The sequence below is a fragment of the Tachypleus tridentatus genome, chromosome 1 (assembly GCF_004210375.1).
Source record: "Tachypleus tridentatus isolate NWPU-2018 chromosome 1, ASM421037v1, whole genome shotgun sequence".
Lineage (NCBI taxonomy): Eukaryota > Metazoa > Arthropoda > Merostomata > Xiphosura > Limulidae > Tachypleus > Tachypleus tridentatus.
In genome coordinates this window covers 27,986,810-28,130,988 of record NC_134825.1, presented here as the reverse complement: position 1 = coordinate 28,130,988, position 144,179 = coordinate 27,986,810, and the positions used below count along the sequence as shown (strand labels likewise).

General features: G+C 33.7%; 2 protein-coding genes and 1 long non-coding RNA gene across 4 annotated transcripts; 2 read left to right on the top strand and 1 right to left on the bottom strand.

The window, feature by feature from the left end:
• The first annotated feature begins 16,844 nt into the window (after positions 1-16,844).
• LOC143244922 (uncharacterized) lies at positions 16,845-42,671 on the top strand. Of its 2 annotated transcripts, XM_076490470.1 has the most exons (5): positions 16,845-17,001; positions 37,037-37,114; positions 40,195-40,403; positions 41,301-41,518; positions 42,030-42,667. In XM_076490470.1, exons 1-5 carry the CDS (start codon positions 16,935-16,937, stop codon positions 42,178-42,180), a joined length of 723 nt encoding a protein of 240 aa, XP_076346585.1. In that variant the 5' UTR covers positions 16,845-16,934; the 3' UTR covers positions 42,181-42,667. The 2 variants fall into 2 exon arrangements, with proteins under 2 accessions (XP_076346585.1, XP_076346596.1); XM_076490481.1 differs by lacking the exon at positions 37,037-37,114 and having other exon boundaries at positions 16,847-17,001; positions 42,030-42,671.
• Positions 42,672-61,598: 18,927 nt separating this feature from the next.
• On the top strand, positions 61,599-139,896 carry LOC143245295 (glutamate receptor ionotropic, kainate glr-3-like). Its single transcript, XM_076491517.1, has 10 exons — positions 61,599-61,723; positions 89,364-89,449; positions 91,873-91,976; positions 100,845-100,944; positions 102,381-102,539; positions 103,470-103,635; positions 107,913-108,127; positions 108,612-108,717; positions 110,148-110,316; positions 139,693-139,896. Exons 1-10 carry the CDS (start codon positions 61,639-61,641, stop codon positions 139,820-139,822), a joined length of 1,320 nt encoding a protein of 439 aa, XP_076347632.1. The 5' UTR covers positions 61,599-61,638; the 3' UTR covers positions 139,823-139,896.
• On the bottom strand, positions 62,892-64,855 carry LOC143245253 (uncharacterized). The gene is made up of 2 exons (XR_013025547.1): positions 64,508-64,855; positions 62,892-63,291 (listed from the first exon to the last, which is right to left on the bottom strand). It is a non-coding gene; the product is annotated as an uncharacterized LOC143245253 (long non-coding RNA).
• Positions 139,897-144,179: the final 4,283 nt, after the last annotated feature.

Below are 144,179 nucleotides of genomic sequence, written 5' to 3'. Positions count from 1 at the left end.
GTCACATACAACTGTCTGATCTTGAACAGTTTTACTACAAGAATAAACCATTATTTCAATGAAAGTGGTCTTTAAAACTGTTAAACTCGAGAGACCATTTCAGAAAAATCAGAGTTACGTACAAACAAAACTTCGCCTTCCAATCTCTTGGTTATATTTTAAATTAAAACAACTGATTTTCGAACAAGTTCTGACAAACAGAACCACAAATAACTACAGATTCGTTAAGGAAATAAGAAGAGTGATTCTAATCAGATAACTTAACTAAGTTTGTCTTTTGTGTTCAAAAATAGTAAAACTTGGTAAAGTTGGTAAAAATTAAAACAATGATTATTATATAAGAGAATAAATGAACATGCAGAGAAGGTAATTGCACACACGAGTAGAATATCACTTTTGCTACACTGTTGTTTACTACCATAACTTTCTTTCATCTGGAAAAACTTCCGTTAAAATAAACCCGATAATCTTCAGAGTAAGCCTTTTCTCTATAACCTCCTAGTAGGGCTGATCTAAGAAAGCATACATGAATTCGAGAGTTAACCTTGCGTTTTATGTCCAGTCGACAGCGTCACCTCATGAACATCTACATGCTTTATCAAGACAGTCGAATGTCCAAGTGTCTGATATCCAAACTTTTGCTCACTATTGATGAATGATTGTTATATCCTGATATATCCGGACCTTTTCTACCTTCTGTTGATCATTGCAAGAATACTCTGTTTGTGAAGTGTGACCCTGATCCCAATTTGTGTGTGTGTTTTCTTATAGCAAAGCCACATCGGGCTATCTGCTGAGTCCACTAAGGGAAATCGAGCCCCTTATTTTAGCGTTGTAAATCCGTGAACACACCGCTGTACCAGCGGGGACTTCCCAATTTGTTCAATCGCTTCGAATTCATTGTAATGATATCTGGAAAAAAAAATAAAAATAAAATAAATTGAAAAGATTGTACGTGATTTTCATTCATCATCATCATCTGCCACTCAATTCCATGAAGGAACATAGGGCCGCAATCACTTGCGGTTTCAGTAACATGTATTGAAGTGAGTTGGTTGTTAGCCCACTGCACCGAGCCGTCCCTAATTTAGTAGTGTAAGACAAGAGGGAAGGCAGCTAGTCATCACCACCCACCGCCAACTCTTGGGCTACTCTTTTACCAACGAATAGTGGGATTGACCGTCACATTATAACGCCCCCACGGCTGGGAGGGCGAGCATGTTTAGCGCGATGTGGACGCGAACCCGCGACCCTCAGATTACGAGTCGCATGCCTTAACGCGCTCGGCCATGCCGGGCCGTGATTTCCATTACAATTACCTTAAGCTATGTTAAACCAAAAAGTAGTTCCCGAAAATCTTTTCCGGGTGCGTTGTCAAGATAACCATTATACCTCTCAACAATGATATTTTCTAAATCTTAAGAGTCAAACGTAATATAAATCAGTTATTTGTGAAGATAGTTCTATGTATTTTAAATGAATAATTCCCACACACGTTTTGTAATGTCACTGTGTGTTTCTTGACTGATTAATCGAAGTGCCTACTGTGAAAAGTACGCACATCAGATGAAAGAAACATACACTGCAGAATTCATTATCGAGTTAAAATTTTGAAGAGACAAACCAACATTGTTCAATTAGAATACTTTAATCGAATTCACAAAATGATAGCCTTGTATTTCTTCTTCAGACAGTATAATGGATAAAGAAATAAACTTTAAGTTCTTAAAAACAATAAGATTGCGGGAAGCAAATTTCATTCGTTCGCTTCTTGGTTTTTGAATTTTGCGCAAACCTACACGAGGGCTATCTGCGCTAGTAGTCCCTAATTTTGCAGTGTAAGATAGTGGGAAGGAAGGAAGTCATCATCACCCACCGCTAATTCTTGAGCTACTATTTTACCAACAAATAGTGGGATTGACCATCACTTTATAATGCCCCCACGGCTAAAAAGGCGAGCATGCTTGGTGTGACGGGGATTCGAACCCTTGACCCTCAGATTAGGAGTCAAATGTTTTAACCACCTCATGCCGGGCCAAATTTCATCGGCACTATTGTGCAGAGCTTTTAATGCTTGTTTGTTACAGAATGAAAAAAAGTGACAGTTGCTATTAGGGTAAAATCCCCCAGTGGCTCAGCGGTATGTCTGCGGACTTACAACACTATAAACCGGGTTTCGATACCCGTGGTGGGCAGAGCACAGACAGCCCATTGAATAGCTTTGTGCTCAAATCAAAACAACAACCATTAGAAAAAAAAACTGGTGTGAAAGCTTCAAAGTGCAGGTTGCAAACTTTAAAAACATTTAAAGTTATTTTTTTATATATGCTCTAAATTTATTTATTTTTATTTGTTGTAAAATTACTTTTGTGTAAGAATTAAGTAGAAAAATGTTCTGTCTTAACTTTGAAGTAGAATACCATTTTGATGCTGAAAAATTTAGTTTAAATCAGTTTAATGTTCGTAGTTAAAGTAAAAGACGATTGTTGTAGACTTAGTAAACACAAGCAATAATGTAATGATGCAAAAACTTTTCAGACCGTTTATCTTTAAACTAAATATCTTAACTTTAAACTAAAACAAACGGAGTAATTGTATAGTATACAAATAACTTAATGGTATGGCATTTGAAATTAAATAATAACGTTAAAGACTGTTCTGGTTTCTTTGCTATGCAGGGCAGTTTTAACCGTGCTCTACAGTTAAATAATATATCATTGTAGTATTTGGTTCTTACATGAAATTCAGATGTATTTTGAATGTATGTGAAGAAAATGTTTTACACCGTATAACATTCAAGTAAACTTACTTTACTGAAAACAGTGTTCACTTAGAAAGTTTCTGGTGTGTAACCTTTAAGTAAAATATATTTATTGTGTAACAAATTACAAGCTGACTTCTAAAGCCATATAGCTCAAGTCAGACAACATTCGTTGTACAATGTGACACTACAATAAAAAACAAACGAACAATTGACGTGTTTGTCTATCATCAAAAATCACATAATTATATATTCTGTTTTATATTTAACTGCCTAGCATGACCAGGTGGCTATCGACTTATAATCTGAGGATCATTGGATCCAAACCGCTTAACGCCAAACATACTCGCCCTTTCATCTGGGGGCGGGGGGTATAATGGGACGGTCGATACCACTATTCGTTGGTAAAAGAGTAGCCCAAAAGTTGGCGGTGGGTGGTGATGACTAACTGCTTTCCCTCTAGTCTTACACTACTAAATTATGGACGGCTAGCACAGATAGCTCTCGAGTAGCTTTGCGCGAAATTCAAAAACAAACAATTCTATTTTTGTTGTTGAATAAACAACTAAATTAGGGATGGCTGGAGCTGATAGCCCTCACGTAGCTTTGCGCGAAATTCATAAAACAAAACCAACAAAACTACTGTTACAGTGTATAACATTGAAACAAAAAAATCACGTGAGATCATCTAATTTCTGATTTTAAACTGAAAATCATTAAATTTCTTGTTTAGTATCGTACAACTCTTTCATATGAATAGGTAGATATTTCCGGAATTAGCTTAAATAAAGAAAGAATATATTGTGTATATTTTAAACCATTTCTACATGAAACATGGGAAATTATTTTTAAAAAACAAGATATAATTTCTGAAATATTTTTCATCTGAAAATCTTAACTTGTCGCTAATCTGATGTGCATCGTAATCTCAGCAAATACTCCAGCACTGCACAAACTAAAACATATATTTATAGACATGTTGCTAAGTCTTTTTTTTTTATCTGGAAATGCATTTAATGTTAGAGAACACATCTGAGAATCATTCTTCCCAAGGGCTTCCTGCCAATTAAGTAACATAAGTATAAAATTGAGGGCGTATACAAGTAGTGTGTTAGAGAGCCGCTTTAATGGTTCAAAGCGGTGTTTGCCTTTCATGCGATCAAATATAGAAATATTGAACTAATAGAAGATGTATCTTTGGGAGAATACTTTTGTTTATTCTCTTGCTTTCCACTTCACGAAATTTCACAGTCTATGGACAAGAGACCATAAAAGGTCACCTCTTTGTACACTACACAGAACTGCAATATAACATCGTTAGTGACTAGTGGATTGTATAGTTACTTCGATGCGTTAGGTACATTACCAAACGATTTTCTATTTCAAGTTGTCGGTACGTTTATCGTCTTTCTTCGATGTGAAAGTTACCTAAAACGTTTTGCGAAATGTAGAAATTAAAAAAAAAACGAACTATACTGAGATTCGATTTTTATTTAACAAATGATTGTTAGAGGTTATATCGAGGTTATATCAAGGATATGAAAATTTTTAAAGATTAAAAATCACTGAACTTGTGTCTACCTAGGCTTATCTGTTTCTGACGTTAAGTATTGACAAACATTCATACAAAATTATGTTTTTAGATGATACTATTTTCTTGTATTACAACAAAATACATGGATTAGAATGAAAATTACCTTTAACAAGTTGTTGTTGTTTTTTATCTGAAAAGGACTGTCACGTTATTCGAAAACGAGAGCACAGTGCATAGTTGGCCTACCGTATTGAAAATATGGTTATTTTGTGTCTGTCTGAAGTAAAAAAAATCCCTCTTTGAATTTTGGAGTCGTGGGTAATTATAAAAGCGATGGTAAAATCCAACTATTTGGTGTGATATGAGTAGCCCAAAAGTTGTTAGTGAGTAATGTTGACTAGTTGCATTACCTTACTTTAGGTCTCCAAAATTAGAGAGGGTTTGGTTTGTTTTGAATTTCGCGCAAAACTTCACGAGGGCTATCCTCGCTATTAAAGAGGGTCATGGCAGATTGTCTACCTGTAACTTTGGGAGAAATTCAAGAAACAAATCTAAAAATCAAGAAATTATTCAACTGTTATTCAGATCCACACTATTCTCTTTGTGTGTTACACTATTGTTGTAACCGAGTTAATATACTAATTTACCCAGGAAAACGGCATTGAAAAGAACATAAGCAAATTAGTAACTTCTTGATGACGAGAAACCCACTTGAAATAAAAATGTATCTCAAAACGGCTGGTGTGGATAGGTGTTAACACTTTTATTAATAAGGAGAGAGCGACGTTTCGACCTTCCTAGGTCACATTCTTAACCGAAAGATAATTAAATAAAAGCGTTAATACCCATAGCAACCGTTCTGAGATACAAATTAGTGAGTAAAATGCATCGATTCATGAATTGTTTACCTGCTCTCTTATTAATGTTATCACAATAACGTCTTGCGATGTTCTAAATGCATATACTTCTAACAACGCAAACTATTCGTCACTAAAATTATATAAACAATCAATATACAGTATATGTTAAACTTTTAACCATAACTCTTAATGCAGACAACATTAAGGAAAGAATGGAATATGTCCTACTTACAAGACGCATAAGAAACTTAAGTTTTCATCATGAACTGATACTGATTCAGAATACTTACATATTCTTATATGATCCATTATAGTGAAACCAGTAATGTCTTTATCGAAACTGCCAATGTTTATATGCCCTACAAGTCCTTACTGGATTCATCATGACCAATTCCCTTTTATCATTATAAAGTGACGGTTAGTTGCACTATTCTTTGGTAAAAGAGTAGCCCAATAGTCGGCGGTAGGTAATTCACTGGTAACTTAGGGACGGCTAGCGCAGACAGACCTCAAAATTCAATCCAAGCCAATCATTGAGGAAATATGTTTCCTCCCAAAGAGGCAAGAGAACATATAACAGCACATAGAGAGTGCAAAATGTTTTATTTGTTTTCCTATTCTACCTACTATACAAAAATTAATTTCAAGTCATATTCAATTTGTTATTTGTAGTGCGAGTACTACTATATTACCTGAAAGATCGAACTTGTATAAAATAAAAGTAAAAGGTACTAGAATTATAAGGTTAGTGATTTTAGAGTGACACATGTAAATGCACATTGCGTTAGCTTTATAACATGATTTTTTTTCTTTAAAGAAACTAAATGTGTTTGTGAAAAACAATTCCGTAATTACGCATGGCGTTAATATAGTTACCAAATGATCCTTTAAACTACTTTGTCTGAAACTAGTGAAATTTGTCTATAAAAATACATGAGCAAATATATTGTTTAAACAGAAGTTATAATCCGAATTCCATAGTGTTTATTTTACATCTTTTGTATAAATTTTCGCGTATTTTTGAAATACATCTGTGAGGATGAGTTTGTTTTAGCATAAAAAAATAATAATCTCCTATGGGTTTATTAATAGGTAACTTTAATAAAATTGATCAAATTATGTTCATGGTAATACATTAAAATATGGTGAGGGCTGGTATCTAAACTAACCCATGCGTATTCTGTGTAGTTTGAGTGAAATACAAATATTTACTGTTATTGTTGTTTGCAGTGGTTAGTAAGTTCGTATTTTTTCTTTTGATTGAATTTTAATATAAGCTATCCAAATTTAAATCCTAATTCCTCACAAAACGAATTGTTTGTACACGACGATTTCACATCAAGAAATATTGTGTGTTTGTGATTTTCAAAATTATGAGTATCTAAAGGTTTATAAAGGTATTATTAAGTATTCAAAATATATTTATTAGAGATACATAACGCCCCCTAGCGGCACAGCGGCGTGTCTTCAGACGTAAAATGCTAGAAAGCAGGTATCTATACTCATGGTGAGTAGAGCACAGATAGTCCTGTTTGGAGCGTTGAGCTTATCTTCAACAAATTGGAGACATAAAGTTTCAGTTATCCAGCAGAAATGTACCAACTTAAGTGTACGTGTATTGGAAGTTAGAGAATACATATGTTTTATCTATATTAAGAAAACAAAACTCTATAGAAGTTTTTTCTATAAGAATATTGTCTGTTAACGAGATTTAGTAGTTGAAAAGCGCTTATAGTTTGTTTTCCGTTCCTAAAATAGGGTCATAATTTATCAGTTTACTTACGACGCTGTTACAAAAGACATGCACTGACTTAGTAATAAGGTATGTAAAAAGGAATGAAGTAACCGTTAATAACAAGAAAAGAAAACAGAAACAAAGACATAGCTTGTAAGGGGAAAGGTTTTAATCATGAATTTCGGTGACAGACTTATCTTATTTTACAAAATAGAATATATTCGATTATATAAGAAAACAGAACCGATTTGATGTATACCTTCAAACAAATTCCATTACTATGACACAGTTTCACTTCTTTAAAGAACAGTGTTTTGTTACAAAAACAGTATTTGATCTAGTTTTATAATTATAGTAACAATGGAACACATTATTATTGTTTTATTGGTATGTATTCTCTGACTAAAGTTTAATGTGTCAGTCTAAGCAGTGAGATTGAAGTGTTTGGATATCGATAATTTATTTCCAGTACCAATAAAGTATCTCTTTTCCTGATGTGTTGATTCACTTAACTTATTCTATTACGAGAGAGATTAAAAAAAAAAAACTGACAAACTTTGAAGTGAGGTAGATTATAAGAAGCTTCATAGTGAGTGCTATGCAGAAAATCATTTCTCTCTATTTTAAACACGCACTATTTTAGCGGTAAGGTTACAGATACACTACGCTAAGGTCTGGGATTATATTTCTCGTGGTGTTTATGGCGCAGATAGCCTAAGAGTAGCTTTGTGATAAAATAAATACAAAATGTCTTAATCAGTGTAAAAAGTGTGTTTCAAGTATGAAATAAAACGAGATACAAAACCAAAAATAAACGTACACATACATAGATAAATACATATATATGTATATATACGTTGTTAGATGATGGAAAATAATTTTAAGAACCCTTAGTAACGTGAGTGTTTAAAAAAATGAAATTTAACTAGGGACATATCAGTCATTATATGGTTAATCTAGCAAGACGACCTTACAGATACTGACGGTTATTTGAAAGGAGTTTAGAATAATTAGTTCAACTAAACGATATTTTAACAACTGATAATTTGAATTATAGTTAGAGATATGGCTTGACGTAATAAATACATTATTGCAAAAACAATTGTGTTAAATTTAATTCAAGTTATAAAATGAATAATTTCACGACTGTGTCTGACTTGTTTACTACTATGTGATGAGTCTTTCGAGAGGAATCGAGCCCCTGATTTTAGCATTGTAAATCCGTAGACTTATCACTGTACCTGTAACAAATGACAACAAAAACAGGAATAAAAAGAATAAGATAAACACAAATATGTCACTAGCACACAAATATGTGACTAGCGCACAAATATGTCACTAGCACATAAATATGTCACCAGCACACAAATATGTCACTAGCGCACAAATATGTCACTAGCACACAAATATGTCACTAGCGCACAAATATGTCAGTAGCACACAAATATGTCATTAGCGCACAAATATGTCACTAGCACACAAATATGTCACTAGCGCACAAATGTCACTAGCACACAAATATGTCACTAGCGCATAAATATGTCACTAGCGCATAAATATGACACAAACGCAAAGTGCAACGAGGTAGAAACAACCAATAAATAACGTGTAACAATATACTCTGTATTATGTTATCAGTTTCTAAGCAGTGAGGAACTTCTAGCTTGTAGCAAAAACTGCGAAAATCTGAGCTTCTCTGGATGAAGGATTACAGATCGTGGAGATGTATTTTGTTTAATTTTACATAAAATCGTGGCCTAGTAGTGTTATTATCAATAGCTTTAGTTTCGTATTATCTCTTTCGGAAAAAAAAAAGTATATATCAACGTTCTTTTTTTTTTTGTTCGTTGACTCAGCAGATAGCCCGATGTGGCTTTGCTATAAGAAAACACACACACACATTTGGAATAGTATGTGGGGATATTGATCAATATGTCTACGTACTGTAAGAAAAACAAAAACAGAATACAGGTACAGAGGTATGTCTGCGGATTTACAACACTAAAATTAGGGGTTCGATTCCCCTCGGTAGACTCAGCATGTAGTCCAATGTGGCTTTACTATAAGAAAATACACATACATTTGGTACAGGATCTGGGTATGTTGATCAATATGTCCACAAACTGTGGGAAAAAACTTCCCACAGATAAACTTCCACCATTTACTTACTGTGCATGGGCATTACTTAAACCAAATAATAATTAACACCAGAAGCAGGTACTATTAATTCAACATGTCTGTCTCTCTTAATTTACCACACTGTCTTTACAACAAATCACTCCTTACAGATGGTTATGACTGAATCATAGGGAGGTCTTTGACGTGACCTCTTAGATAACTTATGCATAAGGTGCTGTTTAGAACGAAAAAAACAAATTCATTATTTTCCAAGAGAAATACAATAAAAGTACTTAGATAATTAACGAGTCCTTATTATTCAGGGCATATTTAAACCTGAAACTTCTTTTAAACAGGTACAAAAAGTTTACATTAGTAATAAATTACGTAAGTTGTTTTTAGAAAATGTTCCATAGGTGTTGCATTAGCAAACAAAGAAGTAAAAATTAAAATTTCCATTATCGTTTTAAATATAATTTTGATTTTAGATAATCTCATACAGGAGTGACGACGTCTCTCTGATCTAATAGGTTTAAATTGTTCTCACAATCAATTTCATAGTATCTTAAAAGAAATATTGTGCACCAACTCACCAGTGAGATTAAAACAATGATTTTCTATACTTAGTATCTCCATCACAAAACCAAACATATCTTTCACAAACTCTCATCGTGTCAAATCTAACACAGAAAATGCGAACATGTTATTTTAGCTTACTGGCTCTATCGAAATTGCACGAATTCTAAAATTTATGTAAATACAGTTGAGTATGTCATATTAAAACGATTTTGAATAAATTAATAAGCTAGTTGCGTGAGAACAACAGCTTATATAAAGTCGCAGGAAATCATCAAACTAGATTTTGATATTGTTTGGTGTTATGAAGCAGCTTTGTGACGTCATAATTGATTACTTTTTAGAAGGGAATGTAAGAGTCCCTTTCGACACACAATATTCATACAATAAGATCGTATAGAAGCGTTCACATTGTGGATTTAGACTTTCCAAGACGATTACATTCGTCTTGCCTAATGGCATTGGAATATAAAATAATATGGACAAACTTGAGAAACGAGGATCACACAGATAGTTATCTGATATCATGTCGTAACCTATACATGGTAATCGAAGTGTGGTTTCTGCTAATAGGTTGGAGAGAATCCATGAATAGAAAGAACACTAGACAACAGTATTCAACATAACCTGGAAGTATTCCCATCTGGAAAAAACTACAAACTTCACATTAATTGAAATTGTGTTCAGAATATAATTACTTAACCGTCTCATGTTTCAAACAACTGGAATATTGAGCTGGTATCTATGTCACTGCACATGAAGCAATATTCGTCAAGTAGCAGAACTAAATACCTCTGGATTCATTTATGATCGGACTGTTGAAACGTTGTCCTCGTAGATTACACAGCTCATAGAATATTTGCAGAGACCAGAGATGGGTTTTACAAAAGACAGCCGTACAACGTAGACTACAATAAAATGTAAGTAGTAGATCTATTGTCAGAATGCATGGTCATAAGACAGAACATAACTGTATGTAGAGACGCGGACTGTAACGACGTAGTGAGGCTACAAAACGTTTTAATTCGACATTTCCACCCTATGTAAAAAAGCTCACTGTGTTTTGTTTTTTGTAATAGACATATTATCGCAAGTCACAACAAAGTTTCACTTTAATTTTCAGAGGAAATCAAATAGTAGAAAACAACTTTGGACAAAGAAAATAAGTTACTTTAGTGTTTAAAAGCACTGTAAGACGCAGAAGTGCCGCTGTGCCACTGGGAATGAAACTAAACGTGAGTCACTGACTTCAATGTGAAAACTTAATTATTTTTCTTATGTTGAAATTGAGTTAAACTTCTATAAAAATATAAATAAATAGTCTGAATAAAATAAACGTATCTAATGGATTAATCTGATGATTATTCCATGAGTAATTCATGAAAAGGTTTTTTCTACAACGCTTTTAGTATACTTAGTGTAACATCCTTCTGAGAATTGTTACCATTAAAAAAAAGCTTTACATTGTTGTGTGCATGTATAAAAGTATCTAAGCGTGTTTCTTAGCGGGCAGTTAGATATCTTCCATTAAAATGCCCACATACAATTTTTTTTTTTTCTTTTTTGAGCTTCAGAAAATGCATATTTGAAAGTATATCGATCACATATAGATAAATCCATAGAACTAAAATGAGCAAGCAAAGTCTTATATAACACGAAATACTTAGAAGAATGTGCTCTAAGTGTATCTGCTTATAGTACATAGTTCTGGAGAAGATTGGTGGATGTTTTGTATGATTCCGATCTTGTTGACAAGTATCATAAATTGGTTACATATCGACATTTATCTAACTTCTAAATCTAAATTATAATTTAACTCAGTATCAGGCTATTTAAAATTGTAATACGTAACGTAATAGGACCATTTTAACGTTATTATAATATTTTCCTTTGACATTTACATAGTTCGTTAAGTTTGCTACACACAGTTTCTTTTATAATACAAATGTGTTTTACTATACAAACAATTATACAATTTATATTAACTGTTATTAGGAATAAACTATCTATGTATAAAAGCTTTACAAACTTACAAGCATTATCAAGTCTTTTATTTTGTCTGGAATTTCCTTGATATCTTTTCAAGAGTTCACGATGAGCAAGTTAATTTGAGCTGATGTAAATTAAATTCACTTTATAGGGAGCTAGTTAGCTCTGTATTCTTCGGTGATTACATTGAAGTTATGTAACGTTTTCGTAAAAATATTAATGTCCAATGTGTTTGTTTGTTTGTGATTCGCACAAAGCTACTCGAGGGCTATCTACGCTAGCCGTCCCTAATTTAGCAGTGTAAGACTAGAGGGAAGGCAGCTAGTTATCACCGCCCACCGCCAACTCTTGGGCTACTCTTTTACCAACAAATAGTGGGATTGACTGTAACATTATTATGCCCCCACGGTTGAAAGGGCGAGCGTGTTTGGTGCGACGGGGATTCGAACCCGCGACCCTCAGATTCCAAGTCGAACGCCTTAACCCATCTGGACATGCCGGGCTGTCCGATGTGAATTCGCTAAATTAAAGGGTTTGTAATGTTCGAAGTTTATAAGAGTTTCTGGTAAAATATCTGAAGCTCTCAATTGATAAGCGTTAATCAGAGTTATAGCTTCCGAGGTTTATAGCAAACCAATTATAACAAACCAAAAGTAATATATAATTTATCTTAAGTATGAGAAGATATTCTAGATTTGATTATTATTGAATGATTGTTTGGAATTAAGCACAAAGGTACACAATGGGTTATCTGTGTTCTGCACAACACGGGTATCGAAATCCGATTTCTAGCAGTGTGGTCCGCAAACATACTGCAGTGCCGCTGGAGGGCAACTTTTTAGAAATTTCAACCTGCGTAACAATATAAACGATACGTTAGTGTTTAATTTCACACACATATGCAGTTGATTCTTACACTCAAGAATCTTCTACAATATTAGTTAATAGGCTTTAATTTCGCAATACAGATTTAAACATATTAAAATAAGATATATAATAGCAAATCCGTCACAGTCTATTTAACTATAAAGCTGGAAGAAAGATTCACATAATTTTGTTATTCTTTTTTATCAGAGCAGTTTAGTAGCAATCATTTAATTCACCAAAATCTGAGATAGGAAAAATATTAGTGATGTTTCTTATTTCTTATATTTCTATATAGGTGGCATGGATTTCATCCAGTTTTGAGATTTGTACTAAACTTTATATTATATACTGTTGAAAACAATCACACGTCAGTATTTCAGTATTATTTCGTTTTAATAGTGTGTAAGCACACAAGTATTAATTTGCTCTAATGATGAAAGTAAGAATGTTGAAATAAACATTATTTCGAGGAGTAAAACCGACTGACTAAAATCTGTTTTTGTGTTGTACGAAGACATTTAAGTTGTGTTAATTTTACATGTGTTATTTATATACATATAGCAAAAGACATTGGAGTTATTGTATGATGAATTGAAGATTTTCTTAAAATCTGTAGAGCGTTTTACTCATTTATGTATTAAATGATGTAGTAATGTACAAACCTTGTGGAGTATTTCAATCTTCAATCTGTTTAAGTTATGTAAACCCAGTTTTTTTCTCTGAATATTTCAACCCTAGAAGGTTTTGTAAATTTTAAGTTGTTTTGAATTATTTTCGGTTATCTTATAAGTGAAATCAGTCTTTTTATATGTTGTATTTCTCATTAAAACTCACTAGAATAAACTTCCGAGCTCTAATTCAGAGTTTAAAATCCCGTCTCAGAATTTACATAAGTGTATTAACCAAGCTTTTCTGTTACCTCCAAATATTTCTAGAGCTATCTCGAGGGGATTCGTAACTGAAAATAAACCCAGTTAGGACACCTACTTTTGGTCCTGCTAATTTGTGAGTATCAGATTCGTGTTCAGCAAACCTATGCCTAAACCCTCACTCTACTGTGTCACCTCACGGGTAATTTTAACCACCGGGATATTTACGATTTTTTTTTATTAATTTCACGCAAAACTACACGAGGGTTATCTGCGCTAGCCGTCCCTAATTTAGCAGTGTAAGACTAGAGGGAAGGCAGCTAGTCATCACCACCCACCGCCAACTCTTGGGCTACTATTTTACCACCGAATATTGGGATTGATCGTTTGATTATAATTCTCCCACAGCTTAAAGAGTGAGCATGTTTGGTGGAAAGGGGATTCGAACCCGCGACCCTCAGATTACGAGTCGCACGCCTTAACCAATCTGACCATGCCGGGCCCTTCAACAGGGTAGCTGTACCTCGTTGGTAATAACCCTCAGTTATACTATACATTGGGTATCACAAACATCAGGTTAACTCTATTTGGTTGATTATAACTCACAGAGAGACAGAACCACTACAATCAAGCCAACTGTTCTTTGTGAACTATAACCCACAGAAAAAATGTACTCGGGATCTCACAGTCATCAGGCTAACTGTACATGATAAAAACACCTCCGGCTAACCTTTATTGTATCTGCCAATTTTGGACTTATTTGCTCTAAAATGGCGGGAATAATTCGCAGACAAACAAGCATTTAACACAAATTAATAAAGGGATATGGGGTTATTTATCGGTAAACTATGTTATTAATTTGAAATATGCTAAATCTAATAACTTTAAATGGAAATTGTTATCTGTCTTTTGTATAATTTACACGTAATTTAAGCCCATATCCAAGTAGTTCACATGGAATTCGAATTATTCTGGTCCGACATGGCTAGTTAGTTAAGGCATCCGACTCATAATCTGAGGGTTGCAGGTTCGAATTTCCATCACACCAAACATGCTCGTCATCTCAGTCGTGGGGTTATTATAATGTGACGGTCAATCCCACAATTCGTTAGTAAAAGAGTAGCCCAAGAGTTGGCCGTGGGTGGTGAAGAAGAGCTGCCTTCCCTTAAGCCTTACTCCGCTAAATGAGGGACGGATAGCGCAGATAGATAGCTCTCATGTATCTTTGAGTGAAATCCAAACCAAACTTTCGAATTATTCTGTATACTTTATATGTAACCTACAATTTCATTGTATATGATGTATGGATAGTGACTCTGCACTTCACAATATATTATATTTTTTATTCATTTTATATGACTGGCAAGTGGTTTGCTTAATATATAGCAATCAACAATAATTTCATAAAATCATTAATAGATTGATACTATTATAATCTCTTTATTACTTTATATTACTTTAGTTCAACTTCCTTTGTTTACATTAAGGACGATTGGTCTTTCTCTTTCACGTGATTTAATACAATTCAAGAATGTTTCATCAGTAGTTTGACTATTTTTACATTTGTTTCGTTCTTTCATTTGTTTATTTATTATATAACTTAGTTATTTATTTTATTAATACTTTATATGGAAGTAATATGTGTAATAATATATGATTCTATGTTTTTTCTCTGTATGTCAATTATAAAGATAAAATGTAACTGTTTTTTAACATGGATCTTGTTTTTTGTGTATAAGGTTGTGGTTAAAGACAGCATATGAAACAATCTGTTAAAATCAACAATGAATCATTGAAAAGCTCAGTCAATATTACAGAACCAAATTGACTTCAATAAGTTTCGATGAAATTCTTTGATATCTGTTTTTGTTTGTCTTTTGAATTTCGCGCAAAACTACACAAGGGTTATCTGCGCTAGCCGTCCATAATGTTGCAGTATAAGACTAGAGGGAAAGCAGCTATTCATCACTATCAATCGCCAAGCTATTCGTCTACCAATGAATAGTGGGATTGATCATCACATTATAAAGCCCCTACAGCTGAAAAGGCGAGCGTGTTTGGTGTGACGGGACTTCGAACCCGCTATCCTCAGAATGCGAGTCGAGCTCCCTAACCACCTGGTCAAGCCAAGTCATTTTAAAATTTTGTTTAAACCAATAAAAAAAATTTTCTATCACGTGATTTGCTCTTCTATTTTCTGAAACGGTAAGTGAACACTCGAATTGCTGATTGACTCTTCTTCAAAAATTTTGAAATATGAAACTAAATAAAAGCTACAAACGTTCCCAAATTTTACTGTTGTTTAATTATTAAGTGTTTTTTTTCTCTGTCAATCAATTCTTTGCCCTAAACATCCAATCCGGTGAAATTCTTTTCACAGAAATGTCAAAATACAATAATATCTGAATCAAACATAGGTATAATAGCATTTAAGTTCTACGACTTACAAGTTTTATGAAGTAACATTTCATTCAGTTAATAACACGCTACTTTTGAAGATATGCACTTTGTGACGACATCATAATAATAAAATTAATAGTTATAAGATGAGCTTACAGAGTATAAGCTCGTCTCTTAACATAATATAGGGCCCGGCATGACCAAGTGTGTTAAGGCGTTCGACTCGTAATTCGAGGGTCGCGGGTTCGAATCCCGATCGCACCAAACGTGCTCACCCTTTCAGCCGTGAGGGCGTTATAATGTAACGAGCAATCCCACTATTCGTTGGTGAAAGAGTAGCCTAAGAGTTGGCGGTGGGTGGTGATGACTAGCTGCCTTCCCTCTAGTCTTACACTGCTAAATTCGGGACGGCTAGCGCAGATAGCCCTCGAGTAGCTTTGCGCGAAATTCAAAACAGACAAATCTTCACATAATACAAAAGCCGGTGATAAACCAGTCAAGAAAATGAAAGAGAAAATGTTTTATACACTTCGTGTATTTACAAGTTCTATGTGGTGAAGAAATAAAAGAAAATTGAAGAGAATGTAGTGGTTATTGCTACTGAAGTTTACCAGAGTAGTTAGATATCTGTTAAATCAAATCACAAAGTTTAATAACTATCGTAATTGGATAGTGTTAAAGTACCCAAAACTACCCATTTTACGTAGTTATGGAATGTATTGACTATTTGTACATTCTACGACACTTAAGAAACTAGAGGTAAACCAACTAGTTTTGTATTTTAAAAAATACGAAAGCCCAAGTATTAGAGAGATTTAGTAATTTTTGAATACTTTGTTTCCTGTTATGAATGTTAAACCATAATTTTGTTGGGTTTGTTTTTCAAACTTAACAAATTTTAAATTGAACATAAATATCATTATTTCACCTATTGCAAATGGTAGATAAATATAGAACATTATATGAACAAACGACAAAAAAAAAAGGCAAAAATTTTTAAAAGAATGAAATTGTTTTCATTAATTGAATCGAGATAAACACGCATGCGTTTTTGTAAGTACGCAGTTCAGTGGGGGCGGGTGTTTCTGGTCCGGTCAGATCTTACTTGAACTTATGTTATATATAGAGCGACGTTGATCCGGGGACGAAGAAGTGGGTGGAGGCAAACGATATAGTTTCCTAGACAACTGCAAAGCACTTCACATCTGCTGCCAGATCCGTCAGAATGTGTGTTCGGCAACGCCTGTTCTGGATTCTGATTCTGATTGTGTTGGGGCTGTACAGTAGCACAGGTAAGCCCAGTGTAATCAAAGAAAGAAGCTATTACTAGTGTTCACTATTAAACCCATATGTCTATTATTATTATCCTTCCCTTAGCATCCTTATGTAATCACATGATCTCACTAAAATAATGCATTATTTTCTCCACTTTATTTATTTGTAATAAGATAATTTGTATTTAATAGAATGCTTGTTAATATACAAGCATGACACAATCAATGTCACAAATAATTTGTAAGCCCTTATTTCAACTTATTTACCCGTCTGCTTGTCTTTTCGGATATTCATGCAAAGTACTCAAGGGATATCTGTGCAAGCCGTCTGTAATTTTGAACTGCTAGACTAGAGGGAAGGCAACTCGTCAGCAGTAGGACAATCAACTCTTTATATAACCTTGTCTCTTCTCTGATCGAGCAATGGGATTTGACAGCTACCCCGATAACGCACTCATGGCCCCTAAAGTGCGTGTCTAGAATTTTGTTTTGTTTTTACGTAAAAAAAACAACTCAAACGATGATTAGGACTTACTGGCTACCTTATAGATTCAAATCATCATTAAAATCATGCTGTTTATTATTTGTGAAAATTATTAGAAAAAGTGGATCTTAGCAACCTCTTTGTACCTAAACAAGAATAATCCTCTTACTTTGTTAGTAACAAACACTTTTAGAACTCATTCAGTGACAAGGATGACAACAATTAATCCACTTGATTATGATCCTCGTGCAACGAGCTTAACTTTTCAAAACGACCTTCGTGTTTTCCATCTTCACATTTCTTTCATATTGTAACACTGTTTTTGTCAATTTCACACTTACTTAGCTTTATTTGTTTGAGATATCGAAATAACGTATTTATAAAAGCTGTCATTTTAATGAGTTAATGGTGTGTGAAGTCACGGGGATCTCTGAGATACACTCTGAAAGTGAAATTAACAAAGAGTTTGTTTTCAAAAGATTTGTTAAAATCCATCAAAATCTGTCGTATAGTTTTATATAAATTGAATATGTTATGAAATTTATTTTCATCAATGAAAACGTTTTATACGTGATTACTTCCCAAATGATCCTTTCATTAATATCAAAATGTATTAGAAATACCGAAACAATTGTATTTCGGAATAACTAGCAATTTTAACAATAATAAAGGAATTGTACTTATTCATACAAAACATGAAAACTGTCAAAGTTCTAATAGAATATCAATGAGATACAATCATTAATATACAACAGATAATCAAACGTTGCATTAGGACTCATAAAGTATTTTTCTAAATATTAAAATATATATATATATACTAAAAATGGAAAATTTGTCAAATAATACCGTTTCTTTTTCATAACCCCAAAACGACGGACATTTCAAATAATAAAACTGACATGTACAAAGATGAGAAGTGAAGTAAATAGGAAAAGTACATCGTAAATGTATTTTATCTGACTCACATAATAAAGGTGTGTTATATACAAGAACAAATTCCAAAGTTTTTTCTTATGACTTATTGGTAATAGAAAGATATCTAGACGTGTAACAGCATCTAGAATGTGTTGAATAGATATATTATTATTTACTCTTAAAAATCAGAAAGCTCTTGTAAATCAAAGAAAAATTAAAGTATGAGTGATAATAAAATAACATCAGTGAAATATGCTCATTGCACTAGATAGCATAATTTTATAAATTGTTTAAGATGTTTAGATTTAGTTAGCTTAAAATCATGCAACATATTAATTCTTAAACGTCATGTAACAAGTATCCTATTCATGTGGTAATTAACATTTTTCACTGATCGAAAAGAAACATTATAAGAAAAGCTTAGTTTCTTAACTGTTGAATCGTAATTGTGTTTGATTTTTTAATAACTTGCAATACGTTGAAAGTAAGGAGGGTCTAATAAGTATATTGTAAAATGTACAATGTCCCACTTTTTCCTGTGATAATAAAACATTGTAAAACTATTACAATAAGAAGTGATATAATTCGTTTTGAAGTAACATTATTTCCGTTAAAAAATGGCTTATTCATCCGTCTGTTAATAGATGGCTTAGAAATGTTTCTTTTACAAAATACTTTTATATATTTTTCTCTTATATTTGTGTTTCAATTAATATCTTTTGTAACATTTTTTTACGAGATCAGTTAGAAGTATTTCGACTAGAAATAGTTTGGTAACATTTCGTTTTCTAAATAACATAGAAGTATTTCTGTTAGAAAAAAATATGTAACAATTGTGTTACAAGCTGATGTAGTTCAGTTTCTGTTAGACTATGATCTGATCATTTCTAGTTACAAGGAGATATGTTAATATTTTTTAAAATAGTTTATATGGTATCGTAACTTATCTAATTTTCTACAATGTAGTACATGATTTATAATGTATATAATTCATAAAGTAGACTATGTTAAATAAATGTAAGTTTTACAGAAATAAAGTTTATTTAAATGGTAGACAGAAGAGTTTCACTATGGTTTCAAATTATCTACTTTTTCAAACCATTGTAATTTATTGCTTATCATCAGATATTTACTTTTATTTAAATAAATTATTAGGTTCATAGGTATTGTGTTTCCACAATGTTTTCCAAGTTTTAAAGGGACCGTGTTATTTGCAACTTATGTAAGACGTGTATTTAAATTGCCAAATGTTTAAATCTAAAAGGTTTCTTTTCAAGTTTTCATCACTGTTGACAAAAACAGGACTAAGCATTACTAAGATTTCTATTCACTAAATGAAATTTGAATTTTTGTTGACAAAGAAAGTAACTAAATTATATTGCATTACATTGCTTCTAAATCCTTTTGTTTGGTAAAATTCTTATTTTTATATCAGTTTGACTATATAACATGTCTGAGTGCTTACACCTGTGATTTAGAGTGTAGCAATACATTTTGATTATGCATGTAAATGATTAAATTGGATACAAAACTAATTGTCGAAGTTCATTTTGAAATGCTCAATTGGATTGAAATTTGGTAAACGAACTGTATAAGAAAGACGACCATGATAATGATCTCGGTCGTCGAATCAATTTCGAATGGCATGAGCGTCTTAGATCATTAAATTATCGTTGTGAAAGAGTCTTTGTTCAACAGAATAAAAATAGAACATGATCAGCGGTGATGTTAAAGGTAAAATAGTTATTACGATTGTTTCGGTTTTCTTCTTTTTTTCAAAGCACAACATACGTTTCTGAAGATTTACAGGAAATAGGGGTGAATAAAGTGGAACGTTGCAATATAATAATCTTTAACTTAGCATCACACATTATGCATGCTGTACCTTTAAAATGGCAAAAACATAAACACAGGTTAATTGTGACTCTTCAGCTCACTTCTGGTCATTCATTTACCAATATCTGTCGATAGGACAGTGGTAAATTTACAGATTTACAAAGCTAAAATCGAGGATTCGATTTCTTGGGGTGGACATAGTCGATAGCCCAATAAATCTTTGTTGTAAAAGATAAACAAATCCTGAAAACAATTGGGCTTTGCATGGCTAGTTAGCTAGTGACTCGACTCGTAATTTTAGGAACACGGGATTGAATCACCAAGCCTCTGAACGTACTCGCCCTTTCAGTAGTAGGGGCGTTATAATGTACGGTCAATCCCATTATTCGTTAGTAAAAGAGTAGCCCAAGACTGAGCGGTGGGTGGTAATGACTAACTGTCTTTCCTCTAGTCTTTAACATCAAAGTTATGGATGGCGAGGACAGAAAGCTCTCGCGTAGCATTGCTCGAAATTCAAAACAAAAAAAAAAAATCATTGTTCAAAACTTACTCTCCACGTGCATCTAGATCCAATTTTCCTACCTGCATCTAAGACGAATAACTTTCTAAATAATTGTCTTCCGCAAATATTTTGGCTTTCTAACCGTTATAGTCATAGTCCAGTCTAATAACTGTTGGCCAAGGAAGACATGATCTGGCATCTGTTACACTTACAATCCTTCCATCGTCTTTCCTCCTGATCTGTCAACAGCTGTTGGAACCATACTTTTATCTAGTAAGATACACATTTCTTCACGACTGCTACCATCATTGACATTGACAACAGATATATTTAAAAACAGCCTTTCAGTGACACCTGGTAGTAATACAACTTCTGACAATCATTTTTGGGTCCCTTGAAAATCAAAAGGTCTTTCTTTTGCTCATTCATTATCTTGCTTTATAACAGTGATATGAGCATATCTTTATGTTTGTATGGTTCAAGAATATTCTAACACATCACATAATTAATCTATTTTGCCATAACATAATTAATCTATTTTGCCATATGTAAGCCATAATAGTGCTCTACTTCTATATTTGAGAAAAAAAGTTTAACAATGGGAGAGCGAGTGCGCACATCTCTCTCCCTCTACATACAGTTTTCTCGTGAAATAATGTACTATAAATATATGGCTAAATCAAAGTGCAATATTAAATCTTCAATTAATATATATGTATACAATATCCCAAAATGTGTTTACTTTAAGTGCCATCGTTACAGTTTTCTTATTTTTTAAATTGACTGTTTTTAAAACAGTAAACTATGAGTTTGTCAACACAACAGTGACTATAATATGAATATAAGAATAGTATAGTTTATAGCATTACAATAATGTCATGAAAGCCTAATTTTTACTTAGAAAAATAATAATTGTGTTGTTTTATAAAGTGTATTATAATTTTTGGCACTATGTTGTATAATAAAGATTACTGTAATCTTTGGCAGTGATATTATACAACTCAACAAAACTCCTTAATCTCCAGCAACGCTTCAGTGAATATCTTAGTGTCGGCTAACATTTGTAACTGCGTTTTAAGAAAAGAACAGCCATCATAATTCTACTAAATAAACACTTCTACTCGTTACAATCTGTTAATAAAATGCTGCCAAAAGCTCGGGTTATTCGTACAATAGGGTTGTTATAGAGCCCCAAAAGTTTGAGATTCTTCTTTCAGCAGACTACAATAGTTTGATATTTTGAAACTCCGTGATAAAAACTTCGTAAGAAGTAAATGAAAATCCTAATATTCTATCATGTTGAAGTTTCACCTTTGGCAGCACTAGGGTAGACAAAAACTTACACTAGTTGTGAAAGACAGTATAGAAATAGATATATAATTTTAACGTGTTGCTGTGATGATCTTATGTTGCTTTCATTGATACCGAGTTTTTATTCTGTATAGAGTATTATGCATATTGGATTACACCTTTACCGACTAAAACTGTGATGTTAAATATTGAAACTCTCAGCTTCTTTGAGACATGTATTCAGTGTTTTCTTCCACATGAACATAATTGTACATGTAGAGAGACTACAGAATTAACACATAATAATATAGATTTAGTTTCTGGGAAAAGTACACAAGGAACAGATGTTCATGACATCGGTAAGACCAGGATCAGGAACCAAGGATAAACCAAATGTCTGGTTCTCCATTGTTTTTCAGTTAAACCTTCTTTGTAATTACGATATGAGCTTAAGTACTTCAAGTGATCGACAGCAACACTTCTCTGTATTAGTAATCTATCCAACAGTAATAATAATGGCTGCTGTTTAGGTTGTGATATATGGATCCAGAAAGGTTCTCTAGTTAGCCAATTGTTTCTCCTTCATTTAGCTATTGATAAAATTAAGAAGACCCTCAAGATGAATTTCTTAGACATATTTTACACTGATCTGAATAATCTTTTTAATAGATATTGATGACTATTACTCACACATAAACACTGTTATGTATATATATATAAAGTTTCTTTATAAACAAAATACGTTGCTAAAATATTTAATGTATTTGATAAATTAATTGCATAAGGTTGCATTTCAGTGTTACCTGTTTAGTGATATTAGGTTTGTTTGGCTCCATATCAAGAAGTAATAAGGTAATATGAAGTAATTTATATGTATTTTACTTTGATCTCCTCACACACTTAAAATGATTCACTCCATTTTACCCATTCATATAAAATATAAAAAAGAAATATCTGATAAAATAATGAATTAAATCATCTCACACCAGATGTCCTCTCACATTGTAACATATATTTGTTTCTCAAGTCTCATTTTGATGAACATTTTATTTACATCAATTTTAAAAAGATAACATATTTACGATTCTGTAATACGTGGAAATATTTTAAAGGTTATTTTGGGATTCTACTTGAAATATAAACATCTGTTTCTTTCTTATTGTGAATGAATGAAGTATTAGGCTTAGACTTTTTCATATAGAATAAGTTTTGTTCTTTTTGTTTTGGTATGAAAGCTCTAATAGCTAAGCCTCATCACAACACACGTTTAATAGGTTTAAACTTAGGTTTAAAATAGGTTTGAACTTTCTCGTTCTAGTATATCTTACAAAATTAGATGTGTGTTTCCTAGTGCTAGTTTTTGAATTTTATATAGATATTACTTCAAAGCGCAAACAACGCCATCATACTTATTTGTGAAAGAGGATAATGCAGGATCCATCTAAGTGCGCATACAACCATTAATTAATAAACAAATAAAGGTAAAACAAAATCTACATATGTGTGTATAAACTTACAGACGAAACAATAAAGGAATTTCAGAGAAACATATTCTGACAGTTTTAGTGTGTGTACATTCACAAATCTTGCAGACCAACAACCTATGAATTTAGAATAACAAATTTCATCTCTTTGTGTTTCCAACTCTATGTGAGCTCTAGTTGATTTTACTTTATAGGATTTTGTTGTTTCTTTTGAGCCAAATTTCCTCTGTCTTTTCAACGGTTAACCCAAACTTCATGGTTAACTTTGTCCGTGATTGTATTTTATTTATTTAAAAAAAAATAGAAAAACTAATAAAATCGGAGGCTGAAACATTACAAAAAGCTCATTATTTGAATTAAACACATAGCTACCCAATAGACTATCTCTGCTCCGCCCACCACGGATATCGAAACCAAGTTTCTAGCGTTGTACGTCTGCAGGCATACCGCTCTACCACTGGGGGGCGGGGTTTGAACAAATTGAAAGTAATAATTTTGTTGTATTTAATTAAAAGTAAATATTGATTTTGTAACTCTCAACCAGCTAGGAGTAAATAATGTTACAAAATAAACCACAGAGTGAAAGTGGTATAAGGAATCACCGATTGTGTTTATCTATTTACTGAGGAGAGTAATGTGATGATGTAATGAAATTATGCCACTGAGTAAGGCTGTCAGAGATACTGATGTCACATGACCATGCTTGGGACACTGTAACTTGAGGATGGATGAAAGTTCTGTTTCAGTATTCGTCATTTTAAGTTCCTAGTGTGTGTGTATATTACAGCATCCCAGTGGAACAGCAGTATATCTGCAGATTCACACTGCTAGAATCCGAGTTCCGATACTCCTTGTGGGCAAAGCATATTGTGTAGATTTGTGTTTGGTTTCAAACAAATAAAATATATATTCATGTTAAGAACAACAAGATGTTGGCTTGTAGCTTCACATTTTTTGGTTTTTTATTATTTTTTAACATTCTTATTACAGTAACAGTTATGTTATTCAATGTGTTTTTCATCATTCATGTAGTTTCATACTTCATTTAGCCGTTAGAGCCTATATACTATATATTAAGCCAATTTAACTCGTAATTACAGGTGTTTTAGGTAATGACGTAATTGAATGTTCTTTAATAGTACGACTTGGTCCATATACATTGCTGGCTTACAACAGATCATATGTATGTAAGGATAATATTAATACTAAGGAATTATGTTTTGTTTGTTTTGAATTTCGCGCAAAGCTACACAAGAGCTATCTGCGCTAGCCGTCCCTAATTTAGTGTAAGGCTAAAAGGAAGGGAGCTAGTCCTCACCACCCACCGCCAACTTTTGGGCTACTCTTTTACCAACGAATAGTGGGATTGATCGTCACATTATAACGCCCCCACGGCTAATAGGGCGAGCATGTTTGGTGCGACAGGGATTCGAACCCGCGATCCTCGGATTACGAGCCTTAACACGCTTGGCTATGCCGGGCCCAGGAATTAAGTAAAATAAGAAAAATCAAAAGTAAGGACTGCGTTAAAAAGAGCAAATCCAAATCTCAACTGTTGTTAGTTTGTTATAACTAAAAATGAAATGATCCCAGGGTGCAAGTTGTAATATGGGATATAAAATATACCCTAGATTTTTGAGGTGACTGCAGAAGTAGGACCCTCATTGCAATGATAATATCTTGTGAGACTACTTGGACACAAGAATGTCTATTGTAACAAGTTATTGTTATCTATAGCGATGGATTTTCACCATATCGTCATAACCAGTGTGTGTTGTTTTGGTATGCTAAGAAGTAGTTAGGCATAACAAATGCCTATTTTAAGATATTTTACAAAGTATTTAGATATAACAAGTGTCTATTATAGTAAAGTTCTGGGAAGTCGTGTCTTTTGAAAAATTAAACTACGGTGATCCTAAGTCCTGTAACACGAAACTTGGTATTCGATAAAAATTTCTAAACCAAAGAGAACAAATTATTTAAGATGAACTCCCCATGTAACCAATACTAATGACTAATGTTTCATTGTTCCACAAATTATAAGAATAAATAATAAAACTGGATTGTTTAGGCATAATGTATAATTACAGTATATAATCCCAATAGTTTGTTTCTGGATCGGTGCATATTAAGGTAATTATTTCACTTAGACAATTATGTTGTTCAAGAAACTTCTTTAAAAGCGATAATATCTCAAAAAATTCTCCACAATTTTCAAGAGGCAGTTGCAGTTTATAGAGAAGAAAAACTTTCACTGGTTATCCTGAGGAATATATTTGTAAGCAAACCATCATTTTTTTTTGTTATAGTTTCTTGCTAGAAATGTGGGTGAAATAAGTATAATGCGCACCTTCGAACATGCTGCTCTCTGTTAAATCAAATAAACAGAACTATGTAGCGAACCACATAATAACCGGAAGCCAAATTGATGTAATATCTTTTATTCAAAGGAATTTATTTGTTTCTTTTCAAATTTTCTCTATATACATCGCTTTTATAAGTGATATTGAAATAATTCAGTTTGTAGATGCTTTTATCAGAGAAATTGAATTTATTGAAGTAGTTGTGGTTCCATCAATAAGATATATAATAAGTATAAAACAGGCGGGTGACAACTGATATTAACGTTTCTTAAAATGTGAAGTGATTACAAACATCTTGAAAGCTATTTCTGTGATGCAGGCAGGTTGTACATTTTTAATAAAAATAAATTTCACTATTTAGTTGCACCAAGAAAAGCACGCATTTTAGAGAAAGTACCCATTGTGTTTACAACTAGTCAAATCCTTCTTTTGTCTAAGTATCTCATTCGGTACTCCATTGCGTAGACGCCTGTTTTATTGAACCTAACACAGTTGACATTTATAAAGAGGCTTGTTGTATAAAGTTTTCTGTTCAATGCATTATTAGAAAGATACTTGTCTTGCAAAAATTCCTCATCTATTATGTAATTAGAAATATATTTTACTGAATTACTAGTTTAGTTCACTATTAAGAAGATAATTGTTTTATCAAACTGCTCTATCCGGTATACAATTACGAACACTTATTTTATCGCAGTATCAATTCATTGTTCCATTAAGACGACGCCTGTTTTACAAAAATAATAACTCTTATGCTACACAACTACAACAGTTTTTGTTTTATCAGACTTCATAAATTCAATACAAGGTAAACCAGTGTAATGTGGGCATCTTGCGGTACTGCCGTATCCCACTCACCATAACACTGCAAATACTCCTGACTTACCGAAGTACCCCATCTGCTACACCATTACAAAACACTATTTTGATGACGTACAAGACTCATACTTTCCTCAAGCACTTTATGTGATGCTCCCCAGTGTCATAGCGGTATGTGTGCGGACACACACCGTAAGAAACTAGGTTTCAAAACCTGTAGCTTTGTGCTTAATTCCCAACAAACAAATTGTTTGCTTGTTTATTGAATATCGCGCAAAGCTACTTCAGGACAATCTGCGCTAGCCAACCCTAATTTAGCAGTGTAAGACTAGAGGGAAGGCAGCTAGTCATCACCACCCACCGCCAACTCTTGGGCTACTCTTTTGCCAACGAATAGTGGGATTGACCATCACTTTATAACGCCCCCACGGCTGAAAAGGCGAGCATGTTTGGTGCAACGGGGATGCGAACCCGTGACCTTCAGATTACGAGTCGCACGCCTTAACCCACCTGGCCATGCCGGGCCATCCCAACAAACAAACAAATTTTATTTGATACACCATTTCAAGAACAGTTGTTTTCACGAACCTCACCAAACTTATCAACACAACAACATTTATTTTACTGAAGCTCCTCATCATTATGTCACCATGACATCACTTATGTCACTGAAATATCAAACTATAGAGTTTGGTATGGTATGGAAGACTTGCTATTCAATATTATAAAACAAACTGAGCATGAGGTAACAAATTATCACCAATTTAACATTTTTTGCGAAAGAGAAAAATTATTGGCGTGAAAGTTGGTGGAAGGTGTTTACACCTTTACAGGTTAGTACGGATAATTGTTTTTATTTTTAAAAATATCACAGAACTGACAGTATTAACTTCTATTCTCAATTTACAATGCATTGTCTTCTTAGCTGTATTTAATACACATATAAATCGGTTTTCCACATTTTTACTCGAATAACAGAAACAAAATAATCAATCATTCCTCTAATCAAATAAAAACATATACTGGAAACCTTGGATCCACAAGTATCCTAAATATACATGATGTATCTTACGACTTCAATTTAGAACAAACATTATTGTTCCTAAATTGTGACAAAAAGATATTGGAAACAATGGATACACAAGTAGTGTATATATTATATATATATATATATATACATGAAATATTTTATGTTTTTGGGTTAGAGTAACACATAATTATTAATAGAAAGGAACTTTGGATTTTCAGAAACATGTCCAAGCTTTAAGTGAACCAAAACAGTTCATAATGGTTAGTAAATCCTCGTTTGCTTCGAGCAAAACGTTTTAATAACTTAGAACTAATAGCAGGTATTAATACATCATTAGCGTTTAGTTTTGCCTTTTGTTTCAAATGTCAAGATTTATTCCAGATTTATCTTAATCAACTAAAGTTATAATCCCTAATTAGCATATTTTACAAACGTGTTAAGTTTGTGAAACTCACGTGTTCTGTAGGACATCATTCTTGACGACCGAGGAATTACAAGAAAACGAACTCCGGAATACAACCACAAGCAATTAATTATTCAAGTGATACATGTAAGCGTTCACCTACAATAAGCGAATCTATTGAAATTAATACGCTGTAAACTTTTGTAAAAACAGACTTGTGGACCAAAATAATTAATCATTACCAACTAACTAGTATACTTGGACATTTTGAGTAAAATACACTGATGTCTTATATGAACATTACGTGCGGTATATATGAATATCGCTTTGTTTTAAAATTTCTGAAAAAAATTATATGAGACAGGTTTTTTTTTATTTATGCAAAGACTGTGTTAAAATTTTAAGATTTTAGTTTCGTTTCTTTTGAATTTTGCGAAAACCTACACGAGGGTTATCTGCGCTAGCCGTCTCTAATTTATCACTGTAAAACGAAAGGGAAGGCAGCCAGTCATCACCACCCATCAATAACTCTTGGGCTACTCTTTTACCAACGAATAGTGGGATTGACTGTCACATTATAACGTCCTCACGGCACGGCTGAAAGGTCGAGTATGTTTGGTGTAACGGAGGTTCGAAACCGTGACTATCAGATTGCGAGTCGAATGCCTTAACCATCTGGCCATATGTAGTCAAAATTTCACCACCTCATATTTTATATTCATCTATTAGATAGAATAATTGTTTGTTTGTTTGTTTTGGAATTTCACACAAAGCTACTCGAGGGCTATCTGTGCTAGCCGTCCCTAATTTAGCAGTGTAAGACTAGAGGGAAGGCAGCTAGTCATCACCACCCACCGCCAACTGGGATTGACCGTTTGGGCTGCTGTTTTTACCAACAAAGAGTGGGATTGACCGTCACATTATAACGCCCCCACGGCTGAAAGGGCGAGCATGTTTGGCGCGACCGGGATGCGAACCCGCGACCCTCAGATTACGAGTCGCACGCCTTAACACGCTTGGCCATGCCGGGCCTGAGATAGAATGAATTAAACAGAATGAATGAATGAATTAATTAAATTAATATCCAATCAAGCTTTTTCTGTTTTCACATTCCTCTACCTTAAGCCTTTTTCACATATTTTATTTCTCCTGGAGTATATCATTTTCAAAAATATATGATAAAATGAATTACTCTATAAAGTTATTTGCCTCTAGTGTATATGTATTGAAAAGAATAAATATTTGTAAAATGAATTACTGGCAAACTATAGTTTGTTTGTACAGATTTCTTCTCATCAAACTATTTTGAACTATCTCACATTAAGTTATTATTTTTAGTACTAAATCATTTACTATTTTTTTTCCAAAACAAACCCTGACTTTTGAAAATATTTTCTGCCTATGATCACAAATCTTCTAATCTAAAGGTTTGGTTTGGTCAATAAACAAATTGACTTAGCAACAGTTTTAGTTAAGTTTATCGTGGTTATAAAAGACAATTGAAAATTCTCATTATTTAATATCGGGCTGTCCAGCTTCACATTAGTTGTAGGACATATTGCTAATTAATAACATAGAATTATAGATTCTGTAAGCTGTTCAAATGCTAGAACACTAACAACTATCCGCTATGAGCGAATGAATTCAGAGTTGATAATGGTACAATCCGCTTAACGGTAAGTTAGCTTGTTGCTTCGCTGGGCACACGTGCTTTTCACCAACGAAAATATCTGATGTCCTTGTAGAAATACTATGTTTAACGTTAATTCACTGAAATTAAACGATTTGTAATGTTCGAGTGTTTTTTTTTCTTTTAGCATAGCCACAACGGGCTATCTGTTGAGCCCACATAGGGAATCGAACCCCTGATTTTAGCATTGTAAATCCGTAGACTTACCGCTGTACAAGCGGGGGGCTGTAATGTTCGAAATGTATAAAATATCCTGGTCAAATATTTACAGTTTCCCGATTAATAAGTGTTTATCACAGGTATAGCTTCCGAGGTTTATAGTATATTAACTGTAGCAAACCAACAATATTAAACAGTCTCTTGGCGCGTTGATTTATAAACTTGAGGCGAGAAATGTCACTTGGCATTAATATTTGTTGATACGCTAGTGTTTTCGTAAAATACATATTGATTATTTTTACTCTTTATAATGTTCTATAAATTTAGAGAACAGGTGGGAATTGCGAATATCTATTTAACAGCATAAATTACATGCGTTTCTAAATATATATTTAACTTAAGGAACATTGATATTAAAAAATAGACAATAATAAATCCATTAAAATTAATGATCAAAAAGGGACATTATCTCCTCATAGAAATTACAGAAAACCTGTAAGAAATAGTTTTTCAACAGCACATACTCCATGTATTTAGAATTAAACAGAGAATAATCAAGTAAACAAAAAAATTTGATCGGTGTTTAATTAAAGCTATTTACAAATTCAAGTCATTCAAAAACAATAAAAATTATAATGCGCACGTCAAAATATAAACGTGTTTGTTTGTTTTTTTAAAGCAAAGCTACATCGCGCTACCTATCGAGCTTACAGCCTCGACTCGAACCGCTTTTTTCTGCATTGCAAATCCGTAAAGTTACCGCTGTACTAGCGGTCCGGTGTAACGTCCCTACACATCATTCAAGTTACCAGCTGCTAGGCTTAATTGGACTTAATGTCACTGCTCATAAGGCTGTACGTTTATCTTATAGCAAAGCCACATCGAGCTATCTGCTGTGTTCACCGAGGGGAATCGAGCCCCTGATTTCAGCGTTGCAAATCTATAGACTTATCGTTGTCCTAGCAGGGAACATAGCTGATAAGATTATCCAGAAAACGTGACAATAAAGACAATGTGAAAACGAGAGTGTAAACTCAATAAACTTATTGCAAACATTTAAAAACATTTTAAAAAAATCCACGTAAAAATGATGCTTTATACATGTGGAAATAAATTAAGGGGAGGAACTCCTACTCTTACAAAATAATTTATATAAATTATAGACCGAGCTTTATTTCTGTTGTCCGGAAACACAAAATATGGCTGTTCGGAGAATTATCCATGGACACGAAAGAAATTGTAGACCGAATTTTATCTTTTGTTGTTAAAGAACACAAGATATGATTAACATGGGAAGTTTGTTTGTTTTAGAATTTCGCGCATAGTTAAACGAGGGCTATCTGCGCTAGCCATCCCTAATTTAGTAGTGTAAGACTAGAGGAAAAGGAGCTAGGCATCACCACCCACCGCCATTTTTTTGCGCTACTCTTTCACCTACGAATAGTGGGAATGATCGTTACATTATAACGCCCCTAATGCTGAAACGGTGAGCATGTTTGGTGTTACGAGGATCCAAACCCGTAACCCTCAGGTTATGAGTCTAGCGTCCCTAACCATCTGGCCATACCAGACCAAGGTGGGAAGTGTCCATGCACATAAAGTATCCCTTAGCAACCCAACTTGTTTCTGTTGTCAGTGGATACAGGATCCTCTGTAAAAAAAAGAGTTTGAGAACGAATATATTGCCTTATATTTAAGATAGAACTTTTACATCATAGCAGACAAGAGCTAAAGGATTAGAGTCGAGATTGTTATATAGAAAGTGACATCAATTATAACAGCGGAGGAGACCAAGTTAACTGTCTTTGTCTGTGTAATCTCTATCGACTGCAAGACCTTGACTACAATAACGCCTCAAGTAATAAATAAATAAATTTCTGATGTCTTGTGTTATTCCCATTAAACTGGTTTATTTTCTGGATACTTTGGTTTTTAAGTTTTGTTTTATAAAAATGTGTTTTATCTTTTCTTCTCTTCACATTTTTGTTTGCACCGTTTCCTGAAATATGATTAGGTTAGAGTAATGTGTTTTATACAAATTAATTCGTGCTATTGTCATTTGGAAACAATACAAATTTTCTTTTTTCCTCCCCAATCACTTATTTTCATATTCAAATGGACGATGAGTTTAGAAACCTGAAGGTTTAATAAAGGCCTTATTACGTGGTGAGCAAAGTGTTAAGTATAAATTTTATTGAAACTACCAGTGTTTCACGAAGTGACTAAACTACTAGTGTTTAACACAGTGATCAAACTACCAGTGTTTCACGAAGTGACTAAACTACTAGTGTTTAACACAGTGATCAAACTACCAGTGTTTCACACAGTGATTAAACTACCAGTGTTTCACAGAGTGGTTAAACTACCAGTGTTTCACAGAGTGGTTAAACTACCAGTGTTTCACAGAGTGGTTAAACTACCAGTGTTTCACAGAGTGGTTAAACTACCAGTGTTTCACGAAGTGACTAAACTACTAGTGTTTCACACAGTGATCAAACTACCAGTGCTTCACACAGTGGTTAAACTACCAGTGTTTCACACAGTGATTAAACTACCAGTGTTTTACTACATATAATGTCTAAACTATCAATGTTGCACACAGCGACTAAACTACCAAAGTTATATATATATATATATATATAGTGAATAAACTACCAGTGTTTCACACAGTTACTGAACTACTAATGTTTCATACAGTGACTAAACTACCAATATTTCGCACAGTGACAAAACTAACAATGTTAGTACGAGGTATCCTTGGAAATAAATGAGATCTTCCACACTCTGTAGTAGTAAGTGTATCATATTTTTAAAATGTTAATAATATAATTTAATACTCACGGTTTCAATCTCTCTTGTAGTTGTGTGATAAGTACTGATTGTGTGATGTACAACTGAAGTGGTCTGATGAATATGGCAGTAATATACCGAATACTGCAATGAAGTGATGAGTTTTGAATTGTAATGAGGAATATTGCAATACCGGAAACGAATACTGCAAATACGTGAAGAGTATTGACATTGTGTTTTGAATATTGTAGTTTCTTACGAGTATTGTAATGGTGTGATGGATATTGAAGGTCAAGGGAATAATGCAGTGATTTTAAAAGCACTGCAGTGATGTAATGAGTGTTACAATGACGTGATATCTTTGTCAAACTTTATTGCGAAAATAAAATATCACAGCAACAGTGCATTAGCAATTTAAAAGCAGGACTAAATGCTATTTACCTACAATCATGCAAGCAAATATTATACGAAGACCTTGTTTTATGTAGGTTATATTTACTTGTTCTCGTAAACAGCAAAAGTACTTTAAAAGCTTTCCATCACCGATCTGTTTCAGGAGTGCTTCTTTCCTTCTTTGTTGTACTTTATAATTTACAAAAAAAAATCTGTTAATCCATCAAAAACATCATATACGCTGCTGGCCAAAATCTTAAGGCCCATGAACATAAAGAAAAAAAATACGCATTTTGCGTTGTTAGACTCAACCACTTATTTGAGTAGAGCTTCGAAAGATGAAGACAAGAAAAGGGAAAATAAAAATAAAAAAAGGTTTTAGCATTTAATGGGGAAAATGTGAACACTATGAAATTAACCTAAATATCAGCTGGTCCAAAGTTTAAGACCATACGGAAACGAAACGTTAATCGGTAAACATGTAACGAAATTTAGTCATTTGTGTTCAAGCATCAGCGTTGTCAACATCTCCCACTGACATCTCCCGTGTTACATTGTGTAAAAACGTGGCAAAGGCTAAAAAGTTGACAGAGTATAAATGTTGCAGAATTGTCGAGCTGCAAAATCAAGGTCTCTCTCAACATGCCATCGCTGGTGAGATTGGGCGTAGTAAAACTGCTGTTGCAAATTTCTTAAAAGACCCTGAGGGATACAGAAAGAGAATTTAAAGTGGTCGGCCCAAGAAAATTTCGCCGGAGTTGAGCAGGAGGATTCGACGGGTTATCCAACAAGACACCAGCCGATCGTCCAACCAGATTAAGGCCCTTACGCTCTCAGAATGCAGCTCAAAAACAATAAGACGGCATCTACGAGAAAAAGGCTTTAAAAGCTTAAACGTCTTCAAAAGCCACGCCTTCTTCCACATCACGAAACAGTTTGGTTAAACTTTGTTGAGAAGGACCAAACATGAGACGTAGAAAAGTGGACGAAAGTTTTGTTCTTTGATGAGAAAATTTTAACCTGGATGGTCCAAATGGCTTTCAACGTAACTGGCACGATAAGGATATCCCACCGGAGACATTTTCTCCACGACATAGTGGAGGAAGTTCCATCATGACCTGGGGTGCTTTCTCCTTCCGTGAAACAATGGAGCTTCAGGTTATACATAGGCGTCAAATAGCAGCTAGCTACATTAGCATGTTAGAGAGAGCATCTTTATTGACTGAAGGCCCTTGCTTGTGTGGAAATGACTGGATCTTTCAGCAGGACAACGCTGCAATCCACAATGCCCGCAGGACAAAAGACTTTTTCATGGCGAATAACGTGATTCTTTTGGACCATCCAGCGTGTTCGCCCGAACTGACCCCATTGAAATTTTTTGGAAGTGGATGGCAAGGGAAGTCTATAGAAATGGACGTCAATTCCAAACAGTGCATGATCTTCGTGAAGTCATCTTCACCACTTGGAATAACTTCCAGCCAACCTTCTGCAAACACTTATATCGACCATGCCAAAGCGAAAGTTTGAAGTTATTCGCAATGACGGCCGTGCAACTCGCTACTGAGACCTCTTGTTGGGCATTTCCTACCCTGTTTAGGACTTCTTTTTGGTATGGTCTTAAAATATTGGACCAGCTGATATTTAGGCTAATTTCTTAGTGTTCACATTTTCCCCATTAAATGCTAAAAACTTTTTTATTTTTATTTTCCCTTTTGTTATCTTCATCTTTCGAAGCTCTACTCAAATAAGTGGTTGAGTCTAGCAACGCAAGATGCATATTTTTTCTTTATGTCCATTGACCTTAGGATTTTGGCCAGCAGTGTATTCTGGTTATTAAACCACTCTTGGGACTAACTAAACATGAAACTTTTGTTAACGTGGAGTATCCTAACGTATCATTCGATTTGTACAATAGCAACTCTTATATATACAGTGGAACCCTTCTGAAGCAGCCACCTTCGGGACTGAGACAAACTGGCCTGATTAAAGATAAATTAGGGATTATGTAAACAGAAAAAGGGACTGTGATTAAATGACCGCTTTCAAAGTGTGACCGATTCTGAGGGGTGACCTTAGGGGGGTTCCACTGTACACACTTTAAACATTGTACTTAAACCTCATAGATTAATAATTAAAAGTTTTCTGTGCAGTCAGTAATGAGAACATTATTTATATTTGTCCGCAACTACATCTAGTGGCAAGCATATCAATTACACAGGAGAGAAACAGCATTTTTGTTTCAGCAATAAAGTTCATTACATTATGAAAACAATTATCGTAAGTAGTAATTGTACGTATCACGTTTAATTTAAAAACCTGAAGATTATCTTGCAAATATCTAAATGTAAAAGGTTTATTTATGCAAAACGCCGACGTTAACTGACAATCTATAAGGCAGCTGGTGAGGCCTGGCATGGCCTAGCGCGTTAAGGCATGCGCTTTGTAATCTGAGGGTCGCGGGTTCGCGCCCGAGTCGCGCCAAACATGCTCGCCCTCCTAACCGTGGGGGCGTTATAATGTGACGGTCAATCCCACTTTTCGTTAGTAAAAGAGTAGCCCAAGCGTTGCGGTGGGTGGTGATGACTAGCTGCCTTCCCTCTAGTCTTACACTGCTAAATTAGGGACGGCTAGCACATATAGCCCTCGTGTAGCTTTGTGCGAAATTTCAAAACAAACAAACAAAAGTCAGCTGGTAATCCTGGAGTAAACTGGTAATTGTGTACATTGAACATTTTACTTTCAAATGAGTGAAATGAAACACTCATTATAAATTCAGTGATATTCAGCAGACTGCTATTTGAACTCAGAATTATACTTTTATTAGCAGGAAGATTTTGTCGTAAACAACGGAAACATTACGTTGGAATCCGTGTCTATATTATTATCTCAAAAATCTAATCGCAAATTACAAAATACTTTTGTTTGTGCTAGCGAGTTTCTGATATAAAGTTGAACTCATGAACTCTATTTACCACCATTATATTTTGGGTATTAAATAACTGAACGTTTCAAATAAAGGAAAAAAAATCATTTCAATTACTTATTTCCTAACAATTTATCTTAAATATATTAATACTTAAATATATTAATACTTCCAAGAAAGTTTCATATTTCTCCAGGAAATTCGTTCCTTTGATAATTTACAATAATCCTTTGTAACAAAATATCAATAATAAAATTATTTTTGAAAAACATTTGGCAATAATATTAGAAAAATTCCTTTACTCTCTCGATAAACAGCAGATAACCAGATGTGGCTTTGCTATAATAAAATACACACGCATTCTCTCTCGATAAAAAAACTGACAAACAAAAACATTTTATTGCAGCCAACAATTCATCATTGCTTCATAAAAAACTGATAGCTGATAAAAAAAAATCTAATAATAATAATACCATGAATAAAGTCACAATGAAGAAACGTTGTCTGAAATTAATTTATTCTTACTATCAAATTTGGAACAGATGTTTTACTTTAACTTTGTTGCTAAAGGGCCCGAGATAGCCAGGTGGTTAGGGACGCTAGATTCACAATCAGAGGATTGCAGGTTCGAATCCCGGTCGCATTAAACATGCTCGCCTTTTCAGCCGTAGAGACGTTATAATGTGACGGTCAATCTCACTATTCGTTGGTAATAAGAGTAGCCCAAGAGTTGACAGTGGGTGGTGGTAACTAGCTGTGTTCACTCTAGTCTTACGCTGTTAAATTAGAGACGTCTAACGCAGGTAGCCCTCGTGTAGCTTTGCGCGAAATTTAGAAACAAAGAAAGAAACTTTTTGCCAAAGTTTAGTTTTCTCTACAAATTTTGAAAAAAGAAGTCAGCAAAATATTTCTAAGAACATTAAAAGCTGTTTTTATAGAGTTTTGATAACATTCCTTCTGTTCTTCCAGTGGCTCTTCAGAAGAGGACAAATATCAGTTTAATGAAGGATAACTCTGAAAACAGAGTTTTAAGATTGATCATTCAAGGTAAGAAGCGAGGCCTTACTTACTCTGTTCATTTAATCATAGCTTTAACAAGCATACCATATGAACCTATTGCTCACTTTCTTTCCAACTGAATGACTCGCTCAATTGCAACTCTTGTGGAAATTGTTTACAATAGCATTCAATGTATTTTATACACGTGAAATCTTTCAGTGAAATAACTTATGAAATATCCAAATCAGAGCAGAGTTGGTTCTCCATTATAATGAAGAATGGTGAAATAAATAGTCTCTTATCAGACGTAATAAATTTAAAATAGTTCACAAGTATTACTTTGCCGTATACGTTGAAAATGCGCAGCAAACATCACCTATATATAGACATTCACGCATTTATTTTCAATGGTCGTTTACAAATTTTTAAACGAATTTGTATAGACAGTCTTCATAGCACCATTCTCTCATACATTTACCATAACTTTCTGATTCCCAATTTTTGATACATTCTGTTTATTATTTAAAGTTGTTTCTTTCTGTTATATCAGGTCATCCCTTAAGTAATGTCCGATTTTAGGTTAAGAAAAATGATTTCAATGGCTGTTAATGTTAGTTAATCAATAATATATGTTTCATTATTATTAATTACTTCCTGCTAACAATTCACAAGCTTCTGACTGTCACTTCGATAAAATTCGTGTGGTTTGGAAGTAAAGAATGCAGAGAGGGTAGTTTGATATATTCATGTGTTCCAAGCTTTTTACATCAAGATAGTTCTGCAAACTTCTAAATAAATTATAATCAAATGGAGCAAGATCTGAAGTTTTTTCCAGTCTTTGTTGTTGTTGTTTTGAATTAAGCACAAAGCTGCACAATGGACTATCTGTGCTCTGCCCACCACGGGTATCGAAACCCGGTTTTAGCGTTGTAAGTCCACAGACATACCGCTGAGCCACTGGGGGGCTTTTCCCAGTCTACTCTCCAATCTTTGCAGATGTGATCCTTGCTGTATGAGGCCGTGCATTATTCTGGTGTAACACAACACCTTTACGATTGATCAAAGCAGGCGTCTTTTCTTTCAGTGCAACACTCAAGCGCTCTACCTGTTGACAATAGAAGTCTGATGTAATCGTCACGTTGAGTGGCAACAAGTCAAAGTGGATCACACTGACAATATCCCACCAAAAGCTCAGCAAGATTTTCCTAGTAAGAAAGTCCATTTTGGGCTGTGCTTTAGCCAGTTTACCTGCACTGAGTTATTGTCTGCAACTCTTAACATTTTTATAAAACATCCATTTTTCATCTCCAGTCACTAACCTGTCCAAAAAAGGTGAGTTACGTTCACGAGAGTGCAAAGAAATGCTAATGTCCACTCTTACTCTAAGATTGGCTTCTGCCAAATCATGGGTGACCCATTTTCTAAGTTTTGACACCTTTCAAGCTGTTGCAGATGATGATCTGTTGACATGAGTTGAATTAAGCTTCTGTGCTAGTTATTCAACTGTTACAGCACAATATTCATCAAGTGCAGCCAGCAACAAGATATCATTAAACACAACAGGACAACCTGAACGTGGTGCATCACTTAAACTGTAGTCACCTGATTTGAACTTTTATTGAGAGACTCCGCACCATAAACACCTTGAATGTTACGTGTAGTTTCTGCTGCACTATTGCCTTTTTTAAACTCATAAAACGTTATATGCCTAATGTGTTCCTCAGACACATCCATCTTCATAAGGGTTTATTTGATTAATGATCTGAAAAAGTGGAGTTGTGTTAGTTTCTTTTATTTATCTGAACATTTTTATCCACGTCCTACTAAACATTTTAGTTATTAAAGTCTTCTACAAAGACAGAAGTGATGATGCACTTCCTGCATTAAATTTTCAGAGATTGCTTATCGTATGACCTGATATTTTCTGTAATTCAAAAAAACCTGCTTAGAAATTTTAAGTTGTTTCCCTCAAAAAATATGTTGAAAATTAAAAAAAATAACACGAAATAGACATAGCTATATACAGGTATGAATTACTGTACATACATAAATTTTTGTTGATTTATTGTGAGAAAGTGTGCAAAATTTCAAAACAGTAAACTATGGAGTAAAAGTTATTTTCAAGTGCTAAAGAGTAAAGAGAAAATCTTCACACCTTAATTCATTCATTGTACTTTTTATGAATTGGATATTTCAAAATTAAAAAGTGTTGTATTTGTCACTAAAGAAATGAACACGGTTCGAAAGACTTATATGACATAAAGAACGTTCAATAAAGGGATATTAAAAGTAAATTAACCCAAAAGTTACTTATAAATGAATACAAAACCCGTCGACTTTAAGCTATATATGTACCAAAGTGCTCATGAATCCATAATTTTGTTGGGGGTTCGGCAAGTCTAGGTGGTGAGAGTGCTGGACTCGTTATCTGAGAGTCGCGGGTTCGAATCCCCGTTGCTCCAAAGATGCTAGCCTTTTCAGAAGTGAGAGCCATAAAATGTTACGGTCAATCCCACTATTTGTTGGTAAAGAAGTAGCCCAAGAGTTGACGGTGGGCAATGATGACTAGCTGCCTTCCCTCTAATCTCACACTCTTAAATTAGGAACAGCTAGCGCAGATAGTCTTCATGTAGCTGTGCGCGAAATTCAGAAATGAACAAACAATTTTTTTGGTTATAGGATTTGTTAATAACGCATGAGTAGCAAACCAATAATTTTGACACATCTACTGTCAACATACCGACAAATCCTGTTAATTATTACAGGGATGTTTTATGTTTTTACATATAAAATTAGTAAAATGACCTCTTTTTTTTTCGTTTCCTCTTCACAATAAGTTTTGTAACTGGCAATAACATAAAATTGCTAAGTGTGAAGCAGTACACATACCCTACGTGCAGTGAGTTGTGTAAAGTCAAGTTGGTAACGTGAAGTTTGAGCTAATTCTATTTTATCTGTGCTTTATATTCATCATGTAAACGTAATCGTCTAAACGAATCACTCAAAGAAACACGATATGTGTTAATCGTGTGGAAAAGTCTGAATATATTGCTGTTTGAAACATAAAAACATTTCTTGTTCTTTGCTTTACTTATCTTTGTAAGACTAACGTGATATATTTGTTACAGCCTATACAGACGACCTTCTCAATGACCTTCAACGACACCCAACGAGTCAGTTAACTTCAACACAGATGGCGCTGTTGAAGGGACGTATGAACGACCTTCACGAACACATAGCTGAACATCCAGCACTCCTTCAGAGCAGTCTATGGGTGGGCAAGCGAAAACCGACGTTTATTCCCAGCATCAGCCATTTTAGACACATTGAAAATGGGGTAATTACAACGAATATAAACAAAAATGTTATCTGTTTATCATTGTGAGACAGCTGAGATCCTGTTTACTTTGTTACTTGTCAGTCGATGTAAGGTAGCTGATATCCTGTTTACACTGTTACCTGTCAGGCAATGTGAAGTAACCGATTTCTTGTTTATCGTCCTGTTTACAGTCGATATGAGGTAACTGAGCCTCTGTTTGCATTTCTATCTGTACGTCGATATGAGGCAGCTGAAATGTTTTTACATTGTTATTCCAGCGTTTCTTTCAAATTTAGAAAAATATTTCCATGAGTTGTTTATTGTATTGTTACAAGTGCGATAATTAAACCAACCCCAAAAGTCAAGTTTATCTAGAGTTACAACTTCATATCTTAAACTTTATTCGAAGCGTAACAATGCAACAAAAACTTGCGACTATTTTAACAAAGCGACATTAATTTCGTTTACAACACGACCCAGTCACGACCCCTGTGAAAAATAATGACGATAGTTTCCGTGTGATTGTGATCAAAATTGTAATAAATAAAGTATTATATATCTCATCGTCAGGTTCACAAAGAAGGTCGAAATCTTCTTCGCTCCTCTAGGTAAAAATTTTCTCAACCTAAACGAGCCTTTTTTACATATATAGTTTTCTCTACAAGTGGGTTTTTTTCGACATCACAAATTAAGTATTAATATTTTTCACTGTTAAGAAGACAAGTAAGAGAAGAAAATAAAAAAAGAAGTCAACTTTAACGTTTTAAATTTACGGAAGAAGATTGTTAAAAACGAGTCAGTTCAACTGACTAAACTATTGTTAAAGTAAGAGAGTTAAAAAACCACATTTAACTGTACTCATTTTCAGACTGATTTCTTGTTTCGCTCTAAAAGTTTGTTCTGAACTTTTCTTAGTTTGATCGATCGGAAAAGGGGAACAGAAAAATCAAAAGGGGGTCCACTTACCCCTCTGAAGAAATCTGCAATACGGAGACAAACTGGTTACAAGTTAACATGACCACTGACCTTTATAACAAGCCTGTGGAGGTAATTCAACAAGAAGAACTTGGTCAATATGTTTTTTCCTTCAGGTGCTCCACAGTACACGGACCTTGTCGTGGAATATCGCCATTGTAAGTGGCGCCATCTCGTATCCAATGTTGTTATTACAATGTTTGAAAGTAAGACTAAGTTTTCTATGGCATTTTAAGAGATACAAAGAAATGTTATGTATATATATATATATATATACGAGAATAATTATCAATATAAATAATAGAGCATTTTCTGAATTCTCTCTTAGTTTAAAGTTCATTACGGTAAAGATATTATCGAGTCGTGTTTATAAACTTATGTAAATGCTGTCATAATTTGGAATTGTAGCAAGATCGGCAACTATTACACTGCGATTCATTACTTTTAAGTATTTAACACATTCCAGTAATTTGTGCTTTTATTAATGTTTGAATTTGATGTATTACACCATTTGTAAATTAAGTATATAAATATTTTATTTACGTATATGACTAATTCTAAATTAGCACATGCATTTTATATTCACTACCACAATATGTTTATATATGCGACACGGAACTAATTTGCCATATACCTGTTTACTCGTTTTTTTTGTACACGTTTCTTTAGGTACGAGAGCGAATGTACCGAAAGGCTTGGTTGGGTGTACATGTATTACCGACGTCAAGATTCTCCTGACAAAAGAGCTCAATGGGGTCCCGTTGCTGTTCCTAATCACTGCGCGTGTAAAATAACCCCTCGCTTTTTTCCTGAACTGTGAATCCACGTTACTACAGGACAACAACACCTTATGATCTTTAATAAATTATAAGTTTTGAATTAACCCTCTTTCTCTCTCTCAACTTTGGATCCTGATGACTTTTTTTTAATGATAACCATTTGTAAAAAACGCTTGAATGGTGCAAGAAAAAAACAATTCTTAGACTGACTAATATTAGGGTTAAAATTATCATATTTCTTTTGCAAAATTATCATTTGTTTGAAATCTTAATAAAAACATTCATTATAATAGCTGTAAATCCCTGATTAACACCTACTTATTTAAAAACTATTTGTATCTTTCTCATAAATGTATTTTTTAATAGTTCTATAAGTAGTGCAAATCGTTGTCCATAGATGACAGGACATTGTAGTAATGTTTTAAAATGGTAATAATATATTAACAGAAATAGTTTTAAAATTAATAAATGTGTTGTAAGCAATGAGGTAAACGTATTGTGACTATTAAAATGGTATTTTTATGCCTAAATAACAGACATTGTGCTTGTTTTTTTCAAATCTTTAATGCTTTTATGAGTATTTCATTGTGAATTATTAAATATTGCATTCTCATACTTTTGGAATTATTTTATACTTTTCAAAGTTCCACATGGACTAAAAAGTTCTGAAATCACATAATAAGTTTTAGACGTTTTGTATAAAACATGTTTCTAAGTACCTAAATTAAAAATGGGATTGTCTTTTCCTTTTATTTTTACGTTAAGTTGAAATAAACATTTAGAAGTAAATAATGCAGTAGTGGTAAAAAATGTGATATTTGTAACACACACTCACCAAATTTGAATATAATACCTTTACTAAGTGTGACATAAAATTAAAAGTACAACAAATTATATCCATTCATTAGTATCTCTCTCTTTTTAATACATACCTATGCTGATTAAGTATGAATGTTCTCTAGCTACAATAATCTGTTCTGCTTAACAATAGACAATGAAAATATATTTATTACAAAATGAAAGACTTGTTCAAGACATTAAACCTTTTGGCTAGTACTGACCGCATTTTGATACAACAGTATATATCTATATTGAAAACATGACAATAAACATTGTGGTTACTTTGTTCTTTGACACTTTATTACTGCCCCAAATCATTATTACAAATAAATATATATATATTTGCATATGTATCATTTTATCTAAAGGAAGTAAACATTTCTGATTGTAATTTTAGATGTCATACCAATCACGATCTCACGAAAGTAGATAATTTGAAATAAAATACACAATTTAGGTTATTTATTCTGTACGGTTAATGCATTTATATGCAACATTGGAACTAAAATTGTATATATATATACTTATTTGATGTACCCGTAAACAAAGATGGCACGCAAAGAGTTTTCCTTGGATTCTAACCAACGTTGTAACTAGTCACATAGAAAATCATAAACGAAGAAATGTACTGTAAAATAGGCGTATTCCGTTCAACAAAATCACTGTTCGGAACGTCAAGTAATATCTTACAAAAACACCACATGCTTCGGTTTTAATGTTTAGCGTTTAAATAAACTTTAAACTACTGAGGATTAGAGTTCTTTTCACTGTATCTTTTAAATACGTTTTATACACACAACTAAAGTGAACATTTGTCAGTAAATATGCTTGGAATAGGAACAAACGTGAGAATACAAACCAAAGTTAAGTAGTTGTGGTAAGGTTATAACAATCTGATATCAGTGGTTATCATGTTTACTATCTTAAAATATCACCTAAGGCAAATTTTTCGTTAACAACTGATTGTTATAACTAGATATTTATAACATTTTACATTAAGTTTCGGTTAATTATCTTTTCAAGGAGTGAGGGTTATCTATTTGTTAGACGTCTTCCCAGCTATGAGTTAAATTAAATAACTGAATGTTTTGATGGGTGATATCCGGGTTTTGTTGAGTTCTATTATACATTTGCTGAGTGTATTAACAGTTACGTAGAGATAGAAGGCTTTTTTATATTTCTTATTAGAGGTATAGTTCATATCCTATTATTTTTTTAATATTCCAGTTTCTAGAATAAACAAAAGTTGTATTGCCTAAGATTTTGTTTGTTTGTTTTTAATTTTCGTGCAAAGCTACACGAAAGCTATCTGTGCCTAATTTAGCAGCAAGACTAGAGGGAAGGCAGCTAGTCATCACCACCCACCGCTAACTCTAGGGCTACTCTTTTACCAGGCCCGGCATGGCCAGGTGAGTTAAGGCATGCGACTCGTAATCTAAGGGTCGCGGGTTCGCATCGCCGTCGCGCCAAACATGCTCGCCCTTTTAGCCGTGGGGGCTTTATAATGTTACGGTTAATCCCACTATTCGTTGGTAAAAGAGTAGCCGAAGAGTTGGCGGTGGTGATGATGACTAGCTACCTTCCCTCTAATCTTACACTCTAAATTAGGGACGGCTAGCGCTGATAGCCCTCGAGTAGCTTTGCGCAAAATTAAAAAAACAAACAAAAAACTCTTTTACCAACGAATATTGGGATTGACCCTCACATTATAACGCCCTTACGGTTGAAAGGGCTAGCATGTTAGGTGTAACGGAATTCGAACCCGCAACAAGTCAAGTGACTAAATCACCTGGCTATGCTGGGCTCTATTACCGAAGAAACTACGATGAGTGAATAAAAACGCAACACTAAAACAGCCCGGAACGTTCAATAAGTAAGAAAATAGAGAAGGTAAATACGAAGAGCAAACATAAGACAATCACAGACAGGCAGCCATATTGCCCCTACATCATAGGTCTTTCTAAAGAAATAATAATTAGGATACATATAGTGAGAATAAAATCAGGATGTTATTGAGAAACTACAATATAATACGATGTGACACACTAAACCAGCTAAAGGCCCACCCATGGGTGGGGAAAACAAATACCATTTACAATATCTCGTGTGTTTGTCCATTCCAATGTGTTTGAAGAAAAAAAAAGATCCACGAAATTTAGAACTCAGAAACGTAACAGTCTTCTACCTTCGGATAACGCTCTTAGTAAACTTAGCATAGAAGATAACGAAACCTGGATATATTTCTTGTAAAGACCCCAGTAGCAGAATGTTATGTTTGTGGACTTAGAGCGTTAAAAACCGAGTTTCGATTCACAGTGTGTTGCTTTGTGCTTAATTCAAACAAACTTTATTGTAATATTCTGAGTTTATAATTGGAAATATATTCTCGTATCTCAAGAGGTAGAACTTAATTATTTCTAATATGGTAAATAATAATTACTATTATGAATTTCATGTTCCAATAGGTTTATGTTATGTTATTAAACAAACTGAACATCACAGACAAATGTTTATTTAAAATGTAAACTCAATCAAGACGTATTCAAATTAATTGAAATCATAATTTAATCAACACTACTGATAAAGGTTTTAAGCATCGGTAAAAGGCTATCAGACAAACATTATTGTTTGTTTTTTTGTAACAATCATAACGTAGCTGAACCCTGACATAAACAGAAATCTTAATTCAAATACTTTTTTTACTTATAACCATTGTAGAGTGGATAAAGTCGGAGGAAAATTATTAACATTTGTATTAACTTTGGCAAATAGTAAATACATAAGAGCAGATTTAAGCAAGATTTCCTACAAATATTGTAGAGCATTATAAAATCGAACTGTAAGAGAGAAAAGCGTGCATCTGAACAAGCGCCACTTTGCACAAACACGGCTTTTGTCGAAACATGCGCTATGGCAGTGCGTTAGCAATAACATCTTTACTAAAGCGCCAAGTGGCAAAAACGCGATGACACAACAATGAATAAGTGCGAATTTGCTTATTTTCCTGTCAGTAAATGGCGCTGACTAACCAGTTTATTTTTCTGTTAACATCCAGTGCCTTTTTCTAGTGAGTACATTGTGATCCGAGCTGCATAACGTCAGTTGTTTTCCTACTGTGTTTCTTAGATATTTTGAATTCTAAAATTATCCACAAATTAAAGCAAAATAATTGTAATATGATATGAATAACTAGTGGTTTGCTTTGAATATTGGAGTTTAAAACTTCAACAGTGCCTTATGCGTAAGTGGATTAAATTTCCAAGTCAAAAATTCCTAAAGGTTCATGTACAGACATCCCTAATTTTAAAAGGTTATCAGAAGGTGGGCATAAGTCCAGCACCACCCGCTGCCAAAAAGGCTTTGAACTGAATAAATGGATTGATTATTCTTTTTACAATGCATGTGCAGCTATAAACCAAAGCGTGCTCAGCAGCATCATTTCCTAAACCTTGGATCCTTTGATCTACAGCTACGAAAGGTAACTTCTTGATCACACTCGCCTCTAGCCACTAGTAAAACAAATACCTTTTCAGATATTTCATCAAGCTGTTTACCATAAAGCACCGTTTTATCTGTTAAAATATAATTGGATAAAGATGCTAGTGATAATCGTTTTTGTTATCGATGTTTACAAATGTTATTTATGTTTACAGATGCTCAATAAATTGTATTCACCAATGTACTATATTGTGAAACTATTTACTCTGGTGATTATACGGGAGTGTTATTATAAGCTAGCTTCCGTTGAAAAGCATTCCAAGTAACCAGGAAATACAAGATTACCACACAACCCATTTTCAAAGGAACCTAGCCTGCTAGATGAAACATCTAACCTTGTGGTCAAGACAAAGAGATGGAAAATAATCGATAATGTTCCTTGTTGAAGCATCCCATCATGGGGAATTACTACGTACGAAAATCCAAAACCTTTCTGGAATTATGGCCCGAGAAGTCTAAACCATTCTGGATATTCATTATTTACCAAACATTATTTCATCGACAACGAAAGACATGAATGCTCGTTTTACCATCTTTCAGTCAAAAATATTCATGGTAGTAGCACGCATAATGGGTGTTTACTACAACAACACCGATTTTCTTTCCGGCACACTAAACTTTCAAATATCTTTGTCCGGTTCAGACAGCAGAGTAAATGTCTAGGCTCTGGGTTAATGAGATGCAGATAACTGGTACGAGTTATAAGAATTTGGCCAGTCGATGATGGAGAAAGAGCTATACCAGATACACATGGAGGTTCCTAAAGTGAAGGAAATTGTCAGAAAAATTACTTCTACAGCAAAGTTTGATAAAATCTGGTGAGTATGGTGGTTTGTTGAACTTTGCATATAGCTACTCGAGGGCTACCTACACTATTTGTCTTGAATTTAGAAGTCATAAACTGAAGGAAAGAAAGATGGTTAACAGCACTCACCTTTAGGCTTGGACAACTCTTTAACCAGTGAATAGTGGGATTTTTTCTCACGTTATAAAACCTCCATGACTGAAAGGAAAACATGCCTGGTAACAAAATTTGAGCCCGCGACTCGTCAATTGCGAGACGGGTGCTCTAACTATCAAGCATATGAACACATCAAGCCAGTTTGTTTTCTGCAGGGTTTAGTACTAGTTGGTGAGTGTTCTATACGCCAGCTTGAGGTTACTGGGTACATGTAAATCACTAAATCACATGATGAAGAATGTGTGTGTGCGTGCAGCAATTGTATTTTCAGTAAATAGTGTTAGCACTAGAGTAATTCAACAGTAATGATTAGTTAATATAGATAATATCTTTATTTTTATAGTGTGTCAAACTGAGATGAGCTTTGACCTTAAAAACACACTGGTATAATATTATCTGTCAAATACAAAGATATTGAAAATCAAACACTTGTAAATTCTTTACAATTAGTTAAAAACAGCTCAAATGTCTAATCATTTAATATTTCTAACCTGTTATAAACTTTGTTTGTTTGTTTTAATTTTGCGCAAAGCTACTCGAGGGCTATCTGCGCTAGCCGTCCCTAATTTAGCAGTGTAAGACTAGAGGGAAGTCATCTAGTCATCACCACCCACCGCCAACTCTTGGGATACTCTTTTACCTACAAATAGTGGGATTGATCGTCACTTTATGACGTTTTCACAGCTGAAAAATGTGACGGGGGCTTGAACCTGCAACCCTCGGAATACGAGTCGAGTGCTCTAACCACCTGTTCATGCCGGGCCCGCAAATAATAAACTTAGTTATATCGATCCTGATGTGACACATAGAGTTTGTTTGTTAGAAACAAAAGTTTTCAGTTTTAAATGAAAAAACGCAGGATGATTAACTTTCTTTTGGTAGACAAAGTTCATGCCATCTGTCTCGGACGAGTTCTCACGTTCATACAGATTTGTGCTCTTGAACATATTGATTGTTGTCCTTGTGCTCATTCGTGTTAATGTATTCTTTCTCTCAAGAACGATGCCACGAACGAAAACATTACTATAACAAAGGTGCACGTATGGATAAACTGCACAAACCCGTAGTGAAAAGAATAAATATGAATTACGTTAAACGAATTCAAGAACATTTGTACAAGGTATTCAGAACAAGAAAAAGAATGAACTTTCACCTTTTCGTGTTGTTTACAAGTGTAGTTTTATAGATTTAGATAACTTTCAAGAGTTATTGTGTAGTCTGTAACAGGTGTTGCCTGTTGTAGTGATACACAATTATTAAGGTGCTATGCAGATAACCATTTCTTCATTAATAACAGCTGTAACATCGAAACTTATAAGTCGTCTTATTGTCTATTACTGGCAAACAATCCATGTATATTTGTTTCTGTTTTAAGTTGTGATAACTTCAGTGTTAGCGACTGGACGTGAACTAATGGTCAGCTTGTCGGGTTCTAGGATCCTGTGAATAAGCTCCACACTTTCACCTTGGATTCAGGTTATAGAAGTGACAGTCATTTCCATTAAGATGGAAGACAAATTTTGAAAGAACACCAAGTTGTGTGTGTTGGAATTCTACAATTCACAAATTTTTTGTTGTTTTTTCTAATCTTAGGAGTTTCACACCATAACACTGAACAGTTAGGATAATTTCTTCAACCCATACCTTTTGTACAGTGTAAGATATTGAAAATGCATTATGCGTAATGGGCTATGATCCTTCACTAGGTAATAGGTAACAGTAAGAACAGTAATATTTCTATCAATACAAGTTTCTTTTAAGATATTTATATCAGTTCTAATATGTTTCGCTAGTTTAAGCTTCACACATCATAAGACCTCACATCTTATGATCGACCTATGTTCTTATTTCGGTGATATTTGCTGAAATTCAGTTGATTTGATGAACGTTTTGAATCGAGCGAAACGCCTCATTAGCAATGTCGTGAAACATATAATGTGCTGTTAAAATGTTATTATAAACTTGGGCATGAACTGGATCTTAGCTTATTGAGATGTGGATCGAAGCCACTTTATATGATAGATTAACAGTCAGTTTCGTTATTTGGTGGCAGTGGGTGTCGCTTTGAAGGATACCTCCCTTCCAGTTAGCTGTTCAATTTGTTTGTTTCATGCTAAACACAAAGTGACACTGTAGGTTGTCTGTGCTGTACTCACCGTGCACATCAAACTTATTCCTTAATGTTAGATGTCTTTATACTTGCTATCGAGTCACAGAGACGAGGGACTTCTAATTGCTCAAAATTATAGAGAGTTATACCTGGAACCTAAGTGTACATGACCTAGCTGCTTAGCCCACGTGGGCATAAGATGCCTATCAGGTTGAAACCTTCAATTCTAAATATTGTAATATACCCTTTTTACTGGAATGCTATTGGACAAGTAAAAAAAAAAAAAGCCTCTTAAATTATTATTGGTCATGTCTATTAATAACAATTGAAATTACAGTTTACAATCAATTCAGCCATCAAAATAAATGTATGAGGATAAATAATTAACAAAATTTACACGTAAATGTATTAAATGTTAATATAATATTTTTAGGGTTTTTCTCATGTGTATAACTCATCTTCATTCTTATTCGCTTATTTGAGACGAGGCACCGGTATGGCTGGGTGGTTAAAGCACTCGAATCTTAATCTGATGGCAGCTGGTTTGAATATCCGTCGCATCAAACATACTTGCCCTTTCAGCCATGGGGGCGTTATAATGTGACAGTCAATCCCACTATTCGTTGGTAAAAGAGTAGCCCAAGAGTTGACGGTGGGTGGTGATGAATAGCTGACTTCCCTCTAGTCTTACACTGCTAAATTCGAAAACAAACAATTATTTGAGACATATGTTATCAAATTTCATTTTGTTTGAAAACAAAATAAATTTACCGTAAGCGCAATCCCAAGGATACAAACAATAAATCAATTTATGAATATTTCTATATTGTTTCTCATTTTACAGGCACTAAACGTGGCTCACAACTAATCAGTAGTTCGCCATTAAGCATTTAGTTAGTATCAAGAAATTGTCAGCAAATTGCTTTAATTGTGGGTTTTTGTCACTATGATACAAGTTTAATTATTTGTAGTATTAGTGCAAGACTTACAGATTTATTTTAAACACTATCAGTTGAAAGCCAGATCAAAGTACTTGTCAGATATAAGATAAGAGATTTTACAGTTAGAAGGGACTGGGATATTTAAAGCCACTTTACTTATGTTGCTGTATCTTCATTATTTATCGTAGTGTTTAGAATGTACAAAATAAAATTCATATCTTAGTTATTTTTGGGATTATATTTTTTTATAAAACTAGCTGAAAGTACCCGTTAAGGTTTTTTTTTTTCGTTTTTTGGAATTTCGCGCAAAGCTACTCGAGGGCCACTTGCGCTAGCCGTCCCTAATTTAGCAGTGTAAGACCAGAGAGAAGGCAGCTAGTCATCACTACCCACCACCAACTCTTGGGCTACTCTTTTACCAACGAATAGTGGAATTGACCGTCACATTATAACGCCCCTCACGACTGAATGGGCTAGCATGTTTGGTAACGGAACGACCCGCGTCGAACGTCTTAACGCATTTGGCCATGTCGGGTGACCCGTTAAGGAAACAAATATTATGTATAGAACGATGTTACATAATGCCAAGTCTGACATTCTTTCTTTTGTTATTAAATCTTTAATGACATCGTTAGATATCAAGAACGTAACCTGCTTTGTGTAATATAATAACTGACACAATAAACTAGATAAATTCAAAACAAAGAGTTGATAAAAATGTTTAATTTACTCTGTTTCAAGGTGTTTTGTATTCCTATCCTATGTACACCGATATGGAGTTTCCAATTTCCAAACGAAAAATTACTGTAATTAATCCAGCTTACTCTGTTAATACACATAATGGATGATCTCTATAATAACATCAAAATATTTCGCGCATTATTTTTATTAACAAAATCTTACTAAAATAATTCGCTAAACGAAACCATTTTGGAAAGTGTACTAGAAAAATCTCTTGATACACTGTAACTCAGATTACTTTGTTAGCTCAGTACCGTAAAGTGTTGACATGTTGGAACACATACATATATATATGTGTATATTACTTTCAGGTGTGGTTGTTTTTTATCAAGCGCAAAACTACAAAATGAAATATCTGTGGCTGTCCTTCGTGAGTATCGAACCCCGATTTTTAGCATTAAAAATCATGAAGACTGAACCATATTAGGTAATTATTTCAAGCCGTTAAAACTGGAATATGATTTTACCAGCTCGTGTTAAGCTACGTTGTTTTATGTGACTTTAAGTCTTTAAAATAAAATAAAAATTAAAAAAGTTACACAATATAAAAAATCAACTGTGAGATTTCCTGTTTAGTGAAAAGCAAAACACTTTACATATGCATGTATATATAATTTACATATTACCGTGCTTTTTAACGCGCTAATCACGTAGCTTCGTTTGTTTATCGACACCGTTTCAAATCAGTCATTTTAAAATGCTTTAGCTAAAGCTATTTGTGTTTCTTCGTATGTAGCTCATTACCAAAGAACCTAATTTAGCTTGTGAAATAATTACCTGTTCTTCCTAAAACATTAACACGGGAACCAATTTCATATACATTAGCTCATAAATAAGTCAAAATCAGAATGAAGACCGTTGATAGCACTCCGTTGTTGGAATTGTAAGTTGTTTATAATCTTGAAGCCAATATCTCCACGAAAATATCTAACGTAGGTAACAAGTTAATAGGGAAGTGGAAGTTACTGTTAAATTAAATTCTGTAATCACTAGGGAAATTACTGAGAAATGGAAGTAATAAAAATACAAGTGACGTGACATTATTCCATAAGTTTTTAAAGCTGTTACCACTATGAATATTTTCTAGTGATCTATGGGGATCCATGGTAATCAGTATTTAACTGCCTTTTTTCTATTAGACGGAATTATTCAATATGATCAGATAAAAACTACTTTGTTATCTATATACATGTAATGAACTATTGCCAGACCAGACAAAAAGGGAAGATTAAGGTATCTCCTCTGGTTAATTAACAGCAAAACCTAGATGTTACAAAATTAAAGTACCTTTTTACATTACAGTAATTAAACACGTAAATGTTAAAGGAAAAAATCATGGAGTATACCTAGCTTCCATTTGGACTTTATGTCCGTTTTGTAACTTTCATATGTGTATAAAGGATATAATTATTTTTCACTGTGGAAACAGTATTAACTTCTAATCTATGTCTGCATCTTTCTTCACTAATCCTCTACAAAAATTAAAAAGAAATGAAAATCTTATTTATTTCTTGTCAGCTTTTTCATTATTATATGCTTTACATGATAGGCATTAGCATTTATCCCCAATCGCGAAACTCGTTTTTACTGTAACACGTTTAGAAAACAGATCCTGTTATCATTATTTTAAGTAGAAAAAGAACAAAATGTAACATTCACGTTTGTCATAATATATCTGACCTCATGCACAGATAGTTAGCTCATATCATAATACTATAATGGAACTCTTGCTTATATTATACTAAAATAACATTTTTATTACGCGATGTGCAACTCCCAACTTCGCACAGTTTTTGTCCCGTATACATGTAGATTTGCAATAGTTGTCACGATTTTCCGGTTTCGCCTCCGTTTCCCGTACCGGAGATCTTTATTTTTCTCCATTCTTAAGATGATAAGTACGTTACACACGGATCTAATGCGCTGGTACCAGGGGAAACTGACTAGTCGCAGTAAGGAGTCTTTGTTCATTTCAGTAATATTGACCAAGTAGAATGCAAAGTGATTTTCACATTATTCTACTTCTTCATAATAATAATTCCAAACAAATGATAGAAATAATAATTTTGTCTGTTAAATCTACAGTAAAGGTACGATGCATGCTTTCATTTGCATAAATTATATATTTCTATATCTACAATTTATTATTTTACAAATTCTGCAACTTGCTAAAGTCATGAAATTAAACTGCGCTTTTTTTTCATAAACCATTGTTATTGAAGTGAGTATGCCAGATTTTCAGGAACAAGAACGATTCTCCGTGTGTTCCATATTTTGTAGTTCCAGTGCCTTTTTCAATAGCGTTTCCTGCCAAGCCACCAAGTTGTGAAAATATAGGATTTACAAGTAGTAGTTAAAAACCCGCCTTTACATATTAGTAAGTTTCATACCTTCTAGACTAAAGCTTTCTTTATTTCTAATTATCCCAGTCTTTTCCTGCGTTGACTAAGTTTCTGTTTGATATGTTTGTTATGGAAATGTTACCTTTTAAAACATTTAAAATGTATTTACAAACACACATAACGAAATTATTTTTAAATCCTGCAATTAATATTATAATTTGTCTATGTGTTGCTTTATTTGATGTCTGCATGGAGCAGTGTTTAAATGAATTGAGTTTTGTATGTACAAGTAAACATAAACCACATTAAAACACACTTTTTCTTTATACAATACTGTAAATTACATTAAATATAACATTTCTTTTTACATGCTACAGTGACATTGGCTACTGTGTGATATGGATATGGTAAAGTTGATGTCAGAAGTAAATAAAATAGGAACATCCACTCAATTCCAAATAGGAGTAAAAAATAGGAACATCCACTCAATTCCAAATAGAAGGAAGGAATATTCCACGGGCTTCACACGAAGTTATCTTTTGTTTTTTTAAGACTGGTACGAAGTTCTTTTTTTTTCTGCATTCTGATTACATTTTATAAATCAAACTAGTAGATATATTCATTTTCCGAGGATAGTAGATAAAGGAAATTGGTTATCCATTCAGATGGATGACAATCAGAATCCGAAAGATAATCACTCAAAAACGGTTAGTTAAAGTGAAATACAATTATATATTGTAAGTTAAACATTTAAAAACAAATTATTTAATCACTTATTACCAGTGCTTCAGGTAAAACCCTTTTAGTTGTATCATAGCTTGAGTCATGTTACTTCATAATAGATATTCAATGAATTTTCATTTTTATTTTATTTGGGAACATAAACCACAATTGTATTAACGGGGAATATTCCTGATTTGATGCGCGTTTGTTATAGGGCTTATGATTTAATTCAATGAGCAAATAATCAAGAGGTTTTAGTCTTCTACTTGAAACTTTCTTTAGAATATTTGACAGAAATCAAAAACATTGTTCTCGCTGATACGTATGTTTGACTTCTGTCTCTTACATTCTTGAACACAATAATATATTGGTAATTTAAACTTATATTACTCATTTCTCTACCGATAAAAGACGTTGTATTCTATATAATTTGAATAATAATGATAATTTCAACCGATTTTTCACACGAGTTGTTTGTTATTTGTTTTCATTACTTTTACAAATGAGATAATTAATGATAAATGATTATCAGAGAGTAAATAATCATGTAAATGCTCAGACGATCTGTCAAAAAAATACCTTGTAAAAATAGTTTCGATTAATGTAGCATATGAAAGTTGAAATGCGTGGTAAAACCAAATATTTTCAAGAATAAAATCAACATATTGATGGTAGATCAAAATTTTGCTTACCAGCCGAGTTTTATCACTTTATGTTTAGCCTGACAATAAACACATGAATGAATGATCTATATAATTATCAATATCGAAAAATTAAGCCCTAATTAGAAATAAACAAAACAATACTTCCTGTGTATTAAGTATAATTTTATCGGTTTTCATGGTTGAGCATTCTTGTTATTTGCCCCTCACGCCCTGATCATGAGGAGTTAGGTCCATTATCGTGTTAATATTCACACCTTAGAAAATTATAGTCTTTAAAGATGCGTAAATTGGACAATACTTCTAGTTTTGTTCTTAATGTATTAATCTAAGTGTCTTAATGTCTCGACACAGTTTCTGTGGATTTTTAATAGCGATGATTTGTGCTTTTTGTGAAACATGTTCACTTTCGTCTTCTTCCCAGAAGGAAAGGTGGTTTACATTTTAAGTGAAACTACGCGTAAATCCTAGAAAAATAAGTATTTTCGTATTTATTTCTTATACGTAACTTTTTCTCTGCCTCTGACCCACTCCCCAGTAGTAAAGCGGTATCTCTGTGAACTTACATTGCTTGTTTGTTTCTTTTTTAATTTCGCGTAAAGCTACACAAGGGATATCTGCGTTAGTCGTCTCTAATTTAGCAGTGTAAGACTAGACGGAAGGCAGCTAGTCATCACCACCCACCGCCAACTCTTGGGCTACTGTTTTACCAACGAATAGTGGGACTGACTGTCACATTATAACGCCCCACGTCTAAAAGGGCGAATATGTTGGGTGCGACAAAGTTTCGAACCGCGACCATTAGATTACGAGTCAAGCGCCTTAACTACCTGGCTACATTGAGCTATGTGAAGACAGCCAAAATACGATTTTATTTGTTTTGAGTTTTGCGAAAAGCTACACGAGGGCTATTTGCACTAGCCGTCTCTAGTTTAGCAATGAAAAACCAAGGGGAAGCCAGCCACTTGCTACCACTCACCGCCAACTCTAGAGCTACTCTTGACTAACGAATAGTGGGATTGAGCGTCACTTTATTACTCCCCCACGGCTGGAAAGGGGGAGATTTGAACCCATTACCTTGACATTAGCGAGTGGAACGCCCTAACCAATTGGCCATGCCAAATCACCAGACATTTGGATGTTTAAGGGGCATATTAGGTACAAAACCTACTTAACAATATAGAACGTTTTTTGACCTTAAAGCTTTACATTTGCTTTGGTATTCTCCTGTTTGTTACACTATGCAACATTTAACGTGGTATTATATTTATTAATAAAATAATTTTCATAAAATAACCGCTTATCATTTTTACAAATATAAGAAAATGGAAGTACTTGTTAAAAATTATTCTAAAGTATGTTATTTTTCCATAATACACATATTAACTCTTTGTTAACAAGCTATTATTTGAATTTCTAACATGTATAAAAATACTCTCAAACGTAAATTTCTAACATGTATAAAAATACTCTCAAACGTAAATTTTCTCTTTCTCCAACATATATTTGCTTTCAATAAAAAAAATATTGTAAACAGCATTGTATTAATTACAACTAAATCTGGAGTTCATGGAGAAATGAACTGGAGAAATCTGGAGAATTTTTTTCTCCACAATAGGGCCTGTAATATATTTAGTGTAGTACTATAATCTTTCTTACAAATATAATAATTTGGTTTATTGTAGAAAAACTATCATAATTAGGAAACAGCCTCACTTTTGTGTTGAAGTGTGTAAGATAACAAAGAGTTGTGTATTTTCGACAGTAAGTATATTGATTATGTGATGTATACTAAGTCGACTCCATAGAATGGTAAACAACTGGCCCAGCATTACGTTTGATGGAGTTGAAAACAATTAGCAGGAAAGATTTATGTTGGAATGCATAAGTCTAGAATGAAGAAAGGTCTTTATATTCTAGATTAAGTCTGTGAATAGTGCGAGTTAGAATAACTTATGTTAAAGTTAAATAAAATGATAAAATTGAAAGTTGGAAAGTTTTCGTTTGTTTTCAAAGAGTGCAACGTGTCGAAAGATTTGTTTATTTGTTATGAAACACAAAGCTACAAAATTACCTAACTGTGCTCTGCCTACCATAGATATTGAAACTATGTTTTTAGTATTTTAAGTTCATAGACATATCTTCTGTGCTACTGGGGTGGGACTTGGCGAAAGCAAAACCAATATACAAAGTGTTCAAACTCTCTAAAAATCTTCAACATTACCACATATTATAGCAGATATAATGAGTTGTGATAGGTAAACATTATAGACTATCTTCTTTGGAATGTTTGTGTATTGAACTAAACATTTATAAAGTAAAATTAAAATACTTTGTTTGAAAGAAAATGTTTAAATCAAAATGTTATATTTGTTTAAATGTTTCAAGTACTTGTTCTGTAGAGTAGATACGCTTAGTTATGTTAAGAAAATTTTACGTGGCTGGTATTGTAATGCTATAGACGTATGTGCATGTTCAGTTACCTTGTAGAGCCTTACTATAATCTTCCTTGAGAAACTGTATGATGTATTAATATTCAAATTCAAAAGGAAAAAAATCTTCTGTTTGTGGACTGAAATTACCACCCATTGGTATGACGTATGTCTGCTTAAAAATATGGGAGTTAAATCGCACCAATATGTTAACAATTATGTTCTTTACGAATTCATTCATAATAAAAAAAACGGTAGTCTTTATGATGATCGTTTAATGGAAATACTTATTACTTATGGAAACAATTAATTTACCAGCATTATTAAAAGATATATTAAATGAAAACCTATTACATGTAAACATAGGCTGGTATAAAGGCTTGTGGAATCAGATATCTCAATATGTTTAGCTTTAAATTTTTACTTGCATTCTGTGGAATTTTCTATAATTATATATGAATTATCATTTGTTTGTTGATTCTTTTATAGTGCCAGAATATTTCTTTAAGAGTTCTTTGATATGCTTAAGACTTTAGCTGTTAAAATAGATAAATATTTTGTGAAGACTTATTTTTGCGCCCACCCTGCTAATAAAGCGGTAAGTCTACGGATTTACAACTCTAAAATCAGAGGTTCGATTCCCTCGGTGGGCTCAGCAGATAGCTCGATGTGGTTATGCTATAAGAAAAACACACAAAACACACACTTATTTTGGCTCCAGCTACTAATCAATATTTATAGAGTTTAGCAATCTTGAATAATTTGGTAATCACCTTCGTGTTAATATTATTACTAATTGCAAATTCTTGAAGATGACTAGAAAGGTCGAAACGTTGTTTTCTCCTTATCAATAAAAGTGTTAATATCCATACCAGCCGTTCTGAGATACAACTGCAAATTTTGTTAGAACTGTACGGTGATGTTTGAGAATGTTGTTTGTACTGGTTGTAACACAAAAATAAACAAACTTTCTGAAAGTTGCAATGTTTGTAAGTTATAAGTAAGTTTTTTATACAAAGTGTAACGATATATAATGTTTTCCTCACAAAATCATTGTTACTAACTGCCTTATCTGGTGGGATTATATTATACTTTATAAAATTATTAAGTGTAACTTCTTCAAAAAAACATTTATTCCACTGTTAAGTGCTTGTTTCATACGGTCAAATGATCGTGATATCTGATTATAATTCTTTAATTTTTAATCACGATTTTATATTGAACATTTAAATGAATATATCAAAACATTTCTAGTACGCTTTCACTCTATTTTCAGATATTCGCGAAATTGAAAATTTAAGTCCCTTATTTATTAAAATTCTAAAATCGTTATTTTGTAGGAGGTTAAGATTTTCATAAATGACGAGTTGTGTGGGTGTGTAAATGTAAGAATAATTAGAAGAGTCGCTATATGAGAAAGGAACGTTGCTCAATTCTACATTATTAATGTTACTTAAGGCTGTGTTATAATTAAAAATTACCAGTGATGTCGAGAAACCCACTTGTTGAGAAATTTATATGCAAAAACGGCTCGTTTGGGTTTTGCATATAAATTAAAAATTAAGTTCCCTCTAGATTTATATAAGGTGTTGGTTGCTTTTGCAAATTTAATGTTACAGTTTCAGGTAGGTAGTAATTATGACAAATATATGTGTAAAACGGCTCGTTTGGGTTGAGAAAATATTTTACGTAAAGGAGCGAACAACATTTCGACCTTCTTCAGTCATCGTCAGGTTCACAAAGAAAGAAAGAGGTAACTGACCGTAAGCTGACCACATGTTTGAAAGGGGTTGTGTAACTGAGTGTCGGAATGTAGAGGGCGTACTTAGATGTTTAAATATATAATTTTATATTATTTATTTTATTATTATTATTTATTATATTATTTTTGAATATTGGTATAAAGGTGTTCCTTTATATTGGTTTATTTTGGGCTTAAGTTGTTATAAAAATAAAGATTCTTTAATTTTGGTTTATTTTGGGTTTAAGTTGCTTCCGGTCAGTTACCTCTTTTTTTCTTTGTGAACCTGATGATGACCGAAGAAGGTCGCAACGTTGTTCGCTCTTCCACGTAAAAAAATTTATTTACACAAACGAGCCATTTTTACATATATATTTCTTTACAAGTGGCTTTTCTCGACATCACTAATTATAACAAATGTAATTCATAAGTAATAGATTGTAAATTAGTAAGCTCTATGGTTTTGACAATATGTAAAACAATGAAGACAATTTTACTTTTGTTATACGTTTTGGTTTAAATCAAAATACCACTGACATGTAACATATTAAAGTTAATTTAAATCGATTAAGTTGTAAAGATTAACAGCTATATGAGCACAAATTAAGTGACAAATAACAAATACAAATTTGCAAAAAATATGAATTCCTTATTGGTATTTAATTTCACATTGATTTGAATCAACTTAAGTTTCTGTTTTTTGTTTTTTTTACTGTTAAGCCTCGTACGCAATGTCAAGTGATGTGATAATTTTTTTTTACATATATTAGAAGTAGCACCTCTATTAAGATTAATAGTGTCTCAGTCTTTCTAGTTTTAAGTTTTTTACCATAGTTATGGGGAATGTATTTTATAAGTTGAGGAAAATAAGTATTATTGAAATATTTGAAAATTTGAGAAACTTTACCTTTTCTTTTAACCATGTCATTCAACCTAAGTGGATAACTAGTCTTCCAGTTGTTTGTTCATTTTTCATTTTATTCAGCCTTACCTAGTAAGTAGTGATTATTACATTTGACGTATCTTATTGGTTGAACTAGAAAGTCTTCGAAAGTATCAACAGAAAAATTAATATGTTGATATTTGTAATTATGATATATATTTACAGAAAATTGTTGCCTGTTCGTTGTACCACATAACCATTGGGTAGTGTCATCAGATTGGTAGGTTATATTAGTTCAGTGGCGTCCAAATGTATCCAAACATAAAAAAATAAAAGATATAAGAAGAACTTTTATGAGAAATGTAATACAATCATTTCACGTGAAAATATTTAAAATTAATTCTTTTATATTTTATTTTTCTTCAGCCTTCTACAGTAGTTGTTATTCTATGACATTACTTTAGTTTATTGCTATGGCAGTGCAATTATCACTAGCTATGAAAGGCTTATTCCCTTTGTCGCTCTGTTGAGAACGCTTTCACACTCCTTTTTTGGAAATACTCAACAGTACACATTGTTCTTAGGTCAACTATGGTGTTTATGTTCAGTGCTTAACATTCATGTGTATTTGTTAGGGACGTTTGTTTCTTTATTCTGTATTTCGATAGCCACGATGATACAATAGCAAAATAATTTAACTCAGAACTTTCATGACATGTAAAAAGGAAAATAAAGCTTACCAAAAAGTGGTTCAGCCAAACTGTAAGTTATGTTTATATATTAAATTATACTACAAATATGTCTACTATTACTAATATTATAGTCAATATTTACAAAGTTTTAAGTGAAAAAAATGTTAATTAATAAACATTGTTTTGGGTATTTAACACATATATTACCCATAAAAAAATAAAAAATAAACGTTTATTACTACCAAATATCTTTTATCCTTTGTAGAGTCGGAAAAGTTGAAAATATATGTCGGAATTTCCGCACTATATTTTCTACTTCCTAATCTAGAATACAATGAAAAGACTCGTGTGGTATTTAAGTCTCTCTCGGAGTGAACGTGTACTATTATTCACGATAACATTTCATTTCTTTCTGCGTAGTTTTTAGTTAACATGTGGTGATTAAAAAATACTTCGATACGGATGAAACAAGCGAGGAGTGAGTGTATTTTAGAGGTCCAGAGAAATTTCAATTAAACTGTGTAATTTTTGTTAATCATTTAACAATGGTTTCCGGTCATTGACGAGCGTTTATACTAGGTTATTTTATAGTTGTTCATTAAGGTTCCAGTACCAATATAACTAACAATATGTATTGGTTTTATACCCTAGGAGCCAGAAAAACGTTATTTCAAAGCTATTTTCCCATTATCCTAACTGATTTTAATTTCAGTTTATGAACAGTTTAAGTGGGTTTATTTCAGTATGCGAGCAAAGATATTGAGAAGCAACTACAGCAGGTTAGTCTTTGACATATATGCTAGAACATAGCTAGAAAATCAATAATATTTCTCGACCTCCAGCCTCTAGTTCCACGGACAACACCATTCCAACAGACTACACACTGAGCTTTCCCGAAGGAGAGTTGACTTCGTTCAAAAAAGACCGGAGAAAATGAATGGAAGTGTGAAAAGTATATTTTCAATTCATGTGTGGTTGATAACTTGGATGACCCTGACACTTGTCTACACTTATCCAGGTAAGAATATATATTGAGCTAAAAATGTGATAGAGATTGTGTAAAAGTATTTGTAAGAACATATAATAAAGGTTATTGGAACTCTGAGAAATGTTCATTATTTCTTCGGGGCAAATAACTTTTAACGATATGAACAATAACTGTGCGAAACTGTCTATATTTCGATTGTTTTTCCTCTAGCGATTAAATTTCAGTCAAGAGTTACTGATTTTATTCTGTAATTTCGTATAAACAATGAGACAGATGTATATGTTTCATACATATGTAAACAAAATCCTCATAAAAGCTCTACAGAAAATTTAGACACTGACCAATAACGTGAACAAGAATGCTCTGCAATTTTCCTAAAGTTAGATAGTTATGTTTAACACGCGTGTACGTTCACTTATCGAAAACTTTGCCGCTAGAATAGAACTCTGTGACGAAAGCCTAGTAAGTTGGTATCTTAACTAAACTCAATTTGTAAAATAATAAAACAGTCGTTTTGTTTTCTCTGTTAGTGTTTTAAGGACTGTTATTCTTGTAATTTGTGTGTAAATGAAATCACAACCACTCTATTAGTTCATATGCTATAATTATTCTCAAAGTTTATAAATTACTCTCGAAATATTATATTACTCATATGAGTAATAATTGAACTTAACATTTCGCTCTAAATACCTGATAAACAATACGAATATTTCTTTCTCATATGTCTAACATTTAAAATGGGAAAATTCACTTAATTATTTGCTTCATTATTTCTAATACTTTCCTTGTTTGTTTGACGTTAAGCACAAAGCTACACAATGGGTTATCTGTGCTCTGCCAACAATGGCTATCGAAACCTGGTTTATAGCGTTGTAATTCCGCAGACACACCGCTATACCATTTGGGGGCTTTCCAATGCTTAAAAGCTCATTATGTGTTAGAAATATTAGAAATTAAGACAAAATAGCATTTATATTCGATTATGAATCTACTTTCTTTGTTAAGTTAAAAGTCCCCCGCTAGTACAGCGGAATGTTTATGGATTTACAATGCTACACTCAGGGGTTTTATTCCCCTCAGTGAACTCAGCAGATAGCCCGATGGGGCTTTGCTATAAGAAAACACACACACTCTTGAGTTAAAATATTTTACTTCCAAAAATTATAAAAATTTTGCGAAAAAGTTTAAAAGACAAATATAAGTGTTTCTTTCTGTATTTATTATTTGGAATTTCAGTGCAGTGAGGCAGGTATGACTAAACTGAACAATAAAACAAATATTAAAATATAATATATAACTTTACTTGATAAAACTCTATGTACCATAGTACCGATATTACAATCATTTCTTTTGTGACTATAACCCCAAATTATTGGCCAAAAAATAAAGATCAGCTATTTTATTTAAATATTTAAATTGGTAGTTTTTTGTGCGAAGCTACACAAGGGCTATCTGCACTATCTGTCCCAAATTTAGCAGTATAAGACTAGAGATAAGGCAGCTAGTCATCACCACCCACCGCCAACTCTTGGGCTTCTCTTTTACCAACGTGTTCGGTTCCCCTCGGTGGGCTCAGCGGATAGCCTCATGTAGCTTTGCTATAAGAAAAACACACACACACTTTTACCAACGTATAGTGGGATTAATCGTCACATTATTACGGCCCCACGGCTGAAAGTGCAAGCATGTTTGGTGTGACGGGGATTCGAACCCGCTACCCTCAGACTACAAGTCGAACGCCTTAACCCACCTGGCCTGTAATTTTTTGTCAAAAACATTAATGTGAATAAGTATTTATTAATATTAATAATTATTCATTCATTTTAAGATGTCAAAACACATAATATCTGAAACAATAATAACGCATCAATAAGTCTGTTCTTTAATTTTGCGCAAAGTTAATTGAGGGATATCTCTCCTCGCTGTTTGTAAATGTAAAAGTAACATACTAGAGATAAAGGCAACTAGTCAACACCTCTCATCGGAAACTTTTGTGTCAGTTTTTAGCAAAGAAAAGTGGGATTTATCGTTATTTATAATGCTACCACGGCTGAAAGGGCGAGCATGTTTGGTAATACAATTCGAATACATCATCCGCAAAATTACGGCATGTTTCTGAATGATTTTCGTCATTTTCAAAACGTTCCAAGTAATATGCAAACAACGTTTCTCTTTAGCCGTTGGTGATTAAGGCATGTGACTCGCAATCTGAGGATCACGGTTTCGAATCCTCTTATACCAACTAAAAAAACAAACCTCTAATCATTGATAAAAGATATTGCGTATTAAATTTACGACGATTTTATTAACAATCAAATGAAAACATGTTACTTGCAATTACATGGAAAAAATTATTATTTTTCCTTAAAAATGTTACATGCCTGCTAAATTGGATACATCACTGAGTTAAGGTTTCGTTTTTAAACTGAAAATCCCAGCCAAAGAGATATAATGGTTATACTGATGTTAAAATAAAGCTCAAACCAATTTTAAAATATAAACTGCCTGACCTCACAGTCCTTGTTACCAGCGTTTTGCTGCCTTCATAATATCTTTTATTCATTATGTAGTTTGTTTGTATAAGTTACTTTTAGTGAGATGTTTCATTGAAATCTTAAACTATTTTATCCTACAACGAAATGTAGAACACCAAATAATTTATGTGAGGTTTGTTTGTTTGCTTATTCATAATGTATCTATATAACGATGTGACAGTGTCATTGCTGTTAGGTTTCTCTGTTTAGTTATTCTCATGAGTTCAGCAACATTATTCAGAGCGATAGTGTGTTAAAAGTATTAGGTTTGTGTACTTACATATTCGGGTCCAGCATGGCAAGATGGTTAAGGCACTCAACCGTAATCCGAGGATCGCGGGTTCAAATCCCCGTCACACCAAACATGCTCGTCCTTTCAGTCGTGGGGGAGTTATAATGTGTCGGTTAATTCCACTATTCGTTGGTGAAAGAGTAACCCAAAAGTTGACTGCGGGTGGTGATGATTAAAGGGCTTCCTTCCCTCTAGTCTTACACTGGTAAATTTGGGACGGCTAGCGCAGATAGCCCTCCTGTAGCTTTGCGCGAAATAATCAAAAACAAACAAACGACTTATATATTCTCATGCATCAATGACATACTAAAACATAACAACGTGTTCTGAGTGCCAAAATCGTCAACTGACTTATGCTCACGTGTTAGGCAACATACTATAGCTTCATAGTGTTTTATCATCATGAACTATGTCTGCATGTTCATCGATAAAAGTGGAATGATAGTGTGTTCTGAGTAGCATGGTTGACTATTTGTTTATTCTCACACGTAAAGTGATTGTATTTTATGATTATCGTGGTTATCTCTTTGATTATTTACTTATATGCAGTGAAATACTACTTTCTGACAGTGTTATAAATGTCGGGTTTTATTTTTATATTTTTTCTTGCCTGTTAATTGAAGAACTACAACATGATCGAATTTTGTGAGTGCCATGTTTATTTCTGTATGTTTTCTCACGTATTGAAGGACATACCACAGAGTGACAACTTCGAGTTAAAGGTTTATCTATTTACTCATTATCAGGATGCCATAAACGTACTACTGCATCATAATGTGTTATAAGTGTGAGAATTATTGTCATGTATGAAAAGTGTTAGGTTTGTTTATTTATTCTTACGTATCCAGTGACATACCACATGGCGATAGTGTGTCATAACGGTAAGACTTCCGATATGCATATTTTCTCTTGTTCTGAGACATATAGCAGTGTGACAGAAAGTTTTGCGAGTCATATTTGCTTATTCTAAACTTTAGATTAAATCTAAAGTGTTTATTGAGAAACTACAGGATTTTAGTGTGTTATAAGCGTCATGTGTGCATTCACTTATTCTTACGCATACAGCAACATGCTCAGGTTTTAGGAGGTTTTATGAAAATCAGTTTTGTTAGTTTGTTTATTCTAACCGGTTTAGTTACATACTACAAAGTTATACTTTAGCATGAGTGTCAGGTTTGTAGGTTTCCTTTTTCTTATTCGTATAGCAATATAGAACATCGCGATATTATGTTATAACAACAAAGCTTGTCTGTCTGTTATCACATGTTAAGCCTGTGAAATATTATGGGCAATAATTTGTTACTTGTGTGAGCTTTGTCCATTTACCCATTTTAACTTCTTCAGTGACATACTACAGAGGGTTAGTGTGGGTAAAAGTTGAAGGTAGATTTTAAAATGTCTTCAGACAAACGGAATGTCTCTTTCGTTTACCTACGGATTCTCCACGTAGCAACGCAAGTATTTTCAGCAAATTATTCTCGCAAACTATTCGAGAGACTGGGTCGAGTTTGGACTTTTGGACTTTTAACACTTGCTTGTTATGAGTTTGTTTGTAAGCTGATTATCAAGTGTTCAGCATCCAACTATTATCCTGTTGCTTATGTAAATTAGGGTATTGGTGCCGATGGGGAGAAGGTGTCGCCTGGTGTCGTCTACAAGCCTTCTTTAAAACAATTATCTCTGTAGCTATGAGGTGTACGTTGGCTAATTGAATAGAAAACTGACAGATGGTAAGAAAACACTAATTTGTTATAAATGTAGTTCAGTGACACTGGGTTAATGTTACATGTACGGTATCTCAGAGGTTACTGGCATAAAGTTGACAATTGTCAGTAAAGTAATTACATTTTCTTACGATCTGTGGATTTTGATGGCTGTAAAGAAAAAGTTTCTGATTCACAAATGAGTAGAATTACTTGAGCTGGGAAAATAAACAGCAGATGATTTTTAAATTATAATAAATGTAATGCAATGAATGTTGATTATCATAACTATAGTTATCAGCAATATTTTAACAGTAATAACCTTAACAGTGTTGTGGAGAAAACGAATCTTAATGTCCTTGTAACCATCCAAGCAATATGCCGTTGCTCATGCAAAAAAAATAAAATTTTAGGTTGTGTCTAAGTCTAAAGAAATATTGAATTTAAGTTCTAAATAGGTTATAAGTTCTTTATATAGGTCACTAGTTATGCCACGTTGGAATATTATGTTCAGTCTTGGGATCCTTACCTTAGGATAGATGTTGAATTGCATGATGCTATTTAGAGGAAGGCTACTAAAACACTACCTGGGATTAAATGTTCTCACATGAGGAGAAGTTAGAATATCTGAAGCTATTTTCATTTGAAAAAGAGTTAGAGAGGATCTGACTGAGGTGTTTAAGATTGTCAACGGAACTGATAGTGTTTATATGTTATCTGTTTCTTACTTAATAATGAGAATGATAGTAGTAGGATAGAATTCATCTTCACTTAATACAGTTTATCTGTTTGCTTACACTTATGTCTTGAATTACATACTAGAACGCGATAGTTTTGAAATAAAGATTTGTATTTTACTTATTATCTGGATGCCAGGGAGACACAATAGCACCATAACATGTTATAAGTGTCAGATCCAGTGACATGTTACAGCGAGATACCGTGTTTTGAGTATTAAATATTTCTGTTTACTTATTCTAACGTCCTCAGCGACAAACTGAAACTTGATACTGTGTTTTGTTAATTTGTTTCTTTTCCTTATTCTAACGTGTCCAGTAACATACTAACCACTTACGGTGCCCGACTTGCAATCTGATGGTCTATGGTTTAAATCCCTGTCGTACCAAAAGTGCTCGCCATTTCAGCCGTTGGGGCGTTATAATGCTACGATCAATCCTTCTGTTTGCTGGTAAAAGAGTAGCCCAAGTGTTTGCGGTGGGTGATGATAACTAGCTACCTTCCCTCTAGTTTTTACTGATAAATTATGGATGGCTTGAGCAGGTAGACCTCGTGTAGCTTTGAGTAAACAATCTGAACTGTTTGGCTTGTTGAAACCAAAACCTATCTTGCAAGAATGATATGAAAAAGTCAATGTTAGTCCAGAAAATACATTCTATGTTGTTGGAAAGATAAAAAACGCAAACACATCTTATATATGGATTCACATTTTTTAGTACGACTGATATTGGTAAAAGACATAGCATTATAATTAATTTAACTTCTTCTTACATGCAGAATACATAACACTTAAATGTTAGGACAAAATAATATTCTGTCATTCTTTCCCTTTTATTTGGCTCATTCTACCATATCATTACAGAATATAAATTTCGACACTATGGTAATGCTTCACTAATCCCTGTTAACAGTTGAATGAACCAGGATGAGAATACTTATCATTCTTTATAATTCCCATACACCTGTACCAGGGGCATGTCATAAAGTTCTGCATGAATATACCTGCTGATCAAATTTAGGGTCTGAAATCACTGTCATGGTAACTTATGCGGTGTCTTAACTATATAGAAAGAAACTAGCAAGGAATTATCATGTGGTACCAATATATGCTAGAAGAAATCAATTTAATAGCACTCCACAATTAAACCTTGATAAAACAGTGTAATACTATATATTAAGTTTTGTTGTCATGCCACAGCATAAAAAGTAGAAACTGTAAGTACAGGAGAAAGTTTCCATGAAAGCTTTACGTAAGATTGAAATAGGTAAATTTGAAAATGGGAAAAGAAAAGGCGCATCACCTAAACTCAACGATACTGATGTTAAGCCTTTCTGCAGCCTTTGGGACAGAAGGAAGACTGCCACTGATCTCAAGTATGAGATAAACAACCATGTACCAAATGACACAAATGTATTCAGATCTACAGTATAAATAAGACTCAATAAGAGTAGAATATTTGGTCGTGTAACAATTAAAAACATGTACTTAGGTCTCTAACTATCGTCAAACGACTGAATTTTGTTAAAAAATAAAAAGCTGGACTGTTGGTGATTACAAAGAGGTATTATGAACGAATGAGTCCAAGTTCAAAATATTTGGTTCAAATGTAGGTTGAACATCTGATGAAAGAAAGGGAAAGATACTTTTCTCATTGTATAGAACCTACCACGAATCATGGGGAGGCAATACAATAGTCTTCTCTCTAGTCTTACACTGCTAAATTAGGAACGGCTAGTGGAGATAACCCTTGCGTAGCTTTGCGCGAAATTCAATAACAAACAAACAAACCAGCGCTTTTATTTTCTATGAATATATAATAAAATCATTAAACAGTCAATCCACTGTATAATATCAAAAGACATGTTAGACGTAATACCCTAATAACGTTCCCCGCAGATACAGCGGTAAGTCTACGGATTTACAACGCTAAAATCAATGGTTCTATTCCCTTCGGTGGACTTGGCAGATAGCCCGATGTGGCTTTGCTACAAGAAAACACACACACCTAATATTATTCGCGCTCTTAAAATTATTTAAGTTACTATATGGTGAATTAATAAAGGCCTTAAACTACCACAAATCATCTTTTTACAGTTGTCTCCAGAGCTTTCTGTATCACAAAGAAAGTTTCAGGCCCGAAACTTAAATTGAAGTAACCTAATATTTTAATACCAACTGTTTGTTTTTCGTTATTTAAGAAACTATTTCAACATATCATAATAACCAGTTTTATGATTATATTGAAAACGAGCAGTCTCATGAATAAGCAAATCCAGGAGCAAAAAATTGATATATTATTTTTTATAAAGCTACTTATTACTCGTACTGGCAACTGATGTATTTAACTTAGAAAAAAAAGTTAAGATATAATACACAGCACAAAACGAAAACAAATACACTGTAAATATATTTTGTTCGATTAATAGTTACAACTTACATCAAACGGAAATTAAGGTTACACCCATGGACTTACGATAAGAACTAGTATCGTAGATTATTGAACCAGTTTTGTTTTTATTGTTTTTTTTAAAGAAATGTAAGCCTTTAATTAAACTAGTAATTGACATTGCATATAAATGAAACAATAATAAGTACGTTGAGGGTTAAGTTAACAATAAAATTAAATAACATTTATAAAAGTGTTCATTATTGGTTCGAAAACATTGACGAACTATAACCTTGACGAGCTATAACCTCCTTTACATGATTGAAATACATTTAATGAATGTCGTTTTCTTATACTTCAATAAATCTCAAGTTTAAGAATAAAATATGAAATATAAATCTACTGTATATTAATGTTTAATACAGATAAAGCTACTCTTAGAATAAATATACCCAATAGATTAGCAAATTATACTCTTAAGTATTCTATGCCCAGGTTATCACGAATATTTAAATTGAATTAGCACAGAACCTAAATTAATAAAGTTAATGCTATTGTATTGTATCTACAGGTTTAATTAGTTAAGGTATAAAGTTGTAAATCATCAAATAAGTTAACTTGAGTTAGTTTTATCGTATTTAATATGCTGGAAAACAGATCCACTTTTATGATAAATACAGATTAGTGCGTGGTCCAGTAATCAGAATGCTGGACTGTAGGTCGGAAGGCTCGAGATTCGAACCCATGATATACCACTGAACACTAAATTTACATCTAAGGGTTCATCATATAGTTGAAAAGTAATCCTTTTATTGGATAAAAGTAACCGTGTAGGTTGCAAGTGTAGCTAATTCATTAGTTTCCATGTGTGAAGCGGTCTAAACCAGGACCAGCTATGCTTGTGTCTTGGGATCACAATAGCCTGTCTGTTTAGCTGATGTATAGCATATTCAGGTTGAAAATAATAAATATTAAAACTACCTTTAACAATGACTATTGGAATAATTTAAACCGAAAACAACACACACACACACACACATATATAAATAAAACAACAGACAGTACTATCGTATAAAGGCCAAAGAGAGCTCTCTATTAACTAAGATTATGGAACTAATTACAATAATTAACCGCTGCAGAGAAAATAATGATAATAATACTATCATCTCTTCCATGCATCGCCAAACGTCTACACGTTCGACCTCAGTATAGAATCCACATGCTATGTAGAAAATAAGTACTTTTACGATAAAGTCTTCTGTGATAATAAGCGAGCATCGCCAACACGGAATAAACCAGAACGACGTATTATTAGAAAACGAGCAAATCGCCCACATTCCCTCGCGCGCCTACTATGTGAACAATTATAAAACGTATTTGGTGAACCTTTTACATTCACTTATTTAAACTAAAAGAAAAATAAACACTTGGTACGTTCCACTTATCACACGCACATAGTCATCACAGACAATAGGAAACTACATTAAGGTAGAACCTACATATATATGTTAACAAGAAGGAAATATAAGTTGATAAACTACATACTGTTTGTAGTTTAGATTCCAGGTTTTAAACGTGAGGAGCCATGTGTGATAATTAAATTAAATTCTATTGATAAAAGTGTGTTAGTTTTATCTTCCAGCGGTAAAGAGTGAGATAAAGATATCCAGCTACTTTACTGGTCAACACTTTATTACAGAATACTGGTTATATTTTATCTGTTTCGTCTCATGAACAACATCCTCAGCAATGGAAGTTACGTGATTTCACAAAATGAACAATAAACATTAATACTTTTAAGTGTCTTATAAAACGTAACAGTAAACATGAACGCTAAAAAGACCGGCAGTTTTTTAGTTATGTTGCTATTGCTTGTTTATTCTTTGTTATTGTTATTTTGTTACGGATAAGTGGCGCTGCTTTTGCTAATATGGAAAGATCATTTAAATTTCTAGTGTTTGTAAATTTTATTGTGTTTTGTTTTTCATATTTAGATAACGCAAGGCTGCGATGGGTTTACTGTCTTGAATGTTTTACATATATTCTACAGTAATTCCTGTATGCTGAATCCGAAAATTGTGTCCATTTTTCTTTATTCCGTACAGAAACTTTACATAACGTCGTATGTACTGTTACATAAGTGAAGCAATTTTAGTGAAACCATGAGCAGTTGGGTAGGCTGCTCGACTTGCAAGCTGATGATCACGTGTTCGAATCCACGTTTCGCCAAACGTGCTCGTCCTTTGAGCCGTGAAGATGTTTTAATGTTAAATCAGTTCCATTATTCGTTGGTAAGAGAATAGTCCAAGAATTGGCGGTGGGTGGTGGTAACTAGTTGCTTTCTCTCTAGTCTTACACTGCTAAATTAGGGACAGCTAACACAGATATCCCTAGTGTACCTTTACGTGAAATTTAAACAAACCAAAACAATCATTGAAATCGGGTCACATTTTATTTTATTTAAAAAATTGACAAATACTGGCTATAAATTCTTCAGACAAATCGTGGCGTAAGAGACATGTCGATTGTTCTACAACCTACAAGAAACACACAACTAGTATATAAACGGTTAACAGGCCACATGACTCCTCATTTCTGGACAATATTTGTTTGTTATTTATTCGCTGCCATGACAGCAAAAGGTTATGTAAAGGACTCAAACATGTCCTGTTTTATTTTTGATAAATTTTTATTGGATACCAGATTAGGAAATTGACATTGGAAGAACGAGTAAGGAGGAACAATGAGAAAAGTTAAAAAAAAAAAAGCTTGGATTGTCTTAAAAGATATTTTTGACCAATTTTTAAGAAACAATTGAGACCTAAATCACTTAAATATTGTTAATAACAAGTTCAATACATTCAAAGATCTGGGTTGTAATATAAGTTTGAAAACATATTTCTTACTCTTGTACATTAACTATTTTCCTGAAAATATCGATTTCGTCAACAAAGAAGAAGGATTGCATCAGACATCAGGGTAGTAGAGAGGAAGTATCAGTGAAGGTGTAACATCAACATCATGTCCAATTACTGCCTGTCATTGAAATGAGATGCTCCAGACGCAAGCCATAAAAGAAAGACCATAACATTTATTTTTGAATCTACAAGACGTAGATTTCACAAAAAGAGATCAGGATGGATATTCATTTCACATCAATGAATGTCCTTCTCTTTTGTTCAGTTTGTTTATATTTTTGTTATTTTGTATTCATTGTAGTAAACGAAATAATATTTGATCAAAGTAAGAGTTTTTTTTCCGATTTGTAAAAATCCTTAATAATACAAAATATTACTTTCGAACTCTGTGTAACTGAATTACGAAGAATTCATTATTAAAACAAAAAAAAACAAAGATTTATATTAAGTTTAAATTCGCAAGCCTGTGAAGTTGCAAATCCTATTGAGAAATATCGTCTTATTAGAGGTCAAAGTAAAGTTTATATTCATTTATAGCATTGATATTTTTAACACGTTGTCAAGCTAAAATTGTTTATATATAAAAAAATAATTGCATAGTATTCAGTGCCATAAAGTAATAAAGCTTAACCATAGCTTGTTTGTACGTGTTTAAGGCAAATCCACATTGTGCTATCTGGTGGGTCCACCACGGACAAATGAGCTCCAGATTATAGAGTTGTAAGTCCGTAACCTTACCCGGGTTCGAATCCCCTTCAAACCAAATATGCTCGCCATTTTCAGCCGTGGGAGCATTATAAAGTGACTGTCAATTCCACTATTCGTTGGTTGAAAAGTATCCCAAGAGTTGGCGGTGGATGGTGATTTCTGTTCAGTGCTTTTGTCGAAGCCTTATGTCTTCAAACGTACCCCAATATATCTAAAAAGAGTTTAGGTATAGCTTAGAAACATATATTTTTCCAAGGTTTGTTTTGGACTTAGGTGAATTGCAACATAGAGCCGAACGTAGGCTTACAGAGAATCTCGCATGTTACAATATGTAGGCCATTCTAAACTTGCCTGTTTAATTTTTAAAATGTATCTCTATGTCCTTTGATAGATTATAGAATTTACAAGAAAAATGATAAACTCTGTAAACATTGAATACCAAGTATCAACATTCAAGAACTTTCGTAACTTTTTTTATTCAGTTTCCAATAAGAGTTCTTTCTGCAACAGCGTAAAATGTGGAGGTGATGACCTTTCTTCTACACATATGTTACATAAAGGAAAAGTTAATTTTCAGTGACTACTTAAGGGAAATAAATGCATAACAAACTTTCTTTTGTGGTGAGACATCGCGTGTGACAAATACAAATAGTAATTACAATCAAAATCTTTAGTAATAAATACAACTGTATATCCAACAAAGCACTCACAGAAGTTAATACTTTAAAACATAGTGATATAAAGTTGATATATTTCAAGTATTCTCCTCCTTTTATATCGCACAAGAGTCTGGTGGAGTTGACTCTGTATCTATAGAAAGCATTACAGACATCAAGAGAGAAAATACACGAAGAAATACTGCAGAGCAACATTACGTTTCTTCTTTACGCTTAACTCAAATTCCCAGATAACAACAGTTTGTACTGGGTTCGTTGTTTATGACCCACTAAACTTCATTGAGTCCTACAGATACAGATGAAGCAACTGATGTGAGGACCAAACAGCTGTATGGTGCAGTCGTTATTTTAAGATCTAGATTAGAAAATATTATTGTATGGCACAATCGTTGTTCTTAGCTCAGGATTAGAAAAAAATATGGTTGTACCGTGCAGTCTTTGTTTTTATCTCTAGGTTAGAGAGCATGGTTATATAAGACACTTACATCATCAAGGTTACCAAAGACAAAAGAGACAAACAATTTCATAACTAATTAAACGCATTGTTTAACATAGTACATAGATCAACGACGACGACATTGACAAATGTTAAACACAGCCATCGAATCGGTTAATTTTACTACTATGAATAAGTCTTATTAAACTGTGTGAAGAACATGAACAGAAGTGCGAGGTTCGAGTCTAGAGTATTTACTTATTAACTAAATTTTATTTTAGATTTTCTGACTATCTAAAACATCCATTACCAAAATTAATTAATAAAATTTGATAAGTTTAAAGCGTGAATCAAGTATTTACAAAAACACAAATTTATGAATTATCAAAATAATACAAATTCTACGACTAACTATCATTCGTGAATTATATACACTTGAAACTATAAATATTCTGCGAAAACATTAACTTTTATTAACGTGTGAAAAATAGCAAAAAAAACACTTAAAAATGTCTCTTACTTTCAGTAGATGCTGGTTTCATTTTAATATTGATGTAACTCGTAGAATGTTTGACTGGTTTCTACAGAATGGTGAAGAGCATGTGACTTAATTATATACTAGTGTTGACTGGTAAAGTAGATGAATATCTTTATCAACCTCTTTACTGGTAGAAGATACGACTAACACTTCTATCAATAGAACTGTATTTAATTCTCACACGTTTAACCTCACATATAAAACCTGGGATCCAAACTACAATCTGTATTCTTTTAGCTGTGAAAGCTAAAGTCGAACACAAGATTTCTAATGTAGTTCATCAACTTATATTTCCTTCTTGTTAGCAGATATATGTAGGTTCTACTATAATGTAGTTTTCTATTGTCTGTGATGACTATGTTCGTGTGATAAATGGAGCGTACCAAGTGTTTATTTTTCTTTTAGTTTATATAAGTGAATGTAAAAGGTTCACCAAATATGGTTTATAATTGTTCACATAATAGTCGCACGATGATATCTCTATAGATTTATAGATAATTGATCAAGGAATGTGGGCGATTTGCTCGTTTTTTAGTTATATGGTGTCCTGGTTTATTCCGTGTTCGTGACGCTTGCTTATTATCACAGAAGACTTTATCGTAAAAGTACTTATTTTCTACATAGTATGTGGATTCTATACTAAGTTCAAACGTGTAGACGTTTGGCGATGCATGGGAGAGATGATGGTATTATTATTATTATTTTATATACAGCGGTTAATTATTGTAAGTAGTTCCAGATTCTTAGTTAATAGAGAGCTCTCTTTAGCCTTTATACGATAGTACTGTCTGTTGTTTTATTTATATATATATATATATACATGTGTGTGTGCCTTCAACTTAGATAGGTATGAAACTCAGTTTAACTCAGCATAACATGTTTTGGCATTCATAGGTTACTTCAGTTACAATTCTTATGTATAAGACAAGCAACGTATAACAAAAATCCCGACAAATAAAATTCACATATATTTTTGTTGTTTCCGGTTTAAATTTTTCCAATAGTCATTGTTAAAGTAGTTTTAACATTTGTTATTTTCAACTTGAATATGCTATACGTTAGTTAAACAGACAGGCTGTTGTAATCCCAAGACATGAGCATAGCTGGCACTGGCTTCGAACCGCTTAATAAAGGGAGACCAACCAATCAGCTATATTTGCAATTTACTCGGCCACTGTTATCCAATAAAAGGATTAGTTGTCAACTATATGATGAACCATCAGCTGAAAATATAGTATTAAGTGGTATATCATGGGTTCGAATCTCGAGCCTTTCAACCTACAGCCCAGCATTTAGATTTCTGGGCCACGTACTAACTCGTATGTATTTTAAAAGTTGGTCTGTTTATCAGCATTACAAACACAATTAATTCAGGTTACCTTATTTGTTGATTTACAACTTTATACCTAAAGTGATGAAAGCTGTAGATTCAATGGAATTACTTCAACTCCACTCATTTAAGTGCTGTGTTAATTCGTCCACCCAGTTGGTACAAAGGTACGTCTACGGATTTACAAGGCTGAAATCAGGGGCTCGATTCCACTATTACCAATTACTAATTTAATTAAATAATTACACTTTAAAAATATGTCGTGTAGCAGTTTTTCTCATTATAACACACAAGCTTGAAGTATAATGCCATTTTTGTGAACGTTAAAATTAAAATTCAGTGACGTAAGACAATCTGTCCATGAACTAATTTATGCTTGATGTGTAGTGAACATAAATTATTTTTATTTTAAAACGTGTTTTATATCGGTAAACACAGTGCGTTAGATGAAACTAAGAGATACAAGTATTACACACTAATGAAATACTTATTGTTCGTAAGTTACTTTAGAATTATATGATTTTTTCCTTGGAAGTTGTTTAGGATTATTGTTAAACAAAAAGACAGTTGTATAAATTAGTTTTTTTGATCTCGTAGCATTACTGTTCGTGGAGGGAGCTTCACGAATATCCTACTATCATACAGTCATGTGAAAAAGTTGGGACATCATATGAAAGCTTGTGTATTTTTGTAACATTTTTGGATATATAGATATTTAATCACAATTTTAACAATACTGAGAGATTATAGGAATATGACCAAACAATTAAAACTGAGACAAAGACATTTTAAGATCTTCTGTAAACGTAATTCTACAAAAATGCATATACTAATTGAGGAAAAAGTTAGGACACCCCACATTTATTCCCACTTAAAATGGCTCAACTCACATACAGGTGTATCACACCAGGTGCACATGATTAGAAAATCGTTATTCAGCATTTTGAATGAGGCTTGTCCTATATAAACCTCAGACATTTAGTTTGGTGTGCTCCTGACTGTTGAAGTGAGAGTGAGCACCATGGTGAGAACAAAAGAGCTGTCTGAGGCCTTCAGTAAGAAAATTGTAGCAGCTTATGACTCTGGTAAGGAATTTAAAAATATCCCAAAATATTTTGAAATCAGCCATTCCACTGTCCGGAAAATAGTCAACAAGTGGAGGGCTTTCAAAACAACTGCCAACATGCCCAGGTCTGGTCGTCCAAGCAAGTTCACCCCGATAGCAGACCGCAAGATGCTAAAAGAGGTCTCCAAACACCCTTACATGTCATCACGAGTCCTAAAACAGGCTCTGGCTACTGTTGATGTGAAAGTGCGTGCCTCTACAATTAGAAAAAGACTGCACACGTTTAACTTGCATGGGAGGTGTGCAAGGAGGTAACCTTTGCTCTCTAAGAGAACAAAACAAGGCCAGATAAAAGTTTGCCAGAGAGAATGTAGACAAAGACCAGGATTTCTGTAATAATGTTCTTTGGACAGATGAGTCCAAAATTGAATTATTTGGACATCAGAACAGAAAACATGTTTGGCGTAAACCAAATACAGCATTCCAGGAAAAGAACCTCATACCAACTGTAAAGCATGGAGGTGGAAGTGTCGTGGTTTAAGACTGCTTTGCTGCAGCAAGACTTGGACAGCTTACAATCATAGAATCCACCATGAATTCTGCTGTGTATCAGAGGGTACTTGAGGATCATGTGAGACCATCTGTACGAAAATTAAAGCTGAAATGGAACTGGACCCTGCAACACGACAATGACCCAAAACATACCAGTAAATCCACCAAGGACTGGGTGAAATCTAAGAAATGGAGAGCTCTAGAATAGCCGAGTCAAAGTCCAGATCTTAATCCCATTGAGATGCTGTGGGGTGACTTGAAACGGGCTGTACATGTAAGAAACCCCTGAAATATCTCACGGCTAAAAGAATTCTGCATTGAGGAGTGGGGCAAACTTTCTTCAGACCGATGTCAGAGACCGGTAAATGGCTACAAGAAGCGGCTCACTGCAGTTATTTCAGACAAAGGAGATAACACTGGCTATTAGGAGGTAGGGTGTCCTAACTTTTACCTCAGTTAGAAAATACATTTTTGTAGAATTACATTTATAGAAGATCTTGAAAAGTCTTTTTTTTCAGTTTTAACTGTTTAGTTATATTCCTATAATTTCTCAACATTGTTGAAATTGAGATTAAATATCTATATATCCAAAAATGTTGCAAAAATACATAGGCTTTCACAGGGTGTCCTAACTTTTTCACATGACTGTATTTATGACTTAACTAACATCATTTCAAGATAGCGTCAGCAAACGACAGTTTAGTAAAATAATTACGCTTTTTACTAGCATACGTAAATCAAAATAATATACAAAAAAAATTCTAAAAGCTGTGAAGTCCTTTCAGTTGTTATGACAAAGGATAAAATCGGTAAATGTCATTTGTTATTTTGTTTTATTTGTATGATATAAACACTGAAAAGCTTATCTACGTGATTGGATTTTATTCTACAATAAATCATTAATGTAGAAAACTGATGAAAAGTCATGATATTAGTATTATTATAGTTAGTTGGAGCAAAACCAGTTTAGTAATTACAAATCAGAGGATACAATCACAAATAAGAATGAGAACAAGGCTATGTAGGATAAGATAAAATAAATACTGCTTTGCTACAATTTTATTTTTTGATTAGCTACGAAAATATATAAAATGTTAATGTTTTAAACAAACACGAAATCTGTTGAAACTCTATAGGTGCCTACCATAAAAATATTAATTAAAAACTGTAAAATAAAAGAAGCGGTTAGCAGCTTTAAGCTGGTATAGTTTTACATTCTGATCGTCTTCTTCTTACCTACAGCCTTAAACTCAAAACTTCTTAAGTATTTGAAAATAAAATTAATTTACTTTAACTTGTTAACCACGTAAGACAAACTTTCTCGATTTCTCACCATCTTCTTTAGGAAAGAACAAATTATTTCACCTGATTTGTGTTAATTCATCATAGTGTTGCCATAGATGCAATAAGGTCATACAGTAAGCCTTATTGTCAAACTGAACTACTTTACCGTTAGTAAATATGATAAATATACTGCTTATGTAGAGTTTGTCATTCTATGTGAAGCATGGTATATTGGATTTTAGGAGAGTATAGCTTTTAATTTAAGTTAGTGCACTGGTACAGGATAAATATCTAGATTCTGAATCTTTTATGCTAATAGTAAAGGCAGTACTTTATGTAGGCTATAGATTATATTAGTAAATGAACACTTATGAAACATGCTCTTTAATTACTCATGTAATAAAATTTAAAATATTATTTTTTGCGCATTCAAAATGATTGGTGTATTACTGATATTAAAACAAAACTATAACTTTCACCCTGGCGGTAAAAGTAAAACCAATATTGTCTTAAGAACTATAATAATATTTTTGTATAACATGACACAACTTGATATTCACGACCTACAACACCCTCTGGTGCTTTGCAAAAGAACCATATAACAAAACGTTCTCTCTCAAGAAAGATGATCTCACCAACCCTTAAAATATGGAATTATGTACATTTAGTAACACATTTTGGAACGACCTAAAAGTTCATCCTCCTGCATTCGTGGATGACTCGTACCTTCATATCCTCACTCCTCAGGTGCCGCCATTTTATGGCTGGAAGTGTCAAAAGTCATAATTACTAACAATTGAAAGAGCTCACCATAAAAAATCAACTAGTATGTAAAATAACGCCAAAACTAAACAGCTTCTTACCTTATTTAAGCTGTTTGTTCTTAAATTCTTGTCCTCCATCTTATATTTGACATTTAAGTGTTTTGAAATAATAAAAATTAACCATTTAAAACAAGTTTTTTCTCTATTTCCTGTCGTTTCCTTTAGAAAGAACAAGACAACGAACAAGATTCGTGGTAATTCACCATATATTGGTTGTAATACTTGTAATTCTCTGTTTTCAACCCTAAAAGTTCACAAAAGAACCAACCAAATATCTGACGAAAAGGATAAAAACCTTTAAAAAGTAACTTAGAAGTAGAGTACACAGCGCATTTTATCTCATACAGTTTAAAGCATGCGTAATAAAGTATTTTTCTTAAATTCCAATTACCTTAAGACTGCATTTAACAAAATAAATTAACTGTCAACACAAAATAGCCTAATATTTCATCTTGCCAATACATCTGCCTTTGAACTGAGTTTCAATCTTAACAAGACAGTGAAATGAAAGAAGGCTGATTAGTTACTTTTAATACTGTACGTCACTTACCTTAAACTTGATTCTCATATCATGGATTTTTAACCATTATTTATTCTCTATTACTCAAAGTTATTTTATTATGGTTTGTTTAAAAAGGACACTAATCCTCTATCAAAATACTAGTACACATATTTTACGTTTAAGATTTAGACCTACATGTTTGCTTGTTTATCTTTGAATTTCTCGCAAAGCTACACGAGAGCTATCTGTGCTAGCCGTCCTTAATTTAGCAGTGTAAGATTAGAGGGAAGACAGCTAGTCATCACCATCCACCCCTTACCCTTAGACTACTCTTTTACCAACGAATAGTGGGATTGATGATCACTTATAACGCTCTACACCTGAAAGAGTGAACATGTTTGACGTGATGGGGATTCGAACCTAAACACGAGTCAAGGGTCATAACCACCTGGCTATTCCGGGTTGCCCTGTGAGTTTATTTGTTTTTAAATCTCATTATTTATTATTTTTATTCGATAAACAACTAATGTTGATTCTCATATCGTGGATTTTTAACCATAATTTATTCTTTGTTATTTAAAATTACGTTATTTTATGCTACTTTGTTTAAAAAGGCCATGAATTCTATATCGAAGTTATTTATCCACTAATATTACATTATATTTAGCATTTTGATCTATGAATGTATTTGTTATAAACTCCATTATTTATTATTTATTTATTTATTATTCATTATTTTTGTTCATTCACGCATTTCTGACGTTTATTCACATTCTCTTCAATTTTTCTTTTTAGTCTTGGTGTGAAATAAAGTTTTCAGATTGTATCTTTTGAAACTTATTTTCGTTTCTGAATATAATTTTTAACTTTTCGTTATTTCCTTCTTATCTTCTATAATTAGGTTCTTTGTTTCGTACTTTTCATATTCTATCCCATTCTTGCCCTCACACGTACACACATGAGAAAACTTTTCACAATATAACATTGTTTTCAAAATAAGTCTAAAAGTTGTCATCTGAGAGAAATATGTTAACAAGAGGGCCAAATTTCACACTTTACATTACCATAGAATTCCTAAAGAGCAGCTTAAGTACAAATGGTATTATTCGCGAAAACTCTCAAATTATCATATTTCATGAATTCTGATACATGTATTAGCAGATGTCCGCTGAAACAATTCTGTGATAAATTTCCTAAAACTAGTAATGAATAAATAAGAAATGTACAGTCGACCAAATTCTTTGTGCATAGTACACAGTACTGTGTAAGTATCAGGACATAGTCAAAAATTAGATCTTAAGCTACATTCAAAGAACAGTGCAAGGTGAACATCAAAGTTTTATTAACCTTCATATATAGTACAACAGAAAGTCAGTGGAAGTGCTTCAGTTCAGTAAACAGTTAATATTTAGTGTTTCCCCAAACAGTCTTTCAGGCATTGTTGCAACATATTTAATAAAAGTGTCCTTTGGAATTTAACTCTAAATGTCTTTAATACGTTCCCATAAAGTTTCTTTGGGAGAAACGTCTGATTTGTCAAGTTTTTATCTATCAAATCCCAGAACTGTTCAATTGGGTTAAGATCGGGGCTCTGTGGAGGGGGAGTACACTGCATATTTTGAATGACACTAGCAGCTTCCTTTTAGACAACGTAATTTTGCATTGGTTGGATGAATGTTTTGGGTCATTATCTTCTTAATAGTAGAATCCTTTACAGAAAATACGCAAACCAACGAATCAGTATCTGATGGTACTTGCGTAGTTTATTATTCCAAATATTTTGCAGATATCTCCTGTAGCCTCTACAAAAAAAAAAAAAAATCCCTAAACCATTACATTGTCCCCCTTCATGCTTCATGGTAGATGGTATGCAATAAAGTATGAATCTTTCACCTTTCTTGTCCCAGACACATAAGCTACGTTTTCTACCAAACTTGGACTCATCTCTCCATAACACCTTTTCCAATCATCAACAGTCCAACACAGGGAACATTTCAAGTCTGCAGCAATTTGTCGGAAAGTCCAACCATCATCATGTAAGGGTCTTATCTGAACTCTTTACTCTACTGACAATTCTCGAGATTTTGTTGTCGTGGCATGAAAACAAATATTAATTTATATATAGTGTTAAACACTGTTTTTACTAAGGTTTATTTCTAGATTGTTAGTAAAATGAGTTTTTCTAGCATTTGCAGGTACTATGTACTAGCTTCTTAGTTGAGACATCTTATGGAACACAATGACAATTATATCAGATCCTATAATTGAGCATTATGTTGATTCAAGCAGAACCTTTATCATGACATGCCCCTTGGTGCAAGTGTATGAAGATTGTAAAGAACAATATGTATTATCACCCTGACTCATTCAGTGAAGCATTACCACAGTGTTGAAAGTTACATTCTGTTATGACACAGAAGAATTAGCTCATAAAAGAGGATGAATGACAAATTGTTATATTGTTATAAGACTTTTACACAGTACTGTGTGTATAATAAAGTTGTTTAGTGGGTCGTTTGCAACCGTATTTTATCAGTTCATGTGGAATTTTAAAAAACTGTATTTCATTTGCGTTTACGAAAATAAGACTAATTGCAATGTCTTTTTGGCAACAGTATTTGGGCCTTTATAGAACAGATTTATCTAGTACAACAGAACAGTCGCCAAGGTTTGCTAGGTGGCAGAGGTTTTTATTTGTTTGTTTTTGTTGGTTTTTTTTTGCTCAATGCCAACGTTCCTTGTAATTTTGACCCGGCATGGCCAGGTGGTTAAGGCACTCGACTCGTATTCCGAGGGTCGCAGGTTCGAATCCCCGTCACACCAAACATACTCGCCCTTTCAACCGTGGGGGCGTTATAAGTTACGGTCAATCCCACTATTCGTTGGTAAAAGAGTAGCCTAAGAGTTGGCGGTAGGTGGTGATGACTAGCTGCTTTCCCTCTAGTCTTACACTCTAAAATTAGGTACGGCTAGCACAGATAGCCCTTGAGTAGCTTTACGCGAAATTAAAAACAAACAAACAATCCTTGTCGTCTTACCGAGTTCAAGAAAAGACCGCTATCAAAGTGATTGCTGCTCGACACTTGTAATTTCTATAAGAAATGTGAAAAGGAAGATATTGATTTCAGTTCAGATCAATTTATTCAACATAGCACAATAAAATTATATATGTGCATAATGATGTGAAGAACATACATATATTTATATATAAACCAAACAACAATTTGTTTTGGAATTTCGCACAAAGCTACTCCAGTGCTATCTGTGCTAGCCGTCACTAATTCAGCAGTGTAAGACTAGATGGAATGCAGCTAGTCATCACCACCCACCGCCAACTCTTGGGTTACTCTTTTACCAACGAATAGTGGGATTGACCGTCACATTATAACGCCCCCACGGCTGGGAGGGCAAGCATGTTTGGCGCGACTCGGGCTCGAACCCGCGACCCTCAGATTACGAAGCGCACACCTTAACGCGCTAGGCCATGCCAGGCCTTTACCAAACAACAACCAACATACATATATCGTTCTTCTCTTTATATTTATCTCAAGCAGTCGACTTTTTTTTTTTTTTCTAAAATTCCCTCACAAAAAGGAACAGTTTGGATTTTAATAATATTTTCAGACGGTCAGCTAGGCATGTAGAAGACTGGTCAATATAATATTTTAATAATTTCAAAGTTTGGATAATTTATTGTAATACATTTTTAAATAAAGGATTATGTTTATTTGTTGTTGTTTTTTTAAATTTTGCGCTAAGCTACTAGAGGGCTATCTGCGCTAACCGTCTCTAATTTAGCAGTGTAAGGGAAGGCAGCTAGTCATCATCACCCACCGCCAACTCTTGGGTTACTCTTTCACCAACGAATAGTGGGATTCACCATTACATTATAACGCCCTTATGGCTTAAAGGGTGAGCATGTTTGATGGGACGGGGATGCAAACCCGCGACCCTCGGATTACAAGTCAAGTGTTTTAACCACCTGGCCATGCCAAGCCAGAAAGATTATGACATGTATATAAGCATATACGGTTAACCATTGAAGAGATACAGAGCAGGATAGACAGGCATTTGCTGTTATACATAAATACACTTTTACTTAGCTTTCGTTTTGTTAATAAATTGTACCTGGTATTTTGTGTCAATCTGAGGTCGATACTGCTGATCTCTTATGCATATATATAGAACTGCTCATTCTGTCTTTTTAACAAGACACTTAATTTCTGGTATAAGCTATTGCTACAAAAAAAGAAAAACCAAAATGTACTGTTTATTTGATGTAACTTATAAACAGATAATTGGCATCCCAGTGGCACAGCGGTATGTCAGCTGACTTACAACGCTAGAAATCGGGCTTCCATACGCGTGATGAACAGCGCACAACTAACCCTATGCGTAGTTTTGGGCACAACTGAAAACAAGAAATTGACATATGATTTATAGAATTATTATTATGTGTGCGTACTTATATGTTTGTGTGTAATATCTTTTTATATAAAGTGTTATATGCATTAATCTATCGTAACTGTTCCGGTATAATACAGTGAAATATATGCATATATATAATGTTCTTTGAATAACAAAATTGAGGGGAAAATAGACAAGTGTACATGTCGCACACATTTGATTTATTACTGACACGATTTCGCCAGTAAATGCATTGTCACATATCTTGCGAACTGTGGTATTCATAAATCAAATATTTGCGAAACGTAAAGTTGTCTTTTCTGAATAACTTGAATGATTTACTGTACCCGTTCCCTTTCTTAATTAATTTAACTAATCCATAAAAGCTAATGTTCTCTAAAACTTTTTGAAATAGTTTATGACGATCAGTATTAAATAACTCCGGTAAACATTTCATGAGAGTAAACTATTCTTTATCTGTTCACTAGTTTTCCCTAATTATCGGGTCCTGCATGGCCAGGTGGTTAAGACACTCGACTCGTAATCCGAGGGTCGCGTGTTTGAATCCCCATTACACCAAATATACTCGCTCTTTCAGCCGTGGGGAACGTTATAATGTGACGGTCAATCCCACTATTCGTTAGTAAAAGAGTAGCCCAAGAGTTGACGGTGGGTGGTGATGACTAGCTGCCTTCCCTCTTGTCTTAAACTGCACAATTAGGGACGGCTAGCGCAGATAGCTCTCGTGTAGCTTTGTAAAATATTGAATAGTGAATTCGACTAAATGTTATAACATGATTAACATACCAATATTTATTTAGGATATTAAATAAACGAACTCAGTACCCTAAATTTGTTATTAAACTCATTCATGAAAGCTAATTTTGGTATATGTCGAAATATAATAGTAAACAGAGAGGTGAATACTTTCAAGTGATCTTAATATTTCGTTATAGCAAACGACCTCTGAACGTATAAAGTTTTTTTCGAAATAGCTAATTATAGATAGATCATATCCCAGTTGTTAGAAAAGCTACATATCAGACTTTCTAGAGATCGAATCCACAAAATAACTCTGAACACTTTTAGTAATTACTTGTTTAGTCCCGTTATAAACGTGGCATTCAATTTCGTTATTCGTTTAACAGAAGATTAGTTAACAGTAGCAGTTTTTAGTGGCAGGCGGTATTGACTTGCTACTCTACATATGTTCAACAGCTCTAAATAAGAATGATTATGCCTAAATGCATTTGTTTAGTCCATTTTTTGTATAAGATTTCTTCAGATTGAAAATATTAAAAACTAAATCTATTTAATCAACAGGACGTTTGTGCGTAAGAAACTTTGCAAAGTTCATCAAACTATGAAAAAATGAATTTAAGAGAAGAAAAGTAGGAATAATTCACAATATGCGTTAGGGATGGGTGGGTGTAGCGAGTATTGTGTATTGGTAATGAAAGGTATTTGAAGAATTGATTTGTCACCCCTCAGGTCCTCATCACAGACAGCAGTGTTCTGAATTGTTTAAAGACACTTAGAAACCGTTACCGTTGCCGAATTGAGTTTTAATACTTGACCCCCGACACTCTGGTTTTAAATGTGTCACAGCTTCTGGTTTCTTTTACTTGGAAAGTCAATGTGTTTGTCATTTTTTTATCAGACTACTCAACTCAAAATGTATTTTGTACTAGGGGCGTTACTTAGATATCACGTGTTATAAAATAGGTGTAACACACTTATGTTTAACCTCGCATTCATTGAGACGCCTCACACGAGATACTGTCGTTACCTACATATTTTACAAATATTTTGTTACAGCGAATTCCTTCTCTAAAGTGTTAAATAACGATTTCTTCTGAGAAATTCTATTGAAGTGCTTGACAAGTGTCACCTAAAACATGTCTAAACAGAGTCTATACAGAATAGAAACAGCTGTGCAATGGGGTTATTCTACAATAATGAGAATAAAAAAACAACAGAAATTCCTCTGTCGATTAAGCCTAAAGACACTAAACTTTTGAGAGTTTAAAGCCTCGTGCTAAACAGAGTGCAGATAACCCATTGTGTAGCTTTACGTTAAAACAAACCAATACTCCATGTAGCAGGTGTTCGTGCTTATTATTAGTTCTCTGCACAAGTTCATTAATTATTTACTTTGAAAATACAATGCCGTGTAGTACAGTCAATAAGCAGCTTAGTCTTAAATGTCTTTACTAATTTAGTTATAGTATGATGTATAATACAAGTTCAGAAACCATGAAAAAAGTTTGTTTTCAACACTTTTCTTTTAAGTCTGCCCCTAAGTGGAGCGACCCAACACGACTAGATCTTTAATGTACTCGACTCATAATCTGGGGTCGCAGGTTCGAATCCCCGTCACACCAAATATATTTGCCCTTTCAACCGTGGGAGCGTTATAATGTGACGATCAATCCCACTATTCGTTGATAAAAGAGCAGCCCAAAAGTTGGTGGTGATGACTAGCTTCCTCCCTCTAGTATTACACTGCTAAATTAGGGACGGCTAGTACAGATAATCCTCGTGTAACTTTGGACGAAACTCAAAACAAACCAAACCCTAAATGGTGCAGGGAATTGTCTGCGAACTGTCAACGCTAGAGTTCGGGATTCGATACCTCTAGTGGGTAGAAAACAGACAGTCCATTTTCTTGCTATGTGCGTCACTTCAAACCAAAAATACTTTTAATTCCAATATTAACTGTTTTTACGTGTGTATGTGAAAGTAACGTCCCTAACAGAAAGCTACTCTGTAAAACATAGCATTGTTATAAAAACAAAGTAACAATAGTCACCTTTTCAATCAAATAACTTTCATTAGTTTTAATTTTTCATACAGTGCTTTCAATAATCTTTATATATTCTGGTTTCATAACACTGAAGAAACAAAAAAAATTTTTTTTAAATAATTCCTCCTGTAAAAATAGCGTAATTTTTAATAATACAGCTGAAACGTTTCGGGTCCAAAAGATAAAATATCTTTAGAAAGGCCTAGAAAGTGTTAAGATAGAATAAAGAAATGTGTTCCACTGAATACTATCGTATTTCTGAATAATACAGTACATATACACATACATACCATCAATGATAAAGTATTGTACAAAGGATCACCCAGAATGATAGAAGAGTTTAAAAGACCCAGAAATTCGAACGTCTCTGAATAGGTCATTATTCTTCTGCAGTAGAAAGAACGATGAATAATACAGACTATTCGAAAGTGTTCAAGTTTCTGGGTCATTTATATCTACTCTGCGTATTGCCTGTAATACCATATAGGCATAAGTAACCTGTGATACTACTTGTATATATTATGTATAACAATTAAAGATATGTCTTTCAATGAATACAATGCTAATATACCTGAAAGCTACATTACCTTTAGTACTTTCTCATAATAACACTCATTGTGTGAAGTTAAGGCTCGTAATAACAGATTTGTTACAGAACATTCAACGTTCGGCGTTTCTAGCCGGTTACGTACTGTGTGATTGTGAATGAAACTTGAAATATAAAAAAAAAAAAAGTTTCTCATAGCTCTACGAAAAGAAAGATAAATCAATATAATACTTATCCAGTACAGTCAATACAGAAGCCTAAAAAGAAATGTAGCTTTCCAGATATTCCCATACACATAATTACATATCTATCTACTTTTAAGCATGAGAATTATTAATTTATCGAGTTATTATATGTGGTTTAGTGTCCACCTGAAGCAGATTATGGGAAGAACTGTGGTGCGAACCATTCATTGAAGGTGTCACTAATGTGGTTTCATCTATTGCTTTATGCTGCGTGTTGGTATAACGAAGCAAAAATAAATTACTGTCTCTCTTCTCTAGTTGCATATTTTTTTCTGCTGTATTTGTCTGATAGTCTAAGAATTATTAATCACTGCTAATTTTCGAATTAAATAAAAACTCGACGAAAATATAGAATTTCAATGATTTACTAGCTCTCTGCATGAAACGAAGAAAAATATTCCAATTATCATAAGTACACTTACAGCCACTGTAAATGAAAATAATAAGCTTTTATCTTATTAGAAATAGACGGGTTATATTTATTATTTAAAAAAATCATTTATGGATAAAGAAAGACATTTGTTTTGGTTTGTTTTTTTTAGAATGTTTCACGGACTTGCATAAGGGGGCCCGGCATGGCCAGGTGGTTAAAGCACTTGACTCGTAATATGAAGGTTGCGGATTCGAATCCCGGTCACACTAAACCTGCTCGCCTTTTCAGCCATGTAGACGTTATAATGTGACGGTCAACCCCACTATTCGTTGGTATAAAGAGTAGCCAAAGAGTTGGCGGTTGGTGGTAATGACTAGCTGCCTTTCCTCTAGCCTTACACTGAAAAATTAAGGACAGCTAGCGTAGATAGCCCTCGTGTAGCTTTGCGCAAAATTCAAACCAAACCAAATCAATCTACATAAGCGTTGTTAACATTTAAACGTTTCCAGTTTAGTTCTGAGAGACTAGATGGCCTAGAGGGTAAACAATGCTCTTCACCAATTCTTCAGCTACTTTCGTTTTTATAAACAGTAGCATTCTACCATTATTTTTATTGTACACCCACTCAAAGTTTGGAGTGCATTTTGGAGGACAAAGGATGCGAATCAAAGGCCTCTGGATACCCATAACCAGGACATCGTAAATACTAATCCATCCGGCCGTTAAGAGAAAGAAAGACACAGTTACGTAGATAGATAAATGTGATTTTTTTTCGTAAACCTCCACTTTGTCTTTCTCTTCAGAAAGCACCAACAAGGACATGAACTTCCAACTCCGTCTGCCAAGAATGAACTTGCAAAACAAGACCTTGAAAATAGCAAGTGTAACGGTGAGTAACTAAAACTGTTATCTCATAGAATATAGTCAGGCTTCGTCAAAATATTGAAATATAATATATCATTCTCTTTCTTCAGGTTCTCATTGTTGATTGCAGCATTTCACTTAAGACGAAATAAACAAGTTTTGATGAATGTATTATTTTATCCGTTTTCATGAATTACTTTAATTAGAGATTGATTGTCAAGAGATGACACCCTCCATTAAATTCTAAAAGAAGTGAAATAGATAGTTTTGTTTACTTCCGAGAAATACACCAAGTGTCTAACGTTTTGTGTGTATCTGTCATATAGCAAAGGCACATTGGGCTATCTGGTGAGTCCACCGAGGAGAATCGAACCCGTTATTTTAGCATTGTAAATCCGTAGACTTACCGCTCTACCAGCGGGGAACATCTAACGGTTTATAACTGATAATCAGCAAAATGACTTAAATATTTGCCAGTGAAAGAGCTAGAATTTTTGTAAAAAGAACTGAATACAATAAAGTTAACATTAAAGTTTTAGCTTCTGGAATGCATAGAATACCTCTACTTAAGTTTTGTTTCGGGCTTAACTCACTATTTCTTTGGAAAATGGATAAATATTTTTTTTAATTGTAAGAGTGTCTACAATAATGTTCATTTGTAATTGAGCAAAAAACTACACAATGGACTATCTGTGCTTTGCCCACCTCGGGTATCAAAATCTGGTTTCTACCTTTGTAAGTCCACACACATACTGCTGAGCCACTAGGGGCTACCAAACTATTAAAACATTTATGTCACTATAATGAGTAACATTTTGTTAAAAATACGCACTATAAAAGTAAATCAATCTTTCACAGCTGAATATTGTTAACAAAAACAATTTTTCACAATGTAAAGAACTAACTCTTCAACTGTAGACATTTTCATTTCTACGTTTCGAAATGATAAAAGAAAAGAAAGATTAGGCTTACTCATTAATATATATTTCAGTTTTAATATAATGATTTTACCCTGAAAGTAAGTAATCGGCCATATCTTCGCTTTTTGCAAATAATTTACGATGAGAATAATAAAAAGTATCAAAAGGCGTGGTATGACATTCCCTGAAGTGAATGTGTAATATAGAAACACCCCTATTCTATTAATATAATTACTGTAATATTTTTATTTATTAAATTCAAGCCATTACGCAGCTTGATATATTTTTCGTACTGTAATATAGTGATGAATATACACTGATACAAGGATGAGTTAGAAAAAATAACTACCTCATTATACAAAAATTTTGCAAAGAGGTAAATTATCACTTAAGAGTTAACAAGTTAACTTTCAGTTTGTTATACGTGTGGTTGAAACTACGCCAGTTGTATTGTTTTTATGGCAACTGGTTAAACGTGTGCAGTATTGTAAATGTTATTTTGAAATTTTATTCTTTATGTAGGTGAATACTGATTAAAACTTTTGTTTTAAATAAAAATAAGATTAGATATTACATATACATGTGTTTTATTATAAACAAATGCCAGAAAGCATAAACTGACCTAATTACATCTCATTTCTAAGTTAGCTATTTCACATGAATATGATATATTTAAGTTGTAGTTGTTAAAAGCTTTTGAGAAGTGAAAAAGTTAAACCTAACAAGTTTCAAAGTCATGTGATGGTGATTTAAACTAGCATATAAGGCTCGAATACAGAAACCTTTAATTTTTATTTCAGCATCTTATCCAGAGCAAAATGAAAAATTATGAAATTTTACAGCAGCGAATTCTTAAATGTAACTGTTTTGGTGATATTAACTAACAAAAAACAACTGATAACAAGAGGACTTAATGTTGCGAAATTCCTGCTTAATATGTTAGAGTTAGCTTCACAAGTTGGGATATTTCAATCTTGCTAGATCTCTGTGATCATTTGGTTTGGAACTCTCAGATATTTCGTACAAACATATTATTAGTCGGTTTCCTGTTGGAATATTTAGAAAAGTTAGTAAAAGTAACGAACCGCCTGCCTCCAACGTATGTGAAGTAGTTACTACTTTGACTAAAGTTTACACTGGTGCGTCACCTGAAGTGGGAAGAACATTAGAAAACTATCTTCACAAATATTTGTATACTTTATTTGTTCAGTGTGGAGAGAAAGTTTTGATAAATTTGAAGTAAAAGTTTATGTTTTGAAAGTAAAATGGAAATAGATTTAATTACAAGTATTAATAACGTTGTCCACTGTTTCTTCTGTACAACAACGCTAAAATAAAGGGTTCGATTTCTCCTGGTTGACTCAGCAGATAGCCCGATGTGGCTTTGTTATAAAACAAAAAAACACACACACTCTTCTGTACAAAATCATAGTTTGTTTGTTTTTCAAAATACTGAATAAGCTTTCATTAGCAATAGATAGAAGTGTGTTTTCCAAATAACAATATTCAATGTAATTTACATTTACAGAGAATTCCATTTCAAAACATCACCCCCCTTCCTGATGGAGAATATATCGAAGAGGGATTTACATTTGAAATAATAAATCAACTTGCTTCTTTTTTCAACTTTAGGTAAGTCTGTGTTGTTAATGTCAATGTTGATTTGGTAAGTCTGTATTGTTAATGTCAATGTTGATTAGATAAGTCTGTGTTGTTAATGTCAGAGTTGATCATATCACAGAAAATGTTTCCAGGTCAGAACTGCCAAGAAAACGATATAAAACTGTTATTCAAACTGCTAAATAACTAGCACAAAATATTTTTATCGCGTAAATCGTGAAAAACTGTAGCATGTAATAGAATCTACAGACAGTTTGGTATTTATTATACAGCAGGTTTAGATTAGATAAAATATTTAAAAATAAATGAACAATAAGACCAAAATAAAACATTAGACGCAGTTATATGTTTTCGAAAACGAGAGAATTATATTTTAGTCTTAAAATTTTTCAAAACCTTGAATAGGAAAATGTAGCTTATTCAGAATTGTACTGTTTATTCTATAATTTGTTTTCCTGAGAAGAGTTGCTAGGAGATAAACAGCCAATTGTCACAATTGCAGCATAAATATTTGAGGTAAGGAAAATCGAGTACTTCACTTGGAGGTAAAATAGAAAAAAGAAAAATTACTTGTTTGTTTGCTCTTTATAAAATGTTTTCGTCTCTTTCAACTTATAGATGATTGGTTTGTTTTTTCTTTATAAATCTGTACACCAACAATGTTTTTGTCACTTTCTATTGATACCTCGCTTGTTTCTTTGCTCTATATAAATCTGTACATCAACAATGTATTCGTCACTTTCTACTTATAGAACGATGTTTGTTTGCTCTTTATAAATCTGTGCAACAACAATGTTTTCGTCACTTTCTACTGACAGAACGCTGTTTGTTTGCTCTTTATAAATCTGTACGTCAACAATGTATTCGTCACTTTCTACTGATAGAACGATGTTTGATTGCTCTTTATAAATCTGTACATCAACAATGTTTTCGTCACTTTCTACTGACAGAACGCTGTTTGTTTGCTCTTTATAAATCTGGACGTCAACAATGTTTTCGTCACTTTCTACTGATAGAACGATGTTTGATTGCTCTTTATAAATCTGTACATCAACAATGTTTTCGTCACTTTCTACCGATAGAACGCTGTTTGTTTGCTCTTTATAAATCTGGACGTCAACAATGTTTTCGTCACTTTCTACTAATAGATCGCTTGTTTGTTTGCTCTTTATAAATCTGTACATCAACAATGTTTTCGTCACTTTCTACTGATAGAACGCTGTTTGTTAGCTCTTTATAAATCTGGACGTCAACAATGTATTCGTCACTTTCTACTGATAGATCGCTTGTTTCTTTGCTCTTTATAAATCTGTAAATCAACAATGCTTTCGTCACTTTCTACTGATAGATCGCTTGTTTCTTTGCTCTTTATAAATCTGTAAATCAACAATGCTTTCGTCACTTTCTACTGATAGAACGCTGTTTGTCTGCTCTTTATAAATCTGTACATCAACAATGTTTTCGTCACTTTCTACTGATAGATCGCTTGTTTGTTTGCTCTTTATAAATCTATACATCAACAATGTGTTCGTTATTTTCTGCTGATTAATCTATTAAAGACAGTTACATCCTCGACTGTATTCTTCTTTGTTGTGATGGTAATTCTTCTTCATTTACTGTGTATTAAATTATTGGACGAAGTTAGGCCATTCTTATTACTTGTTTGTGTCTTGTGATAGACAACAAATATTGAACAAACCGTGTCTAGCTTGGAATAAACTTAAGTTTGCTGTTTTTGTTTTTTGGTCTTTCAAACAATTTACTTCTTATAATTATAAATACATGTAAACAGAAGCTTCCAGTCCAACTACTTTACATATGATAAAAAACTGCATAAAAAAGTCTTATTAAAGTATATTTTGTACAAGAACTAAAGATAACTCAATGTTTAAGATGTGGAAGTTCGTATGGCATTATGAAATATATTGGTATATATATAAAACAGGCTAATGTTTTTCTGTTCTCTCACTGTTTAAGTTCTATCTTGATGAAACTTAGCATGTTTTCTTCCACATCATAAGGGAAGTTCCTAAGAAATTTTCGTTACAATTTTTATACAAATTTATTTAGTACATGTCTTTACTTTTTTGAAAAAAATAGCTCAAAAATAGCTTTATATTACACCAAATTGAAAAATGTTATAAAATATACTCCCTCGCTAAAATATAAGAAATGACAGCAACATATAATATTTGTTTCCTAAGTCATTTTCTTAATATAGAAACGGTACTTCCTTCTTTTTTTCACGGTCGGGGTGCTGGACTCGCAAACTGACTGTCTTGGCCTTTAATCTCCATCCCACCAAACATTTTCGCCCTTTCAGCCGTGAAGCATTATAATGTGACGGTCAATCCCACTATTCTTGGTTAAAGAGTAGCCCAAGAATTTCCAGTGGCTGCCTTCTATCTAGTCTTTCACTGCTAAATTAATGTTTTAAATAAAACTTCTAAAACTGTGGTAAAGTGAGTTTAATGCAGAATATAAAAATGAATCTTTCTGGTGGAAAATTCAAGCGTTCGTTAAGAAATGAAATGTTCTGTGGCCAAACGAATCGCAAGTCCTTCGTATATAGATTGTTGTATACAAATTTGCAGAAATTTTGTAATAACTCTATCTTCGTGAATTACATAAGTATGTTTTTAACATCAGTATGGGTATAGGTTATGAAAATTAATTTAGTGTGAACAAATCTGATCGTAATCTGAGGGTCGCGGGTTCGCATCCGAGTCGCGCTAAACATCCTTGCACTCCCAGCCGTGGGGGCGTTATAATGTGACGGTCAATCCCACTATTCGTTGGTAAAAGAGTAGCCCAAGAGTTGGCGGTGGGTGGTGATGACTAGCTGCCTTCCCTCTAGTCTTACACTGCAAAATTAGGGACGGCTAGCACAGATAGCTCTCGAGTAGCTTTGTGCGAAAATTCAAAACAACAAACAGATCTGATTCATATCTATAAACACAGTTTATCAACGATCAAAACTTATTTAGTTTCATCACTTATAACAATGCAACTTCGTTTATTGTTGATGATTTTGTTTCTTTCAGATTTTTGTGGAAATCTAGAGAAAATGCAGTTATACAACAACAATCAATGTCAATTATTGAGCTATTCTTTTTTGTTGAATAGTGCTATTTGGCCTCAACTCTTATAACGAACTCACGGCCCTAGAGTGCAGAACGCGTTTCACAAAATTGAGCCGAGAACGGTAACCGCTTATCCACGCTAGTCCCTGAATAGACTTTGCACGGTTTTATAATCTTGGCTGTGCCACTTAGATCATTTTTGGCATTTGTCATAATTCGAATAAATTTCATTAGTAATAATAATTTTATATTTTGCAAAAGTGATATGATTTTGTTATACGTTAAACTTGTTTTATTTATATACGGTACACAGGAAAACATAATAAACAAATTAGGAATAAAATCTATACAAAATGCAGTTGTTTCCTGCCTTTCTTATGAATAGTGAAGATAGACTGACCATGTTTTAGTTATTATTTAAATATACTTAAGTTCAGTTATAACTATACATGTGTACTTGGTGAATATCACTTGAGTTTTAACGCAATAGAAACGAAATAGTTCAACTCCTTCTGAGGTACTTTAATTGATATTAACAAACATGAAGCGTAATTTTTTACTACAAAACATCTTATAGACAATTTTGGTTAGATAGGAAGAGCAACGGTTCGACTGACATGCTGGTTCGACTGACTTGCTGTGTCATACAGTTCTCAAGCATTTAATTTTTTCGAAAGAAAAGCAATTTCGCTGACGCTAATAAATGATTTGGTATTCAAGTTGTTTGCCTTATAAAGTTTTGTTTGTTTTGAATTTCGCACAAAACTACAAACGGGTTATCTGTGCTACCCGTCCCTAATTTAGTAGTGGAAGACTAGACTCACCGTTAATGCTTGAGCCACTCTTTTAATAGCGAATAATGGGATTTCCAGTCACATTATAACGCTCCACAGCTGAAAGAGCAAGCATTTTGGTAAGATAGAGATTCGAACCCTAACCACCTTGCCATGCCGGACCTTCTAAAGTTTAGCAACAAAAACAGTTCTTTCGTAAGTTCGAGTTATACGTGTCATACCAAGCAGTATGACAAAATAGCTACTTGAAAATTAGCAGTTCTTTGTTTCTAGCCACTGATGAAGTCTTTCATTGATTTTAATCATAATAAAATAATTCCGTGACATTATAAAAACATTAGTGATGTCATTAATTAGGCTAGGTGTGAGAAGATTTTGTTTCTCAAAGCACACAGCTGACATTCGTCAATCAGAAACGTCTGTCATTCACTTAATGACCACTACAGGGAAACTTCCAGGTGCAAAATTTCGTATATACTTGAAGTGTGTATAAATGAATTAATTTTGACAGCTGCAATTTCTCTTCTTAGTATTAATCAATTTTCATGTGTGTGTTACATACAGTGCGACCCAAAAGGAATAGCACTCAAGAAAACGTATAGAAAAAAAAATCTAAGCAGCTTTTCGGATAATTCATTATAAACACGAACATAAATAAAAGTACAATTGGCCGATTCAGAGAAATGTTTTCGTCATGTAAGTTGATGTGTAAAACAAAAACAAAACAACATTAAATACATGATGCATCTGTGTACCGTTACGTTTGATAACTCTGTATATGTGACATTCAAACGTGGGTGTACGTATTATAGATAATCAATGTGATAACCTACAAAGCTCCATAATCAAAAATTAACTTCAACACTTCAAATTTAACCTTTATTGAATTTTTTATTCGGGAAACTTCAAGTTAGAGATAGTCACCTAAATTCTGATGTCTTTATTTCAAAATCAATCGAAAGATATGTTAATAAACGTTTGTCTCAATCGGATTCAGGGGTGGATACAGAAAGGTGATGGAGGCTGCATCCCCCCACTGGCCATACCAAAATTGTGTAGGTTAATGGGAAATCAGAAATATAAAGTACTGATCACCTCAATTATAATATTTTTCATTACGTAGACCACTGAGTGGGATTTTCCCAGGAACAAGGAGCTGCTGTCTCACTATTACTAAATTGACCTCAGACCTGGTGACTTTATAGTATTGGCCAGATCAACTCACTAGGCCGTCACTTACTTCCTCTCAAAAATGTTTTGGAATAAATGAGAGTACATGGTCATATGTACTGGGGTGTTAAAGAGTTCATGTTAATATGCTGTGTACGTGATTCGATATACTGTTATAGGCCTAAGTGCTGTATGTTTACTTGTAACATGTTATTTAGGAATATATAAAAGTTCATTGTCACAGCACTATGTTGTGTGATTCAGTAAAGTGCTGAACGATTACTTGTAACTTGGCATTTTAGAATAAAATCAATAAATGAGAGTTCATAGTCATATATGTTTCTTTTCTTTGTTTCTAAATTAATTCCATGAGATTTACGCTGCAGTAACAAGGAAAAGTTTACTTGGGGTTGGGTTTAAGTCACTGTTACTTATTTGATCATCCCCCCTACCAAAAACTCCTGTATCCACCCCTGATCAAATTTGTAAATATTGAAACAATTTGTTTGGACAAACCTTATCAACACACAAGTAACTTAACTACCGAATAATTTATACGACAAGATCTCTTTTTTTGAAAACAAAATATTGCCCGATAATACAAACATTACCAAAATTAAACTGGTCAAACTCCATATTAAAACTTAGCAAGAGAAAGAGACAGTGCTTCCTTCTAAAATTTAATAACATAATTACTAAAGCCTATGCATATGTTAAATGTATGATAAATACAATTACGTCTACTTGTTGCATATGGTGTATAAAATTACGTATTTGAAGATCATATTTGTTCACAAAGAATGTTCTAAATTTTTGTCTTAGATTACAACATCGAATATTAGTCTTGTAAGATACAAATTGTTAAATAAAGCAAACCATTAAAATAATCGATTGCTATTTGAAATTCATGGGAAAAGTTTTTCACTGTAAATTATATAGATAAAGCAATTTCTTAATAATAGTTTACTATGGTATATCATCTATATAGGACTACATTAACGCAGAAGTAAGTCCTTAAAAATTGAACCAAAAATCAATACTGCTGTTAAAATTTATAAAATATTATGATAAAATAATATACAGAAATGAATTATGTATATTCGTAAAGTTCAACAACAAGAGACATTCTGTACCAAACAACTGTGCATTTCATATCATTATAAATAAGAGTTTTAGTCATCAGTTGACGAAAGAAGAAACATTTGGTTGTTGTTTGAAGTTAAGCACAATACAACACAATGGGTCATCTGTGCTTTGCCCATCACGAGTATCGAGACCTAGTTTCTAGCGCTATAAATCTGCAAACATACTGCTGTGCCATTGGAGGCCAAAACAGTTGGGAAATTCCAAAACTGAAATTAAAGAAACTCTAACCAACATTTGATTATTGCATGTCAAAAGTTTGCTACTTTAGTGGATAATAAAAGGAAGGGAGAAGTTGTACGCTATTTGTGATCACTAATTATGTGGGTTGTGGTTAGGGATTTACTCGCAATCTGCTGGTTGCGAGGTCGAAACCCACAAATGAACAGGCTCACCCTATCGACTATGGCATTGTTATAATATGAGGGTCATTTACAGAATTTGTTGCCAAGAGTAGGCCAAGAGTTGGTAGTGGTTCGTCTTAATTTGTTGTCTTCCGCCTTCAGTGCTTTCTCACTTCTAAATTAAGAACAACTAATGCGAAATTCACCAAATAAACGGCTGAAACGATGTTTGTATTTTATTTCAAATGTCATGTAGTGCAATAGCGAAACGGTCGGAGCATTTGATAATCGATATTTATATAATATTTTAAAGTAAGACGTTATTGAAAGAATATTATCACCACTATAGAAATCTTTATGAGTTTTATATCAACTCAACATAATAAAAAAAGATTGGTGTCTATATAGTTAAAATTCCACACAAGTTATATTAACTTATCAATCTGTTTTGTCCAATTTTATTTTAATTCAAAGCATTTTATATTAGACGTACTTGTGCAAGACTTTATGTAAAGTGGACTTAGTTTGAAATATTGTTTCATTCGTTTATTTAGAGGTAAAACAAATTATCTGTATTACTTTATATGTTGCAGTTGGCTAAATTATAACTCGCTCGTAATGCGTTTGGTGAAATAAAAAGCCTTTTTATGGGACCAAAATGATAACAACAATTCCGAAATATAATCAACTCAGTAGCGGCCTACCTTAGTTTGAGATTCTAAAAACTTTTATCTCGCAATATTTTAGTTAACTTGTTAGAGTTTGTCAACCATAAAAGTCCAACTCAACTCAACAACGTGTTTGTATGGACCTCAGTATATACTCTTAACACCCTTGCCAGTTGATTTAGCTTGTTCTTGGATATGTTAGACTTGAAATTTGTTTCTGATACTGAAAAAAATAACAACAAACATTGACTGAAAATCTTGATGGTTGGTTTTCATTTAAATTAATATTAATAATTTATTTATTTCTTCCTTCATGTATCTCCTTTTCACATGCTTTATTGATTACTGTTGTTGTTTTTATCACTTATGATATTCTGCGCGAGAATGAAATTGAATTATTTTGAAAGTCGTTAAACTGAATTGAAAGTACTCAGTGTGTGTTTTAAGGAGCAAATCTAAAGAAAATGTTCACTTTTTCCTTTTCAATACTTCCTTCTTCAAACCAGACAACGATGATACGCAAACTAAAGCCTTGGCTGAATTTCGCGCAATTCTACACGAGAGCTATCTGTGCTAGCCATCCCTAATTTGGCAGTGAAAGACTAGAAGCATGGCAGCTAGTCATCACTACCAATCACCAAGTCATGAGCTACTCTTTTACCAACAAATAGTGGGATTGACCGTCACATTACAATGCTCCCACGGCGTAAAGAACGAGAAAATTAGTTGAAACGGAGATTCTAACCCACGACCCTCACTTTGGAAGTCGAGAGCCCTAACCACCTGGCCATGTGCAAAAGGAATGGACAAAACATATTCAAAAGCACCAGCGAAAAGCCTTGCAAAGGTTTCAAGAAACTCTTGATGAAAACACAAAATATTTACAACACATTCATGATGACTTAAAAAGTAGCATAGTTTATATAAGAAGTCTTCTCATATACCATAATGATAATCACAGAAGCCAAGACCGAGTATTCAGTATAAGAATCTCGTGTACTTAAGTTTGTCAAGAAAATAATGAATGCCAACAATAAAGGTTAAATAGAATTATGTTTGAAAATCTTAATAAGAAAAAGGTTGTTTGTTTGTTTGTTTGTTTTTTGGAATTTCGCACAAAGCTACTCGAGGGGTATCTGTGCTAGCCGTCCCTAATTTAGCAGTATAAGACTAGAGGGAAGGCAGCTAGTCATCACCACCCACCGCCAACTCTTGGGCTACTCTTTTACCAACGAATAGTGGGATTGACCGTCACATTATAACGCCCCGAGGGCGAGTAAGAAAAAGGAAAAAATTAAAAAAAATGCTTCGTATTGTTCATATCTTTATGCAGTGTGGTCAGCTATTGTTAGTTATATTTTTAAGTTAGTTAAAGCCCCCTAGTGGCATACCAGTATGTATACAAACTCATAAAGTTACAAACCGGATTTCGATACCAGCGATGGGCAGAGCGTATATAGTCCATCGTGTAGCTTTATGTTTAATTCCAAATAAATAATCAATTCAGTTTAAAATTAGATAAAACTAAGAAAATTTTACATGTGTAAAACCTTATTAATTTTAAATATTTGTACATGATCTGAGCAGCTTTGAAAGAAAATTACGACATGTCTTCTCTTTTTAGAATTTTTCAAACTTTTTATGTCCACTCTGAATTTTTTATGCATACGTTATACAGTTACAAGATAGTTATGCCCGAAGATAATACTTTTGGAAAGTTGAAGGAGGAAAATGGAACAAAGAAGTGGAATGGTATGATCAAGCAGCTGTTAAATAAGGTAATGATAAAGTCTCATCTTTAGTATAACGCTATCAAGCAACTGTTAAATAAGGTAATGATAAAGTCTCATCTTTATTATAACGCGATCAAGTAGCTGTTAAGTAAGGTAATGATAAAGTCTCATCTTTATTATAACGCGATCAAGTAGCTGTTAAGTAAGGTAATGATAAAGTCTCATCTTTATTATAACGCGATCAAGTAGCTGTTAAATAAGGTAATGATAAAGTCTCATCTTTATTATAACGCGATCAAGTAGCTGTTAAGTAAGGTAATGATAAAGTCTCATCTTTATTATAACGCGATCAAGTAGCTGTTAAATAAGGTAATGATAAAGTCTCATCTTTAGTATAACGTGATCAAGCAGCTGTTAAATAAGGTAATGATAAAGTCTCATCTTCAGTATAACGTGATCAAGCAGCTGTTAAATAAGGTAATGATAAAGTCTCATCTTTAGTATAACGTGATCAAGCAGCTGTTAAATAAGGTAATGATAAAGTCTCATCTTTCGTATAACGTGATCAAGCAGCTGTTAAATAAGGTAATGATAAAGTCACATCTTTAGTATAACGCGATCAAGCAGCTGTTAAATAAGGTAATGATAAAGTCTCATCTTCAGTATAACGTGATCAAGCAGCTGTTAAATAAGGTAATGATAAAGTCACATCTTTAGTATAACGCGATCAAGTAGCTGTTAAGTAAGGTAATGATAAAGTCTCATCTTTATTATAACGCGATCAAGTAGCTGTTAAATAAGGTAATGATAAAGTCTCATCTTTAGTATAATGCGATCAAGCAGCTGTTAAATAAGGTAATGATAAAGTCTCATCTTTAGTATAACGCGATCAAGCAGCTGTTAAATAAGGTAATTATAAAGTCTCATCTTTAGTATAACGCAATTTCATCATCATCAAAAGTACTGTTCCAGAACAGTAAGTCGCAAGATAAATTACGTAGTAATAAGGAAGGTCAAGCTTCTCAGTGAATAGTAAAATATTTATTTATGTTTTATTTCAACACTTTTTTTATTAGATGTGTTTCTTTTCACTTTTATTTTTCGTAAATCACTGCTGTGGTTTTGATGAGGGCCGTGAGCAAGCACTATAATTACATTTCGGGTATCAACCTAAAAACATTCAAAAACACTGCACCAGAGCCTAACTCATGTCTTTTTTTACACTACGTAACCAAGTTTTAAGAAGAAATATAATAAACTTAAATCATGTTGGATTTCCTTCAGATAAAAATGGACTATTCATAGGATTATATTAATATTTTGACTTTAATGATAACTTATTTTAGCATTTCAAATTATAAGTTTAATTTATTTTACCTTTTTGAAGCAAGACACATAACTTTTAATGGATTATTTTGTGTTTTTAACATAAAAGATTATTTTGATTTTTTTTTAAAGTAGAATTTCCTTTCAATCACTAGGAAGCTGATATAGCGGCAGCCATGTTTACTATCACTGAGGATCGTAAAGAAGTGGTGGACTTTACAAAAACTATCTACTTAGATGGAATCGATATACTGATGCAGCATCCAAAAGAATCGGATAACACCAGTGCCCTACTTGCACCTTTTTCAATTAATGTAAGGAAATTTAGAAAATATTTGGAAATTGTTAGTTTATTTTTTTATGCATGTAAAAACTCAGATAACTCTCACGCTGTCTGTTTTGTGTTAATTTTGTCTTTAATATAAGAATTAAAGAACATTTGCTATTGCTCGATTCTCTATTTATAAAATTAAACACTCGAATAACAATTGGCCAGATGGTTAAGCCACTCAACTGATAATATGAGAGTCACGGGTTCGAATCTACGTCACACCAAACATGCTCGCCCTTTCAACAGTGAGGGCGATATAACATGCGGTCAATCCCATTATTTATTGGTAAAAGAGTAGCCTAACATTTGTCGGTGAGTGTTGATGACTAGATGCCTTCCCTGTAGTCTTAAATTGCTAAATTACGGACGGCTGGTACAGATAGCCCTCGTGTAGCTTTGCGAGAAATTCAAAAACGAATAAGAATTAATTACTGCTCATTCTATTTTCTAATTACATTTGTTCTTAAAAATGAGTTCAAAGAAAAACTCGTTTCTTTTAAGGCTCAATAAACAGCTCATGTTTTCTCCCTTTTTGTTTTTTTATCAACTGGAATTACAAGAAACAAAATGTTCTTCATGCTGGAAACAACAAAATGTAAAGACTGCTTTAATTAAAATGATAGACAATATTATTTGTTTACTCTAGTATGTCATCACACCTTACAACATAAAAATGTTACTTCATGTGTTTCAGAGCTTACAATAATCTTTCTCTATTTCCAATTGTTATTTTTGTCTTAATTTATGTCTTACGGTGCCAAATTATTTTTATTGTTTTTTTTTCGTACCTAATTATTATCTCTCTTTTGATATTTGTTACCTTTAATGAGTTACTTATAAAACTTTTACGAATTATTAATTTCATTAACAAAGCTCATCTATGCTCTATTATTTGTATATTTCGATCTTTCAGGTATGGGTAATGATCATTGTATCGTTTTTTGCTATGGGACCAGTTATTTACGCCATGCAAGTCTTGCAGCGCAAACTGGTGAAACTAGATGAAACTACTGATCGGAGAAACCGGCTTACATTAGCAGAGTGTGTGTGGTTTGTTTATGCTGGATTAGTAAAACAAGGTATGTTAATGTCGCCAGTTTTTATCACTTATTACACACTTCAAGTGAAATCATCTCTTAATGTTGTCAGTTTGGCCAAAATTCCAAGTAAAAATATTATTTCTATTTACAATTTTTCATATCCATCTGCTAATTATGCGCCACTCCATATGTGATTTACTGTGACTTAAAAACACATAAAGGGTAACATTAGATTTTAACCCGGTAAGACATTTATCTTATGATATTAATGTAACATTTAAGAAGTTTAACTAAGAAATAATAATTATACTGGATGGCGACTTTCATTCCATGACCAGTAAAACTGATTTCATTAAACCTACAGATTCAAGAATGTAAGTGTAAAATATTTAAAACAAAGAATGTGAGAAAGGTTTGTAACTGAGTGTCGGAATCTAGAGGGTGGTGTTAGATGTTTGAATATATAATTTTATTTTATTATATTTAATATAGGTATAAAGGCGTTCCTTTATATTGGTTTATTTTGGGCTTAAGTTGTTGTATAAGTAAGACTTCTTTAATTTTGCGTTTGTTTATGTTTGTTTCTTTATTTAGTATTTGAGTGTTTTCTATGGTTATATTGTGTTTATTTGACTTGCAGTGTTCGAAAACGTGTGAAGGTGACTTTTTATGTTCTTTGAATCTGGTTTCCATTTTTCCACTTGTTTCTTCAATATAGAAGTGGTGGCAGTTATCACATTGTATTTTATAAATAATGTTGGTGTGATGTTTGTCAATGCAGTTTTTACATAGTATAGACCTCAGTTTTGTGCCTGGTTTTTGAATAAATTGGAATGTCATATTTGTGTTTTACTAGTTTTTGCCAAATGTTGATTATTTGTCTGCTGATGTCGGGAATATATGGTATGCAGCAGAATATGGTTTCGTGATTTTTCGATTCGTGAGATATATTTACTTTTGTTGGTTGATTTTGCTTTCTGTCTAGGTGTGTGCGTATAATATTTTCTACGGTTTGTGGAGGAAACTTATTGATGTTGATAAAGTATTGTTTTATTTTGTCTAATTCATCGTTAATTCTATCTGGTGAGCATAGTTTTATGGCTGTGTTTACTTGGTTTCTTAGTATGTTGAGTTTTTGTTTTGTTTCATGTGCTGAGTCCCAAGGAATGTATAGTCCAGTATGGGTTATTTTTCGGTGGACTTCTGTTTTGAATTGTGTGTCGGTTTTTGGAATTTTGAGGTTAAGAAATGATATTTGATTGCTTTCTTCCTGTTCAAATGTGAAGTTAATGTTGGGATGTATAGAGTTAATGTGATTGAAAAAATTAAGTGTGTGTTCTGTAGATCTGAATCCCGCAACCGTGTCCTCTACATATCTGTACCAGTATAATGGTGGATGTAATGCTGTGTTAATTGCTTGTGTTTCAACTTGTGTTATAAAAATATTGGCTAGAACTGGTGATACTGGGTTGCCCATGCTTAGGCCATTTGTTTGTACATATACTCTTCAAAACAAGAAACGTTTGTTTGGGAATTTCGCACAAAGTTACTCGAGGGCTATCTGTGCTAGCCGTCCCTAATTTAGCAGTGTAAGACAAGAGGGAAGGCAGCTAGTCATCATCACCCACAGCCAACTCTTGGGCTACTCTTTTACCAACGAATAGTGGGATTGACCGTCACATTATACACCCCCACGGCTGGGAGGGCGAGCATGTTTAGCGCGACGCGGGCACGAACCCGCGACCCTCAGATTACGAGTCGCACGCCTTACGCGTTTCGCCATGCCAGGCCTACAAGAAACGCAAAAGAGATTTTTTTTATTTTAAAGAGAAATATATATAAAACTTTACAAGTTCAGAGTATGTGATGTTACACGTGTTAAGGCACTGATTGTCAGACCAAAATGACAATAAAAGTTGTGAACTTTGAAAACGGAGGAAAACATCGGATTTTTAGCCAAAACGCACGCGTGTCCAATAAATTTGTTTGAGAGATCTGCATGTTCTGCAAGTGCAACATGTGCAAAATCCCTATAAAAGTGACGGGTTCTCGGCTTCCATAGCTCAGTGTTAAGCCACCGACACGCAATACAGTTACGCCAAGACTGACTGAAGCACAACGCAACAACGCCATTGGTCGCTTGGAAGTAGGCGAATCTCGATCAGATGTTGCCAGAGCTGTGAATGTCCACCCAAGCACCATCACAAGGCTATGGAATCGTCACCAAAACATGGATCAACTCGTGACCGTCCACGATCTGACAGACCTTGTGTGACTACGCCCGCACAAGATCGCAACATCTGGTTACGTCACCTTCGGGATAGGACCACCACTGCGACGTCTACTGCCTCAACCATACCAGGGCTGCGTAGGTTTTTCGTTCAGACCGTACGCAATCGTCTACGAGATGCAGGAATCCGACCTCGACGTCCAGTCAGAGGCGTCATCGTCAAGTACGGCTGCAGTGGACTTGGGCACATCGGGTATGGCCTCATCGACGATGGAGGCTTGTTTGGTTCAGCGATGAATCACGTTTTATGCTTCGTAGGCAGGATGGAAGAACCCGTGTTTACCGTCGCCGAGGTGAACGTTTTGCAGCAAACTGTGTGCAGGATGTTGACAGATATGGTGGTGGCAGCGTCATGATGTGGGCTGCCATCGCCTACAATGCCAGAACATACCTTTTGCACATTCGAGGGAATCTTACGGCTCAACGATACGTCGACGAGATTCTTAGGCCCCATGTGCAACCCATCATGGTGAAGGTCAACGACGTTTTTCAACGTGACAACGCCCGTCCTCACACAGCCCGACTCACCACTGTGTTCTTGAGACACCACAACATCAACGTTCTTCCCTGGCCCTCCAGATTACCAGATTTAAACCCCATCGAACATCTTTGGGACGAGTTGGACCGACGTCTGCGACGGCGACACCCTCAACCGCAGACTCTACTTCAGCTTGCAGCAGCTTTGCAGGCTGAGTGGACAGAGATTTCACAGGATGTGATTCGTCATCTCATCGCTTCTATGGGCAGGAGATGCCAAGCAGTATTGATGCTCACGGGAGGCATACTCGTTATTGACGTTGAGTGACGTTAAACTTCACCTAGTGAGCGTGAACCTCGCCTTTGCAGACTTTGGATGTTCAGCAGTGAATGTGCAAAGTTTCACACATGTCATACAGAACTACTCGGAATAAACTTGTTAACAGTTTGTCTCATATTTTGCCTTTTGCGTTTCTTTTTTTGAAGAGTATAGTTGTGGTTGTTGAACATGAAGTTTGTCTTCATGAAGTTTATCGTGATGAATTCTATGAGGGTTGCTAATTGGTTGCTGGAAATGTCTATACTATAGACATATAAACCAAAGTCACACCACTCACAAAAGCTGTCATATTGCATTTTTCATTCTTAACGCCCATTCGGACTGTTGACTTTATTGGGCAAACGTTTACTCAACGCGCGCGAGTTCGAATCCCCGTCCCACCAAACATGCTCGCCCTTTCATCCGTGGAGGCGTTATAATGTGACGGTCAATCTACTATTCATTGGTAAAAGAGTAGCCCAAGAGTTGGCGGTGGGTGGTGATGACTAGCTGCCTTCCCTCCAGACTTTCACTGGTAAATTAGGGACGGCTAGCGTAGATAGCCCTCGTGTAGCTTTGCGCAAATTTCAAAAACAAACAAACAAACAATACTCAACGCTTGAAGTGAACGGGCACAAAAGTTGACATTATGGATCAAGCCTGCCAACACCAATTGCCAACGTTAAATTTTGAAATGTGCGCAGTAATCGACAGTTAACTGACGTGTACGTCCATGTGAGTTTATTGTATGTATACATAGTTTCTTTTATGAATGTGGTTCGTATATATTTCTACATAAATTAACATTTTTGTTTTTTTTCAATTTTGAGTGTGTGTGGTGAGCTCCTTACATCAAACATTTATAGCTGCCTATTTGCATCTGTGATATAGTGTTTCGTACTTCAAAGTGAAAGCTTTGTGCGAAATTCAAATAAACAAAAAAAAACAATTTTTGGCCTTATCAATGTGTCATCTGATGCCACATTGTGGAACTATGGCGTCACGTGGTTTCCTGGTCTCAAACTCCCCGTTTGAGGCAACCAATCAGGCGTGCATGTCTCAAGTGCACACCTAAATACTCTCTAATGTTTTAACTTTTCTTCAATGAGTCGTGTCTAAAACAGTAAGCCATCTACATACTTTCCACAGTCAAAAGTAAATTTAACATATTATTTACCATGGTGTTGAGACTAGGTTTGTATCTTTCAAAATTACATTTTTTTGCTTTAGGAAGCGAGCTGTCTCCAATTTATGATTCTACGAGGATTCTTCTTGCCACCTGGTGGATTTTTACTTTAATAGTAACTGCTTTTTACACGGCCAACTTAACAGCTTTTCTTACTTTACCATATTACAAAACTATCAATTCTTTGGATATGTTACTGCAACATCCAGAAACTACGTGGCTAGTTAAATACGGTGGCGCTCTAGATGCTGCTATAGAAGTAAGTACTACTAGCATCTACTTGTCATGCAGTTTGAAAGATCATTTACAATGTCATAAATTTATCACATAAAATTACTACTAGCATCTACTTGTCATGCAGTTTGAAAGATCATTTACAATGTCATAAATTTATCATATACTGAAACTAATGAAAGATTTAGAAGCTCTAACATTTAATAAAAGATCAAAACAAGAAAGAAATGTTTTCTAAGTTCCAGATAGAATACTGCAATATTTGTTCTAAGATAACAATATATTATAATTATGAAGATTCTTGGTCAAACAGAATTTGTTACAACTTCGAACTTGTTAACAGTAGAACAATTAAAATATTTGTCTTGTATAATTTTTGGTGAAAATATCGCTTTCTTTGAATGTTATAAACTGCATCATGATGTTTCTTTTATCCTTGTAGGTTTCTTTTATAGATTCTATGGTTATTTTTAGAAATAACACTCTCTTGATGTTTTATCTCTGTGCAGGAAGGCCATGGAGAAATATTTCAAAAGCTGAGATCCTCGTTTAGAATGGGTTATGGAAAGCACTCAACCAGTGATGAGGAAGCAAGATCTCTAATAGAAAAAGGAGGTGTGTATACCGACAGAACTGGTTTTAAAAAGTTTCAGTATCAATAGATACATCAAAACTCGCTGTACAGGATGTCTAATATGTAACATTATTATTTGGTAAATAAGTTTGTCTTCGATATGATATACTCCTACTTCAGTTCTATGCTTTACTGGCCTTAAATACAATTTGATAAAGTTAAAATTACTGTCAAAAGGAATGATTATGGACAGATTTTTCCATAAGGCTCACACCTACGGGTATCAATTATTAAGCTATAGCTCGAAGACAAATGAAATTGTTGAATGTATTACTAACTGTATGCCAATTGAATCTCATAAAAATATTTTAGGTCCCAAGGTTTTAATTTAACTTTTTAAGTGTCCTAATCACATTTAAATTCGTTTTTGCCTAAACACTGATGTTTACTTATAATTTACTTATAATCACAGACGTTCTCAAAACCAGACTGATAACCCAGTCAACAGAGCACAGACGTTCTCAAAACCAGACTGATAACCCAGTCAACAGAGCACAGACGTTCTCAAAACCAGACTGATGACCCAGTCAACAGAGCACAGACGTTCTCAAAACCAGACTGATGACCTAGCCAACTGAGCACAGACGTTCTCAAAACCAGACTGATAACCCAGTCAACAGAGCACATACGTTCTCAAAACCAGACTGATAACCCAGCCAACAGAGCACAAACGTTCTGTAAACCAGACTTGATAAAACAACCAACAGAGCGTAGACGTTCTGTAAGCCAGGTACTTGATTACTTAACAAGACAGCTTCGGATTAATAAATAGCACACCAGCTTTTGAATTAAGTAGATACATGGCTCAATTTTAGCTGTTGCTATCACAAAAAAACAATACTTTTTCAGGCTCTTCATAAAGACTGTAGAGACCGAAATCTATGGTACAGTTTAATTAGTGATTTGTATCTAATAGTAAAAATAGCATTTAAATAATGTCATTACCTGACCTTGAGTACTAAATTCACAGTATTCATACTACTAAATTACCTGCTACGAAACTTCACTGGAAACATTTCGCGCAATTTTATTCGACCAACTTTCGCACATTTATTTTGTTTGTACTCCAGTTTTATTTATTCGTTTTTTTATGTCTGATGCGTTTTTAGTTATTTACAACAAGAAATTAGAAGAAATATAAATAACTTTATCAAAACACATTCCATTATGTTCATTTTAACAGAGGTTACGACAAATATCCTTTAATTTTCAAGCTTATCTTTACCTATATGAAACATCACTTTCATTTTTTATTATTTGTTAACATACATGAAAACTTACTTTTTAGGCTTATATATATATATATATGAAATGTTACTTTCATTTTATATGCCAAGCTTACCCCTATGAAACTTCACTTCTATATTCTAGTTTATGACTACCTTCATGACATATTGCTTATATTTTCTAGGCTATGTTTACCTTCATGAAACGTTATCTCTTAAATACTTATTACAAGAAAGTTACCAACGATCCAATGGGAAATGTCTTTTAGCACTTGCAAATCAAAATTTCTTTCAAAAACCGTTTGGATTTGCCTATCCGAAAGGGAGTCCTTATGCCTTCGCCTTCAACGAATTGTAAGTTTGTTTGTTTGTTTGTTTTTTCAAGTTCGCACAAAGCTACTTGAGGGTTATCTGTGCTAGCCGTCCCTAATTTAGCAGTGTAAGACTAAAGGTAAGGCAGCTAGTCATCACCACCCACTGCCAACTCTTAGGCTACTCTTTTACCAACGAATAGTGGGATTGACCGTAACATTACAACGCCCTCACAGATGAAAGGGCGAGCATGTTTGGTGTGACGGGGATTCGAACCCGCGACCCACCCTCAGATTACGAGTCGAGTGCTGTAACCACCTGGCCATGCTGGACCGTATAAATTAAATATTCGTTTAAAGTTCAGGAAACACAAAACTTCTTTCTTAGTTTATTTCGTCTTCTTTTATTTCAGCTTAACTTTATCTCTTCAGTTAGATCTGGCTGCTAGCCCTGTGGCGTTATGAGTCCGCCTGTGGGCCAGTCAGCCGTAAGTGTTCGCACACACAACGCTAAAAACTCATAATGTAGCTTTGCGCTAAAAAGAACAAAATGTGTCTCTGTGATAATGGGTGAAATCATCATCTGAGATTTAAACGATCCAATCTGTATGAACGTGGTAAAAGTTATTAAATTTTAAAAATCACTATAATGAAAGAGTGGAAAATTATATATATAATTATTCAAAAATGGTGGACTAGCAGAAGCTTAATCGATATAAGGATGTCATAATTTATCGAACTGTAAAGGTCAGTATAATGAATAAATGGAACCATAATCCAAAAATGGCTGGACCAGCAGCAATCCAATCCATACAAAGGTGACATAGGTTATCGAATTGTAAAGGTTCCGATGATGGTGAATTGTTCAAGAAAGGGTGGACCAGTAACGATCTGATCTATATAAAGGTGGCATAAATTACGAAATTGTAAAGTGTTTATAATGTATGGCCATAACTGCAAAAATACTATTTAACGTTAGAAATGGTTTTAAAATTATTAAAATAATTTGTAATACTGGAGAACTAAGAGACGTGAGAAAACTCTAACAACTAAATATGCTGAGGAGTTTGGACGTGTAAGAACATGATAATACTGCATCGTGCACCTTATTTTATTCTTTTATATTCTCTGTAATAATGTATTGCACTAATGTCACAATGATCACTTAGTTACAATTACTGATCGTTTGTGACTGCAGTACTTGCATTACTATGTTTCCATAGTTGTTTCCAACAGTGTATGATATGTCGTTTGATTGCTATTTTTTTAAAATAAGACTTTTAAATTATAGTTGAACTTTTAACTAATTATATACAACATAAATTCATAAAACTGCTGAATTAGATATATTCTAATTCGCTAATTTTCGATGTAGATGGTATTGTAAATTATTTATTTATTTTAACAAAATTGTGATCACAGTGTAGCATGGCTGAGAACGTCGGGTTTAATTGAAAAATGGAAAAATCAGTACATGCCTACTGTGGAGCCCTGTGTATTAGGAAGCCAAACGATTTTCAATGCACAAGAGCGACCTCTGAAGATTACTGATCTAACTAGTGCATTTTTTGCATATCTAGTTGGGTCTGTGGGCGGACTTTGCATTTTACTCCTAGAGATGGCATGGAGTGGTGGTAAACATTCCTGTTTGCGAAAGTTTTGGAATTCTTCTAGTCAGCAGTGGAATGACGTAAACAGACCTGGTGCTTCAAAATCTTATCCAAGTGGGAGTAAAAAAATCAAAAAGTGTTTGAGGGCTTCAGAAATAAAGTGAATAAAGACAATATTGAATGTTTCCTCTTTGTTTTGAGAAGCAAAAGAAAAACGGTGAAAATTTTAACGATTCTCACAACTTAATAGAAACGTTTGAAATGTATCAGAGCATGTGTGCATCCAAAATAACGAACATTTGAATAGTGAATTTCAAGTAAAGAATAACAAACAAAACCTGAAAAGATATTAAATACAATTTTTAGGAACCTTGAGATATATAAAGATTTTATATTAAAAAGCAACAAAACATACTTTTTGCTAGTTGCTTAAACGTTATTATGATAAGAAAACCAAGTCCTTATTCAATATGAGATAAAAAATTGGGAAAATATTTTAAAAAATCAGTGTTTAGTTTGAATGAACAAAGTGGTATATAAAGGTAGTATTTTTAGGCTGAAGATGCATAAATCTCTAAGCCGCATGTCTATATATTCTGAATAAATGTATGTACCCATTGCCTCGCATTATAAAATTCTGTTTGTTTACATGTAATAAACCTTTAAGATGCCATTGTATATATATGTCACTTTGGCCTGCTAAGTTCAATGTGAACGTGATGAAATTATGATAAAAATTTATGATTGACGTAATGACTTATTATCAAGTAACGGTATCATAAGTTTTCTTTAAATCCTTCATTTTTAAAAAATAAAAACTTCTTATGCACTAGAAAATAATTTGTGAAATCAATTATTCAAAAACATTCGAGAGAACAAAAAATCCGGTTTGTCAACTCTTTTTTTTTTTTCAAAGTTCCGTACTGGTATTAAACCAGGTGAAATTTTCTATCATATAGAGAAAAATATTTAAAAAATAAGACCAAAAGTGTGTAAACAACAAACAGGTGAATCATTGTTTTATTAACCTCCAATAATGTGAAAACGCCACAGCTTACATTTCTTTGAAAAACGTTTAAAGGTATTGTAGTTATTAGTATCTGTTTCTCCTAAAATGTTAAAAAATATAAAAACGGTTTTCATGTCTTAACCACCACAAACAAATGAGTCAACAACATGTATATATATTTATGTATGTGTATACTTATATATGAGTGTGTGTGTGCTACATAATGAGTCATCTAGACCTTTGAGATATGTTAGTCTAATTTTTTTTTTCCTAAATTACTGGCTCGATACTAATTTTACCGATACAAAAATAGAATCTCACGAAATGTGCCAGGTGCATGGTTAAAGCGATCGACTTTTAATCTGACGGTCGTGGGTTCGATTTCCCGTCACGCCAAACATGCTCGCCCTTTCAACCGTGGGTATGTTATAATGTGATGGTCAATCCCACTATTCGTTGGTAAAAAAGTAGCACAAGAGTTGGCGGTGGGTGGTGGTGATGATTAGCTGCCTTCTCTCTAGTCTTACACTGCTAAATTAGGGACGGCTATCGCAGATAGCCCTCGTGTAGCTTTGCGCGAAATAAAAAAAAACTGCTGTTAATATCCTTTATATTATCTTTTCATGCCAAAACGGAAAACTAAATTTATTTCAGAAAGTGCAACTTTTAACAAAAATATATCTAAATTGTCTGTATTGAAATGTATTGTAATTCATAAATTTTGGTTTCACTTGACGGACAGTCGCAATTATAAATGTTACGCAACCAAAAATAAGTTAAAATTAGGTTAAAAAATTAAGCGTTCGCTTTTAATAGGAAATTTCGCATAATTACTAACTAAATCTCACTCTCGATAACGTGACACAAATGCATGTTAAACCTATTTCATAAATAGGTGTCAGAAAAATAAATTATATTTCTTCATTGCCATATAGTAATCTACTTCGTAATGAGTTTAAAAGTTTTTATCAAATTAACTGTTACAACAGTTCTACTTATTGACCAGTGTTAATATTTTCTACAACCAAAATTTTCTTATATTAGGGAATGGCAGAGAGTCAAAATAAAAAGTAAAATTAGAGCATGAAATATATATAAATAACGGTCATGTGATAATTTTACTTTTTATTTTGACTCTCTGCCATTCACTAATATAAGAAAATTTAGGTTGCAGAAAATATTAACACTGGTCAAAATAAAAAGTAAAATTAGAGCATGAAATATATATATAAATAACGGTTATGTGATAATTGCCATTAGTATCCTTAACAAAACTTTAAACGGACAGATTAAATATCCTAAGGTTCAAACATAGTAGTTTTCTCTAGTTCAGAACCAATGACCAAAGATAGAGCAACCAACCAGCTTTACCTACTGCCCTCCGGACTACTTTTAACGAAGTGATATTATTATACTACACAGTATTACAGCCCCAGGATCTAAAGAGCACAGCGTGTGCAATGGCATGTCGAATGTTAAACCTTCTGACGTGTAGCTCAGCAACTAAATCACTTGGCCAAGACCAGCCTTACAAATGACTTTACTAAACGATGAATCAGATACATTTTACATGACCCTAAAACCAGTAAATATTCGTAAAATAATTTAACATTACATATCAAAACTACGATATCTTACCCTGTTTTCATGCGTTAAATTTAATAAAATTTCAGTTAAGTTCGATCAATTAGCATGTAATTATTTCATTGATATTTAAATTGGTACTGTACTATTATAATAAATGTGTGTATCTGTATATACAATTCTAAAAATAGAATATTGCATGTCATTTATTGACTACGTATCACATGTTGATAGAGTTACCAACTGGCATAGTAATTTATATCTAATTTATGTTATGATGATACACCATTAACAGTAACTGCAAAGTTAGTGCCGATGTAATATAGTCGCTGATGATATTAAAATTAGAAGTTGCAAAAGACTGTTGTAATTTTTATTTAATACATTACCTATCAAATAGTGACTATTTTGTTGTTTGTTTTTTAATTTCGCGTAAAGCTACTCGAGGGCGAACCCGTGACCCTCAGATTACGACTTGCACGCCTTAACCCACCTGGCCATGCTGAGCCAAATAGTGACTTCTCGTGCATAGTTTGTTATAACGTTCAATTTCTTATAGATGAAATATGTGAACTGATCTGGTTGAATATATCTCGCTATATCACATGTATTAAATGTTGAGCTTTTCTTTATAAATTTGCAATCATTGTTAAATGTGTTCGTCAAAAAAAAAAAAGTTAAATCCTATGTAAGAGAATTATTGTTGCGTAATAGATTGTTCTGGATTTAATCTCTATAACTCTAATAAAATATTTATGTTTACTGAAAAGTCCATATCAAGACTGATTTTTTAAAGTAACACAAACTGATCGATTTCCTATAAAAACAATACTATCACTGTTGTGGAAGAAAGGAAAACTTCCTTTCATTCGGTATTTCTCAATATGTGACCTTAAAACAAAAGTAACAACTTAAAAATTAGACAGGTAATAATAATAAGTCCGCTTCACGTATCTTGGTGTTAGGGTTGTAACTGTTAAGCACAAAGCTACACATTGTTTTGTCTGTGTTTTGCTCATCATGAATATCGAAACCCGAGTTTTAGCATCGTAAACACACAAACGTACAGTTGTACCATTGGGGAGCGCCACAAGCTCACATTAATCAATGATTAAAACTTGTAGCATAATTAGGTGCCCGGTATGGTCAGGTGGGTTAAGGCGTTTGCGGGTTCGAATCCCGGTCGCACCAAACATAAATTCACAAATTATTTACAAAGCTGCTCAAGAGTTATCTGAAAGACCCCCAGCCAACTTTTGGGATACTCTTTTACCAATGGGTCTCTTTATAACGTCCCCACGGCTCAAAGGTCAAGCATGTTTAATGTGATAGGGATTAGAACCCACGACCCTCAGACTGTGTGTAGAGCACCCTAACCACATGGCCATAGAGTTCGTTAGATGATGTTATTACATGTAAAAAAAAATAGATGCATACAAAAAGTATATTTAAAAACAAATCCATTAGGTTCCTCTCTTGCAACATATACACTCAAGACTGTGAATGACAAAGGGTACTCTTAAGTTAAAATATAAAATTACAGGCAGAAAAACTAATCAGGATCCACCCTAAAAAATTATTAAACTTTACTTAATAAACACACATTCATGTATGTAAAAAATAGAATACTATATACAAGAAAATTACATGTAACAAAAAATAATGCCAGTGGAATTTGATAGCTGTTTATATTCACCTACTGCCCTGAGGTGAGGAGCACGACCCATGGGTTTTTGAATTTACAGCAGAGTTTGTTAACGCCCCAGCTTCTGTATTTTAGGTGATCCAATTAAAACTACAGCTGTACCACAGTGGCGAAATGATACGTTTCTGGGAAAGTTTTCATATTTTTCATAGATAGTTGTGTTACATTTTAATGTTATTAATTTTTAATTATTCAACTTGGTTGAAATTTAACAAATTAAAAACTTCAACTGTAACAGTAACAATCAGTTTGTGGAATCGATTTAAAAAATCATATTTTTCCAGATACAAAAAGACCCGCACTGGCTCAACTTTGTGCTTAATACCATAACAAACAAACCACATAAAAAAGTATTAACATCCTATATAATATGCCAAACATTTTGATATATTTTTAAAGAGCAAAAAAGAAAAGATTACCAAACTGTTTATTTTATCATAAAACTACACAATTGACTATCTGTGCTCTGCACATTGCAGAATCGAACCCTGAATCTCACATTGTAATTATATAAAGTTATTGACCCATTGGATCATTACTGTAATATATATATATACATGTATAAATGTATATATATATGTGTGTGTGTGTGTGCGTGCTTGATATATAATTCACTGAGGAGAAACTTTTTTTTTTAATTTAAAGAGCAAACTCTTAAATACAAAGCAGTGAGACTACCAGAATATTGAAATTTCAATAAGCATTATATTAGATTTCACCGTATGGGACTGTGTCCAAATGCTCCAATAACTATAAGAATCAGTCTTATTTTTTTTTATAAAGCAAGTCTAATAACATAAAACTTAACAGCCTCTCCCTCTGTGGTACAGTAGTGTGGCTTCGGATTAAAAAGACATGTTTTCAATGGGTTCATGTGTAAACTTGTGTTATATTGTTGTTGAATTTCGCGAATCGCAAACTGTTCTTCTATTTAGTTTTTCTTTCTTGACTGTAGAGGTTCCTGCACATAGTTAGTTATATCTCGAACCTCTACTGATGTTCGAGCTGGGCAGTCCGATTCTTTAGATGCAGTGAAGAGAATTGTGTTATTACTCAATTTGGGTCTGATTATATTTCTTCTATTGTACACCTCGTCCCGGGTGTTATGAGGTTACATTTATTTTACCCGAAAACGTTGAACTGGTGATAGATTCTGGAGTGAATACTCATGGCAAAAACTACGCAGCTCAGTGGGTGGCTAGTAGTATGTTGAGTGTTCATTGGTGTACCTGGGTACGTTTCTGATGACAGTCTCATTTATAAGTTAAACGACTTTGAGTGTAAAATTAAAAGTGCTATCTTGTGGAAACGGAACCAGAGAATTTATAATGGTATTAGGTTTGCGTGAGTGTTTTTTTTTATGGTTTCCGTATATTTTTGCCTTATATGATCAAAGTGGGCCCTTAGGGTAAAAAAAATCTCGTTATTAAAACAAAACATGACTATCACTGTGATGTGTGTAATTTGTGTCTCACTGAGTGCCATGTGTACAAGGACTGCCCACAGCTGATTTGTCATCGTTGTCATTGGCAAGGTCACGTTGCCCGACGTTGTCGCAGAGTTGAGAAAGAACCCGTAATTAAGGCACCATTGGGTTCTGAGGTTGTAGGGATGGACCATTCTAACGTGGAGGCGGACCGTAAAGATGGTGATATTAATGGACTTGCTGCCACAGATGCTGGATTAATTCAACCATGCTCTTCGTCTACTGAACGTGATAAAGAACGTCCTACGGAGGTTTAGGAACAATCTGGAAGTTCATATACTGACTCTGGTTCTTACGTTCATACTGTTGGGAAGAAAACAAAAGGTTAATCGACTTCTTCATTGCTGGATAATGTTAAACATGATGTATTGATCCCACGGAGTTGGAAATACGCTAAAGTGGTTTAGATGTAGGTAGAATCTTCACCCGGCGGATAAAAATGATGTTTGGAGTTCCTGATAGACCGAGTTCATCTCGTGTGAAAAAGACTACTGATTGACTGTAATTTTCAAACATAATTTTGTTTAACTCGTGTCTTTTCTATTTAAAATAGGGATAGTGAGCATTAATATGTTAAGGATGCTTGGAAAATTGAGGAAATATTTAACATTTCTTAGTTTATTTCACAAATGACCATTTTCAATTAGTTAACAAATTTTGGTCTGGGTCGTTATTTCTGTCTAATGCAGTATGTGGTAGACAGGGAGTAGAAGTCTTTGTTAATCACTCAGTTTGTGAGTTTGTATTCTGTGGATCAGTTGGAAAGAGTTGTTAGTATTGGGTTTCTTAGTGGTTTAATTGCATCTTTTCCAACAGATAAAAACTTGGTGATAGTAGGGGATTTTCATTGTTTTACGGACATTCTGTTTGATAAATCTCTGGTGAAATGTTATCGCGATACTAGCTGTCACAATCTTAATAACTTGTTAAGTACTTCTTCTTTGTCAGATGTGCTAAAATTTCTTTATGATGCTACACGTACTTTTAATTGGAAGATGTTTTTAAAGTATCGTTGCTTCAATCTTGAATTCATTAACTTCTGGTTAGTCCTAATGTGTTGCCTTTTTTTCAGGTATTTTATAGATCTTGGTTACCCCAGACACATCATGGTCTCTTGATGGTGGGTTTCCAGCTTAATAGTGTCCCTCGTGGTCCTGGGCTCTGGCACGTTTGTTGGGGGATTTCGATTGTGTTAAAATTGTTCTTTTTTAGATACAAAAAAGTCGAAGCTGGCCTATTTATCTTCAGGATGTTTATCGTGGTATGTGAGGTTGAAGGATGCTATAAAACTACTGACTGTAGTTTATGAAGCTCCCTGGCCTCGTGCTAATAACGCACGTTGGGCATATTTGAAGAGAGCTATAGAGCGTGAGCATACTTTGATTTCATACTCTTCTCTTTCGGTCTCATCAAAAACTATATGATATGGAGGTTGTGATGGAGAAATTAGATTTATAAAACGTACAGTATTGAGGTTTCATATGAGGAAGTTTGAAGAGAGTGAACGTTCCAACAAGTATTTCCTACATACTGAACTGGTTCGGACCAGGAAATTGGAAATACTGCATGTTTTCACTCCAAAGGATGTGTTAGTTTTTGGTTCTAAAGATACCGAGGTTGTTATACACGACTTTTGTTCTATCCTTTCCAGGTCAGAAGGTGTGGAAGATTCAGCTTTGGTAGAAGTATTGTTTTGTGTATCCACCAAGTTGAGTGACTCAGATTACCAAATATGTGATGCTGACATCATTATTGATGAATCTAGGAAGACTTTGAAGCATGTTAAAGGAAACAATTCTTCAGGAGAAGATGTTTTCACCATTGACGATTTTGTGCAGATTTTGGAGGTCTTCTTACCAGGTATCTTGCTTGATTGTATGAAGCGTAGTGCACTTATTTCGCTTCCCAAAAGGAGATAGAAGATTACCAAAAAATATTGTCATTTAACGCTCTTGAATTGTGACTATAAGATTTTGACTAAAATGATAGTTACTAGATTGTTTTAGGCTACATGTAGTATCATTTCAAAGGACCAAACTGGGTGTATTTGAGAAGGGATGTAATTGGGGTACTCCTTATTTTGAAATTGTTGATGTACTATCACAACAAGAAAAAATGCTGCTGAAGATTTATCTAGTGAAGGCTTTTAATCATGTTCAACATGATTACTTTTTCTCGTTAATTAAGCGATGTGGGTTTGGGGATTAATTTCTGAGGTGAATCACAATCTCGTATTCTGGCGGCTTTGTTGTACATTATTTGTGCGGTACCTTTCCGTAATATGATTATTCAGCATAATGGTATTTTTTGGTTTTCCATTTTCGACAGGTGCTAACCTGGTGTATCAACACGCTGACGATACAACTTTCACACTCATTGATATCACTTCTATAGGTTCAGTTACACAAATTTATTAACTTAATGGTTAATTCTAATCTTGTAAATAAACTTGGACAGACGTTTTATTTTTCTGATTTTTTGTTCCAGGAATTTACTTTATGAAATCACACCTCGTTTATTACAGGAATCGGCTGTTATTGAGTTGGTTTTCTCTAATAATTATAAGAGTGCAATTTATTTGTGTGTTTTTGAACTTCGCGCAAAGCTACACAAGGGCTATCTGCGCTAATCGTCCCTAAGTTAGCATTGTAACACAGTGGGAAGGCAACTAGTCATCACTATCCACCACCATCTGTTAGACTACTAATTTACTAACAAATAGTGGAATTGGCCATTAATTATAACACCCTCACGGCTAAAATGGGAAGCATGTTCGGTGTGACGGGGATTCAAACTCGTGACTTTTAAATTACAAGTCAAGCGCCCTAACCACCCGGCTATACCAGGCCTAATTTAATTTTATATACAATACAAAGCAAACATAAACTTAATTGTAACACTTCATAACTGGAGCTAAAAAGGAAGATTGACTGACTCGCATTGTTGGATAGAAACGATTCTACAATCTCAACACCTGTATCATTTTTATACGTGTACCTTCGAATTTACAAAAGAACGACGTTTTGTTCAAGAACGTTATGTTACGTTACTTTTATATTACAAAATTAAAAATCTGGTTTAAAGCTGTATTGGTAAGTATTTTATATTGAAGTATCAGATTTGAACATAATATAAAAAACTCAACTTGGAATAATGGTCTTTGTTGCAGTTTTCGTCTTAACATTATCCGATTGAATCTAGCATCTTAATATCGCCTGGAAAGTTGTTGAGATTAATTTTTTGTGTATTAATAATTAAGCATGAAGCTACAGAATGGCTCATATGTGATATACATATCACAGGTACCAGAGCCCGGTTTCTAGCGTTCTAAGTCCGAATATATATTTTTTCTAAATTAATCCGCTTTCATAAAGGGAATATAAACGTAAATGTATTATAGTCTTAAAACAAAATATGTTAATAACATTACCTAACTAGAAAATACACAACTAATTACAATATTCATATTATAATACACTGACCAGAAGAATACTGAAATAAAATAAAATCTAAACCATCATTGTGTGTAAAATACAAACCAGGCGTAGAAGAGTACACACGTGAAGGTAATCCGAAAGTAAGTAAGAATATCTAATATGAAGATAACGCTGAATAAAGTTGACAGAAACGTTTAGTAACAAACTTAGTACGTAGCACACTATTGGCTAGATCTGACACGATAGGTAAAATGCAAATAAGTGTATATATCTATGTTGTAACATGTGTATCAGGAAATTATTTAAGCAAAAGTTTGAAATTGTGAACTTTTGAAACTTATAATCAAATACACAGGGACAGCACTCAGGATTTTCCGTGAGGGTCTGCACTCTGCATTTTTGGAGCACACCTACTTTAATATTTAGAAAGTAAGATAACTTTAACACTAAGCATTAAGCTTGGGACCGGCATGGCCAGGTGGTTAGGGCACTAGACTGGTAATCTGAAGGTCGCGGGTTCGACTCCCCCGTCGCACCAAACATGCTAGCCCTTTAAGTCGTGGGGGTGTTATGATGTTACAGTCAATCCTACTATTCGTTTGTAAAAGAGTAGCCTAAGAGTTGGCGGTGGGTGGTGATGACTAGCTGCCTTCCCTCTAGTCTTACACTGCTAAATTAGGGACGGCTTGCACAGATAACCCTCGTACAGCTTTGCACAAAATTCCAAAACAAGCGCACAGCATGCGATGACAGGCTGATTAGTCTTCTGATAATAGCAGAAGGACAAACTATTGAAAAATATCATTCGAACATAAATCGTAGTTTTTCAATGCCGTAGATTTACGGTTATTTTTTTTTTAGATTTACTTTCCAAATTCTTCTCATTAACTTATCATTGTAATTATACTTCTTGCCCATTTCCTTCTCATTTTTTTTTCTAACAAAATCGTTTGTTAAGGTACATTAGGTTCAGGGTTTGTTGTTGTTTTTTTTTCCAGTGGTTGAAATTATATACTCAGTGATGTCGAGAAAACCCACTTGGGTTGAGAAAAGTTTTTACGTAGAGGAGTGAACAACGTTTCGACCTTCTTCGGTCATTGTCAGGTTCACAAAGAAAAAGAGAGGTAACTGACCAGAAGCTGACCACATGCTTGAAAGGGGTTGTGTAATGAGTGTCGGAATGTTCTGTATATTCTTTTTCTCGGTCTTGAACTCTGGGCTTCTGTTATTCATATTCTTACAATCGTCATATAAAACCCATACAATTTAAAATTAAAAATCAAATTTCAGTTGTTATTCTTATTAGCATAAAACACCCGAATATAACTGCAAAATTCAAAGGCACACCTTATGATTTACAGAGGCCTACCGATACAGATTCCGACATCAGATTCGTTTCAGCAATCTTAAAATCTTATTCCAAGACCATTACGCATTTTCGCTTTAGTAGGGTCTTTGTTTTCTTACTGCAAAGCCAAATCGGGCTACCTGCTGAGTTCACGGAGGTGAATCGAACTCCTGAATTTAGCATTGTAAATCCGTAGACTTACCGCTGCATTAGCGGGGGACCTTAAGTAGGGAACTACGCCATACAAATAAGAGGACTCTCGAACTATCCCGAGCCTGCTTACCAAGTTTGGTCCTGCTAAATCGAAAACTGTGGGAGAAGTTCGAGGCCAAACGAATAAATTTGCAAACACACATCGTGTTGTTGTCTAAAGATTATAATTCTCAACAAAATCTTCCAGTACAAAAAAAAATAGTTAAAATTAAAGATATATTTTGTGGCTTTTATGTGTTATGAATGTTTATGGATAATAAATTTTATAATATATAAATAAACTACATAAATATAAAATAACTTCCAACATAAAACTTTTAATTTTTTATTTTATACACATCATAAGGATGCAAATATAATAAAAGGAGTACTATTCTCTGGATTAGTCCGTGAATTATCATTTTTATTTTTACGAATATCGTGCTTGCAGATCAATATTTTGAGTTTAAAACATTCAACATAATATTGGAATTTAAATATTTTATCTGACTAAACGTAATCAGTTTTAAAAGTATGAAATACGTCAGATGTGTGTTTAAACATTTCGTAATTACTCAGTGAATTTACCTTTAAAGTAAATTATTTTATTAGATAGTTGATAATAACAGTGTTTAGACTAATTATTTAGGTGCTATAACCTGATACGGGGTGGAGAGGCAGGAGTTGCTTAGTGGTAAATGTGTTATATAGAAAAGTTCGGTGTTTGAAACTCGATAGCGATGAACATGTTTTACGTTTTCTGTTATTAATTCCATGACTTATTTTTAAAAAAAACCTAGGCTAACCCTTTGCATTGGCAGTTGTCGATAGACAACTGCCTCTTCTTTGGTGAATAGTTCAAACTTATGGAGTCACTTGGACTCTATTTATTTTCCATTTTCTTACAGAAAAAGGTATAGAACAGACAAAATTTAGTTGAAATGTTACAATACATTTTCTTTGCTGGAATTCTTAGGGGCAACGTTAAGATTTACTTAAAGACTATATATGTATTTTGTATTGCTTTTTCATTCTAGTTACTCTTAAAAATAGATGGCCCGGCATGGCCAAGCGTGTTAGCGCGTGTGACTCGTAATCTGAGGGTTGCGGGTTCGCATCCCCGTCGCGCCAAACATGCTCGCCCTTTCAGCCGTGGGGGCGTTATAATGTTACAGTCTATCCCACTATTCGTTGGTAAAAGAGTAGCCCAAGAGTGGCGGTGGGTGGTGATGATTAGCTGCCTTCCCCCTAGTCTTACACTGCTAAATTAGGGACGGCTAGCACAGATAGCCTTCGAGTAGCTTTGTGTGAAAAACAAACAAACAAAGTTGAAAATAGTTTCAAGTTGTTTTAACATTAGAATAGTAAGGATATCCTGAAAATCTGTTTATGTTAAATTATGAATAATATTCAGTATAAATGAGATTAAAATTCAAATAATTAACATTTTACGGAACGTTTTTATTTTCTAATCATTTGTTTATTGGGTCTAAACTTTTACACACTGTTGAATACAACAGCGATGTCCATAAATTTCGATATCAATGATAATCTCTTTGATTTTAATTTATTTACTATTGTTGTCTTAGGTTTTCACGAAAAGCTTACAGTTTCTCACAGAAGTTATCCACACAGTATCATTTTACCAGCACTTTTATATTACAATCATGGCCACAAAATCCAGAATTCATTTTATTTATGAATCATAAATCCAAGACTTCATAATTCAGACACATTCCTGTGTCTGATTCAAAATTCATGGCTTATTTTTCATATTTACGGTTCACCAAAGCTTTTTTTTTGCTACAAGGATAACATGGACATTTTAATTAGTTATTAGTTTTCACAATGATTTAAGAATTTCAAGAAAATATATCTCAGAACGAGATTTACTTTCCTCTCAACATAAAATTTAACTTGAGTTTATTATAGTCATCCATAATTATTTAACTTTTATTTGCACTGTCATTTAATCACATGTCCCTCGCAGTTTGTTGGTCTGAAACGCTATACATACCTTATATGTCTTTCCTACGTCATTTTTATTTTTACTTTCACTTGCGTCAGTGTTTGCCTATCCAGTTTCACACTCAAAACTACAATCCTCACTTTATTTACTTCATATTTAAAGCTTGTAGTCACCTGCCACTTCCCTGGTGTCTCTACCTTGCAAAGTTGACCTTGCAACTATCTTCTTCCGTCCATTTTGTATGACGTTCATACTTAATCTTTTATGGTTAGATAGTTACAGTCGGTTTCAAGGGAAATATTACGCCAGTAAATTAAAACAATTATAGAAAATAAAATGTTTGTTTGTTTTGAATTTCCCACAAAGCTATAACGGAGGCTATCTGCTCTAGCCGTCTTTAATCTAACAGTGAAAGACCAGATGGTCATCACCACCTACAGCCAACACTTTGGTTACTATTTTATCAACAAGTTGTGAAACTCACGGTCACATTTAACGCCCAACGAGTGAAAAGGAGAGCATGATTGGTAGAACGAAAATTCGACCCCCTGACTCGCAGATTGCGAGTCCAACGCCCTAAAAACCTGTCCTGCAGGCGGTGTTTGTCTGAACTTAAGCACAAAGCTACAACAACACAATGGGCCATCCGCAGACGTATCGCTGTGCCACTGTGGGGTAAAAATATACAGATATAAGACAAAAAATACTTCATATTCAAAATTATTCCTCATATATATTTATCTAATTTATGTTAAACATAAATGTAAAAAATAACTTTTTTTTTTCATATGCTTTAGCAACATCAACATCAACCCACAGCAACATCATTACAGTTTCTGATTTTTTTTCTAAATATTTTCTGGACACAATATAAACTTCGCAGCTCTGTATAAAAGAGGGATATCAAAATTTTAGGCATTGCTTTGTAGTTGTTCGTCAGTTTTGGGCGTTTATATTATAACTTTTAAAGTCATATAAATTACGGTTTAAACAATTATTTGTTGTTAATCATAAAGCTACACAATGAGCTATTTATCCTTTGCCCACTGGGCCCGGCATGGCCAAGCGTGTTAAGGTGTGCGACTCATAATCTGAGGGTCGCAGGTTCAAATCCCCGTGGCACCAAACATGCTCGCCCTTTCAGCCGTGGGGGTGTTATAATTTGACGGTATCTCCCACTATTCGATGGTAAAGAGTAGCCCAAGAGTTGGCGGTGGGTGGTGATGACTAGCTGCCTTTCAACTAGTTTTACACTGTTAAAATAGGAACGGCTAGCGCAGATAGCCTTCAAGTAGATTTGCGCGAAATTCAAAACAAAACAACCCCCTCGGTGGACTCAGCAGATAGCCCTATGTGGTTTTGGTATTAGAAAACACTCACACACATTTACACTATGTGAATTATTTTTGAATGAAAATGAATAAAATTTACTTATTAAAAATAAATAATAGTTTAAGAAGTAAATTTTAAAGGAAGTTAGGAAGACATCAAAGTCAGTAAGTAAATTATTCATCATGATAAGCTTTTTAATTTTCTTTAAAAAAAACATCAAAATGAAATATTTTATAAATTTTACAGCTGAGAATTAATACAAATATTGCATACGGAAATTAAGATACACTGCTGGCTAAAATATTAAGGCCAATGAACATAAAGATAAAATATGCATTTCGCGTTGTTAGACTCAACCACTTATTTGAGTAGAGCTTCAAAAGATGAAATAAAACAAGGGAAAATAAAAAAAAAACTCTTTTAGCATTTAATAGGGAAAATATGAACACTATAAAATTAGCTTAAATACCAGCGGGTCAAAAGTTTCAGACCATACCAAAAATAAGTCCTAAACAGGATAGGAAATGCCCAACAAAAAATCTCAGTTGTGAGAGCTGCACGGCCGTCATTGCAAATAACTGGCACGGTCGAGATAAGCGTGTGCAGAAGGTTGGCTGGGATGTTATTCCAAGTGGTGAAGATGGCTTCACGAAGATCATGCACTGTTTGGGATTTACGTCCATTTCTATAGACTTCCCTTGCCATCTATCTCCAAACATTTTCAGTGGGGTTCAGTTCGGACGATCACGCTCAATGGTCCAAAAGAATCACATTATTCGCCATGAAAAAGTCCTTTGCCCTGCGGGCATTGTGAATTGCAGCGTTGTTCTGCTGAAAGATCCAGTCATTTTTACACAAGCGAGGGCCTTTAGTCAATAAGGATGCTCTCTCTAGCATGCCAATGTAGCCAATTGCTGTTTGACGCCCCTGTATAACCTGAAGCTCTATTGTTCCATGGAAGGAGAAAGCACCTCAGATCATGATGGAACCTCCTCCACTGTGTCGTGTAGAAAATGTCTCTGGTGGGATATCCTTATCGTGCCAGTAACGTTGGAAGCCATCTGGACCATCCAAGTTAAAATTTTTCTCATCAGAGAACAAAACCTTTGTCCACTTTATGTACGTCCCATGTTTGGTGCTTATCAGCAAATTTTAACCGAGCTGTTTCGTGGTGTGGAAGGAGGCGTGACCTTTGAAGACGTTTACGGTTTTTAAAGCCTTTCTCTCGTAGATGCCGTCTTATTGTTCTTGAGCTGCATTCTGCGTCCATAAGGGCCTTGATCTGGTTCGATAATCAGCTGGTGTCTTGCCGGACAACCCGTCAAATCCTCCTGCTCAACGCCGGCGAAATTTTCTTGAAATTCTCGTTCCGTATCCCGCAGTTTTACTACGCCCAATCTCACCAGCGATGGCACGTTGAGAGAGACCTTGCTTTTGCAGCTCGACAATTCTGCCACGTTCAAACTCTGTCAACTTTTAAACCTTTGCCATATTTTTACGCAATGTAACACAGGAGATGTCAGTAGGAGATGTTGACAACGCTAATGCTTGAACACAAATCACTAAATTTCGTTTTGTGTTTACCGATTAACGCTTCGTTTCAGTATGGTTTTAGACTTTTGACCAGCTAGTATTTAGGGTAATTTCATAGAGTTTAAATTTCCCTATTAAATGCTAAAAAAGTTTGTTTGTTTTTCTTTCTTTTTAATCTTTCGAAGATCTACTCAAATAAGTGGTTGAGTCTAACAACACAAAATGCACATTTTCTTTATGTTCATTGGCCTTAAGATTTTGGCCAGCAGTGTATTTTATTTGCAGAAGATACATAATCCGTATATGGAAACTATAAATTATTAAACTATTTCATCCATTAGTTCTTTAGTTTGTTTTAACAATGCAGCAAAATAAAGCCATACATTACGTACATCAAATCGATGTTTCTAGATCTTATAGAATTAATACATTTTCATTCCTTACCAATACATATTTTATCAATTAAGATTATATTTTACTTGAAAATATTTATGGTAGGTACATTAAATGATTTGGACGCTTATAGTGCACTATAAAAACGTCACAACATTCCGACATACCTTGTACTGTTAAAAACTTATAATTATTTGAAATATACTGACCATTAGCAATTTCTTTCTAGTTTTGAAATTTGAAAATTAGTTTTTCACTGTAAACTAAAGCTGTTATTAAACTAGCGTATTTTACATTCTACTGTGAAGAGTGGTCGTTTCCACAATCATGAGGGCGTTTACCTGATCTAAATAATTATTACAACATAAGTTCCAGGGCAGTATTATCGCAACGGTTTTATCCCTTGTATCGTTCTGCGGGTTCTTTTAAATTACATAATGAAAATAAAACAATCTTCAGTCAACCTCACGATAACGAAGTCTTAATGTTTGCTACAAATTACCATCACTTGTATACATTTTTTGATCTATGTCTACAAATAATAGTTTCACTTTCAGTGAAAATTTAATCTCTTATGTTACTACAACTAATATACAAATAATCTTGTACAATTTCCCGGATAATTGAAAGAACAACTGAATGCACACTGTAACTAACACTAATTTAAATAATCATAACTTCCTTGGTACTGAAAATCCTTTAAATTTGTAACTGTTTTGAAATCATTTCCAGGCCTTGAGATGTTGTTGAAAATTCTGAAAGTTTTGGGAAAAGTTTTGAAAGTTATCAAAGCGTAAACACAAGAATTAAGTTTGAAATTAATAAACAGTTTGTTGAAAACATCAATTGATGAAATTAACTGTTTTGCCGTGTGCGCATGTGCAAGTTATCGTCTGACATACTGTGTGGGCTCGAAAACATGATCACCATATTTTAACTAATGTGTTGATACCATGATTTAACCAATTAAAAAAACTGTTTTTAATGCTTTGATAATCGCTGCAAGTAAGTTTAATTATAATATAATAAAAGTGCTAATATTTCTTTTCACTTCAGAGTTAAAAGGCTACAATTTTGCATAAGTTTTCACTTAAGATTTAATAGATTATAATTTTGTATAATGCACTCAATACGGCTTCTAAGCATGTATGCATAGACTTGGTCTTAAATTATTCCTGCTATTAACAGTCAAACCCTAATATGACTAACGTTAGGATCTAATTTGTCTGATGTTATTATTTAATCTTAATGTACCAACTAGATCTACATATAATCCCTGAATCTAGATATACATTACAACATACTGATGAGTCTAGGAATCTAATTACTTCTGCACAGGTAAAGGCCTAACATTTATTTACATATTTAGATTATCATCTAACATTAGGCCTTGACAAAATTATCCGTACATATGGTATAAGAAGCAGACTCAGTTATACGTATAATAGTTCTAGTAAGTCTAGGTATTGATCTAATGTCAAATTTAGTTTTACAAAAAGAATAACACAAAATGTATCCAATATTAGCTGCAAAAGTCAACTAGTTGGACTCATTTACAATGAAATCAGCCAATTTTTCTGGATTCATAGACATGTCTAAGTAACAAATGATAATAAATTTTACTTGGACTTAAAGTCTTCGTTCAATTTTTTTTCTTTAAACCTTTTTCCATTGCCACTTGCACGTGCATGCCGACGTTTGTTAGTCCTAGTGATAGTTCTAATTTGTGCTAAAATTTCTTCTCGTTATACTTCCCTATGTACTTATGCCATTTATGGAGAGAGAGTAATATTTCTACATCTAAAATTTGTTCAAGTATATAATATGTTATAACTTACGCTATTAAATATTTCATTTAATATTTTATTAAGTGTACAGCGTAACTAAAATCGTTCATAAATTTATGATTGTTAAAAATATTGTGGCATCTTCATTTTTCTCAAAATTATGTTTTACCGCACTAACACATGCCTGGCATACTCATCATATTATACAAAAAGACTCGCATTTGGTAGAATAATGAAAAATAAATCAAACCCTAACAATGTATTGGACATTCGTCTCTGCCAAACCAAATATTGGCTATTATGAAAGGCATTAATCTAGTAGCAGCTTATTCTCGGAAAGCCCAGATCTAATTGTTTATAGCAAAGATTTTGTTTGTGAAATTTATGGATCCTTTTGAAATGGGTCTTAAATATGAAGCAATAAATTATAATCATAAAACCCAAGCGTCAGGTGGTCACATTCACTTTCTCCGAATTTTGTGAATTTCACAAGTCAAAATCGACTTTTTATCCTATAACACTTCCTCTTTTGATTATCATTCACCTATTAGGATCGATCATTCATTTGGCGTAAATAGCTTCTAAATTTCAACACTTTTTTCCTACATATTATGCTTGCCAAGGAAGATGTTGCCAGGACCAGATCAGATATGGCGTTCTGTGTGACACCGCATAATTTACATCATTATGACGTGATTGAAAAAACGGAAGTGCATTCGTACCATATCCAAGGTTATGAAAATAAGTAAAAAATTAGCACAATATGGTAATTATTACGGAATACCTTCGATGGGCTTTTGCACTATAAATTTAGCAGTAAAAAATTAGAATAACTATATGTTAGGAAAATGTAGAAAATAAATTACGAAGGAATGAGATAATTGGTCTTGAAAATTTCCGATCGAACGCAGCATGCGCAGTTGTCCGAGGCATCACGGTCTGTTGCTACTTTTATTTAAAACTATGGAACATAACTGCGCACGGGAAACGTCAGTTAGCCAGAGAAAGGCAACAAAGACACAGAGCTAACCATGGTGAATAACAAGTAACTAACAGACGAGCTTTAGATGCTCGGTACAGAAGAAACCGTTTTCAAAATCGGTGACAAGAAGAAACAGATTAGAAGAGAAACAAAAGACAGTTGACAATAATACTTTTAATCAAAGTGGGTTAGGACAGCACATTATTGGAAATACGGATGTTATTTGTAATTTTTGCAATTCGATCAACTTCAGAACTGTGTGACCAAGTGATGAAAGGTTCAACAGTTGTTGCCACAAAGGAAAAGTGATTTGGGCTTCAAGAAGAGAAGTTAAACAGTATTTAAGAACTCCAATGAGTAACATTAATCATCAACACTATCGAAATTTTAAATAAGCTATCAGATCTGACAACTCTGCTTTGCGTTTTCATCGACCGGAGTTCAGATTGTAGATCACATAGAACATGATCCTCTTGTTTTAGAGCTCACGCCCAGATATATCATCAAACATCTTTTTATGCATCAAATGCAATGTTCAAAAACAGTCTTCTCAGTTATATGTAGTAGTTCCAGGTGCAGCAAATGAGGAAAGAATGAAAAACCGAGCAAATGTATTGTAGAAGTTATAAAAAATTAAACAGCATAATTAGACAAAATAATGTTTTTGCAAAGGCTTATCAAACTTGCATGATGAAGAAGAGTTGGTGGTTGTTGAAAAGAGAACTTTATCAGTGGCAAACATGGAATTCAGACGACATATGAATGCAAACAGAAGAAGATGGCGAAGTTGCAATGATATTTAGGAATAGATGGATAACAACCCTTTGGAAGGGATTATCATGTGTACTCATGGGATCCTAATACTCAGATGATTAATTTGAACATTTTAGCCTGAACTTAAACCCAGTGGCTTATGATGCATTTTTCTTTTTGTGGAATCAGACTTCCCACGATGTATGGAGATTAATACAGAATGTCGAGAAAATGTGAGACGAACGAACATTAGCATGTAACAGTATAAAATTGCACAAATAACAGTGAGATTTAAAGGGTTTAACCTTATTATACATTTTGGCAAACTACTTCAACAATTGACTGTTGATTCACATCCACAAGTTGAAAGGAATTATTTCAATTTTCAAGGATGCGGCAATGAATATTGCAAGTTGAACAATATAGAGCATTAGCAAATGTGGCCAATAATATTGGATTACATATCATGTGAATGATAATGCTGCTATCATCACAAAACATTGCAGAGCATTTTCAATATGCGATGCCCATCGTTGGAAAATACGGAAAACCAGAATTACTTGCATGAATGACCTGCAATCCTAACTGGCCGGACATAAGAGACACTTTTTTTGATGCACAACAAACTGTCAAAGAGGCCTAATTTTGTGGCACGAGATTTTAAGATGAAGCTACAGATTCAACTGTAGTATCAACGTTGAGTTATGCACATCAATCAAATTGGTGAAGTACGTTTTCAAGTATTTATATAAGGGCTATGATTGTGCTAATGTGGAAATTCCAGAAAGTGCAAATAGCGGTAATATAGTTCATGACGTGGTCGCTTAACGTTTGGATGCAAGATATGTTAGTTTACCTAATCCAACCTAAAGATTGTTGGAAATTAATATGCAAAATGTTTTTACTATAATAATACCAGTAGTACATTTAGAAAGAGAAAACTGCTATTATTTCAAGAAGGCGGTGAGCAGGAAACATTGGATTGAGCAGATGCAAGAAATACTTAATTGACTGAATTGTTTCAGTAGAATCGAGAGGATGAACAAAGAGAGGCAGTTTTTTTATCCAGATATATCTTACCACTACTTTTTAATAGCAGGACAAGTAATGAAGAGCTCATAAAATAATTCCAAAAATGTACTCAGTGAGTCCAAGAGATACAGGTGGATTGTATTTGAGACATTTACTGTTGCGTGCTCGTGTAGCACAGAATTTTAAAATATAAGAATCGTGAATGACCAGATTTGTGAAACTTTTAGAAAAGCAGCTAATCGCAAACACGTGTTGGATTATAATGTTGAATGAAGGAGACATTTTAATGGTGCTTCAACAGTTGTCACACCAATTCAGTTGAGACGAACATTTGTTTTTATATGTGGATCAAATAGACAAAGATTCTCTTGCACTGTACCAGCAGTTTGAAACTTTTATCAGAAACCATAGTCATGCAGTGTCAATAAGAAGAGAGCTGCAGGAAATTGAGGCAATATTGAAAATTCATGGGCTCAGATGTTTAGAGTTAGGTTTGTCAAATCCAGGTCCATTGGAAAACTATGAACATTAAATTAATGCCAAGTGGGAAGTAAAAGAAACCGAAGAGCGAATTAAAAGTTTCAATCCAGTGCATACAAATTAATTTGAGCAAATAATTAACACAATAAGTGATAAAGAAGTAAATTAACGATTATTGTTCTTGTGTGATTCTGAAGAATGTGGCAAAATTTATTTCTATAATACATTGACGAGTTTTACCAAAGGAAGAAATCAAACTGTTTTTCCTTTTCCTACTACTAGAATTGCAGCTGACTTATTCTGTGATAAAAGAATGATTCCTAGTGGATTTAGACTTTTTATACTAATCTTGGAAACATCTTCTTTATAAATGAGTATTTCATCAAATGACTCACAATGAATACTATAGACGGTTTTATTAATAGCTGATGAAACATCTACGTTATCTACAAATGTACGAGATCTATTTAAAAAATACGCGGACTGTTTGAATTGCGCGGCTCCAGTTGGTTCCAGGAGAATCCGCTTGGTGTCGCTAGGTTTGCACAGATCAGCTGATTACGACGCTATTTCCCGATTGCAGATATCTTCATTTGTGTATTAGCTACGCGGTTTTAAGTGAAGTGCGATTTTTTCGTTTGGCGGATTTCAGAATGAATGACCTGAAGGAGCAACGACTTGCTGTGAAATTTTGTGTTAAACTTGGAAAATCTGCGACTGAAACTTTTGCTATGCTTAACACGGCTTACGGTGATGTTGCTATGAAGCGTATGGCATGTTTAAAGTGGCATGAACGTTTTAAGGATGGTCGACAGTCCATTGAAGATGATGAGCGTCCTGGACGTCCTTCCACGTCAACTGACGACCCACACGTCGACAAAATCAACACCCTGGTGCGGGCAAATCGACGTCTGACTGTCAGGGAGCTTGCTGAAGAGTGTGGTATATCAGTTGGATCTTGTTACGAGATTTTGACCGAAAAATTGAAGATGCACCGCGTTGCTGCGAAATTTGTGCTACGCGTGATGACGGACGAACAAAAAGCCCATCGCGTCCAGGTTTGTCAGGAACTGCTTGATCGTTCAGAAAAAGATGAAAACTTAGTGTCAAGGATCATAACAGGTGATGAATCATGGGTTTATGGTTATGACATTGAAACGAAGGTCCAATCGTCCCAGTGGATGGGTGAAACATCCCCCAGACCCAAAAAAGCTCGCCAAGTTTGATCCAAGGTCAAGGTGTTGCTGACAGTTTTCTTCGATGCTAAGGGTGTTGTTCACCACGAGTACCTCCCCGAAGGCTCCACAGTAAACCAGACTTGCTACATTGAAGTTCTGAAATGTCTAAGGGACGACATCCATCGCAAAAGGCCAGAAATGTGGAGGAGTGGTGTCTGGTTTTTCCATCACAACAACGCTCTAGCCCATTCAGCTCTCAGAACTCGTGAAATTTTGGCCAAACACTCGATCACTGTTCTTCCCCACCCCCCTACTCACCTGACCTTGCTTCTTGCGATTTTTTCTTGTTCCCCAAACTCAAAAGACCCTTGAAAGGAAGAAGATTTGAGACGATTCCCGAGATTAAGGCAAATGCGACGAAGGAGCTGGAGGACATTACAAAAGAAGCATACCAGGACTGTTTCAACAAGTGGAAACACCGTCGGGATAAGTGTGTGCGTTGAGGAGGAGAGTACTTTGAAGGGGTCCCAGACCTGTAACTTTTAAATAAAGTACATCTTGTTTTATGACGTCAGTCCGCGTATTTTTTTAACAGTCCTCGTATTGTACATTATTGATTTGTTGTAAAATGTTAAAACAATTGAAGGAAGAGTGTTGCTTGTAAGAGGCGATTTCAGACAGACTGCCAATGTTATACCATGATGTACAATTGCAAATATTATTGAATCATGCCTCAAGAGTTTGCCATTGTGGGGAAATGTCGAAATTTGGATATTGACTGCCAACATGAGAACTGCAGGTCAGGAACTATTTAATATTTGGATGTTGGAATATGGAAACGGAGACGATTTAATTGTGACTCAAAATAAAGAAACTAACATCAATTTTCGAACTGAATACTTAAACAAACACCATCTGAAATGCTACCTCATATATTGCAGTTGAAAGTTGGGCTGACAGTAATGCTTATAAAAAACTTGAGTCCAAAAGAGTGAGGTATATTGAATGGAATGAGATTGATTGTAAGAAGATTGCATAGTCGTTTTATTGATGCGGGAAAACCAATGAAGTAACAAGGAAGAATGAGTATTTATGCCAAGGACTGAGTTAGTACCGATTAAAACTAATTTGCAATTTGTTATGAGAAGAAGGCAGTTTCCTAAGATACGTACATTCGTAATTAAAGGATAATTATTCGATAGAATTTGAAAATTCTTGCCAGAACCAGTGTTTGGAATTGAACAGTTGTACGTGGCATTAACAAGAATTAGAGTTGTGGAAAACTTGAATTCGTTTGTTGCTAACTAGGAAAATCAGGGAAATTTATTGAGTGATAATTGAGTATTTACAAGAAATGTAGTTTTAATAGAACTATTACAATGATGCAATTGATTCAATAAGAAAATAACTGTGATCAGTAAATTCTGAGACAAGGATCGACGCTGGGAAGAGAAACTCTTTAGGTAAAGAAGATATTGCTTATGAAAGGTTTTGGTATTCTGAAGCTAGAAGATTCCGTGTCTTTTACGTCTGTTTACAAGAGCCAAAATTGCAAATGCATATTGGAGGATTCATATTAAGTAGGCTTTGGTTTCCCATCATTTTTGATGGGCTTTTGTACAAGTAGTAAAATTTTAATGATGCGTACTAATATATTATAATAAAAATAAGGATTCTTAGTGAGTGTACAAATCCTAATAACAAACTTATAATAAACATTATGTAATAAATTCTACCAAATGTAAAAATTAACAGTAATGAATAATAATTTGATATATTTCTTGTTGAATATATATGTTGAATAACCAATACAAAATAATATCATTATTTGTATTGTAAATTAAAATTGTATTTGCATTTATTTGCAGGTTTGTAAAATTCCGAGCCATTTTTTTTTTAAATAAGCTGGTTTTCAAATCAAAACTACCAGAAACAGTTAGAAAAATATTCATACCCTAGTAAAGCAAGATGTGAACTATTTAAGAACTTATTCGAAAACATGGGAGAAAAAGCTTTTTGCAGTCTTATGACAAGAAAGAAACGTGAAGATAACGTGAAAACAATGAAGGTAATAGTAAGCATGCATACTATTATCAGCACCTTCTTCAAATCACCTGAATGGAAACTGTCCAAACTAACACCACGACTATCACCACTTTATATTCCTGCATCCATTCATTTGTTTCCTGCTGATGTTTTAAAATCAGATAGTTTATAGACTTTGAGAAATACTGACTTTCATAATTCATTTCATTCAAGTGAAGGGATCACAGAACTTTTAAGAACATATTCTCAAACAATGAAATTTCCATAACGTCTTCATGTGAGGAAGAAAAAACATCATACTTAACCGAAAATGTATTAGCGCCATATATTATTTCCATACTACATCAGAAAATCTAGAAGTCTGGTAAATATGTTATTTTGTTTGATGAGAGTTTGAAGAGATCTCTCACGGTAAAACACTTTGATATTGATGCTTTCTTTTGGGATGAAAAACTGTCCAAATAAGATAAATCAAATTAGAACTCTTAAGATGTTAATATCACTGATACATTTCACAAACTATTCCCTGTCGTCATAGATTTTGGTTGTAAAATTGTTTACCAGATATTAATAGCTGATTTTAATATAATAAACTCAATACAAGAAGACACCTCTTAGAATTTAGATTTTATGGTTTACACACAATTTACAATGCTATGGCAGTCATAAATGATCGCAATAGACATGCTTGGGGTTTTCTTAACATAAATATAATTTCAACAATGCTTACCTTTGTTCGAAATTCAAGACAAGGGTATAAGACGTACATAGAAGGGTAAAAATTCAGAAAGCAGAAACGACAGAAAGTGACAAAATGAAAGTCTAAGGAAAACTGCATTGGAACTGAAAGATATCAAATATTAGAAGATCAGACCTTAGTCTGACATTAAGCAGCTTCTTTCAACAGCTGACGAAAGTTTGCGAAAGCTGACAAAAACAACTTTAGTCTCTTTACGGTGGCCAGTTTGTTAAAGAAAGATTTAAGAGAAAAAACTCTTAAAGGCTCTCAAAGTAAAAATTGAACAGAAGCTGGAAAACTAACTTTGACGTTTTTATTAAATAAGTCGGTTACGTTTGAAAACTGCTAGATTAGTTGTAAAATATTACTGCCCTTTTACTATATAAAACAATATTTACTAATATTTTTCTTATATTTAGATTTGAAAACGTATGTCCAACTTCAATTTATGTATAACATACACAAATTGGTCATTGAAAGGTCATGGAAGAGTCAAAAAATTTCATTTCTACATTAATGCAGGAACCCTGGAATGCTTCACTAATTCTCATATCTATAACGTATCATTGTTTCTATATATTTCTTAAAGTATTTCTAATGTAACGTATTTACCCTTATACATTTATTTTAATATCTATGTTTGTTTCAGTTTAATGCATGTAAAGTATATTATTAAATGTATATTGCGCAAGTCTCACGGTATATGTAAAATACAAGTGGTTACCAATATTGTTACCAATTGAAACTTATACAACCTCCTCTAGAAGTTTATAAATCGACGCTTCAAGAGACAGTGACAGAATATTATTTGGTTGCTATGAGCTCCGGAAGCTATAATGTGATTAACGCTTATCAATTGGAAAACTACAGAATCAGGCCAGGGACGCTTATAGATTTTCAACATTACAAACGAACAGTTTTAGTGAATTAAGTTCGGACGTTAGTATTTTTACAAGAACATGAAATATCTTCGTCGATATAAAGTCAACTTGCAACGGTGTGAGGCCAGCCATGAAAAGACAGGTAACTAGCGAGAAATAACAATATGAATTCAGAATTAATTTGTTCTTCATGAACCTGGAGCGTCGATAAAACATTCAGTTCTAAACATGATTAAGACTCAGTATAGTTCATAAATTCTTAAAATTCTTGTTTATAAACCAATATTTGTAATAACTGTTATTATAAATTATTGTTGTTTGTATATTAAAATACATTTTTGTTAAGAAAGAAAATTGTGTATCAATATTGTTGGCAAATATCATAAGTTTGATACAAAGCGACATTTAGTTAACTTTTAAATTCAAATATCCGTTTATTTGAAATCTTGATAAGTAGTAGAGTAACACAATAAATGGGAGGTTCGTCCGAAATAAATTATAATACGTAACACGATCACGAACATTTAAGAACATCCTGAGTGTTCTGGGAACACGTTTACAAAATTTATAAATCTAACGTCATCATCGTGTTAGCAACTCTTCTAGCAAACAACTAAATTAAAAATATTGCCTAAAATAGTATTAATAAAAGTTTTTATCACATTTTCATCGAATGGAGATTTTCGTTTTTATTCATATGGGAAAAAACATATATGAGAAAACAGGGTTAAAGTCTCTAATTTCAAAACCATAAAAATGTTTAATTTTTATGTCTCTCAACATGACATACTTACAACAAGCACACTTTGACATAAAAGCAATTTCAACTATTTCGAAAGTTTATAAAATATTTGTTTGGTCAAAACATTTTCATAAAAAAAAATTGTGTAGACGGAGTAGGAACATAAAACAGCTCAAATGTGAATAACTCCTTAGAGAATAGATGTTATAGCTGTTATTTCATTCAAAATAATGTATTCTGATAAAGCTCTATTGTATTTAATTACAACCATATCATTCATTTTGAGAAACTGAATTACAAACAATAGATTCAAGTGAAATCAAAAAAAGTAAAATTTTTGAAAATAATGAAACATACTGAACAGCTCTTAATAATGAATGCACAAAATATTTGTATCAGATGCAACTCATAACGATATGGAACAAAAGAGTTGAAATAAAAATGTAGTTATTATATTCACCTTTCTTTTTTATGGAAACGTGATTATTAGATGTAGTACATCAAATGAATAATATTGTAATCATAAATGAAAAGTTTAACTACTAATTTTCAATCATTTTAGAAAGAACGCTGAATTCCATTTGAGATAATTCTTTTATTTACTTGTTTACTTTTCCATATTTCTGTTTAAACCGGTTCATACGCCAGTCTGCCTCTATACGTCGCCCAATTAAATTTTAAAATTTTAATATTTTTTTCTATAACGAGTGAAACTTGAAAAACCGTTTTTATACATTCATTGTGTAATTTCTAAGTATTTTGATTGATAACCTCGCAAATTACAATCACTTTTCAGAATATCAAATAATATATATAAAATTTCGAAACAAATCTTGTTCTATGCTCGCCAGTATTTCCAATTTCATGGAATTATGAGACATTTTATTGTAATATTAACTTTAAAAAATATAATAATAAAAGAAAAATAATAAAAACTTTATTAGCCAAAAGAACATGAAGTACTTTAATAGTTTTATAGTTGTATCTTGATAGTTTCAACCTTATGTTATTTTTACTTGATGTTATGTTATCGCTGACTTAAGCTGTGTTTAGTCACACATCTTTCTCTCTCTTAGAATAGTTTACCATCCAATTAAATACTATAATCTTTAAAGATAATTTTTATTGAAAAAAATTATAAGAAAATTGACAAAAGAAAGCACCCCTGAATTTATCAGATAAACTCCCTTTTTATTTCTAGTCGACAGTGTAATCTCGTGGCCTGTGTTCTCACACAACATCATTCTTGGCAGCAAGAACGTTACATTGCCAATCCAATTAACCCAGGGACTATGTGTTACTGCAATACACGTCGATGGCGGCCATTTTGACCTAGTTTTGTTGGACGATTAAAACTATGCGTGTTTCTGAAACAACTTACTTGACTGGTATTCTGTACACAAACAGCTAGGTAAGTCATTAGCAAATCATTATTAGCTAGTGTATGTATCATCGATGTGTTTACCCTTGGAGAGGGCAATGAAAAACAGAACATGAGCACAATAAAACTTGCATCTAAAAAAGAGTAAAAAAAAAGTCATTGTTTAGCTGTATATAAAACCATCTGTCGAAACAGTCAGGATCTCTAAGCAGCTGTAACTGTAATAACAAACCTCCATCAAATAACCTGAATAATAAAACTTCCACTGAATAATAAACACAATCAGGTATGGCCAGATGGTAGGGTGCTCGAGTAGCAAGCAATATGAGGGTCGCAGGATCAAATGCTCGTCACACCAAACATGCTTGCCCTTTGAACCGTGTGGACATTATAATGACACGATTAATCCCACTATTCGTTGGTAAAAGAGTAGCCTAAGAGTTGACGGTGGGTGTTGATGACTAGTTAGCTGCCTTCCCTATAGTCTTACACTGCTAAATTAGGGACGACTAGCGCAGACAGCCCTCGCGTAGTTCTGCGCGAAATCCAAAAACAAACATAATAAATATGGTGAAATCCCCACCAAAATATGATGAATAAAAATGCCTGTCAAAAACTCTCCTTGGCTCCAAAGGTCTTCCAAACTGACATGTTTAAATTGTCTTTAACACAGTTGCACTGAATGTAAAAGATCAAATTACAGTTTAGACGCTTATGTAAGATAATTATTCTACGCCATGAAGATATTACCACAATGTGTAATTTGATTTGATTTTCCATGTTTCTTACACAGCATAAGTGTCTTCTGGCTGCGAGAAAGGTTTTCAAAATCAGCATTTCCAAGTTTGTAATTATTCCAAAGGCATGCGGTCTAAATTAAAAACATCACATTCTTGTGAATAAAATTATGCTCGGCCAATAACCTATGTCCACTCCTCCTATTTTTCTCATTGATAGAACTGGTTGTATTGGTAGCTTACGAACTGCAAATGAATAGAGATAACATCACAGGTGAAGTTTTTTCTTAGATAAGAGCTTCGTTACGATCTAACTAGGTCGCACCATATAAGGGAAACTATGTATGCATGTATATCTCGTCCGTATTACAGATTACCTACCAAAGAGAATAGAGAAACAATTACAAAATTAATAATTCCTTATGTAAGTAAAGCCTGTAAAATTATTTAAGATATGTTTGCATACCACATGTGTAACGTGGACAGGGATACAAAACTGGCTTAATTATCATTATATCAGTTACAACTTGTGAAGTATGTACTGAGTCAGAGAGATGTTTCAAAAAATTATACTTTATTTACATTGGTTGTTGATGTTATTGTTATTTTTCTAAAGTTTGTTAGTTCAAGAAGTTTTACGTCAAACTGTTATATATTGCACGAGGGTTAACTGTGCATAATCGTTCATACTTTTGAATTGATAGGGTAAAGAGAAGACAACTGACCAACAGCAATCATTGGCAACATTTAGTCTGCTCTTGTCTGACAGAACATTAAAATATGCCTCAGAATTGAAAGGGTATTTTTGAGGTAACAAGCCACGAACCACAAATACTTTGATTCATAGTTCAAACCCTTTAAAATTAGGCACAAATAAGGTTAAAATAAGACAGTTTATAATTACTACTTATTTCGTAAATAAGATTACTTATTTCACCTATTTTTTAGTTAGTTAGTTAATTCAATATGGTTTCATTGTTAACTCACTTGAAATTATGTAATGTACAAATCTTCAGAATACAGTTAACTGGTATAATATATGCAGAATTACAGTTAGTGAGAGTTTCACATTTCAAAAAAATTTACCTCTCGTTTGCAATTTTATGAGTACAGTGAACCCCAGTGGGACACCAGTGAGTCTGCGAAATTAGTACGCTAAAATCGAGGACCGACACAGCAGATAGCCAAATATGGCTTTGGTCTCAAACAAACAATATAAGTGCAATTTTTAATTAAATGTACAATAATTTATTATTTAATAAACAAATATGAAATTTATATTTTCTGATTTACATTTTATCCTTCAATATGTATTCAAAAACATTTACTTAAGTAAAGCTAACATTTTTTTAATAGTTTCTAAAACATTTACTACTGCATCAATAACTGAGTGAAAGTCTGCAGAAAGAATAAAATTTACAAGGGTTTAGCTTGGAAACAAAATAGAATCAATACAAGTATTAAAACGATAACGAATAAACCTTTTATTTGAGACTTTTTGTATCATACATAATACACCTGCAGTGGTTGTCTGTGAAAACAATTAAGTTGAGTTTAATCTTACAAATTACAAGAAGCTAACACTGTGATTAAAAGTAAGTCTGTACTTGCTGATCGACAAAGTTCCATTGATTAATAATTCTATGTCAGATTTGCCTGAAAATGTTGAAATTTTCCAAAACTATATGGTGTCCAGTGTTATTTTACTGATTACGAAATGATGAGTGGGCTCGGATTTGATAGTAAAAATCCGGTTTTGGAGGTGTTCATTGTCCCGTATGGGAAAATGACATTTAGTTTTGCCAATGTGGGTAGTTGATCGTTAACTACACCTGTACCTGTGTACAACCCATTACTGCACAAAGAAATTGTTTATGTTTGATTGGAATAGGTCTGAAAGGCCTAAAGTTACTGTGATTTTAAATGGCATTAGTACCTGTGTATTACCTTCAGCTCTACGATGAATTTTCCTCTACATACCTTGCTTTCCACATTATTATCATGCTGTTTCACGACATAATGTATGTGGAATACTTTACATCATAATCACTTCATTATTTTAAAGCTACGATGGTTGTTATCATTAAAATTCAACAACTAAAAGAGGGTTACGACCCAAACGATCCAAGTTATCTGGAGCGATATTTGTTTGGTTTGAGTTTCACGCAAAGCTGCACGAGGGCTATATGTGCTGGCCATCAATAGTTTAGCAGTGGAAGTCGAGAGGAAAGCCATCACTACAAACCGCCAACACTTGAGCTCTTTTTTTACTAATAAATACTTGGATTGACCGTTAGATTATAATGTCCTCACAGCTGAAGCCATATTCGGGAGCATGATGTGGGTCGAATGACTTGCGCTGGTCAGACGATCTGTCTAGCCGAGCTAACGAGATTTCTATGGTGCAAATCGCACAAAGCTCACCAAATACAAAGCTTCACAGTTGAAATCAGCAGATGGAATTGATAGAGGAAATTAGGGTTACATTCATTTTGTAATGCTAGTCAGATTTCGTGGCAAGTGAGCCGAAAGAGCTTTATAAACAGATGTTCGAGCAATTAGGTTAACTTTAGTGGCGAATGTTAACCTGAGGAAATTTCATGAATGAGCTTGCATACATGATGGCGCTACTTTGTGATTTGGTACTCTGCTAGATCATGTCTTGTTGGTATAACCACTTTTGTTGAAAGGCAATCAGAACTTAGCACTCTAACACAGCACGAGAAGTTAATATATTATTTAAGCAGGAAAAATCTGCAACACTTTGAGAGAATAATATCTGTTTTGTCTTCTTTTGTTTATCTAGCATCCTCCGCTGGTACAGCGGCAAGTCTTCGGATTCACAACGCTAAAATTAAGGATTCGATTCCCCTCAGTGGACTCAGCAGATAGCTTCATGTGGTTTTGCTGTAAGAAAACACAATACAATTTATCTAACGTAGAGATCTTTATCATAGTTAGATAGCAGTGCTGACGAGTATAAACTCAAACTGATGTGATGTGATTTACGACAGTGAAGGTAATTTGGTCATCGGTTATTTCACATCTATTATACTGCAAAACGTTTAAATAGGCATATTTGGTGCATGACAAGGTGTACTGTGTCTTGTATAGATGCTGATAGCAGAACGATCCATTTATGACAATTTTCCATTTGCAATATGTATTTTCGTGACATTGTTTGCATTCTGGTAATTCAAATTCAATGCATGTCATTTGTGGGTTTCATCTAATCGTGCTTTTCAAAATCCCAAAATAAACAGTAAACTACTGGCTGTAGTCGGTTGCTTTAGAAACCATGAAGTACGGAACAGTGTCGCTGTATGTATTTCATATTATGTACAGGAAGATATATGATACGAAAATAGAAGTCCTCACGTTTTCCGGTACACAAACAACTTCTACATACGGATTATTTTCACACACACATATATATACAAAGAGCACAATTTTTCAGAATAAAACATTTTGGCTTAAAAATGCACATAGTTATTTTATTATTGAATCATTGAAGAAAATACCTAAAAATACTATAAAATCACTGAAAAAAATACACAGAGTTGTTGTATA

Bases quoted from the DNA above. Each gene is read 5' to 3' on its own strand.
- LOC143244922 (XM_076490470.1), top strand. From the start codon at position 16,935: ATGTGTGTTCGGCAACGCCTGTTCTGGATTCTGATTCTGATTGTGTTG. The intron at 17,002-37,036 runs GTAAGCCCAGTG...CTGTTCTTCCAG, and splicing joins GGGGCTGTACAGTAGCACAG to TGGCTCTTCAGAAGAGGACA. The intron at 41,519-42,029 runs GTAAGTGGCGCC...ACGTTTCTTTAG, and splicing joins TGTCGTGGAATATCGCCATT to GTACGAGAGCGAATGTACCG.
- LOC143245295 (XM_076491517.1), top strand. From the start codon at position 61,639: ATGAATGGAAGTGTGAAAAGTATATTTTCAATTCATGTGTGGTTGATA. The intron at 61,724-89,363 runs GTAAGAATATAT...CTTTCTCTTCAG, and splicing joins ACTTGTCTACACTTATCCAG to AAAGCACCAACAAGGACATG. The intron at 103,636-107,912 runs GTATGTTAATGT...TTTTTGCTTTAG, and splicing joins TGCTGGATTAGTAAAACAAG to GAAGCGAGCTGTCTCCAATT.